Below are 113431 nucleotides of genomic sequence, written 5' to 3'. Positions count from 1 at the left end.
ACGTGTTGCCCCAAAAAAGGTTTAAAATTGGGATGATTTTACATCCTTGATAGAGGGACTTAGCAGCTAAGATGTGCAAAGTAAGACCTTGATTCACTTGACATATTAATAAAACTTGCTTTAAAGAAAGCAATTTGATGTTAAGCAAACTGCTGTTCCTAATGTATGCACATTGTTTCTTCTGCTAGGCCTTCCCTTCAGAATGTGGTCCATTTAGCAGCACTTCCAGTCATTCTTTTGCTACAAAGTAGATTGTCTTAAACTGGACACTTTCTTCTATTTGATAAAAATGGCCCCAAACAAATGATGTAACTAAGACAAATTGTCTATGAATAGTTTTAAAAATATCTACTTACTGCTTCTTTTACTCAAGTAATAGATAATCTTAATGATAAACTGCACACCTTGAGCAGAAAGAGAAATCAATACAATTTAAAGAAGCTTAGATTATTGTTTTGCTGAATGCAGTGAATGTTTTCATAATTGAATTTAATGTATTCTTTAATATTTCCAACATAGTTGATATACACAACTCGACAGAAATTGTGGTTGTGATGCATAAGTGAATGGTTGTTGCACGGTTCTATTTTGTTTTTCATTTAGGAAAATGTACAAAATTCTTATATGCTTTGTTAGGTTAACAACCTGCAAGTTGGTTCAAGGTGGATGAAAACTCTGCTTATGAAAAAAGATACCAGAAACTTAAAGAAGAACTTACAGTAGAAAAACCTCATGAAAATATTTACTAAATGTAAACATTAAAAACTAATTTTCAAAACTGTGTATAGAAATGCCATTAGTATCACTATTTCTATCACAGGATATTCTTATTAGAAGATGCTGTTTTACTAATAGTTCTTAGCTGGAAGCCTGATCTGAGGAGTAGGTCTGGAGTGAATGTATGGCTAAATGACTTTCAAAAATATTAACCATAGAACAGTTTACTGTAAATGAGAAGATTCCAGCAAAATAAGGTAATGTAGAATTTTTGTACTCATATATTCAGTTTTCATTTGTTCCACTTCCTAATCTGCATTCTCTTGTAAAGAGGGTGCATTTTTTGTTTTGTTTTTTTTCTTCAGTCCAAACATATCGGTCTAGTGTGTGGATGGTATAATGAACATAGGAAAAGACAACTTTATGATGTTAGCTATATTACATGGACTACCTCAGCAGTTCATACAAAGTAAGTTACTGTCTTCATGCAGACAAACAACTTTTCAGCACTAAAACTTTTATCGCTGGGGGAGTGATTTGCACCCGAGAACGGCTAAAGTTTTAGCGTTGAAAGTGGCATTGTAGACACAGCCTTAATCTAGCAATCCTCTTCTGATTTTTCTGTCCAGTTGTTAATACGTTCATGGGGGGGAGGAAGGGCCTTTTAGAGGCAGCCTTCTGAATATTATCCTAGTCTATTTTGTACAAGTTGCTTTGAATATTGATTTGTACAAACGCAGAACCCAAAACTCAATTTCTAGTCAATCTGCCAATTCATTTTACACTGCTCATGTTCAAGCATACCTCTACCTGTTGGCCCTAGAACTCATTCAAATGAAGATGACCTAACCGTATAAAGGGTATCTCTCTCAATTTACCAGTTGACGATCTGATTTTAAATACTTCCCTGTTGTGCTGAGCTTTTTTTCCTAATGAGTTGTAGTATTTTTGCTTATCCAGTGGAAAAGGATATTTTCGTTGTTTCAGGCCAATCTTCTAGTACAACAGTGTACAGTGTTCAGAAATCCTTTTAAAACTGTTTCCACTTTTAAAACTGTTTCCACTAATTTGTGGGTTTGCTACTCATTGTGGCTCAAGCTATGGATCTGCCGGAGGGCAAGACTCCTACCATTTCAGATGAGGATTTGTACAATTCAAGCAATTGTAGCAAATAGTCTTCCTTACTCTAAATTTACTCAGTGTCACTGTTACCACATGCTGGGGCAGAAGGTATAGTTCAGTAAGGACTCAGCCCACTCAGAGTGAACTCTCTGGGAAGCTGGGACCAAAAGGAGCTGCTGGTGTTTCCCCTGGATTGGACTCTCATGGTCAGACTTTTTGCTGCTGAATGTTTCTCTTGATTAATCCATGAAATTTACCTTGGTACAGTTGTTTATTCCTTCCCATTTCAAAGTTCTAATCTTGCCAGTTACTGTATTATTTGGGCACTGTGATTCCCATGTTTGTCTGATTGGGGAAGGGCATCCATCCCGTTGAGGTACCAGTAGATATCAGCACAGTAGCAGACAAGCATTCAAGACAGTGGATTTGGGGGTTACTGTGGCACTGTCAGTTTAAAGTTGTCAGTTCTATCAAATGGTATTTATATTTCTCTCCACCAAGTTGCACTTATACAAGCATATCCCTATCAAGACAGCTAATAGCAAAATCATTTTCAGGTATCACCTAAATTGTCAATGCAGTTTGGTGGTCCTGAAAGCTCATGCTGGGTGATAAATCCAGCCAAAAGTGAACCATCACACTTCATGCTGCTGTAAATGGGAAGTAGTCTCCATTCTTGAGCCTCCAATCCATAATAAGTCTTGTAGTGGAGTGTGTCTCATTCTGCTATAATTACAGAGCTATTGAACACAAGGGTGGACAGTCAGCCTTAGCCAGGTTAAAGAGCGGGAGCTTTTGTAAGGTGGTGAGCTTTCTTAACAATGGTGAGATGTAGGTACAAATGATGTTGTGGTCAACTAGCTCAGTTCCCTATCTGTGGTTGTCCATGCGTTCACTCCTGAGACTTCAAACAGGCATGTGCCATTTCCATGTTATGAACAGAGAAGGTCTTCCAGAAAATATCCACATTCCTGGACAAAGATTGTTCTGGCAGTTCCAAAGTGGTCCAGGAGACACCCATCTCTCATTCTCATAAACCGGACCCTCAGTTTCTGCCATCCATCTTCCTCAGGAAGGATCTGTTTTCCTATGGTCAGCATTCCCCCAGAGCTTTTGACCTCTGCTGCTACATCACCTAGAGAGCTTTGGGGGAACAATGATATTTTGAGTAGGAAATATGCATGGTGCTACATACATGGTAAATTTACTATTTATGCTGATGTGCTTTCAGGTGTTTTGGGACTACTGCACAAAGTGACTCTTGTATTTGTTTAATCTTGGAGGATCCAGATGTAATTTAAATGCTTTTCTCAGCCATTAATTTAAGTGGTGACAATGGTAGGAAGCTGGATAGTTAATAAACAAACTTGTCTTCCAACTTATGTCCAGTTGGCTTTTGACTGAATAAACACAAACCACAGGTCTAAAGCTGAGACAGCTTTTTTCTATTTTTTTAAATTCATATAACTGGTCAGAAGTGAACTATTCCTTAGCAGCATAATCTGAGAGAAATAGAAACATGATAGAATGTGGTGGATTTTGTGCAATAAGATTTCAATGCCACAAACTAGTTAGCAACCTACTGGGATATGATTGTGTCCTCAAAGAAAATCTTCAGAGGGTGGGATCCTATCCACTAATGACTAAGACATAAGTCTCAACAATTGACCTATCCAAACTCTCACAAGGAAGTATCTCCTATCTATTTCACGTTTCTATAAAGCACTTGATAAGTGTGTTTGAAGTTTTGTTGCATCAAAACAGAACATAAAATAGTATTGACAGGAAAAAATTGAATTAAAGAATACACAAGCCTGTGTGTGTGAGGGGGTGGCTGTTATTTTTTAAATATGCTGCTCTGTTGCAAAGCTTACCCGCTTTCTCATACAGAAGCATTGTCTGTTCAGTGATTTGCCCCTCTGCTCTGCCTGTATTTTAGGGTCTGATATCTCCATGTATTCAGCTCCAGGCTACCTTCTAATTAAGTGAATTCTGAGATGGTTCCTTCTTCCTGACTAGGCTTAGGGGGAAGCACTAGCACTCTTTCATTATTATTTAGGCAAGTGATAAACAAAATCTTGTACTACAGCAGTGGCAATACAGTCCAACTCTGGGCTGATGCCTTCTTGATACCTAAGAAATTCCCATTTCTGTCTTGGCTACAGGCACTCTAACTTAATGCCATATCTCCTGTTCAACCCATCACAAGGACAATATTCTGTGATTTTAAAAATAGGAAGCATCCTGGGCATACAGATGAGAGGAAAAGCTCCAAAATAGTAGCTCTCAGTAAACAGATGCTTTGTCTTGTAGCAAACTTCTGCCCTACTCAGCTGTTTTACACACAGTGTGTGGGTGCGTGCACAAGACAGCATTAGCATCTTACCTAAAGAGCAGTGAAGAACAGTCAGTGTCCTTTATGGTCTTATGGACAACGTCTTACAAGTTTTAATGCTAGATGTGACTGACAGTATGTAATGAACATTAAAGATGCAAGTGGTGGAGAGGAATTGGGAGGAAATGGAGATAGTTTGTACAAGCTGAGCTATGAATAACTGACTTCTATGAAGCAAGCAGCAGGATGGTCATAATCTTTCTATTAAGATGGAGTTTTCACAAGTGAATGGTGCTGGGAGCTGAAGTACAGCATACCAGAGGTAGCTTTATTGCGGGGTGAGGGGGAAGAAGAGCAAAACCTGGAAAAATAGAATTCAAATGTTTTGTGTTGCACCTTTTATAGTGCACCTGTGATAGAATTACATTTCATTACACGTTGCACATGTCACATGTTCTAGAGCATGGGAAATAATGCCTCATAAAATGAATTAAGTTCAGTCCTAGCATAAAAGGTGCAACTCCTGTTTGAGCCCAAATTTTCTCATTCACAAATTGGGTACAGTGGTGTGAGATCATCATTGGACCTGTTGGGAGATGGGGGAGGCAGTGCCATAACTAGCTAATTTTGCACCTTAGGCAAGAATATAAAATTGTGCCCCCTCGAGTATATTCCTAGTAGTTATTTATGTATTTCCCCTTTTTTTACAAAATAACACAATGTTTATTATAGTTGAGATCTGCATAAACAATTAATACATATATACATATAATTATAAAATAGCACCATGTCATGTACTATTAGGTATTTGTTTATAATTGTACTTTGTGTGCTTTTAATGAGGCAAACTCATCAATAATTGCATTGAAATTAATATTATTCGCTACCTTGTGTTCTATTGATAAAATGAACATATTTGATGATCTCTCCTGACCCGTGGATGCTCAAAGGTAGTTCTTAATTAATTTTAGTTTACTAAAATGTCTTTTGCAAGAAGCCAAAGTCACTGCCTTGTCCTCTTGGTTTGTGTAGCACATTCAAAGCTCTTGGCACAGGCAGCTCAACAGCATGGGCTCCAGTTTTTGGAGGGGAAACCATGACTCTTACAGGCTAAGGACCTGCACCTCGACCCACAGAACCCAGGGATCGTAGCTCCCAAACCTCTAGCTCTAATCACCTATCCCTAAGAACTAGAGCCATTCCTCTGGCAGAGGTGAGACAAGATCCAGGAGTCCTGGCTTCCACTTCACCCCTGCACTTCTGCCCCTGTGCAGGGCACTCTGAGCCCCTTCTCCCCCAACCCCATGGCTGGGAACTGCACTAGGGCACCTTAAGGTGGCACTTGGCACAGCTGAGCCAGTGCCCGGCCTCCTGCACCACTCGGAAGCAACTGACGTGCTGGGCGGCCTCCAGGACTGGTAACTGTTGGATCATGGAGCGGTAACATGCAGCCTGACATGAAAACAGTGGGCCGACTGATGTTAATGGGCGGGGGAGGGAACCGGTGCTGTCTTAAAATAAATAGCTGTCTTAAAATAATTAGCTTTCTATGTTGTGTTTTTGTGCCCCCTCAGTTATGCACTCGAGGCAAGTGCCTCACTCTCCTCACCCCGGCCCTGGGGCCAGGATGTGCTTGCTTATACCAAGGCTGAATTTGACCCAAAATCTTAGATGCTAATGTGCAGGGCTTGATAAACCGTGGTGAAATCTACTCGCCAGTCCTGCACTGCGCATGCGCAAGACCCACATTACACATGTGCACACCGCCAGTGAACAGGACGACCGGCTGAAATTTACTCACCACAGGCGAGTAGTTTCACTGATTTGTCGAGCCCTGCTAATGTGTATTGTAACTTACGTTGTTACATCACAGACCAGGTAGATCATAACGATTGAGATAACAGGCTAACCTCAAACAGGGGACGTTACTCTTCAATGTCACAGGCTTTTTGACAGAACATCTTTCCTTTTTGGAAACAGAGGTAATATGACATTAATTTCTTACCCCACTGAAGTTTACAATGCTAGCTTTAAAGGTGGTGGTGTAATTTTTGTGTTTCACTGTGTGTTTAGACAATGTTGGTATCCATTGTCTCACCTGTAAACTACCGGTATAGATTACAATTGTTTAATTTGAGCTGTACTGGGTTTTGATGGCTACTAAGGAAATTATTGGAGGATTATTGAAGGGAGGATGAGAGAAATGTACATGGGTCAGTGGCACTGTTGTCCAAGCCCTCATAAATTCCCTCTTCTGACTTCTGCAACTTCTTTTTCTGACTCCCTTGACCTTTACAATTTACTCCCCTCACTCCTTCCAATATACTCAGGTCATCAGTAGGACTTCTTTTCTAGTCATTCTAACCACCTCACCTATTCTCACTTTGTATTCCTCTGCTGATTCCTCCAGTTTTCAATTCAAGCTCCTTGTCATTGCCTTGAAATCCCTCCCTGCTATCATATGCTTCTTGTTGACTTCAATGTGGTGCACACTTCCTCTGTATTCTGCTCACATGAGCCTTGACATCCTGCTGATGTGCTTCTCTGAAAGCAGTCCCTCTGTGATTATGGAAGTAATGTTTATAATGGACTTGGGGAAGAGTTGCCAAGTAAAATGTGATTACAACAGAATTTATAGCACAGCTTGATATAGTTTTTAAAATGTGAGGAATGAAAAATTAGACACTTATTTCAATTCTCAAATCTTCTTTTCTGGCACAAGGGATTGTAGAAGGAAGCATTAGAAGTGAATTGGCCTGTGGTGGAAAGAAGCCAAAAGCTTCTTCTATTTCCGTATTCAGAAGCACAGCATTAGTGGCCCAATCAATCTCTTCTCTGAAGGGGAGAGAGAGAATATGAAGATACAAAAATAATTAGTCTTCAATCTTATCTTACGTCAGAGATGGAAGCTCTGCCAGTTGCTGCTTTTGACCTTGTATTCCTGCATTTCCTAATCTGCCATGGAGTATTTTAAAGAGTACGCAAACTTGATCACTAGCTTCATATGCCATTAGCCTAGGAGTAACTGCCTGGTTTCACTGTGAACCAAGTAAAGAACCTGTAAGAGGTGTAGCTCAAGCACTCAGGGAGGGAGAAACAATGATCTATAGCGTACACACCTTTGCAGAGCTGGAAATTGCCAACTTGTATTCCCATGCTGGCAACAGTACTGTACACCTGATGTGGCTGACACTTACCCCCCTGTACGAACAGGAGGAACATGAGAGTCCTGGCTCTGAACATCCATGGCAACTGAGCTAGCAGTGCGGAGTAACAAAGCTGTGCCGGGTGAAGAGCTGGCACACTTTATTTCCTTACCTTGTCAGTCCTGGAAGCAAGAGAAACCCAGGGACCATCTGTCACGTCACTGGATTTTAATGGACTAGGCAGATTATTGTTGTGTCCACTATTGTGTGTGTGTGTGTGTGTGTGTGTGCCCCAAATTTGGTGTAAGGTGGGCCATGTGGGGAGTCAAATGAATGCTTATGTTATGCTGACTCTGTCTAGGCTCCTCATGTACTTGTACAATGTGTGTAATGTTATGAATATGGGCTTTGTATTTATTTTAAATGTTTTCTACTGAGGGTTGCCAGTTGACACCTGAGGGCACACACTAGCCCCTTGCCTGAGAAGGACACACCTGGATACTCCATGGCTCCTTACCTAAAAAAGGACAAACTGGTTTGGTGATCATGTGATCAGCCCCATTTTGGGAGGAACCAGCCCCCAAAAGAACAATGGATTTTTCCCTCTGCATGGGCAAGTTTATGAAAGTATCCTGAGGGTGCCTCCATCTTGTCTTCACCCCTGCCTTCCGCTCCAGAAGCATCACTGGTAAGGGTAGAGGGCCCAGAAGGATTTGTTGACCCATCCTAATATAGAATGTATACCAGAGACTTTTAAGTTGGCAGTTTGTAACATCTCTAAGAGCCTGCATCAAGAACTTGGTGACTGATGATGTGGGAAGTACTCAGTGCTTTTTTTGCCTCTGTCTTCACAGACAACATCAGCTCCCAGACTACTGCACTAGACAACACAATATGGGAAGGAGGTGGGCAGCCCTTGGAGGAGAAAGAACAGATTAAGAACAATTTAGAAAAGCTAGAAATTCACAAATCTATGGGTCTGGTTTTAATGCATCTGAGGGTACTGAGGAAGTTGGCAAATGTCATTGAATAGACTTTGGCCATTATCTTTGAAAACTCGTGGCAAATAGGAGAGGTCCTGGCTGACTGGAAAAAGGCAAATGTAGTGTCCATCTTTTAAAAAAGAAAGGAGAAAAATTCCAAAGAACTACAGCGCAGTCAGCCTCATCTCAGTTCCCAGAAAAATCGTGGAGGGGATCCTCCAGGAATCCATTTTGAAGCACTTGGAAGAAAGGCAAGTGATCAGGAATAGTCAACATGGATTCACTAAGGGAAAGTCATGCCTGACCAATCTGATTAGCTTCTATGATGAGGTAACTGGCTCTGTGATCATGGGGAAGTCAGTGGACGTGATATATCTTTACTTGAGCAAAGCTTTAGATACGGTCTCCCGCAATATTCTTGCCAGCAAGTTAAGGAAGTATGGATTGAATAAATGGACTGTACAGTGGGTAGAAAGCTGGCTAGATTGTAGGGTCCAATGGGTAGTGATCAACAGCTCTGTCTGGTTGGCAGTCAATTTCAAGTGGAGTGCCCCAAGGATCAGTTCTAGGACCAGTTTTATTCAACAACTTTATTACCTGGATGAGGGGATGAATTGCACCCTCAGCAAATTTGCAAATGACACTAAGCTAGGGGGGAGAGGGAGATGCATTGGAGTGCAGGGACAGGGTCCAGAGTGACCTAGACAAATTGGAAGATTGGGCCAAAAGAAATCTGATGATGTTCAACAAGGACAAGTGTAGAGTCCTGCACTTGCGATGGAAGAATCCCAAGCATTGTTACGGGCTGGGGACCGACTTGTTAAGCAGCAGTTCTGTAGAAAAGAACCTGGGGATTACAGTGGATGAGAAGTTGGATGAGAGTCACCAGTGTGCCCTTGTAAGCAAGAAGCTAATGTCATATTAGCGTGCACAAGAGGAGCATTTCCAGTAGATCTAGAGAAGTTATTCCCCTTTATTTGGCACTTGTGAGGCCACATCTGGAGTTTTGCATCCACTTCTGGGTCCTCTTCTATAGAAAGGATGTGGATGCATTGGAGAGGGTCCAGTGGAGGGCAACCAAAATGATTAGGGGGCTGGAGCACATGACCTATCAGGAGAGGCTGAGGGATTTGGGCTTATTTAGTCTGCGGAAGAAAAGTGAGGGGGGATTTGATAGCTGCCTTCAACTTCTTGAAGGGAGCTTCCAAAGAGGATGGAGAGAGGCTGTTCTCAGTAGTGATGGATGGCAGTACAAGGAGCAATGGTCTCAAATTACAGTGGGGGAGGTCTAGGTTGGATATTAGGGAAAAACTATTTCACTAAGAGGGTGGGTGAAGCACTGGAATGGGTTACCTAGGGAGGTGGTGGAATCTCCATCCCTATAGGTTTTTAAGTTCCAGCTTGACAAAGCCCTGGCTGGGATGATTTAGCTGGAGTTGATCCTGCTTTGGGCAGGGGGCTGGAATCTATGGCCTGCTGAGGTCTCTTCCAGTCCTAGAATTCTATGATTATATGACTGATGTATGTAATGTATTTTCTTTAACAATCTTACTATCAACGTTTTCTTTCTTAATAAACTTTTAGATTTTAAATAGCAAAGGATTGGCACAGCGTACTCTTTTGGGTAAGAGCTGAGGTATACATTGACCTAGGAGTGTAGCTGATCCTTTGGGACTGGGAGAACCTGTTTGGAGTTGGTGAGAGTGGTTTTCTTAACCTCTCATCTGTGTAAGGAGTGGTGCTGATTGTGGCACAGGGAAAGCTGGGGTGTCTAAGGGAATTTGCTTGTGAGACTTGTTGGCTAGAGTGGCAGCTGAAGTACTGTGTGTGACTGGTTTGGTGCCGTATAAGGAGGTCTTCAGTCTTGGGCTGTAAGTAGCCTGGGTTCTGAGCAATTTGCCCTGATTTGACACAGTCAGCAGTGCCAACAGACCATCTGTTACATTATACACCTCCACCCCAAAACCCAGTTCAGTAGCTAGTCTGCTACTGTGGCAAGGTAAACTATATGCTACCCTTTCCTCAGGAGCTTGGGGTTTTAGCCCTAAAGGAAAACACATCTACTGTTGACTATGGTTTGGGTTCCATCTACAGAGCAGGAATTGAGTGTTTATTTGCTAACAGGTGCTGTTATTGTGATCAGTCTCACTTACTATTACAAGCTTGTAACTAGGAAAAAGATTTTGCTATAATTAACTAGATGTAATTAATTGCTGCTCTATTGCCCCTCTTCTTCCTCTCTCTCATATGTTTATATTAGAAATTCCAGTTGTGGGAGGACTTAGACACACCTGGAATATAAAAAACTAAGAGCCCAGTTTAGATCAGGGACAGACACATGTTGCTGTGTAGACATACATTTACTGTAAACCAAGGGAACTCAAGTCAGATGATCCATATCAGTGAACCCTGGACTTGAATGTCTACATTGCATTTTGACTCAGGTTAAGGACTTTCTGACCCGTGCTCAAATCTAGGGTTCTGGAATCCACACTACAATGCACAGACCAGAGTAAAAGTAGCCCGATCCTAGAGTGCCTAGCACTCCCCCCCAATCTAGTGTCAGCACTCAAGTCCTATGTACACGCTGTGGGGTGGGAAAACTCTATTGCCCACCCTGTTCCTAACTGACAGTGATATTGATGCCCATAAATAGCACATAACTGCATCTTTAGCTGCTTTGGGGCTGTCTCAGTAAAATGACAGCAGTTTGAGAAGGCTTTATGCTGAATTACCACCTAATATGAGAACTGGGTTCTCCCACTCGACTTTGTCACATTGGCAGGAAAATAACCACGTGCATCTGTTCTGAGGATAGTTAAGAAATCAGGCTCCAGAGCTGAATTGTTAAAATGGGAAATTCAATAAAGGGGATTTTCTTGGTTCATTGTTTGTTTATTTATTTAATTTTTCTGTTTGGAAGTTTGTCATAAAACGTGCTGGGCCAGCTCCACTGGTCTTCCCTAGCCAAGACCCTGAGTTGAGGTCCCTGCCCCCACCAAGAAGCAGTACAGACACTGAACCTCTTCAGGTCCAAGGAGAGTGCAGTTTAGGGTCCGGCTTCCTGAGATACCACTCCCCAGATGGGATCAAACCCCAAAGAATTAGATAAGGGTAAGCCACCTTTAACAATAGTCCCCCCTCCCCCCCAGTAACAGTTATTTACACAAGGTTTGATAGAAAATAAAAATGATTTTATTACATAGAAGCAGGAGGATTTATGTGGCAATAAGAGAGAACAGGCAGAGCAAAATAGGTTCCAAATCAAAAGAAACAAACACTTGGCTAATTCTACACTGAAAGCTCAGTACAAATTTTACTTAAACTCACCCTAAAACCTCTTTTCCAGTTGCTCCTCCAAACTAGGGCTCTCTCCCCACCCTGGGGTCTTTGCCTCCTTCCTGCAGGTACAGCTCAGCCAAAAGACCAAGGCTTCTGCTTTCCTACTTTTGTTAAAGAATTGAGGCCACTCTCTACCAACCACTGCTGAGACTTAAGAACAAAAGAGATGGTTTAACAGTTGGGTAACACCCTCCATGTGTCTCATTCACACATTTGAAACCCACAAAGTATTCTCCACTCCATGGCCATGTCTAGACTGCACGCCTTTTTTGACAGAGGCTTTGTTGACAGATACTGTTGAAAAAGCCTCTGACGAAAAAGAGCATTTAGACTACGATCAGTATTGTTGACAAAGCAAGACACTTCTTCAAAAGTCTAGATGCTCTCTTTTGAAAAGCACATTTTGCATGCAATAGCGCCTTTTTTCGAAAGAATACTTTTGAAAAAAGGCATTATTCCTCTTGAAATGAGGACAAAACTGCCACATTGTGTCGACTTACTGTTGACAGAACACGGCGGTAGTATAGATGCAGGTATAGTTTTGTCAACAAAAGCCAACTTTTGTTGACAAAACCCTGTCTAGACCCACCTTACGCATCTAATTTTACAGACACCAATGATACATATATCAAAGTAAGATAAAGAGAACTAGTGGATTGTGACATGAAGATTGACGAGTTACATGAAATAATTTGTTCAAAGCACCTTTGAGTTACATAAATTCATGTCCATAAGCCCATTTCATAAAGCATGCGGGGATTGGGGGGTCCGTTACAGTGGGTTTCAGAGGAATAACACTCCCACATACCATCATGGCTGCTGCTGGCTGTGGAGTGGTGAAGTGAAACACCAGGGCTTGGGGTGCAGTGTACTTTAACAATCCCAGGGGGTCCCTTATCACTGCTCCTGCTGCACCTTTGGAGGCTGGGATAAGGGATCCCCAGGAGGCTATGGAGAAGTTTTGGAGCTAGCTTCCACTCACACCCCTAATACTACATGTTGATCAGGCACCTCTGTACATCCAGCTACAGGGAGAATAGGGAGGGACCCAGGAACATGGGCAGTGCTTGAGCTGCCCATCTGGGGAGATTAGCCCATGACCCCAACGCTTCTCTCTGAGATCCTACCCCCTTCCTCGCAAGAGCCCAAGTCTGTCCCTCCCCTCCCACACGACAGCTGTGGGTGGAGGGGAGCTGCCAAAGAAGGCAGCAAGACCCCGCAGCTCCCAGCCACTGTAGGTGAATTCCAGGAGGTTTTTGGAAGTCACAGATGATAGAAGTGTAGCTTTAGCAAAAATAATTAAAAATAGCATTTTCTAGAAAACCTTTTTTTTTCTTTTTTGTAAACACATAATTCATAGCCATGCTATATAGCATAAGGAAATGCAGGATAGCCAGAGACTAACTTGCTTTAAATAGTTTACCCAGTCATAACCATATTTAAGCAGAGTCCTAAAAGAATGTCCTAGTATCACAACATACATGGTCTGAGTCTGCAAGATTTATAGGAGCAGCCACATTCCTTGTACTATCTACACATGCATGTTGGCTGAGACCCAAAAATCATAACTCCAGTTTGAGGGTCTATACTAGCAGTCCTATTGCTGGAGTTGCATATTGGCCTGCTGCTGCTGACTTTAGATGCAGGAACAGGAAGCTACCTAAATAATGGCTCCACCCTATTCTGGACTGCATGCTTTGTGCTTCCTTTTTCTGTGGCTTGGTTTTCTGCCATCCTGACTTTGCATGACTTCTGGCATCTAATTTGTGGCTCGGGCCTCCAGTTTGTCTCCTAACTCTGACCCACTATCCGACTCTGGCTCCTGATCTCTAGTTAGACTCTTGTTCTCAACTGAGTCAGGAATGGGACACCAGAAGGACACTCCTGTCTTGTCAGAGCCAGAGTCTGCAGTTACTACTAGGTCTGGCCACCCACAACCTGGCCATGACAGCTTGTTCGGACCACAGTTACTCTAGGGCACTGAGCGCGATGCGAGAAGGATGCACCCAGCAGCAGTGCAGTTACTAGAAGCATGGCATACTCCTAGATAGCCCTCCCCCTTTAAGTGGACAATCAAACACTGCAGGTCCAAGTTATGCAGCTGATCTCCCACAGACAGCATGTGTAGGAGCTAGGAAGGCAGCCGAACCCGGAGCACAATGTGTTGCTAACACAGCCTGCAATCCCTTGCCCTAGTGATTCAACTTGAAAGTAGGAATAAGGGATCTCCTGGAAAAGGGCTTATTTTCCGGAAAATCGCGTCTATACTGGCGCTTTTCTCCGGCAAAAATCCCGAGCCGGAAAAAAGCGGCAGCCATGTAAATGCAAATGCCGCGGGGGATATTTAAATCCCCCGTGGATTTGCAATTCCGAAGTGTCTCATTAGCATCCCGTTTCCGGAAAGGGATGCCAATGTAGACACAGCCAATCAAACTAAACTAAGTCAAAGATTAAGATGCCTACATGCCTAAGAGATGCCCTATAGAGATGCCTACATGCCTAAGCACCTCTGTGGACCTTACCATCCACACAGATAATCAGTTGTGAGAATGGGGAGAGAGGAGGATGCCTGCATCTTCCCTACCCATTTACCCTGACTGCAGCTTTTGTCCTGCCTGCCAAACCTAAGCAAGCTGATGTGGGTCATCAACAATTCACAACTGAAGAAAAGGAATGGCGCTGTCATTGCCACTTGTGCTTCTGCTGTGGTGAACCTCACTATGTCATCTTGGTTTGCCCAATACAAATGCAGAAGAGTTTGCAAGTACGGTGGGGGGAACTGATATGGGCCTTTGGAGAAGAAAACTTCCCAGCTCCCCGCTCTCTTCAGTTCCAATTGAGGAGGGACACAAATTTTTAAAAAAATTCAGCACAATCTATTCCCCACACTTTTATGACCGCCTTGTTCACTGATGAGAGCAGAAAGTCTGGTTCTCATCAGAATTCTGCTGACAGCATATCCAGGGACCAGGAAGTATTGCATTCAGATCCAAGAAGTAAGGGAGCTATCTGCACCGAATCACTTAGTGGGGAATCCTTGGAACTTCCCACAAGTGCACCAGGGCTACTCAACACATGGCCGGTGGGCCACATGGTTTGGTTTGGGTTTATGAGGGGCTCAAAACATGGCCCGGGGGTGGGAGCCAAAACAAAAAAGTAGTCAATGTAATGGTCTTCAGTTGACATGTGTTTTAGTAGCTAAATTCCTGGACTGTCATTGCTCATTAAAAGTGCTGTCATATGGGTGGAAATTGGGTAAATATTGAATGTTATTAATATCAGCAGAACTGACTTAAATGAGGCCTGTATATTGTGTAGTTTTGCCTTAATCTTTGTATTCATGCCCATCAGTGTGAGAGAAGCTATTTGTAAAGTTAAACTCCAATTGTCCGGCATCCAGTGGTCCGGCACTCCCGATAGTCCGGCACCAACTGGAACCCAGAAGTGCTCCGGCCAGCCGGACAATTGGAGCTGCTCCACGCCCCTTCTCCAAGTCTGCTGCTACCGCTGCTGAAACTGACTAGTGGCAGACTTGGGGAAGAGGTGTAGAGCAGATGGGGTGCTGCCCGGTTGGTCCCGTAGCACTGCCCCTCACCCCCCTGCTCGGCACCTGGCAGCACCCCAGGAGTTTTAGCAGCGGCGGACTTGGGGAAGCCGTGGGGCAGAGCAGCTGGGGTGCTGCTGGGTTGGTCCCGCAGCGCCGCTTAGGTGAGTGGTGTCGCTGCGGGACCAACCCGGCAGCACCCCAGCTGCTCTGCCCCGCTGCTTCCCCAAGTCACCGCTGCCGTTTGCAGCCCCTGCTGGCTTGTCTCCAGCAGCTGCGCGGGCTTCCCTCGCCACCCTCCTGACCCTTCATAGCCCCCCTTCTGGAGTACCTCCAGATACTCCAGCATATGCAATAATCCGGCACCCCCTGAGTCCCAAAGGTGCCGGATTATTGGAAGTTTACTGTATATATTTCCATGTATGGTCCTCAATGGTGGAGTAGCCCTGTTTCTCCACACACAGTGGTGGTTGCTGGCACAGAGCATATTTGATTTAGGTCAGGGTAACAGTAGTAGGGTTAAGAAAGTCAGATTCCTCACACACTTGCCTCCTTGTTCACCTACTACACACACAATGACAGTCAAGAAGGGAAGAAAAGAAGAAAAGACCTCCTGCTTGCCTGAGCGCTTACAACAGTAACCTGCTATCTTGAGTTCCCTTTGGGTATGTCTACACTACCCTCCTAGTTCGAACTAGGAGGGTAATGTATGCATACCGCACTTGCTAATGAAGCCCGGGATTTGAATTTCCCGAGCTTCATTAGCATAAGCGGGGAGCCGCCATTTTTAAATCCCCGCTGCTTCGAACCCCGTGTAGCGCGGCTACATGGGGCTCGAACTAGGTAGTTCGGACTAGGGTGCCTATTCCGAACTACCGGTACACCTCGTTTCACGAGGAGTAACGGTAGTTCGGAATAGGACCCTAGTCCGAACTACCTAGTTCGAGCCCCGTGTAGCCGCGCTACACGGGGTTCGAAGCAGCGGGGATTTAAAAATGGCGGCTCCCCGCTTATGCTAATGAAGCCCGGGAAATTCAAATCCTGGGCTTCATTAGCAAGTGCGGTATGCATACATTACCCCGCTAGTTCAAACTAGCGGGGTAGTGTAGACATACCCTTTCTGTGGTATCTTCCTATCTCGCTTCTGATCATTGAGAGCATGGTGGTATGATTCTCTCCTTATTGTACTGACCCAGTTTTATTTGTATTTTGGGTTTGGCTTCATGCCACTGCTTTTGATTTGTTTTTGTGACAGCTGGATTTTATGTTTTGTTCTCTAGTCTAAGATATTAGGTTTGGTACTGTGTTAAATAAAGCTGGCTGTTGGACCAGCCAGCCCATTGTGTCCTTCATGCTTGACTGATAGTTGGTGATAGAGAAACAGTAAAGGGGGAGAGCCTGAGCTTGGGACCTTCTGTTCCAGATGCTCCAGCCAGACATTGATAAAATCAAGTCCTTGCTTAACCATCTGAATCCACACATCACTCATGTTATCACAGTCCTGAAGAGACTATGACAACACTGTCTCCAGAAAAAATCCTTTGCCAGAAACACTGTGGTCTCCTCTTACTTAGGGACACATCACTTGGGCCTGGAGTATCCATTTCCTTAGACTCTATGCAGGAATAACCAGATGCCAGTGGGCTCATGACCATCCAGACTGTAATTTCATGAAAAGATTTCTTTTCTAAAACAGCTCACTGTATTCCCTGCATAAGTTTACCCTTTGGAGACAAAGTCTCCCAGCTCTATTCTATAAACAAGGCATTCCAGCTTCCCAGTCTCCTGGCCTCTCAGAAAATATCACCTCCCACAAGGCTCTGTTACTGGCATAAAACCCTATGTTTATTAGAAGTACAGGTGAACCTGTCCTCTCCTACTATCTGCAATTAAACTGCCAAATGGAAAGAATAAGCAAGATTGTTGAACAATACTTATTGACTTTAGTTGAATGGATGGTTGGAACTGGTTCTAAATTAAGGCTGCAATATGAACTTTAACATAGCACTAACTCTGTAAACACTGCCAATCAGCTCTTCACTCTTACCCCAGGGTCTCCCACCTGCTGGTGATCAGCTTTTCAGTGGTGTGGGGGAGGAGTTGAGGGGCAGGAAGAGTTGAAGGTGTCAGAGAAAAGTCAAGAGGGAGGCCGGAAACCTGATGAACCGAACTTTAATACACAGGGCTGTGGAGAAATCACAAGGGGATTTCACCAGCACGCACCCAGATGAACTCTTTTATATAGTGCAGTAAACAACCACTACTTGACATGCCCAAACTTGTTGCTGGGCAGGATACAGCAGCTACCATGCTTGGCTGAGAGCCAAACTGTTAGGGCTTGTCTACATTGGCCCCTTTTCCGGAAGGGGCATGGTAATTTTTGAAATAGGAATAAGATCCTCCGGAAAAGGGCGCTTTTTCCGGAGGATCGGGGCCAGTGTAGACGCTCTTTTCCGGCTTTTCTAAAAGCCGGAAAAAAGCGGCGGACATTTTTATTTAAATGCCGCAGGGGATATTTAAATCCCCCGCGGATTTCCCTATTACAATCTCTGAAATTAACATGCCCCTTCCGGAAAAGGGGCCAGTGTAAATGTAGCCTTACAGTTTTATTTCTTTTGCCGCCTAAACATGCTTATTCTGCCACCACTCAGTATTCCCCTTTGACCTTCCCCCACTTATGTTAAGGGCCTGCTTCCACAAAGGTGAGGTATTTTCAGGGGAGGGGACAGAACAAGGCAAAAAGAGGCAAGGACTTGGGGCCTGTTGTAGTGTGGGGGTTGAGCACTCCCAAGGAACCCAGAAAATCCGAACCTTTGAACATTGGCTCCTGAAACAAGACTGATGTTTCCTGTCAAACTTTTGGATGGGAAGACATCTTAATGAAGAATGCTTAATTGAAATATAGAATTCACCTTTAATTTTTCCTTCCCACTATACTTTTTTTTTTGTTATAAATAGGATTGTAGATCAAAGCTTTTGGTGGTAATCATTGAGCATGGTGTATGGACCATGCTATCCATAGGAAGGTTGGGGCGGCTGCTGTGGGTCCAAGGAGAGTTCTCAGTGGGTCTAGGGATGGGACTGCTCTGCTAAAAATAAACTGCAAAGTTACCTTCATTTTTTTATGTCCGTGACTGCAGGCAGCGTGTTACTGGCCCATGTCTGAATTAGCCACACACCTCCAGTTCCTGTTCCGAGCAGTGTAAAGCTCGCAGGGATCAGACACTGCTGGGGTGCCCAGTAGGGTTGCCAGGTGTCCAGTTTTGAACCGGACAGTCCAGTATTTGAGCTTTCTGTTCAGGAAACAAATTTAGAAAATATAAAGGAGAAGATACAAATGTCTGGTATTTTGTAAATAAGACCTCATGTCCACTGCGATGTAATGTCAAGTGTGTCCAGTATTTTTGCTGAAACCATCCCGCTACCCTAGAGCCCAGCTGTCCCCGGTGTGTGTTATACACGGGGCTCGCCCCGGCCCCCAAGTCCCAGCTCCGCTTGCTCTCGCAGCCCCGCAGCTGGACCGGGTCTCTGCCGCTGCACCGCACGAGTGAGCGCTGCTCACTGGCGCCCCGCCGCTGCCACTGAACGCCACGTGCCGGCAGAGCCCCGCGCTAATGGCGCTTGGCAGCCGGCACGTGTCGCGCCCGCTTTCCGCACGTGGGCAGCCCCACCCCGCCCGCTGGTGCGCGCGCTCTCTCTTTCTCTCTGTCTCTGTGCTGGGGATTGGTGACGTCATGGAAACTGGGGGTGGGACCCAGCCGATAGCGCGCGCTGCCCACGTGTTCTCCCGCCCGCGCTCTCGGTGCTCAGTCGCCGCAGTGCTCGCGCCGCGGTTCGGCCTTAGTGAGGCACCGGCACGCGCCGCTCCGGCACCCTCGGGCGGCCTGAGGGCGAGCGGAGCCGGGCGGCGATGAGGGCGATGAGCTCCCCGTGGGCTCGGTTCTACTCCAACAGCTGCTGCCTGTGCTGCCATGTGCGCACCGGGACCATCATCCTCGGCGTCTGGTACCTGGTGAGCGAGGCCGGCGGCTAGAGCCGCGCGCCTGAGCCGGGGCTGCAGCCCTGGCCTGGCTGTCTTGGGAAGGGGCCTTGGGAGCTTGCTCTCTTAGCGGGGGGAGGGGCGACGCTCGTAGGCGAAACGGGGTGGGGACCCTGTGGAAATGCGCTGCCTTCCCGTGGGCTTGTCCCAAGAACCCGCAGTGTCACAAGTCGAGCAGCCAAAGCTGCACTTGGCGCGTGTGTTGAATGGGGCGCGTGAAAGGGGCGCCCCTTGTGTATGCGGGGGTGCAGGCTTTCAAGACGCTGACAGTTCTGGCTCCAGCACCTGCAATGCCAGCCCTGGCAGGACTCAAAGCCCAGATCCCAATGCTTGTGTTGCTGTGGGCCACAGGCACATCAGATTTTTGCTATGCAGTAGGTGCTGCTGAATATCTTCTCCATTTAGCCAGGGGATTTTTGGAGGGACAAAAGTGAGCTGGTCCAGGGGTCAGCACTGTTGTGCCAGGATGCAGTAAAGCGTGGGACATTTGGTGCAAAAGCAGTAGCTCCAGTTGAGAGTAGCCCTGTTCAAACATAGAATGTGGGTAGATTTGGGGGTCAGAATTTGCAAAGGTGCAGATTTTCTCTTATAGTTATACTGGAGTTTTGACTAATGTCCAATGAGAGCACGTTGGGAAATGTTAGGCAATGTGGTCATTGTGGTTGCTTGGAAAAGAGGGTTTGTTAAATCCCCCAAGGGCTCTTGCTTATTGGCTTTCCATTAGAGGAGAGGTGGGGAACCTTTTTTTGCATCAGGGGCTGCCAACCCACAGAAAAATCAGTTGGGGGCCACACACAAGTTAGAAGCAAAAAAGAAACCCTCACTGACGAGATCCTCAACTAAAAAAGAGAGAGACACTCCTCACGTTCTTCTTATGCCCCTTTGGAGGCCCAGGCTAGTAGATTTTGTATGTGCTCCAGCTATGCTGGGAGATGGGGGGGGGGGGGGAAGTGGAGCACCAGTGTGGGCTCCCCAATGGTGAAGGGGGAAGCCTTGAGACTTGGGGGCCAGATCCAAGCAAGCCAGGAGCCACCAGATCTTGCCCCTGGATCTTAGGTTCCCCACCACTGCGATAGAGACTTAATGGAAATAGGCAAACCAAAAGCCCTTTGTATTGTTTGAACAGGAAATGTGCATTTGGGCCTGATGCTTTTTTTTCTCTGTTATACTGGTGTACAACAGGAATAACTCCATTGAAGCTAAGGGGTTCCACTGGTGCAGGTGGAAGGGGAAGTGGGTTCAAAGATTTCAGGGCATGCTAATAAAACAGCCCATGAAGTTGTCTCCTGAAATGTCCATATTTCTTTAGAAAGAGCTCTTGAAATTGTGCCAACTACCAACAACCCATTGCTTTGGACAGCTTAACACAAATGTTTCCAGAAAAACACTATCCAAATGGAAAACCTAACTGTCTCAGAGGGGAACAGCAGTCATAGTTTATTTAAGAGATTTCCATTTTATTGAAATGGGAGGTGATTCCATTGACTATCAAAAGAAACTTACAATAATCAAAAACAGCTAACCGTTAAGAGCTTGAAAGCGTTGGGGGTAGCCATGTTAGTCTGTAACTAAAAAAACAGCAAATGGTCCTGCAGCGTCTTAGGGTAGTCTACACTGTACACTTATTTAGAAATAAACTATTCTGGAAGAAATACTCTGAAATAGCTTATTTCAAAATAGCACATCTACACTACAGGGAAGCCTTAAAATTAGTCTGAGTCAGGCAGCCCTAATGTGGACGTTACCTCGATTTAGAGCCCTTGGAGGCACTGGGGAGTAATTACTTTGAATGGCCCTGGAACACACTGAAATAGTGTTCCTTATGGAATAGGATTGACAGAAATCGAAATAAGCTATCTGTTATTTTGACTTTATTTCAAAATAACGGAATCGCTCTGTAGAGACTCACATTATTTTGGAATAATGGCCATTATTCCAAAATAACGCTGCTGTAAAGACACAGACTACCCTTAGAGACTACCAAAAATGTAGTCATGAGCTTTCCTGGGCTCAGATGAAGAAGTAGGTTGTGCTCAGAAAGCTTGTGATACTATACGGTGCTGCAGGGCTATTAATGGCTTGTTAGAGGGTTGGATGGGAATAATTGTTTGTTTAAAATTTACATATTCTTCATTGTATGGGTTCTCCTCTTTTGTGTGTATCTTAGATTTTAAACTCTGTGGATTAGGGATTTTCTCTTTGACTCCCATCTTGTTGCTGATTTTTTTTTTAAGCAGTGATTTCAATGAGCAATTCTATTTCAAAATGTTGAGAGAGTATCTTTCATTGTGAGCACTGCTGTAAGAGAAATAATAAGAATCCCCAATTGCTTGCCTCAGTCCATGCTTATTTCAAATACTTTCATACTTTGCCTTTTACAATTATTGTCCTGCATCTTTGATTGTTGCTGGTAGCTGGTGTGGAATTCTGATTTCAGCTGCTAATGCTGCTTTTCAGGAGAGTGGCTATTTCTGGAGATAAAGCCTCTGAAGGGTTGTATTATTAGCAACGTAATCCTTATAAGATACAGTAATTCCCTGCAGGCTGCCACTATCTGTAAATCTGCAAGCAGTTGACTTCCTAGACAGACCATAATGAACTTAGAAAGTAGCATTTAGATGCTGCCTAAGTTAGAAAGTTCACAATGTTCAGGTTGTGAAAAAAGTGTGCTTTTAAGCATTATATTTTAAATTGTCATTTTAGGGATTCACTAGTCTAATTTGAGGCAGGGTGAATGGTTGCTTAGCACTAACCTAATGACTAGAATAATAAATAAAAAGTAGGCCTGTTTTCTAATGAAATTATGACAGTTAACCCAATATTTGTATATTTTTAAATAGATTTCCAAAAACAATGTTGACTATAGGGGTAGCAAATGGTAAATTACGCTGTTAGTTGAATCAATGCTTATCTTATTGTTGGTATATATTAAGCATATTCTGGTATTAGGCTGAACATCTTTTTTACATTCATGGTTAGTGTTCATGTGAAAGGCGTGGAAAGTCTTATAATCATTGGTAGTATTGAAGCTCTTTATTTGCCCAATAATTAAGTATTTAGACTTTTGTGTGTCATGTATTTTTTTTTAAAATTTATTCATCAGTGTTTACTAGAAAAGGCTCTTTCATCTTCTACTTTTATAAGCTATTAGCTAGGCAAACTGCACGAGTTCCTTTTCTTGACTATCCTGCCTCCACTCCTTGGGTAGCAATGTAGGGAAATCAGCTACGCAGAGGTCAGTGCTGACATTGCAGGATTTGCAAGTGTGTCGTTATAACAAAGAAATCTGAATCATTACTTCAGACTAAGCAGTTTTATTTCATGCTGTATTCAGTCTTCTCCACATCTTGATACAGAGACCAGAGTTGGAATTGGACTCCAAGGCTATCCATTGTTTTTCAGATACATGGCATTGCATATTAGACCCAGGTTTATTTGCTAGCCTCTGAAATTTCCTTTGGAAACAAGTGGAAATGGCAGGGTTGTAGTTGCTATAGGGCATCTTGCTAAATAAATTCATCAGAGTAATTAAAAGGCTAAGTTGACATCCATTAGAAGTCATAAAACAGTCTGGGTCCTTTAAAACTGATGTTACACTAAGTAAATTATGTGTTTAATTATTTATTGCTTTTATGTTAATATAATATAGTTAAACGCAATTATTTGCAGGCATGTACTGTGGTATCTGGGATATTTATAGTACTGAAGGAGAGTTCCTTTTTTATTGCAGCTCCATTGTGGTCATGTCCTAAAAGCATTTGAGCATGTCTTCCAGAAGGCATTGCTTTATTAACTCTGTTTTCAGTGTTCAGGGTTGGATGAAATCTTTTTAACCTGGCTCAAGAAAATCTAGGTGAAGAACATTTTGGCTTTCAAATAATTTTTAAAAGAACATTTTCAATAAGAAATGGGAACTAAATGCAACAGTTAAACTTTCATGTGATTTAAATATAAACATAATCTTGTACATTATCTTAATTAAAATATTTCCATACACTTTCGTTTCTTCTCCACACTGTGTACAACTGTCCTACAACGTGAACTGAAATTATTCAAATTGATATTAGTAATTACATGAAAGGAGAGTAGATTCCCCACACATGCCATATGGTTGTAGATAATTTTGGAAGGCTGTAATTAAATTTGGAAGGCTGTAATTTCAATAGAAATTCTTGATGAATATAGTTAAGAGTTTATGAAGAAATGTACAACTAGCAAATATACAGAAGCAAAATACTAAATAAATCAGGGCTATATTTCTTAAGTAATCCGCTAACCTGGTTGAAAAGACACAGGTATTATCACTCCTGTATAAAAAGCTTTTTGTATTGCAGGATATCAAGCATGACTTTGTAATACATAGTATGGTGCATATATTTTATAAATAAAGGATGGGTAGGTGTTGGCTACCTGACTTTGAGAGAGCTGTATTATTCATGAATAGCAAAGCCATAGGTGAATTCGTCAGATTATCTCAAATAAGCACCAACAATGTCATTTACCACACCAGTATGAACTCTGCCGGACAATATTTTATAAAAAATGGCTGTTACATTATTCATGTAAATGTTATTTTATAACGAGTCTTAAGATGGGATGATTTCAGGGTTCAAAAATTCACATTTAGAAAGGTGATGGAAGTAAGGATACATTTCTTTGGTACATTTTCTTTGCCTACTTGAAGTAGTTCAGCATTTCAGAATACTGGAGGTACTGCTGGCAGAGTTTAGTGAACAGAGTGCTGATGATGTAGTCTAAGTGGCATGATCAGAATACTTTGTTACATCCCTATTGCTAGAATCCCATGATATTCTTTTTAATTTTTTATCTTATTTTGGGGCATTTATTATTTTGTTTTATCCATTAAAATATTTTATTTTTCTTTCTATTACTTTTACAGTAAAATACACCAGATGATTGAACAGTAAAACTCCAGTTGTCTGGCATCCAGTGGTCTGGTACTCCTGCTAGTCCAGCACCACCTGGAACCCGGAAGTGCTCCAGGCTGCCAGACAATTGGAGCTGCTCTGCCCCGGGCTTCCCGGAGTCAGCTGCTGGTCAGTTTCAGCAGCGGCTGACTTGGGGATGCCTAGGGTAGAGCGCCTGGGGCAGAGCAGCTGGGGTGCTGCTGGGTTAGTCCCGCAGCGCCATACCCCCCCATCCCAGACCCCTCATAGCTCCCCCTTCCGATAGTCTGGTATATCTGATAATCCGGCACCCCCTGGGTCCTAAAGGTGCCGGATTATCGGAAGTTTACTGTATATCAGTGAAAAGTGTATAAACTAGGATTGTGAAAGGTTAACCTGTTAACTGGTAAGCATCACCCACAGGGGATCCACTGTGGACAAGGGCTGCTCCAGCGTCTGCCAGCGCCTGGCTCCCACCAGCTGAGCTTGAGCAGTCTGCAGTCCAGATCCTGTTTAGTTGGTTAACCTAACATTTATCCAGTTAACTTAACATTTAACCGATTAACTGGGATTTTACATCTGTAATAAAAACCCAATGTGTCTATCCTACATCATTTTATTAAGTATTATGCATTATTCCACACATTGAGTAGTATGACAGCCCCCACTAAGTCACCCACCCCAGATAAATTTACGAAGTACTGCAGCCCCCAGATAATCCCTACTTCTCTATTTTATGTAGTATTTTATGATTGTTCATTTTATTTTGTTGTTTTGCATTTGTGGGTCTAGATATTACTCTCATATGTGGGAAAGGGCAGTGTCTGTTCATGCTCCCAACATGCACACAACATGGTAGAGTACTTAACACAGTTTCATACAAAGATTAGCAATTAAATGAACATTGCCTTCCCACAATACACTATAATGGACCAGAGAACTATTTGTTACTGTCATGTACCAGAGTCTAAGGGTGCGAAGTGCTGTACAAATGCAGAACAAAAAGACAGTCCTATGTTTCTACAGCCACTGTCTGTTTTTTTTCTGGTAAAACAATATGCTTTATAGTTAGAAACAAAGTAATGTAAAAGGTAACCTGCATGGAGTGGATTTGTCTAATGTAGTAGGATGAGTATCAAACTCCTAGACTTTAAAACAACTTGTGCAAACAAGGGACTTTAAAATGTGTTTTATTCAAGTAAATGTGTAACTACTGAAAATTTCAGTGGCTACACGTGTGGGGGCAGGTGGCTCTGTGGGAACTGGTACACCTGCAGTGTCTTCTGCCTGCCCCCGCCCCCCCACGCAACACAGAGATGGGGATTCACAGGCGGCTCCGTGGGAACTGGTAAGTGCATGGAGCTGGCTTAAAAGCTTGTATCAGAGATAGCAGCGTGAGGATCGGGGTCTGTGTGTAATTGTGTACATGGTTACACTTTCACATCACTAGTGCAGACATTGTTTTGTAATGAAGTGGGGATGGTTGTTTGGCTGTCTGAGCAGAGAGCACGGGAGTAATGTCCGTTCATAATGTTAGTAACAAGTTCAATTAAGAGGTTTTATTTTTTTGCACTACATGGGGATCTGTAATATCAGATATGAAATATGAGATCAAATATAATGTTCAGTGAACATGTATCTTGTGTGGAAACCAGCTGCAAATATTGTAAATTAAAAATGAAATGGGGACTATGAGAGAACTTCTGGGTAATTATTCCTAATTAAATTTTGACTGTGAGCTGTCAAAGTGTATTGGGACTGAAACAATCCCAATTTGAAATTACAGTATAATGGTATGTTAAAAATAAGAAATTATGCTTGTACTAATCCTAGTTGTCCAGTTAATGTTAACTAATCAGTAATAATATCCTCTTTGCAAAGCTCCACAACAGCAATTATAAATGCAAGCTATCAGTAATCTGACTCTGTTCCTTATATGTTTTTTAAATAAATAAAAGAGAATCAGGTGTGCTGCCATTCTCTGTAGGATTTTCCATTACCAGTTTGCATAGTGAGGGATGTTTATGTAAGCACAAAGGATTTGATCCTGCACCATTCAAGAAAGCAAGAATCTTTCCATTGTGTTGAATTAGAACAGGATCAACCCATAATAAGAAAATATTAAGCATATGCTTAATTTTAAATTCAGTGGAATTAAGTATATGCTTTAATCAAGACCTAAACATCTGTACTGAAGCCTACATACCAAAGAAATAAGAGGAATGTATTTCTCTCCACCCCCCCCACACCTTTTTGCTATCCTGTATAAACCCCTCTATGTAGCTATAACACTAATGCATTCTGATTCCTGGTTCCCTGTTGACTCCAGCACCAAGCTTTTTTAGTGTTTTTGCTTCATTGTGTTGAAGGGAGCTGTCCAACAATTCAGCATCAGCATTTTGTTTCTGTTGTGGGTTTGGCATTGGCCAGAGGTCCATTCCATGTTTGAACAGGGGATTCTGAGAGGGAAAATGTCAAAGGAGAATGCAATTTTTTAAAAAAGCCCTACAGTTTGGACCTCCCTGGTCTGGTACCTTCAGAACCTGTGTCTGATCCCGGATGAGGGATTTTGCTGGAGCACGGGACCACGGATGGTAATTTGTGGACCCCCTGCTGCCAGCCCCTGTGGCCCTGGCCCAACTGCTGCCCTCCCAGCTGGCTCTGCCCTCGCTGCTCTGTCAGCGCTTGCTGTCCTACTGGGTAGCCCCACTGCCTCTGCACTCCTCGGCTCCTGCTATCACACCCAGATCCTGGTGCTGCACTAGGAACGCCCCCTGCCTCTACTCCCTGGGCTCCCACTACTGTGTCAGACAGCCCCGCTTCCTGTCTGTGAACTGGGTTTCTGCTGCTGTATCGGGCAGCCCCGCTGCCTCTGCGCTGGGCTCCTGCTGCTGAGTGTGGGACTCCCACTGCCTTGCCAGCTTGCTCACCCTCCACTAGAGGGCTCTGGTCCTGTTGGACCATGGATGTTGCTGGACCAGAGAATCCCCATTAGGAGAGTTTCAACCTGTATAGCATTTTGTGAAAAGATAGCTATTAAGTTGCACAAGTACAACATTAAGGAACGTGGCATAAGAACATAGAACAAATATCTGAGTTTGTAGCTTACCATAATTGTACTTGAATCTGTTATTTGCGGGAGAGACTCAATATGAATTTCCAATCTTAGCATTTTGTTTCTTGATTTTTGCAGTTTATCACTGCTCAGAAGCTTGAGGCTGCTCACTCTAGCTCAAGCTTAGTTTTTTCACTGTAAAGCAGAAAGCTATTCTAAGGTTTTACTGGCAATAATATTTTTGTAGATGGAAGGCAAAACAAAGTACTTTTCACAGAGGAACATTGTGCCATTGATTTTTAAGTGGATCACTCTCCGTTGAAGTTAGTGGGTTATATTTATCTTGGACATCAAAGCCAAGATTAGATGCAAAATACTTTCTTTTGGAGTGTGTTCTCACTATATTTCTTGTAGTTTTTCAAGTCCAGTGAGAAAATAGTATGAGTAATCCCTGCACAGAGATACATATTTTAAAAGTACTATTGTTCTCATCTCTCAAGAATTTGGTGGTGCTTCAGTAATAATAATATAGATTAAATATTGATCACCGAAACAAACTGAATATACCCTGGTCTGGGGAACCTTTCAAGCAGCTATGGCCCTGTAAGTCTTACATAGTTGATTTTTACTGATGAGTAGTTCTTTTAACTTTAATGGAACTACTCACACCAGTGAAGGGTTGGTAGGATGAAAGAGACTTTTGAGAAACAGGAGATTCCAAAATGAAAATGTCAATTTTTCTTGAATGACTGTCTGTATTAACTCTCCAACAAAGTCCCCATTTTTATAATGTAAAAATTATCACAGTAAAGTCTATTGTGCTGTACTGTATTAGAAAATGGGGAACAGCAGCAGCCAGTGCTAGTTCATGAGTTCCACGTGTATAGTGAGTACATGATGATGGTGTAATGTGTTTTAGTTAGAAATTATGGGATTTCCTTATTTTATAAATCCAAGAAAATGGATTCTAGAAGGGCTTTGCTCAGCTTTTATAAATTTATTTTGATAACTATTGTGTGGTGATGAAGGGCTGGATTCCCTCCTTGTGTAATCAGGGAGTAAAGGGGAGGAAGTCTCAGTAAAGGTTGCCCATGGAGTTTCTTCTCATTGTGTTTTTGAGGGTTCTTTGCCCTTGCTGAATGAACTGTCTGTATGATCCTCTGGGATTTGCAAGACACAAAGGCAATCCCTATGAATGCTCTGCGAGCTGTGGAGATCCCAGTACCTCCCCCCACTTCTTGGTAGTGTGATAACAAAGGAGACTAGTCATTAGCCATTCCCCTCCCCACCTTCTTGCTGTGATCAGAGCTGCTTCCAATAACTTCCCTAAAGAGGGCTCTTCATTCTAGGAATTGAGTACTTGAGTTGACTACTTGCATTTCCCCTCCATCCTCCTTGCTGCCTTTATATCAGAGGCAGCAAGGTGGTGGTGGGGGGAGGAGCAGGAGCCGGCTGTTAGTACCTTTTAAAAGGCAGAGGTGCAGTGGTCCGGGATCCCATGCAAGCCGGGACTGGTCCCAGACCTACCTCTGCTGCTTTCCAAGTCTGGCTCTTATTAAATTTAAAAGGCAGAGCTGCAGCGGTCCCAGAGCAGTTCTGCAGAGCGCCTCCCCTTATCGATTAATCATGCAGTCAATACAAAATTGTATCGACTACATGATTAGCCTAATAGCCACTCCTTAACAACTTTACTTCACTCCAGGGAGACCCCATGGATAGCCTGCATCTGTTGCTTTTTCCTGGGGAAAGTTTGCAGGACTGGAAACAGTTTGGGCCCACCAAGTGGCCGCTTCTCCCTAGCGTATTGTAGCCCCAAACCCAAGATGATCCCTCTGCAGAATATTGGAAAGAGTGGGATGGAACCTTGGAGATGGCTAATTCCCCCTCTTGTGGGCCATGATTAAATATTTTTCTTTAAAATTTGGTGTATGTTTCAGTAACTTGATTATAATCTCTCCTGCTAAGAACATAATTTACAAAATTAATGCTTGGTCTGCAGAAAACTGCAAAATCTATAAAGACCCTCAATCTTTGGGGCTTGCCTGTTTTCTGTGAATGCTGAGTTCTGTTTGTCCAATATACAGCTTTTTGAGAAAAGGAATGAAGTGAATGCCTCTAGGTCTGCCTGTTAGCACTATAGAGAAATAGTTTAAAATACAATAATGATTAATTGCTTGCTTCATGAATTGCCTTCCAGTGGAAAGACTTAACAAAACCATAAGGACATTAGGGAACAGACTTGTCCATTACTGCACATTGCGGAAAAATAACCCCAACTATACATATAATATGATGGGGGCTAATTTAGCTACAACTAATCAGGAAAGAGATCTTGGAATCATCGTGGATAGTTCTTTGAAGACATCCACGCATTGTGCAGCGGCAGTCAAAAAAGCAAACAGGATGTTAGGAATCATTAAAAAAGAGAGAGAAAATAAGACTGAGAATATCTTATTGCCTTTATATAAGTCCATGGTACACCCACATCTGGAATACTGCATACAGATGTGGTTTCATCTCAAAAAAGATATACTGGCATTAGAAAAGCTTCAGAGAAGGGCAACTAAAATAAGGGGTTTGGAATGTGTCCCATATGAGGAGAGATTAAAGAGACTGGGACTTTTCAGCTTGGAAAAGAGGAGACTAAGGGGGGGATATGATAAAGGTCTATAAAATGAGTGGTATCGAGGAAGTGAATAAGGAAAAGTTATTTACTTATTTCCATAATATAAGAAATAGGGGCCACCAAATGAAATTAATGGGCAGCAGGTCTAAAACAAATAAAAGGAAGTTCTTCCTACAGCGCATAGTCAATCTGTGGAACTCCTTGCCTGAGGAGGCTGTGAAGGCTAGGACTATAACAGGGTTTTAAAGAGAACTAGATAAATTCATTGAGGTTAAGTCCATAAATGGCTATTGGCCAGTATTGGTAAGAAATGGTGTCCCTAGCCTCTGTTTGTCAGAGGGTGGAGATGGATGGCAGGAGAGAGATCGCTTGATCATTACCTGTTAGATTCGCTCCCTCTGGGCCACTGTCGGCAGACCGGGTACTGGGCTGGATGGGCCTTTGGTCTGACCGAGTATGGCTTTTCTTATGTTCAGAGTCTACTTCTCTCAACTCAAGCTGACAGGGGAGCTACCTACAAAATGAAGTTCCATGCTACAAGAATTGAGACTGTATAGTCAATGAAATTAGTATCTCCCTCACAAGCAGTGTTACTAAGTCTGAGGTGACAGAAACAGGCCTTGACCGTGTGAGTGTGATTATAGTGAAGAAGGTTGAACTCATGCAAGGACAGTTTAAAAGTCTCTAGGCATTCTTTGGTACAGTTTCCTCAAACATCTGTTTTCCATTTTTAATACAAATAACCAGGCTAGCACACCTGCTTTCTCAACTCGAATATAAGAGCTGTCATAGTGGAAATGGACTTTTTTGGTTGTAACCAATGCTCACTTTTTAAAAAATGATATTTAAACATGCAGGAAAGGACTCTACAACTGCTTAAGGACATGGGAGACTGAAAGTTAGTCTGTAACTCGCCACAGGGATTTCAGTGTTGCTTTTTTAGCTCTGATTCTCTCATCCATTCATATGCAAACATCTCCAAAATGTCAAACCATGATTTTTTTAAAGTCTGGATGAGTCATCAAAAAGAATGACACTTGCAACAAAGCTCCAGGTTATCTTTTAATAACCACAGTCAGACACAGTTGTCTTGCTCACTTATCTATAATAGTTTGTTGATTTCTAAATTTGAAGCAAATGAGTAATAAAAGTTTATATATATTTATAAACTTTATAATATATAAAAAAGTCCTTTTAAATCTGAAGTCAAATCATCCCAGTGGGTTTAATTGTCTGATCCTTTTTGCGAGACCAGATGGTTGATGAGTGACACAGTTTATGCACACTTGTGAGGGAGGCAAAGATGGATTTAGATTCAGAATATAACACATGGATATTTATATTTGTTTTACATAGAAATATAAAATCTTGTATATAATCTTGACTGCACTTACTGCAAGGAGTTAATCAATCAGGTGAAGTATGTTTAGAAGTTCTGATTAAAGGCTGCTGTTAATCTGGGTTTGATAGTGAGCCAGAGATTAACACATTAAGCTTTGTAAATTTACTATTTGTGATACTGACTCTCATAAATTCCATATGTCAAAGATATGTGAAATACCAAAAAGGTAACTTACAGTATTTCTTTTTGTTCCACATTTTATTGCCTGAGCCATATTTTGACTGCAGAGATCTTGGAAGTTGACATTAGAGTCTAATTATTTCTCCAGGTCAGGCATGTGTTCCAAGTTTGGCCTAGCAAGGCTTGTAAACAGCCTGGCTTCTGGCAAAGAGAGATCTCTTTTTGGCAAATGGGTGAATGCTGGCAAGTATCTATACGTTGAAACTCTTAACTGGGATTCTCTGGTCCGACAGCATCCATGGTTGGATGTTGCAGGACCATAGAGTCCTGGTGGAGGGACAGTGGCAAAGACTCCTACGGGGCTGGCAAGGCAATGGGCTGTCCACACCAACCAGCCAGTGGGATTGCTCAGCGTGGTTGGGAGACCCAGTGTGTGGCTGCCTGGTGGAAATGGGTGCCGCGGTAGCTGTGGCTCAATAAGGTGGGGAGCTACGGTGCACAACAGCAGCTCCCCGGCTGATCTTGGAGCTATGGCACACAGAGATTGTTGCCCAGCGGTGTCAGCAGGGCCAGCAGGAGATGGGAACTGGCTGGGAGGCCAGTGGGCTGGGCTGGGGAGCCAGTGGCAGGGGTCCAGAAATGACCTCCGTTGGTCTGGCAAAATCCTTCATCCAGGACTGGTCAGGTCCCAAGGGTGCCTGTAGTTGGATTCACTTCTGTACCCTGAGATTAAACCCGGTAGTCGGGAGTAGGAGGTTTGAGATCAGAGACAACCTCCTCTCAGAATAAGAGAAGGAAAGTGGTCCATATTGATCAGACATGTAAAAATTCTGGCAGGGTCCAGAGACAGTGCTTTGCTGGCAGGTGACCAGTGCTTGCCTTACTAGCAAGTTCAGGGGGGAAGGAACACACTGAGCTTCTAACTAGTACACTTCTCTAGTCCCTGTCATAGGTCTCCTCTATCTTTCTTATGGCTACTGTTGGCATAGTCCTCTAGCTAAAAAGGGGTTGTTGGTAATGTTTTCAAGCCCTAGGATGCTCTTCCATTTTACTTCTGTTTTTTATTGAACAAGTTCTTTTTCTAGGAGATTTTGAATCATTTAACGATTTTCATGGCAAAGGTTTTCAATAGATCTTTGGAAAATTCTATTTATGCAAAGTTGCATATTCCAGCTCCAGGGATATTTGCAGATTAGTGTGGTCTTGTCATTTGCCACATTAGGGATTATCAGGTTCAGTTACTGTTCCCTACAGTCTGCTGTGCTCACAGTTTCCTTACATATCTCATTTAGTACAGAGGGTTCTGATTGTAAGAGGAAAAAATCAACTTTTCCCAAAGACTTTAATTTCATTCTGATCATTTTTATATTTAATGTGTAAACCAGAAGTCCCAGGAATGGAAAACAGTGACATGACAGGTAGTAAGATTTCTAACTACTCACTCTTCCTAAAGAAGATGGGAGAGGTTCCATAGGATTGGAAAAGGGGCAAATATAGTGCCCATCTATTAAAAAGGGGGGAAAGGTTGAACTGGGGAATTACATACTGATCAGATTAATTTTGTGCTTGGAAAAATAATGGAGCAAATATTTAAGTAATCAATCTGCAGTGATCTAGAAGATAAGGTGGTACAGTTCAGCGTGTATGTGTCAAGGACTAAATCTTGTCAGACCAACCTATTAGCTTTCTCTGACTGGGCAACAAGCATTGTGGGTAGGAGAAGTGGTAGATTTGGTATATCTTGACTTTAGTAAGCCTTTTGATATACTGCTAGATGCAGCTGCTATTAGGTGACTGCATAACCGATTGGGAAAGTGTTCCCAAAGAGTGGTTGACAGTCAAGCTAGTAGGGCATATCAAGTAAGGTGCTACAGGATTAATTCTGGATCCCGTTTGGTTCAGTATGCCATTATTTAAATCATTGATGGAGAGTACACTTATAAAGTTTGTTGAAGATAAGAAGCTGGGAGGGTGTGCAAGTGCTTTGGCGTATAAGATTAAAATTCAAAGTGATCCAGACAAACCGGAGAAATGGTCTGAAGAAAATAGGATGAAATTAAATAAGGATAAATGCAAAGTGTACCTGCCTAAATGGAATAATCAGTTGCACGCGTACAAAATGGGAAATGATTGCCTACGAAGAGTACTACTGAAAGATATCTCAGTCATAATAGATCACAAGCTAAATATGATCTAATACTTAGTGTGGTAAGGGAGGAATAGCAAACCTCCTTCTGGGATGTATTAGCAAGGGTGTTGTAAACAAGGTACAAGTTGTACAGTAAACTTCCGATAATACGGCACCTTTAGGACCCAGGGGCTACGTCTACATTGGCCCCTTCTCCGGAAGAGGCATGTTAATTTCCAACTTCAGAATAGGGAAATCCGCGGGGGATTTTGAAGTAGGAATAAGAGATCCTCCGGAAAAGGGCTTTATTCCGGAGGATCGCGCCAGTCTAGATGCTTTTTTTCCAGCTTTTCCCCAGGCCGGAAAAAAAGCGGCGGCCATGTTTATTTAAATCCCGCGGGGGATATTTAAATCCCCCGCCGATTTCCCTATTCTGAAGTTGGAAATGAACATGCCTCTTCCGGAGAAGGGGCCAATGTAGACGTAGCCAGGGGGTGCCGGATTATCAGAAGGGGGGGCTGTGAGGGGTTTGGGGTGGGGGAATGCCACCCCAGGCCCCTCATAGCCCCCCCTTCTGATAGTCCGGCTCTGCCCCAGGCGTCCCCATTCAGCCGCTGCTGGTCAGTTTCAGACGCAGCTGAATCGGGGACGCCTGCGGCAGAGCAGCTGGGGTGCTGTCGGGTTGGTCTGGTAGCACCGAGGAGCGGCGCTACTGGACCAACCCGGCAGCACCCCAGCTGCTCTGCCCCAGGTGTCCCCAAGTCAGCCGCTGGTTAGTTTTAGCAGTGGCTGAATCAGGGACAGCTGGGGTGCTGCTGGGTTGGTCCGGTAGCATCGAGGAGCGGTGCTACTGGACCAACCTGGCAGCACCCCAGTTGCTCTGTCCCCGGCTTCCCCAATTCAGCCGCTGGTCAGTTTTAGCAGTGGCTGAATCAGGGAAGCCGGGGGCAGAGCAGCTCCAATTGTCTGGCTGCCCGGAGCATTTCCGGGTTCCTGATGGTGCCGGACCATCAGGAGTGCCAGACCATCAGATGCCAGACCAACGGAGTTTTACTGTAATTCTTCCACACCGCTTCATGCTGATTAGGCCTCAACTGGAATATTGTGTCTAGTTCTGGGTATTGCATTTCAGGAAAGCTGTAAACAAATTGGAGTAAGTCCAGTGAAGAGCAATAAAATGGTTACAAATCTAGAGAACATGACCCATAAGGGAAGTTTTACAAAATGGGTTTGTTTAGTCCGGAGAAGAGAAGACCGAGAAGGGATATCGTTTTCCTTTGCATAGTAGGGCATTACAAGAGGAGGAGGAAAAATTATTCTCCTTCTCTGAAGATGGGAAAAGCAGCAATGGTCTTAAATTGCAGCAAAGGCTTCTTAGGTTGAGGTATTAGAAACACATTCCTATCAGAGTGGTTAAGCACTCGAATAAATTAGTCTGGGAGGTTGTGGAACTTCCATAATTGGAGATTAAGAGCATATTAGACAAACCCCGGTCAGGGATGGTCTAGATAATACTTAGTCCTGCCATGTGGTCAAGGATTAGGACTAGATGACCTCTCAAGATCCCTTCCAGTCCTATGAGTTTATGCTCACTGGTCAGTGCAGAGTACAATTAAGGAAGGGCACTGCAGTAATAAAACACTTCTACTAACTCTATGGTGTGTGTTCTGTGGACAACTAAAGGACCTTGTTACAAGTGTTTGCAGTTTTTCATGAAATGAAGTTGGGAGTGTCTCTCCCCATCCCTTTTTGGTCTAACTCATTTGACAACTTCACGTGTATACCACACAGTTTGCAGAAGAGATTGGAATTAAAATATGGTAGGTGTTGAACAGGAGTGTGTTTTCTGAGCATTATGATGAAGTCTACAAAGTACTTTGAGGTCTTGGTATGAATGAGGAAACAAATTTGAAGTTCTGTATGTCTTATAATTGAATTTTTCAATTATCTTCTCCCTGTAATTTTATTTCTGTTGCAAAGCAATCTTTGCTTTCTATATCTTCAAATTAAGGACTGTGTCACACAGTACTTTCTTTTGTTGTAGAGTGTATTCAGATTAGTGGGAAATGTAGTTTTCTTTGTATACCTTTGCATCTTTTATTGTCTGAGTCAAATGAATCGGTATTTTTATCACGTAAGGTCATACCCTGCCCTCATTCTGTGTTTTGTTTCTCTCATTACCATCTTTCTGCTCAAAGATAGAGTAAATATTCCCCTTAAATGTTTTTAATCATGCTTTTTTTTAAAGAATCACTTATAGGGTTCATAAATTTATTTTTAGAAGCTGAGAACTATGATGGGAGAATCAGACTATAGGCAGTCCCCGGGTTACGTACAAGATAGGGACTGTAGGTTTGTTCTTGAGTTGAATTTGTATGGAAGTCAGAACTGGAACATATTGCAGGGGAAACTCTAGCCAAACATTTCTCCAGAGCTCAGTTTTATTCTCCCACACCTCACTTCCCTCAGTCCTTTATTCTCAAGCTGAGGTGTCTGCTGAGAAAAGCCGCTCCGTTTCCCTGGTCTGCTGGGGGGGGGGGGGGGGGGGGCGCTAGCTTCGCGTCTCCCTGGTCTGCTGGGGGGAAGCAGCTAGTGTGGGGTTGCCTCACCCTGTTTGTAAGTAGGGATCCGATGTAAGTCGGATCCATGTAACCCGGGGACTGCCTGTATTCTTTGAGTAATTTACTCATGTGCATTCCAATATAGGTGTGCGCGCGCAGCATGCATGCGCCATCAGAAGTTTTTCCCACAGCAGTACCCTTAAGGCCAGCAGGGAGCCCCCTGGAGTGGCGCCAGTGTACCTGCCCATATATACCCCTGCTGGCCCCCTCACCCGTTCAGTTCCTTCTTACCGCCGTGATGGTCATTGGAACAACCCTCAGCTCCTCAACGTGATCATTGTCTTCATTGTTCTTCAATCTTTAGTTAATCTTCAGCTAAGTGTCTGCAATTTAAGTTAAAGACATTTTTGCTGTTTTCTGTTGATTGCTGCCCTGCACGGTGCACGGTGCACCATACACCTGTGGCAGGGCATGCCCAGCCTGCAAGGCGTTAAGCCCTGCAAAAAGTGCGATAGGCCGATGCCGTGCGGTGACCCACACTCATCGTGCTTAAAGTGTCTGGGAGAAGCACACCTGTAAAATCTGTAAGGCCTTCAAGCCCAGGACGAAACGCAAGGAGTCGTCAGTCCTTAAGAGCCTCCTCATGGAAGCGGCTCTGGCCTCCCAGAGCGCACATGCCTCGGTGCGCGACAGTTCCACGCGCTATGCCTCTCCGGCACCGCAGGGGCCCCAGCACCGCTCTCAATCACCGGCACCTCAGAAGAAGAGGTGGCCTAACAGGGGTTGGTCCCCGCCTTAAGCATGTGCCCTCTAGTGGGGCGTGTGGCGCTGACGAGCCCGGGCCTTCTAGTTTGGGCGGGCCTGCCTCTCAGCGTGGGGACATCAGCTTTCTGGAGGACCTCCCAGAGCCATCCACACAGGAGGCCTTGGAGGCAGCGATAGTTCTAATTGAGTCCTCCCCCTACCCTCCGACTCCGGCACCCTCTAGGCAGCACGGGAACGCGCAGCACTGATCATCTTCTGGGGCGACCGAAGACATGGTGCATAAGGGCAGACGTTGCCCAGCCCCAACGGCACTGCACACAGCACCGGCCATCAAGGCACCGACACCCATGGTATGGTCCAAAGACACGGCACCAGACTTATTGTGACAACATAACCCAATGCCGTCACCACCCCGGGGCCCATCAGCACCTATCTCTGTGCGGGACCCCCACGTGGCCATGCCTCCTCCACCACCTTGGCACCGCAGCAAGCTGGAATCCATGTCTCAGCGCACCACAACTCCTTTGGCATCCGCATCAGCACCATCCTGGTCCGCCTTGGAGTATTCGTCTGACTCTGAGGTGGAATCTGAATTCTATTTCTCAGATCCCAGTCCACTGAATAGATTCTTGGTAGTAGAGCCATCCATCAGGGTAATTTTCAGGTCCCTGACCAAGTAAGTACAGAAATAAAAAAAAGAACACAGAACCCATTGATTTGTGTATAAATTGTCTTTATCAAACTTTAAAGGATTAACATTATGCTTTGCTGCCATACTTATCAAATTAAACTGATATCCCCAGGAAGGCAGTAAGATATTTAGTGTGCACTTTGTAGCCATCTACGCTTTCTTGTAAAAATTCTGTAATTTGTTTTTCATTTGACAGGTCTTTTGTGATTTGGAGTTCAAGGCTACTGCCAACAATCAGTAGTGGTCATTTTCAAAGAAGAGTGGTTATAAATCATGCTAGATTTACACTATCAATTTATTTAGCATAGACTTTAACGTTCATCACTTGATGTCATAATAATCAAAGTTGAAGTGTTTAAAGAATAACTGAAATATTTTCTGTACCTCTGATGTCAGTTTAAATGTGCTGAACCATTTTCTGTCGTCACACTGGTGAGAGAAGTTGAAGTAACAACTTGGCAATTCTTAACAGTTAGGTTAAGCAACAAGAATTCCTGATTCCACTGTCTTCACCAAATCCCTTGTCCCATGGGAACATGGCCACATCTGATCAAACAAATGTTCTATCTAATCCAATATGTTGTCTTAGTGGCCAGAGCCAGATGCTGTTAAGTATAAGCAGTCCCATGGTGGAGAAGCATAGAATAACTTGTGTTAGGGAAAGGCTTGTCTGAACCCCCCCTTCCCCCCGTTAATTTAAGGTTGGCATATGGCCTCAAGGATGAGCGTTAATATGTCTCTTTAAAAATGCTGTGTAATGTAACTAAATGTATACATTATCCATGTAAATAGCTAATCTTCTTTTGAATCCTGCTTAGCTAGTGGCTTTCAGACTTCTTGAGCTGAGTCTCCCCTTTGGGTTACAAGTTTTGGTTGTCCGTCTCTCTCTCCTCTCTCCTCTCTCCTCTTTCCCCCCTCCACCCCCCAAACAAACAGAGGAATCGGGAGTGGATCTGACACTGCCTGTGAACCCTGCCAAGTGGGGCTGAAAATTGAACTTCTTGGCATCTTTGCTGGTCCCTCTAAGGGGCATGCCCCAAGTGTCACATGCTAACTGTGTTGTAAAGGAAAAGGTTTTCCCTTTAAATTGCAGCGGATATGGGCTGGTTTAGATGAACATTTTAATGCAAACAGGGGTTTTAACTGCAACACTTTGGTTGTGTGTCATGTATGTTCCTAGTTGAGCCCTAAGTAAGAGAACTTGGTCTGCCTTCTCTATATAGTTCAGTAGTTTGCATATCACTGGCGTGTGTGACTTGATGTGTTGTAAGGTAGCAGCAGCAGCAGCTCCTGCTACTTTTGAATCACAGAAGATGTATGTTTTATTCAGCATGAACAAGAAGGCTGGTATAAAGGGAAAGAACAACAAGAAATATCTATCCTGACAGGTCAACATATGGGTTATATTGCTCTTGCTTTTAAGAACTTAAGAATGGCCTTACTGGATCGGTCCAAACATCCATCTAGCCCAGTATCCTGTCTTCTGACAGTGGCCAATGCCAGATGCCCTAGAGAGAATGAACACAACAGGTAATCATCAAGGAATTCATCTCCTGTCACCTGTTCCCAGCATCTGACAAACATAGGCTAGGGACACCACTTTCCCAGTACTTTCAACTGCTGCGTGATATGTTCTCTGATGTACCTGTTGTGCCTGGTCTTTCTATGAGTTCTGACACACATTTAATTTCTATAAACCTCTGTGAAGACGCAGGAAAATTCTGAGCCCATCTTTCTAGAGGGGAGCGGCATTCTTGCTTGATCTGGTTAGGGTATGTCTACATTGCAGTCCTCTTTCAAGAGAGAAATGCAAATGCAGATGAACGAAATTGCAAATGAAGCACGGATTTGAATTTCCCGCGCTTCATTTGCATAATCGCATCCGGGTGCTATTTCGAAATACCTTATTTCGAAAAAAGAAACGCAGTCTAGATGCGGTTATTTCAAAGAAAACCCTTCTTTCAAAATAACCCTTAAACCTCATTTTATGAGGAGTAAGGGTTATTTCGAAAGAAGGACTTACTTGCATCTAGACTGCATTTCTTTTTTCGAAATAGAGTATTTAAAAGTAGCGCCCGGACACGATTATGCAAATGAAACACGGGAAATTCAAATCCGCACTTCATTTGCAATTTCGTTAATCTGCATTTGCATTCCTCTCTCGAAAGAGGAATGCAATATAGACATACCCTTAGAGACATATCAGCTAGGCCTTCTCCTTTCACCAAGCTGAAACGGGTATTTTATTGTGGCTAATAATTATTACTTTGTAATTCTATGGAACCCTTCCAATCTATTGTGACAGAAAAGGTCAGATCTTCTATCTCACTTTAGTCCTGATCACTTTCAAGGGAGTTGAAGTTAACATTTTCAGAAAGCTCCTTTTTCTTACTGCTGTCTTTTCCCTTGTTGTCTGGTGTGCTGATAAGCACCCTACTCCTTTACTAATTCAACTGATTACGTGGATAAGTATTTCTCTGTGTAGCGGGGTCCCCCCTTCGTCCCTCAGAAGCCCCACCCCATGTCTCTCCCCATATGTCTCTGCGCCCTTTCACGTTGGCCCCTTTCTCGCTGTCTGCTCATCACGCGGACGTTCCCCGCCATGCAGCTCATGCCATCAGTGCCCGCCATCTGGCCCATCCAGGCCACCCGTTGACTGATGGGTAGCCCCCAGGCTCTCCCTGGGGTGTCCCACCGTTGTCGGAGTCACTCCTCCGGGCTCCTGCCGCATCGGCTGTTCTCCACTCCCTCCTCGCCGGGTCACCACCTGTGCGGTTCGAGAGCACAGCCAGCTCCTGCTCTCCCCCACCCCTTGGGTGTCCTGGCTGGCGCCCTGCCCCTGCACGCAGAGCACGCCGACCGCCCTCTCCTGGGCCCTAGGGCCTGCCGCTTGTGGTCCAGACCCTCCGGCGCCTGCGCTGTTGACGCGCCATTGGCCCTCAGCCACGGCCGCCGCAGTGTTCCCAGAACTGCCGGAGCCTGCAGGATAGAGGGCACCAGTGCGGGGGTCAGTGACCTCGTCACGCTCCCTGCCAAAGAAAAATCCCAGAGAAAGAGCTTGAATTACCCTGTAGCTTAATGGTTAGAGCGCTCACCCTGGAGGTGGGAGATCCAGGCTCCAGTCCCTCTGCTTCATTGACTTTTGGCTTAAGTTGTAGCAAGGAAGGCTTAGGTTGGACATTAGGGAAAAACTTAACTGTCAGGGTGATTAAGCACTGATATAAACTGCCTAGGGAGGTTGTAGAATCTCTATCACTGGAGATATTTAACAGCAGGCTAGATAAATACTATCAGGGATGATCTGGTGCTTGGTCTTGTGGTGAAAGCAGGAGACAGGACTTGATGACCTCTGGAAGTTCCTTCCGGTTCTCTGATTCTGTGCTTCTTACTACTATCAGACAGTGCTTAATGACCTGTCTTGTTTCTTCCTGCTCCTTAACTCTAGTGCAGGGATGGGGAATCTTTTTTGGGTCGGGCCAGTGACCCACAGAAAAATCAGTTGGGGAACCACACAAGTGAGGAGTCCAAACAAAAAACCCACCACCAAAAAAAACCCACCTCACTGACCCGGCCTTCAAGTGAGGAGGGGGAAAAACCTCTCATATGTAGCCCCCAACTGAGAAGCAGGGAAAAAGACATTCCCCTCAAGCCCCAGCCCTACAGGGAAGGGGGAAGAGAAGGCAGCACAGAGGTTCAGGGCTTACCCCTAGGGTCCGATTAACTCTTCTGGGTTACTAAGATTGTTTGATTTTTACGGTATCACTCTACGCCAGGCATGTCCAAAGTCCGGCCCGCGGGCCAATTGCGGCCCGTGTTCTGGTTTAATATGGCCCACAGGTAATTTGTCAATATCTATCTTTTATGGCCCCCAATGAATCCATATGTATTGAGATGAATACATTGTAAAATCTCAGTTAATGTCAGTTATAAAAATATTTGGACACAACATATATACTTGGTGTTATGTTCCTGTTCATATTTTTTGAACTTAAAAGTTGACAGACAACCTTTATTACCAATAATATGTAATGTACTTTACAATGTTCCTGACATATATTTCAGCTTCCTGGATTTTTTTTCATCTGGCCTTCAGATATGAAAGGCAGAGTGATTTAACACCTGTTTAGATTTGTCATCCATGTGACAAAATGAAAAGTATGCCGTTTGCAATAAACTTTGCATAAAATAGTTAATTTGCATTTAATTTTAATGGTTCAAAGAATGTCAGGCAAAATGGTCGGCCCTCACGCATGTTCACTTCATCAAATCTGGCCCTCTTTGAAAAAAGTTTGGACACCCCTGCTCTACGCTCTGGGATGGGGCCAAAATGAGGGGTTCAGTGTGCAAGAAAGGACTGTCAGGAAGTGTGCTGTGGGTGGGGGGGGAAGAGGGGTGGGTGTGTGTGTGTGTGTGTGTGTGTGTGTGTGTGTGTGTGTGTGTGTGCTCTTGTATCCTCTCCCCGCTTCAAACCTGGCACCCTCAGCCTGCTTCTACACCCTCCTTCCAGCAATGTGGCGTCTGGATGGGATGAAGTAGGGGATTGAGGTGTCTGTCTGGTACAGCTTTCGAGGGGGTGAACTCTACAGGTGTCTTTGCATGGCTCTAGGCATTGCAGGGACAGGGAGCACTCCCTGGAGGCAGCACTCCCTGCCACTCCCAGTAATCTGGGGAAATGACTGGAGGCGGTGCCTACAGAGAGTGCTTTCCTGTAGCACAGAGCCTCTTTCTCCCCCTCGCCAGGCAGAGTCAGTGGGCTGGATCCAACCCATGGCTTACTTTGAGACTGGGAGGCTCAGGGCTCCCCCTCAGCAGCAGGGAGCCAGTGCTGGAGTTCTAGCCACACTGCCCTCCCCCTCCTCTCCCTGCCCCCCCCCCCCCCCCCCATGGCTGCAGTGCCAGCATTGGCTCACCCCTGTGGGTAGCAGAGCCCTTAGTCTCGCAGGCTGGATCACGGCAAGCCATGGACTGGATTCAGCCCCTGGGCTGCTGGTTCTCCATCACTGCTTTAGCCCATTGCTACTTTTGCCAGCTTCCCACCCCTAAGTCCCAGGTCCTTTGATGCAGTTTGACCTCAGGCCCATATGCAGGGAGGAGGGGTTGAAGGGTGCAAAAGCACCCCCCATTGACTCCCAAGTAAACATGCTCCGGCTGGCCAGGGGAAGGCAGGAGCAGTGTCCTGCCTGAATCTCCTTCCCCCATGCACCCATCCAGGGGAAGGCTGAGGCTCATTTTCCCACTTACTTGAGGGAGCATAGGGGTGCATTCTCACTCTTGCAGTCCACATTTAGGAGGAAAAAAAGCACCCTGCTACAAAAATTCCTGCGTATGGGCCTGGACATTAAATTAGTAGTATTTGTCACAGTAATTTCTGATAAGAGCTAGGGATGTGAACAACTAGTCAACTATCTGAGAAGCAACTGCTTATCGGATAGTCAACTAGTTCTCTCCCCCCCCCCCCCCTTTGCTGCCTCTGTCAGAAAGAGGTAGCCGGGCGGGGGGGGGGGGGAGGGTGAGAGAGGAGGCGGTGCTTCAAAGTGGCAGCGCCACGTGGAGCCCGGGACCAGACCCTGTGTTCCATGCGATGTTGCTGCTTTGAAACACTGTGCGCTGCCTGGGATTAGACAGAGAGTCCGCCACACGGAGCCCAGGGTCAGTTGGGCACTTCTGTGCTGACCGCAGGCTCCATGCAGTGCTGATGCTTTGAAATGCCACAGGGAGCACGGGGCCAGCGGGGAATTGCTTGCATCGCCCACTGGCCCCGTGTTCCCTGCAGTGTTTTTGCCTTTGAAGTGTAGCAATAGCCCTGGGGCTGTTGCTACACTTCATAGGCAGAAGCGCCCTTATTGACTAATCAAATGGTCGATTAACCCATTAATCTAAATTTAAAATCCCCATTAAGAGGATCAGTAAGTTGGCGAGCACTGCATCTACATCTTTGCATCAGCCTGCCCCACTGTCCCACAACAGTTAGGTGGCTTCAATAACTTTATTTCTAAAATAGCCTCTTGCTTTGACTTGAGTCAGTACAGGCAGTCCCCGACTTACGCGGATCCGACTTATGTCGGATCCGCACTTACGAACGGAGCTTTCTCGCCCCGGAAGTCGGGGCGAGAAAGCCCCGTTCGTAAGCTGCTCCGGTGCCCCTGGTCTGCTGGAGACCGTCTCCAGCAGACCAGGGGCACCGGGCGGGTTCCCGCGCTTGAGGCTTTGCCAGAGCAAAGCCTCAGAAGCGCGGGAACCGCTGCTGCTGCCCCTTGAGACCCGGTGCCTGTGGTCTGCTGGGGACAGTCCCCAGCAGACCACAGGCCCCCGGACTGAAGCGGCAGCCGCGGGGGGGTCCCGCGCCTCTGAGGCTTTGCCAGAGCAAAGCCTCAGAGGCGCGGGGAACCGCCGCTGCTGCCGCTTTGACTGAAGCGGCAGCAGCGGCGGTTCCCCGCGCCTCTGAGGCTTTGCTCTGGCAAAGCCTCAGAGGCGCGGGACCCCCCCGCGGCTGCCGCTTCAGTCCGGGGGCCTGTGGTCTGCTGGGGACCGTCCCCAGCAGACCACAGGCACCCAGACTGAAGCCGCAGCCGTGGCGGGGTCCCTGCCTCTGAGGCTTTGCCAGAGCAAAGCCTCAGAGGCGCGGCACCCCGCTGCCGCTGCGGCTCTGCTCCCCGTGTCCCTGGTCTGCTGGGGGGGGGGGGCGCAGCTAGTGTGCTCCCCCCCCAGCAGACCAGGCTTTTGTTTTGGACTCTGGGGCAGAGCAGCTGGGGCGCTGCCGATTGGTCCTGCAGCGCCCGTGGGCACTACTGGACCAACCCGGCAGCACCCCAGCTGCTCTGCCCCAGGTCCTGATTCAGCCGCTGCTGGTCAGTTTCAGCAGCGGCTGAATCAGGACGTCTGGGGCAGAGCAGATGGGGTGCTGCTGGGTTGGTCCAGTAGCACCCCAGCTGCTCTGCCCCAGGCGTCCCCAAGTCAGCTTCTGCTGAAACTGACCAGCGCTGACTACAGGAAGCCCCAGGCAGAGTTGCTCTGCCCCGGGCTTCCTGGAATCAGCTGCTGATCAGTTTCAGCAGCAGCTGACTTGGGGACGCCTGGGGTTCTTAAGTTGATTCTGTATGTAAGTCAGAACTGGCGGTCAGTTTCAGCAGTGTCTGAATCTGGACGCCAGTTCCGACTTACATACAGATTCAACTTAAGAACAAACCTACAGTCCCTATCTTGTACGTAACCCGGGGACTGCCTGTATATGGAATTATTTAGTCCTCCTTTCCCCTTCTGACAAAGAATGTATCTAAAATTTTATCTGTATTGTTAGCACTATGGCTTTATTTTCCAATATGCATAATCATGGGGCCATAGCTTCACACAGTGGCTCTCAACCCAGGATACATATGCCCCTGTAGGTAGGTAGAGGTCTTTCATGGCAAACATCAGCTCATCTAGATATTTGCCTAATTTTACAACAGGCCACATAAAAAGCGCCAGCGAAGTCAGTACCTATTAAAATGACTTGTTTATACAGTTCTTTGTACTATATGCTGATAAGAATACTGATACAAATGTATTAAATATTTTGGATGTTTTTCTACAGTTTCAAATATATTGACTTCAGTTACAACACAGAATACAAAGTGTACAGCACTCACTTTATATTTTATTAGGAATATTTGCACAAAAGAAATGGTATTTTGCAATTCACCACATACATAGATACAGTCTCTATCATGAACGTGCAACTTACCAATGGGATTTTTGTTACATAGCTGCACTCCAAACCAAAATGGTGTAGAACTTCAGAGCCTGCAGTTCCATTCAGTTCTACTTCTTGTTCAGCCAATTGCTCAACCAAGTTTTTTTTGCAGTTATGAGAAATAAAGCTGCCAGTTTCTTATTTACAATGTCACTTCAAGTTGAGAACAGGCATTTGCATTACACTTTTATAGCCAGCATTGCAAGCATTTATATGGCAGATAATTATGTGCCATAAACACTTGTATGCCCCTTCATGCTTTGGTTACCATTCTGGAGGGTATGCTTCCATGCTGATGATGATGCTAATTTTTTTTAAAGGTATTAATTATATTTTGACTGAACTCCTTGGGGGAGAATAGTGTGCCTCTATTTTGTGTTACCCACATTCTGCCATCTATTTCATGTTATAGCAATCTTGCATGATGACCCAGCACGTGGTGTTTGATTTTAAGAAAAGTACAAATGAGATTTCTGAAGGTAGCTCCAGCACTTCACTGAAAGTTTGAGACTCTGAAGTGTTTTCTAAAATCTGAGGGGGACGAGGATCAAAAAGTCTTAAGAGCAACACTCCTATGCAAAAAGTACAGAACTCAAAGCACTAACAGAGAAAATCAAGATGCCACCAGCAGGATATTCATGATGATGAAAGTGAGCATGTTAGTCCGCATTGCTTTGGATTATTATCAAGCAGAACTGATCAGCACATATTCTCTGAGATGATGGTTGAAGCATAAAATAATGAATCTCTAGCACATCTGGCACAAATATCTTGTGATGCCAGCTACAGAAGTGCCATGTGATTACTTTCAGGTTACATTTTAAAAAGAAGCAGGTAGCATTATATCTGGCAAATGTTAAAAAAGTGTTTGTTCAAGTGACTGCTTGAACAAGAAGTACTACTGAATGGACTTATAGGTGCTAAAATTTTACATTGCTTTATTTTTGAATGCAGTTTTTTGTACATAATTCTACATTTGTAAGTTCAACTTTCGTGGTATAGATTGTATTTATTACTTATGTGAGGTGAATTAAAAATACTATTTTTGTTTTTTACAGCACAAATGTCTGTAATCAAATATAAATATAAAGTGAGCATTGTATTTAGTTCTGAGTAGTATTTGAAATCAATATATTTGAAAATACAGAAAACATCCAGAATATTTCAAGACAATGTATTCTATTACTGGTTTATAGTACAATTAATTGTGCAGTTAATCACAGTATTTTTTTAATCAATTGACAGTGCTAGTTAAAACATAAAACGGTCTCTGATAGTGCACAGGGCTTGTTACTTCTCTCCTTATGGGTAAGCAACTCCCATGAGCCAGGTTAGTGCAAGATTGGCATATAAGAGGACAGATGTAGATGGAGTGGCCACCAGGGTTTTTCCTAGAGGCCATTTTGAAAAACTGCTCCCCTGTGTCCACTCGAAAGAGCTCTTTTGAAAAAGGCATTCTTCCTCGTAAAAGCAGGTTTACCGCTGTCGAAAAAACTGCCGCATTCTTTCGATTTAACTGTGAAAACGCGACAGCAGTCTAGATGCAGGTGACGTTTTTTGAAAAGCCACTTTTTTCGAAAAAACTCTGTAGTCTAGACATACCCTAATCAAATAGTTGATGAAATCCCATTGACTATTTGGTTTGTTAATCTAAATTTAACATCCCTAGTACATCTATACAAAAGGATGATACTTTCATGCTTTTAAGTAGTATATCCCAGGGATCTTAAATTTTTCTGTCTCCCCCTCCCCTGCCCCAATTTATTTATTTCTGGCATCTACCCTCTACTCCTTCTGTGGGAGAGCACGAAGCAAATAATGTAATTCTATTCTACAGTTAAAAATAACAAAGTAAAAAAAGACCATTTGTTTCTGTAGTACTAGAGGAAAATCTCGGTTTCTCTGGTTTACTTTTATAATTTTTTACATTCCTTGATGGGGGGCCAGGTTGGGGTACTCTTACTTTCTCCACAAGAAATACCCTTCACTTCAAAATGTGTCTAAGGCACTGTTGATCGCATGTAAAGGTATGGCAGTCTGGCCCATGATAGTCTTTTTAGTTCTCTAATATTTGTTGTTTCCTACCCTGCATACTACTATTTCTTACTCTTTGTTGCTTTTTTCTTCCTTTGCTTACATTGGCTTTGTATTACACCTAGTTTAGGTTTTATTACTCACACAGAACTCTTCAGCATACATGAATAGACCTCTGAATGGCACAGAAAGATGTGCAGCAGCAAATGTCACACTTAATGTAGGTTTACACTGTGGGCTAAAGTTGACCTTAGTTATAGAACTCTAGCTCTGTGAATAACATACCTGGAGTCGACATAGCTTACATCGACTACCTGCAGTATTTACATCATGCTGTTAGATGTGGACTTAACTTTGTCTGCGGGCACAGGCTCTCCATCCTCGCTGCGTATCTGTCATTGGGTATTAGTAAAGTGCAACACAAAATGGCTGAAACAACTATTATTTTATTAACACAACACTGAATTTAAAGAATAAACACAAAATCCTGGATGTCCTAAATAAACAGTGGCATGAAGTCAGAAGCCACAATGCAAATAATCAAAATTGGGGGGGGAAGGGGGAGTACAAATAATAGGGGATCTAACCACCATCATGATGTTTTGGTGATGTCTAGGACAGAGAAAGGGAACTCGAGGAAAGAGGACAGAGCGGTGGAGGCTAGACATGTGACAGGTCTTCTCTCTTCTGTCTTCCTTTCTTGACTTGTCATTCTGCGTGCAGTATAAGGACAGGAAAACGAATGATGAAAAAAGTGTGTGTGTGTGGTGTGTAAGTTTGAGAGATCTAGCTGCCTGGCCTTACTGCAGTCACCCTAACTTAAAATGAATAAGCCCTTTGCCAGCAACTGTTACAGGTGTGGGAAACAGGGTAGCTGCACCATAGAAGGCTGTCCCAGACCCACACTCAGGTGGGAGACTACCAGTCTCTGTGGTGGCAGCAACCATGCTTCTACCTCAGTCTATCTAGCTAAACAGCCTACCCCTAGCTGCCTGAAGGGGCCTAGAAATGATTGTCGCTCCAGCATTGCTGAGTTGCACAGAGAGCAAGAGCGTGTAGAGAGCCCTAAGAGGCAGGTGAACACCCCTTATAAGCCCTCTTATCATTGGGCAGATGAGTCATGTGACCCCACTTTTCCCACCTTTACCTTTTCCTGCCCTTTTCAGGCAGGGGATGGTGACAGAAGCTGACCAACATTTTTAGAGGGAAAAATCAAAATGGTGGACATAAACTGATGCCCTGTCCCCAACAATGCTGGGTTGATGGGAGAAGCTTGTCTTAAGCTTCTCATTCTGGTGGAGTAATGGAGTCAATGGGAGTGTGTTTGGCAGTCGATTTCGTGGGTCTTCAATAGACCTGCTAAATTTAACCCTGGTGGATTGATTGGTGCAGCGTCCATCCTGCCTGTAGTGGAGACAAGCTCTAATATTGCAAGCTGTCCCTGTGCTGGGCCCCTTCTATAGCTTCTGCTTTAGGAGCCAATTCAAATCAGCTTGAACGCTAACTTCACTTAGAATTCAGTCTCTTTCAGCAGACAAGCCACTTAGCAGCTTGCCAGGAGTGATCTCATCTCTCAACTCCATCTCATCAGCATTATCCAGATTAGTAACCTGTGAATCTTCAGTTATAAAGATCTCAGGATTTTAAAAATAAATTCTTAGAACCGAATGAACTATAAATAGATGTTCACGCTTTATAATTCAGAAGAACAGTATTGGTGAGGTAGATGGAGTGGTCTTGTCATGGGTGACTTGCTCCTTTGTATGGAAAAGGGGTTCAGTGGGTTTTGGGTCATTCTGTAATTTGGGCCTCTGGTACAAAGAAAAACTGTATAGTCTATTCAGATGAGGAGAATGTTTTATATAGTGGCAATTAAATACATTTCCCAGTAGGAACACATCTTTGCAGTGGTTAACACATTCCACTCTGCAGTATTTTCACTAAGAAATTACATATCCTGACCTCTTCTTTTCTTCTCTCTCTAGATCATCAATTCAGTGGTACTACTGATCCTGCTGAGTGCCCTGACCGATCCTGACCAGTACCACTTATCAAGTGCTGAATTAGGGGGTGAATTTGAATTTATGGATGATGCCAGTAAGTACATAGCATTTAATTATCCGTGTTCACCAGTATTTCATTTCTTTTTCTGAAGCAGCAGTTTGGTCAGAGTTATGTCTCCTAAATATTGCTTCACTATGGTCTCTTAGCATTCTGGCTTTTATGGTGAGAGTCATATCTACACAAACAACCACCACCATAACTGGAACTGATTGGTTACTTTTTCAGTGGTGTCATCCAGTTGCCTGTTGTTTGAATGAACATAGAGACCAACTACCCCCTCACATCTAGCAAGGATCCATTCATAATAGTGGTGTGGCCCATGTGGAAAAGCCTGCACTGTCACTTAGTGATGTAGCCACTTCATTGATGAGAGGGAGGACTAGAGTCAATAGAGTTGCAAATCAGGGGCAGGTTCCTAAGTAAGTGCACTGACTCCAAAGGTCACTTGATGCCCTTGGATATTAACTAGGAGAGGAATAGTTTCCATGGCCACTGGCCTGGAGGATAAAAGTGGCTTGTTGATAGTCTGTGTCAGGTCTGCAATGGGCTTGGGTCATAGGGAAATAAGTAGTGCCCAGGTGGTTTCTGCATTAGTAAAACTATTTGTTGCATGTCAGTCAATAAGGGCTTGTCTTCACTATGTGGTGGACCAATGCTGTAGCAATTTGTGTCTGCTTAAATGTGATACATCGATCTCTAACTGCTCTCGTGGCAATTCTGATACTCACCATTAAGAAAAGAGTAGCCAGTGTGAACAGGAGAGCAGTCCCGTTGTCCTTACCACACAGCTGTGGTCCTAGGCACCTGACTCAAACCAGTTCAACTACACTATTTGAGTAGCTAAAATTGTGTAAGTTAGATTGGAGAGGGAGGAGATTAGTGGAGACAAGGCCTAAGAGTCTGCTGCAGAGGGAATGGTTGGAGGAGAGGCTCCAGGATTCATAATTTGACTGGTACTTGTAAGAACAGTACGGTATCAACATGAGCCAGCAGTGTTCCCTCAGGAGCTTCAGATCAGGTTTCAAGGGGACTGTCTAATAGAGAACCCAATTGCCCTTTCACCAACCCTAGACTCTGTCCTAGATTCTTTTGGACTGGGTTCCTCATGGGGCAACTGGAGATAGTATGCCAGCTAACCATAGTAGTAACACGGATTAAATTGTCACCAGCGCACACACGCTCTTCAGGGGCAAGTTGCTGGTGGGTTGGATCTGTCTGCATTGGCTCAACTGGTGGGGCAGAATCTGATAGCATGAGGTGCAGTTTCAATGCTCCTCTTCCCCCTCCCCCCTGGTCATTGGCAGTGATAGTCAAATGTGCATTACAAGATCTGTGAAGATGTCTATCAGACCTGTTACAGTTTCAACTCGGGCAAGTTCATGCTTAGCCTCATTCTGCAAATTCCATCAAAACGGACATAACTGGAAGTGAGCTACATAGAAGATATCCATGTCTGACCCCCTGTGAAGTTTGCGTAGGGTGGCTTTAGTAGAGGGGTGTGGTTGTGTAATTGGAAAAAGGAGGATATTGTCCCCTGGATGGCATTCCAAGTAGATAGAACTGGACAGTTGGCTTCCAACGAGAGAGAGGCCCAGTTAAATATCTCCCCTGTCAGTAGGCTGACTACAAAGTCTACCTTGGTATAACCAGGAGCATATCTTCGTGGTTGAAGTAAGAACAAGAGCAGGCACTGTTTCATGAAGCTTCACATTTTTGAGTGGTGCCCATCAGAAGTCTTTGGCAGAGGGGGGTAGCAGGTGCCAACTGAGATGGCAGCACAGCCAGATGGGATTCATCGTGTTTTCTGTGTGAAGCTAATGATCATGCTCCTGCAACACACATTTCTCAGTGGCCAGCATTGGATTCTGCACTTGCAATGCTCAGTTACAATGCCTGAAGGCCGGTCACCTGCACATACAGGGTATGGCAAATTCCATGGGGTCCAACTTTTGCTGGCCTTACTCAGAAGCTGATAGTGGTCCAAGCAAGCTGTAAGGTCTGGGGTGTGGGTGGGCATGTTTACTAGTTTCAGGTGCCTGGAACCAGAGCTGTGATCAGTCAAGTGCCATGCCAGAGGTCAGAAGTGGAAACATAGTTAGATACCAAGGCAGGGGTTGCAGTAGCAGTAAGGATGGGGCATAAGAACAGGGACCTGGAGTGTGACAGAAAAACTGGACTCAGGAATAGACAGGAGTCCAGGATAAGCAGGACAGGAACCAGGCACGGGCAGGAGAGCAGGACTCCGAAGTCAGGCAAGTAGGTAGGGTCTGCAATAGCATCCAACCAAAGGTTACTCTAGTTGCTCAGACAACTTCTTTTGACTCTTCCTGGTTTAAGCAGAGCTTCCCAGCTAATCCGTGAGACTGGATATTTCACCCTGTTAGAGAGAGCATGCACCAGAGCTTCTAATGCAGGGGTAGGCAAAAGGGCCATCAGCTGTGCAGTGGCTTCCCCTTTGAAACTGCTGCCTCCGCCCATTTTAAAAGGTCAGTGGAGTGTGGGCTCAGCTGGGGACTCCCTGGCTGACCATGGTTATGCACAGCACTTTCCAGGAATCCTGGGTCAGCGGGGGACTCTCCAGCTGATCCTGGGTTCTGGGGAAATGCCGCAGAGAGCCCAGGGTCAGCTGGGGAGTCCCCAGCTGAGCCTGGGCTCCACTGCCCCTTTAAAATGGGCTGGGGCTGCCCTTTGAAATGCCACCTCTGTGGATCAGCTGTGCGGTGGGCTGTCCCTTTAGAATGCTGCCTCCATGCATTTCAAAGAGGCAGCTGCCCTGGAGCCTAGGGTCAGCTGTGGACTCCCCAGCTGACTCCAGGTTCCAGGACTCCTGAGCTTACCCCGGGCTCCTAGCAGCATGCTGTATAGCATGGAGCCGGGGGTCAACAGGAGACTGTGCATTTTAAAGCAGGTATGCTGCATGCAGCCCGGAGTCAGCGGGACTTCCCCCTGCATTCCTCCTTTGAAATGGACAAGTGCCTATTGACTAGTCAATGGAAATTTCATCAACTAGTTGACTAGTCAATTAACTGCATTTTAACAACCTTAGCCCCTAGTCAAAAATTATTGCCCACCCCTGTTCTACTGTGTCACTTCAAATGATTTATCAAAATGTTTATTTTCACACATTCTTTAAGGTGCATATACCAAAAGTTAAATATTTGAGGCTTTTTACTTTTTCAATGTGTTTTCACTGGAAATAATTTCTCTACATCTTTTTATATGACTGGGTTTAAGATAGTAATGACTATAACAGATTCAGATGGAACCTAGCTGAAATTGACATATTAAAACTAACTTCCTTGTCCTAATTCTCAGAGATTAACCTTGCAATGATTGCTATCAGTATGGGGTTTAGATAGCTGACATTAGAGGTCTGCCAGTGCCGGAGGCTTTAAAATAGTAATTCTGTTTTGTAATACTGTAGCTGTCAGACCAAGTACATATGGGATTTCCATCTAGATTTAAAAATCCCGTCTTCTGGGTAGCATTCAGAGGTGAATTCTAAAACAACAGAAGGATGACTGGTGGGTTGACTTCTCACATACATTTGAGAATAACTGAATTTGAAATGCTTTCTAATTACTAATGGACCTCAAGAAATCTCCTTTCACTCTGTTCTTTTGCTTGCTTGGTTTTCATACTTAGTGAAGTACAGGCAACTAATTTAACTCATTTGCTAGTCAAATTACTTTCAATCAGAAAAGGTTTCAGAAAGGTTTTTAAAACTTATTAATAGGATTGTGTGTAAACCTCATACTTTTTTCTTTTTGAGATGATAGTGGCAAATTTCACATTTATATTCTTATCAGACCCTGCCCTTTTTACTGGTCTTATTCAAAATAAATGTTTCATATATTCGTTGCATGTTTTAATAAATGCTGTTATTTCTCATGCAAAACCTGCGCAATATATAATAATGTTAGCAAACTACAAAATCCACTGATTGCCATAGTTTTAGGGCCTTACTTTAATTGGTTTTGGCTTGTTTTGTGAGTAAAATATTGCATTAGTTTTCTTTGTTTGCTGGCAGTGAATTCTAGGTAGAAATATATTAGACTTCTAACTATTAGTATTTGAGACCACATTCTGTAGCTAGCACCAATTTGTAGTCACAAGTTGTAGGTGCAAAATTGTTTGATAGAATAGAATACTATAAATGGAAGGGACCTTGAGAGGTCATCGAGTCCAGTCCCCTACCCTCACTTCAGGATCCAGTATTGTCTAGACCAGTGGTCCCCAACACGGTGCCCGCGGGCGCCATGGCACCCGCGGGGCCATTTGTGTGCGCCTGCCAAGTGCTCGGGGCTGGCCTGGCCCTGGGCAAATGGTGCATGCGCTATGCCAGAGCCGGCCCCGAGCGCGCGGCTATGGGGGGGGCCCCCCCAGCCCCGAGCGCGCGGCTATGGGGGGGCCCCCCTGGGCATGCATGTGTCCCCGCCATCTGGCACCCAGCAGGTGAACAGCCACGCCCCCTGGTGCCCGGCAGCCTCTAAAGGTTGGGGACCACTGGTCTAGACCATCCCTAATAGATGTCTGTTTAACCTGCTCTTCAATATCTCCAGAAATTGAGATTCCTCAACCTCCCTAGGCAACTTATTCCAGTGTTTAACCACCCTGATAGTTAGGAAGTTTTCCCTAATGTCCAACCTAAATCTCCCTTCCTGCAATTTAAGCCCACTGCTTCTTTTTATGGTTAGTCATGATGGGTGTGTCTAGACTATAGGGTTAGACTAAAACTTCCCCTGCGTCTAGACTGCTGCAGCATTCTTTCGAAAGTAAATCGAAAATGCGGCAGGTTTTTTGGCTGCGGAAAACCTCGTTTTACGAGGAATAACACCTTTTTTTTTAAACTGCTCTTTCGAAAAAAGGCGCTAAGTAATGCGAATTGTGCTTTTTTTGAAAGAGCGCATCCAGGCTGCCTGGCTGCTCTCTTTCGAAAAAGCAACTTGCTTTTTCTAAAGTACTAGTTGTAGTCTAGATGCTCTCTTTTGAAAGAGAGGTTTTTTCAAAAGTATCTTTCAAGAGAGCCTCTTTCGAAAGAGGCTTTTAGTCTAGACATAGCTGATGGGTGAAATCCTGGCTCTGCTGAAGTCAGTGTGAGTTTTGCCATTGACTTCAGTGTGGCTAGGATTGTTCCTCTCTATTTGTGAGTAAATCTGGCTTATGGAGCACCTTCAGACTTGCATTAATGGTAGTTGAGAATTTCTGTTGTATTCAGGATGTAGTTCCTTCAAACATTCTACCTTTAACATCAGTATAACATAGTTTCTCCCAGTGAATAGAAGAAACATTAATAAACTGCAGGATTGTGAAGCCCTGTTGCATGCTGTAGGGTCTGAAGTGAAAGCTGGGGGCGGGGAAAGGTGGATGTTTTTCCTTTGCATTTTTAAGACTGGAAAGGGCAGGATGGCAAAGGAACAGCCGAGCCAGGCATATTGGATAGACCCCAGAGCATGTGACTTGATAATCTGTATCTCTCACCCACGGCTCCTGAGCTAAAGGTGATCAAGGAAAACTTAAGGCCCCCTGTTTGCACTTGGCATTGGGACTTCTGGTTTCAGTAGACTGAGCCCGTGAGAGAAGTACCCCTATTTTTAGGGGCCCTGTGAACAGATAGGAGTTTTCATATTAGATCAGGGAGTGCTGGAGACGTGAGAACTGCCCTTTATTTTTGTATTTAAAAATCTGATATGCTGCAAAAGAATGGAAATACTTGTAACAATCTGAAATTCCAGAAGGTTTTGTTGGCTTAACAAGATGCTGCTGCTCAGTTTGTCCAGCTTCATGGATCTTGACCCTGACACATAACTATTTCGCTATTAATGTTGCTTCTCCTTTCTTGTTAGTATTGTTTAGCTATTTTGTTTTATTTATAAATATAATGGGTTCTGGGAGGACCTCTCAGAGGTCAAATCAGGGCAAATTGCTTAGAAACAGGGCTGCTTACAGTCCAAGGACATGCTTCCTCCACTATAACGCACACCAAACCACTCACAAAGAGCACTCCTTTTTGCCACATTGATCAGCCAGAAGTGTCTCAAGCAATCTCCTCAGACATTCCAGCTTTTTCTGTGCCACAACACTTTGCTTTTCATAACCTGTCATCTGTGTAATCTCACCAAATCCAAACAGGTTCTTCTGATCTCAAAGGACCAGCCACATTTCCAGGTCAATTTATACCTTTGATATTACCCAAAAGAGAACACTGTACCAGTCCTTTAACATCAGTATCTAAAATCTAAAGCAGCGTTTCCCAAACTATGGGCTGGTACCGGGCTTCAGCATGGTTGCTGGGGTGTTCTGGGCTCCCAGAGTGCCTGTGTGGTGCCTGGTCTCCCAAGCCCTTGGTTGGCCTGGGCGGAGTCTGCAGCTGGATCTTCTGGCTCCCCGCAGATGCGTAGCTAGGGGAGGTTGGAGGGGAGAGGAAGAAGAGGAGGGGAGAGCCAGTCATCAGAAGCAGCACTGGACGGGGGAATTGGGGCAGGCCAGGGAGATTGGGGGAGGGGCAGCCAGCGGAAGCAGACCTGGGCAGGAGGCTGGCTGGGGGAGATTGGGAGTGGGAGGAGGAGTAGGGGAGAAGCGGCCCCTGGAAGCAGGGCTTTCCTGGGGCATCGGGACTGTCTGAGAGATTGGGGGGCTGGCGAAAGCAGGGCTGCCGGGGGACGCGAGGTCGGGGGTAGGGAGCTGGCCGGGGAAGATGGTGCGGGTGGGGGGAGAAGCGGCTGCCGGAAGCAGTGCTGGACGTGGGCAGTGGGACTGGCCTGGGGAGATTGGGAGGAGAAGCAGGAGAGAACTGGCTGTCCGGGAGGGGATTGAGGGAAGTGGGGCTGGCTGAAGGCGCAGTGGGGAGCGGGACTGATCTGGCCACATGCGGATCTTGGGGCGCTCCCCCTCCCTCCCCGCAAAGCACGAGTGAGTCCAACCCGGGTATTCTATTGTGTAAATCCCCCCCCACACACACACCCTCGAAGTTGTGAACTGTCTGGCTGGTAGACACACTCATACAGTCTGAGCACATTTACCAGCCAGGCAGTTCAAAACTACAAACTGATACATTTAGTAGTAATAAAACTTACCTAATGAGAAAATACCAGACATGTTATATGTCTGGTATTTTCTCACTTTGTTTTTTGTGTGTTTATATTTTTGGGCTGCAAAAAACAGTATGGGGGGGGGAGGGTTCCAACTAAAGTAAAAAGTTGGGGGAAACCCTGATCTAACCAGCTTTCTGTCTGTCTTACGCTCAATTTATCCAATCCATATTCCTTGACTTGCTGGCAAGAATATTGTGGGTGACCATATCAAAAGCTTTGCTAAGCTGGCACTAGGGGCTTTGGGAGGACCAGAAACAACTTATTTGAATATTATCATTTGATTAATGTAGGCAAATATGCAAATGAATGTTACCGGTCCTCCAAAAGTTAGTGCATGGATTTACTGGTCCCCATGTCAAAAAGTTTGGGAACCTCTGATCTAAAGGTTTATTAATTAAAAAAAGGTTGAAGTAAAATTGTGAAAGGAAACAAAATTACATACAACAATTACGAAGTTTTTGTAGCAGAGATAAAATAAACTAACTTTAAAAGTTCTGGAAATTGTCCTTTATTAGGAATGGCCACCAGTCCCTCCAGACCCAGTGCATAGCAAACCTGCTTCTGAAGTGATGAGCTGGAATGAAGACAAATGAAGGAACTTCCAGGGCTCTTTTTTATAACCTTGCTCATGTGGAAAGAATTTCATTGTTGCTATGTGAAAGTACCTCCCAAAATAGTGTCACATGAGCAAGTCGTATCCTTTTTAGGCAATGGCTGCTTGTTTACCTGCTGGTCTGCAGATTTACATCAAGACATGGATTGCACCACTCAGAGTTACTTGACTGTCCATCCTTCCATAGTAGGATAGAGACCTGTTGATTATTTCCCAGAAGCAAACATTTGAAATATAAGTACATAGCCAATACTCGTAACTTCAGATATAAAAATCATACAGGCATATGAGCAGCATAAACAGAACCAGCAAAGCATAAGTTTTCAATAGACACAACTTGGCACAAAATTTGGGGCAAACACACAATTGTGGGTGCAACAGTACTCTACATGTTCACATCAAAAATCCAATAACCTCACAATTTATTAGTTATGCACGTATGATACTGTATGAAGCAAATGAAGGTGGAGGGTGAAATCCAGGCTCAATAGACGTCAGTGGGAATTTTGCCATTGAATTCATTGGGGCCATGATTTCATCCATGTCTCTGCCCCAAAATGCTTTCAAGTCATAACCTAAAAAGAGAACAGCAGAAAACTGTTTAAGTGGCTTCCTAATAGCAGTCATATCTGGAATAACCACATTTGTTTTAAAGAAAAAACAACATCCCTATCCTTCATGATCTCACCACATTATTTCCTTCTTTCACTGATGCGCTGCATAACCTTGGACAGCTTCCAATCATTGGTCTATTGTGATAGGGAGCAACAGTGCCAGAAAGGTACACAGCTCACCTTAAGAGCTTTGAGGAAGGTGATACGGCTTCTTATGGCGAGTCTCACTTACCTGTAAGCCGAGATGCAGTCTAGCACTCCTCCATGTGATGTGACGGTGGATTTGAGATCTCAATGACTATGTAGGGTCTGAGCTCAGGGACTTAAAGATTTTTCATGTTAGCTGCCATCATTTATTTACTTCTTCCTCTTGCCTCCAACTGGGTGCCTCTGCCACTGAGACGTTTCTCTCATCGTCAGGTAGGGTTGCCAGATTTCCAGTACTGAACTGGACAGTTTAGTATTTTTGCCTCCTGTCTGGTTTAAAAAAAAAATTCAGAAAATACCAGACACCTAAAATGTCCGGTACTTTCTGATTTCCCTCCCCCTGGCTAGGAGGCAAAAATCCCAGACTGCCCGGTTAAATACGAGACACCTGGCAACCCTACCTGAAGATGGGAGGCAGCCTGGCAACCCTAGTGCTTACCGGGTTCTGCAGGGGAGCTGTCCGGCCCCGCACAAGGAAGCAAAATGGCAGGTGGCCGATGGCAGTTTGTTAGGGCCAAAAAGCCTCAAAAGCATTTCTTAAAGGGGCCACACTTTTTTCCCTTGGTATTTTTTTCTGAAACCATCTGGCAACCTTATTTCAGGGTAAGCAATCCTGTGAGAGTGAAAGGTCGTGAGACCAGAAGAGTGAGTGGGATAATCATTGCAGGTAGGACCCTGAAGGAAGCTCTTGTCTCAAATGAGGGATAGCCCAGTCCTGCACTTCCAAGAGGTGGTGTCCTCCCAGTTTCTACTCCAGGTCTCATTCCTAGAACCAATCTTGCTGCAAACAATCTGGATGACTTAGGCTGAACATGTGCATCATTTCTGTGTGTCAGTGACAGAACTGACAGGAATCTGCCAGCAATCCTAGATAGCATCAGCTTTGTCTTCTCCCTAAAGCAAAAAGTAAAGACAATCAGAAAAATACCACCCATCTTCAGAAATTAAGGAGCTTTCTTTTAAAATGTATTGATTGGGTCTCTTACATAAAAAAGGGCTTCAAAAATCTATTTCAGGCAATAATAAATGACCCAGAAACCGTACCGGTCAAAGCTCAGCTGATAATCACTAACACAATAGAATGCATTGTATAGTTAGTTGTTATGAACGAGCGCTCAAAGGTACTGGTTAAATATGCTAAATATCTAATTTCAATCCTAATTAATTTAAGCTGACAGAACTCAAAAGAGCTGATGAGCATTTGAATGAAAGCCTACATGAGCCAGCTAGGGTTTGACGTAGGCAGAGAGAAAATATGCGCAAGCACAGCAGATCAAAGCAGAAGTGTCACATTTTATCAGTTTCTGATGCTCTGTCATTGAAATGACACTGTTGCTTATAGAGCAAGTGCTACATCGGTCATAAATGAAAACTAAAAACAACTTCTCACAACAATGATTGAATAATTGGTCTTTGTGATGGGATCTGCAGTGAATCAGGGCTAAGAGTAGAGCAACTCTGCTCAAGGGAAGTCCCAAACCTCAATAGGTGCCAGGGCATGCTCCCAGTGGAGGGACAGTTTAAAATGGGTCGGCAACCTATGATTGGTGAGCCAGATGCAGCTTTCTTTTTTAAGCTTGAGCCCAGTCCCCACCTTGCTCCCCTTTAGCAGGCAGCCTGAGCTAGCACTATAGCAGGCCTGGGCAAAACACCCTCCACTGGCTGGATCGGGCCCACGGAGACAGCAGGGAGACCTCAGGCAGCTTTCCTTGCTTGCCCCATCCCACACGCTGCACAGAAAAGTGATAGAAATGTAGCTGTGTTAGTCTGGTGTAGCTGAAACAAAATACAGGACTATGTAGCACTTTAAAGACTAACAAGATGGTTTATTAGATGATGAGCTTTCATGGGCCAGACCCACTTCCTCAGATCAAATAGTGGAAGAAAATAGTCACAACCACATATACCAAAGGATACAAAGATAGCTTCCCCAATTATCACCTCTAATGCCATTAGGTCACAGACATTTACCTTCCTCCCCCCCCCCCCCCCCCCACATCCCCTTCTGTTCTGAAATTTGATTTGTCCTTTTCATATGTGTTCATTTTTTTAAATTGTATCCTATGGTATATATGGTTGTGACTATTTTCTTCCACTATTTGATCTGAGGAAGTGGGTCTGGCCCACGAAAGCTCATCATCTAATAAGCCATCTTGTTAGTCTTTAAAGTGCTACATAGTCCTGTATTTTTTGTTTCAGCTGCACAGAAAGGCGCTGTGGACCCTTTATTTTCCACACATTGTGTGCCAGGACGGGGAGGGATGCCTCATGATTATGCCTGCCCTCAGCACAATCCCATTGGCTGGTTCTGGCCAGTGGAAGCTGCCTGTTTCAAGAGCAGGCAGTGCAGGAAGTGAATTCCGCCCCCCCCCCCAGGCTCTTAGTCACCAAGCACATGGCCAGGCAGCCTGGGAAGATGGGGGTAGGGGTGCCAGGTATCTGGTTTTTGCCCTGACAGTCTGGTAATTGCGTCTTCTGTCCAATAAAAACAAACAAACCAGAAAATACTGGACATGTAAAATGTTTTTCTCGGACAGAAGGCTGGCGGGAACATTTTTCCCCTACTGCGTCTGGCGGGGAGTGTGGGAATTTAAAGGCGCAGCAGCTTTTTTGAGGATGGGGGAGGAGGGAGGCTCAATCAATTTTTTTCTCTTGCCATGTTCGGGTTTTTTTGTGAAAGTATCTGGCAACCCGGGGAGGGGATAGGACAGGCTCCTGATGGAAAATTGGGCTAAGCTGTAAGTCTTACCAGTAAGTGAGCTGGCCAGAGCCTGCCTCTGGCACCCCAGCTCCTTCCTTCCCCTCAGTCCCCCCCCACTGCTGTCCCTCTCACCTTCATAACCCATACCCTCTGCCCCCCTCCTGAGTGCATACCCCCCCCACCCCCAGATACTGCACTGCAATCCAAGCCCCTGGCCAGACACCCCCACCAGGGGTTCTGCCCCTTCTTCTCTGGCCAGACACCTACTCCCAGTTTGCTTCTGCACCCTACTGCCCACCCAGATTTTGCACCCTATCCCACTCACTGGCAGCTCTGACACGCGCGCACACACACACACACACACACACACTGTCTGTCTGTCTGTCTGTCTGTCTCACACACACATATTTTGGGCCCCAATCCAGAGCATGGGAGGGCACAAAATTCTCTAACTTTACCCCAGAAGAGTTAATCTGGCCTGAGACCTTGAACCTCAGTTCTCCTTACCCTTCTCTCCTCCTCCCCCACACATGAGACTGGAGGACCAGGGGAGTGAGGTGTCTCAGTTGGGAGCCACGTCAGTGAGGATTGGCGGTTTCTGGAGGGGTTTTTGCTTCTCACTTGTGTGGTCCCAAACTGATTTCTCTGTGGGACAGTGGCTCCTAATCCAAAAAAGGTTCCCCATCCCTGCTATAAATAAAGACAGTGTTGAAACCTTTTGTGTTGGACATATTTTACTTTATGAAGCCTGGCCAACAAACCTCCAGGTGGGGCTCAGCCCCCATCTGGCTGCAGTATCAATGCTCCTGCACCCCCCACACACCCCAGCCCTGAGCCTGTCATACACCTGAACCTCTGCCCTTACCCCTACATCCCCAGCCCCTGCCATAAGATTGACAGAAGACAGCCTGAATGTGTGTGTGAAGCTGGATTTGATCAGTTATGATGTAAACTTCAAAGAAATGAGTGAAAAGATGCAGCAGCAGAAGTCCCATTAAATAAAGTACGTGAGTACAATGTTTCACTTCTGCTATTAGTAATCATGATGTCAATTATCAATAATATTAAGTTGTATATTTTCAGTGATGCAAATGAGCATTCATATACAGCTCTTTGTTGACCACTTGTTCTGAATGGTGATATAGTTTGACTCTGGTTTGAAAAGGTTGCTGACCCCTGGTCTAAAAGGATCCTAGTTAGCCCAGGAAGTGGAAGGTGCTAATTGCTGCATCAGGAAGGCAAGGTCAATACTGAGCACTATGTCAGAAGTAGCAATGGCTTCGTAGAGGTTGTTCTAGGATTTAGATTCTCTGTGTACCCGGCCCCACTCCAGCAGGAGAGGCCCCACTCTCCTGGCTGGTGGGGCCACACCTGGCGCCGCTGCAGCTGGTGGGACTCCATGTTCCCCAGCCGGCAGCCCTACTCCAGCTTCCAGACTGCTGGCTGGGTTCCTTGCTCTCTCACCCTGCAGACTGGCTGAGCTCCTAGCTGCTGGCAATTTCTGTAGCTGGAGCTCTCTGGTCTGGTAACATCCGTGCTCCTGCTGTATCATGGATGTTGCTGGACCAAAGCATCCTGGACCACAGAAGTTCAACTTGTAGTAGGAAGTGACCTGGGGAAAACATAATTTTGGAGGAGCTCAATAACTGGGTCAGATGCTTTGATAAACCCTTAGGGCCTTGGGTCAGGACTCAGAGTGAGTGGGCTTGGGTGCTCCTCCAGTCTGCGATCCTCTGTGCTAAGAGAACCTCTTGGGGAGCAATCTGAGTACATCAGGGTGGGGGTTAAGGCTGCAGCTGGGGCCCCCTTCTGGATGAGTAGGTTGGCAGAAGCTGTAAGGCTGTGCCTTAACTCTGGTGATGGGACCTTACAAACTTGAAAATGGATACAATGAATGGACAGGGGATGGGCCAGATCCAGCCCTGGGGCCAGATCCAGCCTGCCTAACACTTTGATCCTGCTGTTGGACTGCGTCTGGCTGCTTTCTATTTATATCCTGCTGCCTGTGCCACTGAATTTCTAGGCAGCAGGAACATATTTAAATGACTCGCCTTCCTCTGTAGCATGGGGTACAGATCACAGCTGGAGGATTCTCTGCATCTTGGGGCCTTCAAAGTATTTGAAGGCTTCAATATCTGAGATATAGGTGAGAGGATGATTCTAGGAGGAGGTGGGTGAGATTCTGTGGCCTGCACTGTGCAGGGGGTCAGACTAGATGATCATAATGGTCCCTTCTGACCTTAAAGTCTATGAGACTCATGGCTTTCAGTTGAGGTGGTGCTACTCTCAAGGGCCAGAGCCATGAGCCCTTTGCTCTGTTTTTAATTCAAAGCCTCTGTCCCCAGGCAACTCTGGGGGGAGGCTAGTCCCCAGCCCTGCCCTTTGGCCAACCCCTTCTGGGTGTGGGGCTGGCCTATGACCTTGTACCAAAAGTCATTAAGTGGCCCCCTGTGAAAATTATTGCCCAGACCCTGGGTGTAAGATTGTCCTGGGAGATCAGCACTGCTGAGTCCAGAGTGAAGAGGTTCAATAACAAAATTCTGGGGCTGATCTGATTCTTCTTTGATTGGCACAAGTGAGGAACTCTAATGCCACCAAGTCTAAGCTAATCCCTTTCCTTAGTCTATTCATATCAAGTTTGATTAGTCATTTTTAGTTTTAAAGTGATGTATTCACTGGTACCGATCGGTTTGTGTAAGAGCAAAGGTAATAGCAGAAAGAGGTATGCAGTTTTGTTGTTCCTACTTAATGTAGCCATGTTTTAGCTGGGTGCTTTTTTTTTCTTGAATTTATCAGCATCTCTATAAATAAAATATACCTCATCGCTAAGTCCAAGATCTCTAGGTGTTAGGTTCTCTACATATCATGTTCCCTCTCCTTTTTTTCCAACCTTTGCTAGTGCCACAGAAAAATTGATTCCATAGTCACACACATTTTACATCTTGCACTTAAACTTTCTGTACTAAACATGAGCAGGTGAAAAAATGAATTAAAAGCTCTGTGGTTAGGGAAGGAAAAGACCACGTCCTTGCAACTCTCAGAACAATCTTAAAATGTCAAGTTTCTAACAGTTCTACATCCACTTTTGATTCTGCATATTTAACTGCAATCACTTTAATTATCTGTTTCAGATATGTGCATTGCCACTGCAATTTCTCTTCTTATGATTCTGATCTGTGCAATGGCTACATATGGAGCATATAAGGTAACTAATCAGATAAAATGTTGATTAATCCAACCTGAATCATTCTGCCTTTGAAACTCCTAACAAGCAGAAATTAAAAAAAACCCTGTCTCCTAAGGTTTTGTTGTTGATTGTAAACATTTATAAAACCATTTAATTTCTTCTATGAGATTACAGGAAACTTATGTTTGAGATTTGATTGTATCAAGTGATGCTATGCTGATTGAGGAATACAAGACTAAGTCTGTGTCTGCACTGTGGACCTTATAGCAGCACTGCTGTACCACTGCAACTGTGCTGCTATAAGGTCTCCTCACGTGGCTGCTATATGCCAGCAGGCGAGTGATGGTAGCTGTGTTGGCAGGAGAGTGTCTCCCACCGACACAGCACTCACTGTCCACATGGGTGATTTGGCTGGTGAAACGTTTATCAGAATGTGGTTTTTCATAACCATGACTGACAAAATTGCTTATGCAGACTTAGTTTAAGATTGTCTAACTGTATTCATTGTGTGTTAGATCTATTAGTATATTATGGGCAAACCTCGGATACAAATGGCCAAATCCTAGTTTTATGGAAGTGAGTGAATTTTTTTCACATTCACTTCCCTGGGACTGGGATTTGTCCCAAGGAATGTATTTATATTAATCCCGTTTGGTATTTTAGGAAGCCAAAACAGTACTTTGTGATTGATTTTTTTTTTTTTTTTTTTTTTTTTAAACCTGGTTCCTGTATAAGGTCTCAGACTCATATACTTAAAATTCTCAGTTTTGCTGCCCAGCATCTTTGGCTGCCTATCATATTTTTAAGCATATTTAACAAGCTATTTTCCCCTCTGAGAAACTATCACAAAAGAGTATTTTGCACTATTGATTTTGAAGCATAAGAAAATAATCGTTATACTTTAACATGTATCTATTTTCCTTTGTTTTTTATAGCAACATGCAGCCTGGATCATCCCTTTCTTCTGTTACCAGATCTTTGACTTCGCCCTCAACACACTGGTTGCCATCAGTGTACTTGTTTATCCAAACACAATTCAAGAATATCTACGACAGCTGGTAAATTGCTTAAAGTGAACAGTTGTTTTCATGATCAAGAGCCTGGCCTATACAGTTAATAATTTTTCTGCCTTAAACCAAAGAGGGAGAACAGATACAGGTTCTCTCTGGCAGTCATCTTTTTCTTTAATCATTAAGTCTCTGTACAGGTATTTCTCCTCCACATTGCATCTATGATTTGGGTTATTTTTTCCTCTGTCATAGATGCACTGACTTCATTTTTTCCAAGTTGATTCTTATTTGTTGTTTTCCACCCACATTTGTAATCTGTTTGTCCTTTGACTTATTCCTCTGCCTTTGCTTCCAAGTGTAAGCTCATCTATGAATGTCTTCAGTATTGCCTCTTTACGCCTTCATCCAGATCACTAAATAGGATATCTAAGACCGCAATATCCCGGCAATATCCCACTCTCTCTGACCTGATAATAGTGCCACCTCTCATAGGAAGCTGGGACGATGACTTGGTACATTAGTGTTTATCATTACTCTGCCTGCTGCTTCTCATTACTCTTTATTTACAGTTCTCTGTCTGGTTTTCCATTTATGTGACTGAATTCATGTCAAAGCCAATTTCAATTCAGTTTTTCCAGGTAGATTTTTGTGAGACAGCTGCAAACTAAGTTTCCCCTCGGCGCTATGTAACTCTGTATCAACCCTGACCTGGAGGGGCCAACTCCTGAGGTAAGGATAGGTAAGCCTATTAAAGGCTTTTCTTCAAGAAAACATCATTGTATTTCAAAAGCACATTGGCTCACATGATACTGGCTGGCTTGCATAAATCAGGGCAAGTAGTGTTCAGTCAGCTAAAGTTAAACTGTGCTATAACATCTTTGGCAACAAAGGTGCCAAATGGAATAGACACTTGTGATGCAAACTCTTTCACACTAGAATCTGCCCTGAAACCACCAAGTCTGTCCACAAAGTCCAACCAGTCATGAAATAATAACTGAACAGGGCTAATGTCAACCACTGATTCCGAATGCAATTTCAATTCTCCAATCATCTGCTTCTCTCAATATACTCTCCTCTGTGAGTATACAATAATGGTAATGATGCTTAGGAACATGATCTTCTGTCTTGTCACCTTTCATCATTCTTCCAATGAATAAACACACATCCTATAGAAAGTCACACAATGACTCCGAATTCAGTAATTGAGAGTTTTCAGCAAAGATTGCAAAAGGTCCAGGTCAGTAACTCAGAGCTTCCCTCTTCTCCCCCCCGCTCCCCATTAGTCTTTATTCACCAACTCTATACAGTATGCTGAGTCAAAAGAACTGCAATATCTTCTCTTCTTTTTTTGCAAAAATCTCCAACTGGAACCAGTGCAAACTTCTTCTGCTCTTCATCTGATGAACCATAGAATCTCTTAGTTAACTAGTTAGCTAACTAATTAACTCACTAATCAGTATTAAGTACAGAAATGAAAAGTGAGCCTAGCAAAATGTGTTTCTTTCCCCATCATAAAAGAATTTAAATAACTTTTTTTAAAAAAGTTGGTGAACCATATTGGTGAAAACAACTGAAGACAATTTGGATAAAATCAAACAATGAAGGTATATAATTAAAATGAAAGTTTAGTAAAATTGAATTGAAATTGGCTTTGATATGAATTCAGTTATGTAAATGGAAAACTAGATAGAGAACTGTATACTCGGGTCTTCTCAAGTGGGTTTTGCCCACGAAAACTCATGACACCATCAGCATGTTTTGTTAGTCTTTAAAGTGCTACTAGACTGTTTTTTAAGCTTTTCCTGTAAGTAAAGAGTATTGAGAAACATCAGGCAGAGTAATGATAAACACTAATGTATCAAGTCAATGTCCCAGCTTCCTATGGGAGGTGGCACTATATCAGGTCAGTAAGAGTGGGGTATTAAAGGGATCTTGTTGTCTTAAGTTTTCTATTTAGTGGTCTGGATGCAGGAGTAAACAGGATGTACTAAAGAAATGCTTAAATGAGCTTACACTTGGAAGTGAAGGCAGAGGAATAAGTCAAAAGACAAATAGATCACAAATGTGGGTGGAAAGTAACAAAATAAGATTCAACTTGGAAAAACAGAAGTCAGTGCATCTAAGATAGTCAAAAATAATCCAAACCACAGATGCAATGTGGAGGAGTACTAGAGAGTCCTGATAATTGGGGGGTGGAGGAGGGGGGGAAGAGAGAGACTGTCATAGAGAAAGAAGAACTGGTATCTGTTCTCCCTTTCTGATTTAAGGCAGAAAACTAATAACTGCATAAAAGCAAGTAGTAGTCCTGTGTAGGGATGTTAACTATTGGGTATTTGTGTAAATATGTAACTGCTGGAAAATTTAGCGGTTATATGTTTACACACTGGTTATATGTTTACACTCCTTGAGCATTGACTGCTGCCTGCCCCTCCCTTACCTCTGGTAGAGGCAGCAGCGTGGGGGCAGGTGACTCCATGGAAGCTGATATGTGCAGGGAGCTGGCTTGAAAGCTCCTTCCCACATGTACCAGCTCACCCCTCCCATTCTCCCACTGCATCTGTGGGGGGGAGGGAGGGCGGGCAGTGTGTGTGGTTGATAGGATTAATTGATAGGCCCAGACTTATTGATTAATCATGTAATTGACTACATGTTGACATCCCTAGTCCTATGACACTTTAAAGACTAACAACTTTATTAGACCATGAGCTTTTATGGGTAAAACCCACTTCATCAGATGAGTTGAAGTGGAAATTACTGAATTCAGAGTATACATAACAGCAAAATCAATTACTTGTCAATTGTAGGACCAGTGTTAATGAAGCTAAGTCAGTCAGGCTGGATGTATCTTATTCATAGCATTAGATGTGGAAATGTGAATATAAAATGCAGGGAAATCACTTTTGTAGTGTTTACTATTCAAGGTCCTTTATTCAAGCCTAAGTTGATAGTATTGAAGTTGTATATGAACTCCAGTTCAGCTGTAGCCCTCTCTAATCATAGAATCATAGAATACTAGGACTGGAACGAACCTCGAGAGGTCATTGAGTCCAGTCCCCTGCCCTCATGGCAGGACCAAGTACTGTCTAGACCATCCCTGATAGACATTTATCTAACCTACTCTTAAATATCTCCACAGATGGAGATTCCACAACCTCCCTGGGCAATTTATTCCAGTGTTTGACTACCCTGACCGTTAAGAACCTTTTCCTAACATCCAACCTAAACCTCCTTTGCTGCACTTTATGCCCATTGCTTCTTGTTCTATCCTCAGAGGCCAAGAGGAACAAATTTTCTCCCTCCACTTTGACACCCTTTTAGATACCTGAAAAGGGCTATCATGTCCCCTCTGAGTCTTAGAATCATAGGACTGGAAGGGACTTTGAGAGGTCGAGTCCAGCCCCCCGCCCTCAAGGCAGGACCAAGCTCCGTCTACACCATCTGTCTGTCTAACCTGTTCTTAAATATCTCCAGAGAGGGAGATTCCACCACCTCCCTTGGCAATTTATTCCAATATTTGATCACCCTGATAGTTAGGAATTTTTTCCTAATGTCCAATCTAAACATCCCTTGCTGCACTTTAAGCCCATTACTCCTTGTCCTGTCCTTAGAAACCAAGAGGAACACATTTTCTCCTTCCTTTTTGTGACACCCTTTTAGATATTTGAAAACCACTATCATGTCCCCCCTTAATCTTCTTTTTTCCAAACTAAACAAGCCCAGTTCATGAAGCCTGGCTTCATAGGTCATGTTCTCTAGACCTTTAATCATTCTTGTCGCTCTTCTCTGTACCCTTTCCAATTTCTCCACATCTTTCTTGAAATGTGGCGCCCAGAACTGGACACAGTACTCCAGCTGAGGCCTAACTAGTGCAGAGTAGAGCAGCAGAATGACTTCACGAGTTTTGCTTACAACACACCCGTTGATACAACCTAGAATCATATTTGCTTTTTTTGCAACAGCATCACACTGTTGACTCATATTCAACTTGTGGTCCACTATGACCCCTAGATCTCTTTCCGCCATGCTCCTTCCTAGACAGTCGCTTCCCATCTTGTATGTATGGAACTGATTGTTCCTTCCTAAGTGGAGCACTTTGCATTTCTCTTGATTAAACTTCATCATGTTTACCTCTGACCATTTCTCTAACTTGCTAAGGTCATTTTGAATTATGTCCCTATCCTCCAAAGAAGTTGCAACCCCACCCAGTTTGGTATCATCTGCAAACTTAATAAGCGTACTCTTCTCTTTTCCAAACTAAACAAGCCCAATTCTTTCAGCCTTCCTTCATAGGTCATGTTCTCTAGACCGTTAATCATTCTTGTTGCTCCTCTCTGGACCCTCTCCAATTTCTCCATCTTTCTTGAAATGCGGTGCCCAGAATTGGACACAATACTCCAACTGAGGCCTAACCAGAGCAGAGTAGAGCAGAAGAATGACTTCTCGTGTCTTGCTCACAACACACCTGTTGTTACATCCCAGAATCATGTTGGCTTTTTTTGCAACAGCATCACACTGTTGATTCATATTTAGCTTGTGGTCCACTATAACCCCTAGATCCCTTTCCGCCATGCTCCTTCCTAGACAGTCGCTTCCCATTCTGTATGTGTGGAACTGATTGTTCCTTCCTAAGTGGAGCACTTTGCATTTGTCCTTATTAAACTTCATCCTATTTACCTCAGACCATTTCTCCAATTTGTCCAGATCATTTTGAATTATGACCCTATCCTCCAAAGCAGTTGCAACCCCTCCCACCTTGGTATCCTCTGCAAACTTAATAAGCGTACTTTCAATGCCAATATCTAAATAGTTGATGAAGATATTGAACAGAGCCGGTCCCAAAACAGACCCCTGTGGAATCCCACTTGTTATACCTTCCCAGCAGGATTGAGAACCATTAATAGCTACTCCCTGAAAATGGTTATCCAGCCAGTTATGCACCCACCTTCTAGTAGCCCCATCTAAGTTGTATTTGTCTAGTTTATTGATAAGGATATCATGCAAGACTGTATCAAATGCCTTACTAAAGTCTAGGTATACCACCTCCACCGCTTCTCCCTTATCCACAAGACTCGTTATCCTATCAAAGAAAGCTATCAGATTGGTTTGACAGGATTTATTCTTTACAAATCCATGCTGGCTGTTCCCTATCACCTTACCACCTTCCAAGTGTTTGCAGATGATTTCCTTAATTACTTGCTCCATTATCTTCCCTGACACAGAAGTTAAACTAACTGGTCTCTAGTTTCCTGGGTTGTTCTTATTTCCCTTTTTATATTTGGGCACTATATTTGCCCTTTTCCAGTCTTCTGGAATCTCTCCTGTCTCCTATAATTTTTCAAAGATGATAGCTAGAGGCTCAGATACCTCCTCTATCTGCTCCTTGAGTATTCAGGGTCATCAGGCCCTGGTGACTTGCAAGCATCTAACTTTTCTATATGATTTTTAACCGGGTGGGTGGGTGGGTGTGTGTGTGTTTTTTTTTTTTTTTTTTTTTTAAATTTTATCTTCTAAACCTACTTCCTTCCCAGTAGCATTCACTGTGTTAGGCATTCCTTCATGAGACTTCTCAGTGAAGACCAAAACAAAGAAGTCATTAAGCATCTCTGCCATTTACAAGTTTCCTGTTAATGTTTCTCCCTCCTCACTGACCAGTGGCCTACTCTGTCCTTGGTCTTCCTCTTGCTTCTAATGTGTTTATAAAAAGTCGTCTTGTTTCCCTTTATTTCTGTAGCTAGTTTGAGCTCATGTTGTGCCTTTGCCTTTCTAACCTTGCCCCTGCATTCCATTGCTTGCCTATATTCATCCTTTGTAATTTGTCCTAGTTTCCATTCTTTTTATAGGACTCCTTTTTTTATTTGTAGATCATGCAAGATCACATGGTTAAGCCATGGCGGTCTTTTGCTATATTTTCTATCTTTCCTACGCAGCGGAATAGCTTGCTTTTGAGCCCTTAACAATGTGCCTTTGAAAAACTGCCAACTCTCCTCAATTGTTTTTCTCCTCAGGTAAGGTCCCATGGGAATCAAGACTATCAGCTCTCTGAGCTTACCAAAATCCGCCTTCTTGAAATCCATTGTCTCTATTTTGCTGTTCTGTCTTCTAACCTTCTTTAGAATTGTGAACTCTGTGATTTCATGATCACTTTCACCTAAGCTGCCTTCCACTTTCAAATTCTCAACGAGCTCCTCCCTATTTGTTAAAATCAAATCTAGAACAGCTTCCCCCCCCCCCTCCTCCCAGTAGCTTTTTCAGCCTTCTGAAATAAAAAGTTGTCACCAATGCAGTCCAAGAACTTATTAGGTAGTCTGTGCCCCACTGTGTTATTTTCCCAACATATATCTGGATAGTTGAAGTCCCCCATCACCACCAAATCTTGGGCTTTGGATGATTTTGTTAGTTGTTTAAATAAAGCCTCAGCCACCTCTTGCACCTGTGTAGGTGGCCTGTAGTAGACTCCTAGCATGATATCACCCTTGTTTTTTACCCCTTTTAGCCTAACCCAGAGACTCTCAACACTTCCATCTCCTCCGTCAATCTCCACCTCAGTCCAAGTGTGTACATTTTTAATATACAAGGCAACACCTCCTCCCTTTTTTCCCTGTCTATCCTTCCTCAGCAAGCTGTACCCTTCCATCCCAACATTCCAGTCGTGTATTATCCCACCAGGTTTCTGTGATGCCAACAATGTCATAGTTGTATTTATTTATTAGCACTTCCAGTTCTCCCAGCTTATTACCCGTATTTCTCGCATTTGTATATAGGCATCTAAGATACTGATTGGATCTTGCCTCCCAGTTTTGCCTTGACCCTCCTCTCTTTCTGCTATTATAGCCCATTCTCCCTCCCATTTCTGACCCATCTCCCAGGTCTCCATGTTCTTCACTTACCTGTGGGCTTTGCTCACCTGTCCTCGTCGAACCTAGTTTAAAGCTCTCCTCGCTAGGATAGCCAGTCTGTGTCCAAATAGGGTCTTCCCCCTCCTCAAAAGGTGAATGCTATCTCTGTCTAGCAGTCCTTCCTGGAATAGCATCTGTGGTCAAGGAAGCCAAAGCCCTCCTGGTGATACAATTCTAATCAGGTGATACAAATCTTTTATAGAAGAGTGGTTACTTATAAATCCATTATTGAATGTCCAGGAAGGTTAAAATGTTTCCCTACAGGTTTGTGTGTTAGACATCCTAAATGGTGATTAGAGTCCTTCATCCTTTGGCTCAGAGGCTATCCAGTTTGGCCAGTATACATAGCTTAGAGGCGTTGCTGGTGCTTGATGGTATATATCACATCAATAGATGTGCATGTGGATGAGCCCTCATGTAGCTTACATAACCCTGGTTTACTCTAGGGCGTTATTTTGAAATAAGGTTGAATTTATAAGCGAAACATCCACACTACCAAGCCCATTATTTCTAAACCAGCCAATAACCCGTCATACAATGGGATTTTTTGGGACTCTTCTCCATGTCTCTTCTCCTGTTTTCTCCCCCCCCCCCCCCCACTCCCCCCAGCAAGAAACTGGTTTTTTTTAGACAGGATCACAAAGAAAAAGCAGTTTCTTGCCATTTCAACCTGAAAGGACATTGTCTCAACGACTTGATTACCTGCATCCTGCTTCAAAGGGCTTTTAACACTATACTTGAAAGAGAATCCTCTGAACTGTCATTCATGCTTAAATTCAACACTTTACACCTAAGTTTGAATAAAAACGCTAATTATCTTACCCATTACAAAGATAGCTTCCCCAATTATCACCTCTAATATCATTAGCTCACAGACATTTACCTCCCCCCCCCCCCCCCCATCCCTCTTCTGTTCTGAAATTTGATTTGTCCCTTTCATATGTGTTCATTTTTTTAATTGTATCCTTTGGTATATATGGTTCTGACAATTTTCTTCCACTATTTGATCTGAGGAAGTGGGTCTGGCCCACAAAATCTCATCACCTAATAGACCATCTTGTTAGTCTTTAAAGTGCTACATAGTCCTGTATTTTGTTCCAGCTACACCAGACTAACACGGCTACATTTCTATCACAGTTCATTGTAAGGTACAGGCAGTCCCCGGGTTACATGGATCCAACTTGCATCGGATCCCTACTTACAAACGGGGTGAGGCAACCCCACACTAGCTGCTTCCCCCCAGCAGACATGGGAGACGCGAAGCTAGCGCCCCCCCGCCAGCAGACCAGGGAGACGCAGAGCGGCTTTTCTCAGCAGACACCTCAGCTTGAGAATAAAGGACTGAGGGAAGTGAGGTGTGGGAGAATAAAACTGAGCTCTGGAGAAATGTTTGGCTAGAGTTTCCCCTGCAATATGTACCAGTTCCGACTTACATACAAATTCAACTTAAGAACAAACCTATAGTCCCTATCTTGTACGTAACCCGGGGACTGCCTGTATTTTATACACACTGCCATCTAGTGGCTGAAAAACATAATAGAATCTAGCATTGTAGCACATTGCCCATTAAGTTCTACATTCCCACCAGCTACACTATTATGCTGTCTAAGTGTCTCTGATGCACACTAGCTTTCTAATTGTATGACCTGCGCTAGTAACAACTTGGTTATCTAACTATCCCTTAGCTTGGATAGTTTGTTTGAAATCTAAGTCTTTGGTTTGTTTGAAATCTAAGTCCTTGCCTTGTTCTGCACCTACCACCTTTTCAGTTCGTTCTGATGTTTCTGAGGAACAAACTGTACATATTGACTGCTTCTGTTGAATTCTCTGCTTTTGGTCTTGGCCTCATATGATCTTGGAAGCAAATTCTTTTTCTGTGACAGCGAGATTTTTTTGTTTTTTTTTCTCCGTTGAGTTTAATAGTCACCAGGTTTTACAACTGGAAGTTCAGAGTGGCACATGTATCCATTTTATAAAATTTTTGGCTTTTCAGTGGCTGACTTTTTGGTTTCAGAAGTTGGACTATCAACATCTGCTCTCCCTCATGAATCTCATTGAATGACTGATCTCCCTGTAGCAAGCAAGAGCTCTGGAGACTTTGGCAGGCTCTTCATGAAAAGGATCACTGTTCTGTATGACTTGTGTCCTCTCAGACAGCAATCCAAGAAAACAGGAAAGATTCTTTATCGGCAGACTGTTGGGTTCCTGCTCTGTCATCATCCTTGCTTTCTTTGGATATCTGTTGTTGTTCTAACTCAGTTCCTTATTTGTTAGTTGGTCAGCATGAAACTCCTACTCCATCTTCCTCCTTGAAGCTGACGTCCTTCACCATCTTGACAGTTTCTTACTTGAGAGCAGAAACAGTATCACATTCCACAAAGCTATGGATAGCATCCGGCTATGTATGGTACCAAACATGGTTCATACATTGGAAAGTGAACTCTTTCCATAACACGTCAGTGTTTTCCATGCCGTTTAAGATGTTGTTGGACTTTCAGAACTACTTCACATTGGGCTTTCTTTCACCTGCCATCTCCTTAATCGTCATGGAGAATGCTTTCTTTAGAGTAATAAGCCATGAACATGTCTGGTGGCTGTCAGTACAGTACTGTACACTAGGGGTATGTTTCCAATTCACATTAGCTGTCATTTGCACAAACTGGGACCATCAGCAATGGGAAACACTAGTTATAGTTGCACCTACATTTATTTGTGAGTAGTTTTACTCAAATTAACTGGATTACTTGCTTAGTAAAGTCCAGTGTATGTAAGACTGGAAAATTTGTACCCAAACTGAAGGGATTAAATAATTATAGCTGATCGTACAGGAGCAAGAGGGAAAGGTGAAGGTCACTTTACTGAAGAATTTTGTTCATATTTTTACTAGCCTTTTAAAAAAAAAAAATTAGAATAAAGCTGTAAGTACCAGGGATGTAAGTGACTAGTCGACTAGCCCCTTGACTAGTTGCTTCTTCCCCCTCCCCCGCCTTGCTGCCTCTACCAGGCAGCAAGTGGGGGATCAGAAACCAGTGCTGGGGGAGCTGGCTTAAGAGGCAAGGGGTAGCGGGGACTTGGCGTGAGCTGGGAATCAGCTGATTCCCGGCTTGCGCCCAATCCCAGATGCTGTGCCTCTGCTTTTTAAATGTATTTAAGAGCCTTCTGGCTCTTAATACAGTAAAACTCCAATTGTCTGACATCCAGTGGTCCGGCACTCCTGATAGTCCAGCACCAACTGGAACCCGGAAGTGCTCAGCCAGCCGGACAATTGGAGCTGCTGTGAGCCCCATGGGCACTCGTGGCTGGGAAAGGGAAGAGGGGAAGGTGATTATATCCCTGTGACAGGTCTGCTGGGGGGTGGGCGGCGAATGGCGTGGTGAGGGGCGAATCCTCCGCCGTTTTGCAGGAAGGCGGGGGAAGCCCCGCACAGCCACTGGTGACAGGCCAGCTGGGGAAACCCAGCCGCTGGCCAGCAAGCAGCAGCAGAGGAGAGGGGGGCGAGAGCTAAGTCCCCGAACTTGCACCATTCCGGCTGCGCTCAGCCCAGTGCCGCTGCTGAGAGTTTCTGGGAGGGGAGCAGGCTCCCCACCCCCCAGATTGCAGTAGTTATTGCCGAGCAGGGGGGTGAGGGGTAGCGCTGCAGGACCAACCTGACAGCACTCCAGCTGCTCTGCTCCGCCGCTTCCCCAAGTCAGCCGCTTGCCAGTTTCAACAGCAGCGGACTTGGGGAAGCAGTGGAGCAGCGCAGCTGGAACGGGGCAAGTTCAGGGACTTAGCTCTAGCTCCCTCTCATCCGCTGCTGCTTGCAGGCCGGCTGCTGCGCCTTCCTGCAAAACGGTGGAGGGTTTGCCCCCCGCCGCGCCATTCCCAGTCCAACCCCTGGATGCAGTGTGGGTTCCGGCAGACCCGTCGGAGTACTTCCTGATACTCCAGCATATCTGATAATGCGGCACCACCTAGGTCCCAAAGGTGCTGGATTATCGGAAGTCTACTGTACATTTAAAAATCAGAAGCTCAGCGGGAGGAACCTGGCATGAGCTGGGACAGTTGATTTACATTTAAGGCTGGTGTGCAGTGGGGTGGGACCCGGTACGAGCCGAGAATCAGCTGGCTCCGCTCACACCGGATCCCCCTGATGCGCTTCAGCCTTTTAAATGTATTATATTTAATATCCCTAGTAAGTCCCATGGAGGTGAGGGAATGAGTCATGCTGCAGAGTTTATAATTATCCCTCAAGATAATGTATAAACCCTAAAAGGATCTTGACCAGATCCCTTTGGCCAAAAGCCTGAGTAGACCACAGAGTAGGAGGAGGATGGAGGATTAGTTTGTATGTTTACTTCTAGGCATCTTTATGATGATTATTGTTGTGGTGTCATTGTAAATGTTGGAAGTGATGCTGCTAGGAACATAGCTCTTTCAGGGAGATGTCCCACCCTCAGAAGAAAGTTTTAGTAATAGATTGACCCTAAGAACTAGTCCCTCAGTGCCAGCAGGTGAAGGATTTACAAGAACATCCTGATTTCAGGTATGTACATTCTGATTCACCAAATAATACTATGTGAGGTCTTAATTGGAAGCAGAGTCATGCTGGTCAGCAGTCGCACTGAAATATGTGCAGATACAAAGAGTTGCATATTTATACTGAAAACATACTCCTAAAGTGTTTTATCCAGGTAGTTTATCCATACTTTTAGATTTTTTTTTCCCATCTGCTTCTCAGTTGACACATACTAAGCAGTGAAAGCCGACAGTGGAAACACTATACGTACAAACTCAGCTAATAGATGTGAAGTCAACAGGAAGGCAGTACAGTAGAGAGGTAGTTATTCTGACTGAGGTAAAGACCATGAACTTGGGGAAATATAAGAGAAAAGAAGAAAAATTAACATTTAGGCAGTGGATTTACAGCTGTGAAAACAGGATCATAAGCAGGCTTGATGGAAAGGCTGCAAAAGACATTTTGAGTAAGAAACTCCAAATAAAAGTTAACTTTAGTGTCTAGAAATGCAACCTTTTGTTTCCGTTAGCCTTGAATCTTTGGTAATAAACTTATCCTTGGTTTCAATATAAATATTAAGGCTATTAAGGGCTAGATGACTAGTCAGTTGACTAGTCTATTCTTCCTCTTCCCTTCCCCCCCCCCCCCCCCACCGCTACCTCTATCAGAGGCAGCAAAAGGGGAGAAGAGGGAGTACTTCAAAGCGGCAGCGCTGCACAGCTGAGCCCAGGATCAGTTGTGCAGTGCTGCTGCTTTGAAATGCTGCCAAGGCGTTTCAAAGCGGCAGTGCTGAGGTGGCATTTCAAAGCGGTAGTGCCACATGGAGCCCACGGTCAGTGGGGGACTCTGAGTCCCCTGCTGACTCCAGGCTCCATGAGGGCGTGTCCACTTTGAAATGCACAAGAGCCCCACTGGGGACTCTTGTACATTTCAAAGCTGGCATGCCCTGTGCAGCCGGGAGTCAGAGGGACTTCCTGCTGGCCCTGGGCTGCAGGCAGAGTTCCACATTCCTCCTTTGAAATGTACAAGAGCCCCAGCCTAACTGACCGTTACTTAACATCCTTAATATCACATCCCTTAATAAATATATGTTAGGAGCTGATCCTGGTAACTGGCAATAAGCTGCTATTTTTGTCAGTGTTCAGAAGGTGGGGGCTGGATAACACAAGGGAATACTTCAGAGGGTTTGGGGACTGAGGTGCACTATTTACCAGCAAGGCTCAGTGAGGGTTAGCATTATTCATAGGAGAGTTCTGCTGACTAATATGCTGGAGGTCTCAGGGATCTGACACTAAGGCCTTGTCTACACTGAGAGATAAGGTCGACTTACTAGGGTGGATTTTCTAGCACCCCATTTTGTAAAGTTGAAGGTGGTTGTCCCCACTGTGCACAAGAGTTCGACATAGTGCATCCCCAATAGGGTGGGTACTGTTGACTTTGACAGCCTTGTACTATGGGTAGCTGTTCCTCAATTCCTGCTGCCCCTTTGCATTTTGGGCTATGGTCCCCGTGCCTGATGGGACCAGAACAGTGTAGCGGGTGGTTCTGGATACATGTCATCAAGGTCCCATAATATACTCATCTCCTTCCTCTCCCCCTGCTTGAAAGCAATGGCAAACAATCTTTTCACGCTCTTTTTCCTTGATTATCTGTGCAAATTCCATAGCAGGGTAAGCATAGAACCCAGCGTGCCAAAGTACTATTATGGTAGTCATGTTAATTACCTTGTGCCTTTATGCTGCAGTATGTCACCCTGTGTTGTGGTCACAGAAGACCCCTTGGGGCTGCTTCCCAGTATGTTGATAAAGCCACTGACACTCGCCACCTTGCTTTCTGAGGCATCTCATCACCCTGTCCTGTTGGGCCAGATCTTCTGGTCTCCCCTAGCCAAGGCACAGAGCTGAGATCTCACCGTGCCCTCCCCCCCCCCCCCCCCCGACAAAAAAAAAAAAAGAGCAATACAGACACTGAATCTTTCTAGGTCTGGGGCCAATGCAGTTTGGCCACAGCTTCCAGGAAACCTACTCCCCAATGAGGTCAGAACCCCCAAATAAATCATTCAGGTAAGCCCTCTTTAACAATTAAAGGAGGATGTACACACTGATTGCTCCCCCAGGTAACAATTATTTAAAATGGACTTTATAGTAAATAAAGGTATTTATTAAGGACAAGCAGTAGGATTCAAGTGGTTGCAAGTGAAAACAGGAAAAGCAAAGTAAGTTACACATTTAAAATTGTAAAAAAATGCACCCTAAAACTTATTGCATACTGGCCCTACAACTGTTCTTATTCCAGCTATACCTCCAAGCAGGGAAGATCTTTTTTCCCCCCTAGGATCTCTGGTTTATGCTCTTGAGAGTGACATACCAGCCAAAATGCCTGAAAACTTTGCATCTTAAATAGCCTTCCTTTTAAGCGGAAATTCTTTGTTTCACATTCTCCTCTTCCACAGAAAGTTACCTGGTCAGACCCTACCCCAGTTGGGGTGGTCACATGTCCAACCACTGCTTAAACTTAAAGGACAAAAGGAGGCTGTTTACAGGTGATCACCAGACATTGAGGGAAACACCCTGAGTAGCTCTCATTTGCACATTTAAAACCATAAGCCATTCCCTATTCCATATCTCTGATTTTACATACAACAGTGATACAAACACCAAAATAAGATATACAGATCCAGCAGATTGAGACATTAAAAAAAACTTTAAAAATGACAAATAGTCCTGTAATACCTTAGAAACTAACAAAAAATGTAGATGGTATCATGAGCTTTTGTAGGCATAACCCACTTCAGATAGCTCATGATATCATCTCCATTTTTGTTAGTCTCTCAGGTGCTGCAAGACTATTTGTTGTTTTAAAAGTTTTTTTTTTCAATTGCAGACTAACAGGGCTACCTCGCTGAAACTTTAAAATTCATAGGTTACATAAGGTATTGTGCCCAAAGCATCTTCGAGTTATGCATATTGGTATCCATAAGTCAATTTCATAAAGCAGGGGGTGGGAGAGTCTGTCACGACATGTTTCTGCTTTGTTTCATTACTGTGCACCAAAATGTAGCCCTATGGTCTTATTTCACATATTAGTTCTTTAATTGTTGCACCTGTATAGCATGCCTCACCAGTGTCATGATTTTAGCTAAAAATAATGCCCTTCAACATGTATATAGTCTCTCACTATGCCCATCTCTCATACATGGAGACCTTGATGCTACGTAGAAACCTGTTGCAACAAGACTGATCTTTCTTCTAGAAAGAAGCATGTTGGTGACATAGCTATCAGCTAGCTTTCAAATAACCTTTTTCTCACAGGGCAGCATGTAAGACCACCAGCATGCAGGATCCTGGCTTGAGCTTTCATGCTAATTGTGAGGTATTGTAAAAGATGTGAATGCACAGTATTGCTACCATAAAACTCAAATGGCATTGCCCATGTAGAAAGAGGCCTAGTCCATCCTGAATTTTTATAGTCAAAACACAGGAGGGCTGGGATTGAGGAAAAAATTACTGGATCACTCTGTAGCATTCTTATTAGAATAACCATCTTAGAAAATTACATATTTTATACTTACTGATGCTTTTTGTAGCTTGTTTTGTTATTTCCCTAGCATAGAATCTGAAATTTCTATTGACTAGCACTTAAAAACAAGCCTTGACCTGCTATTGCTGAGCTTGGCTAGCTGACAGTTCATGGCTCTAGCAGATGTTCCTGCTCTTTAAAGAAGTAGAAGCTTTATTGGTCGTTTCCTCCTCCCCACCCTCTTTCCTTTAAAGGACCAAATTCCAGTACACTTGAAAACTGGAAATACGCCATTGGGGTGTGAACAAAATACTGACTTGACATGTATCCAGCCTTGGAACGGTGGCAGAGGTTCTCCGATATGCGTGTCTAACATGATAGAAGTGTCAGTCTGAATCTTCATTCCAGTTACAAATTGGTTCTGGGGGTTTTCTTTTAATAGAATTTCAGTGCCAAAGAGATTACATTCAGGAAGCTTTATTATTGCTGTTCCTTATTGTCTGCTGAAGACAGACTTAAGGTTGGACCAATAATTCTTAAGCTGTGGGTCATGACCCCAGATTGAGTCACGAGCCTCTTTGAATAAAGTCATGGAGACTGGCTTATGCTTGGTGGGGGCTTGGGTCAAAGCCTGAGCTTCAATGTCCTGGGCCAAAGCTGAAGCCTGAGCCCAACTACCTGGACCCAAAGTCCAACAGCTTCAGCCGTGGGCAGCAAGGCTCAGGTTAGTCTGAAGCCTAGGTTTTGATTTTGCTCCCCACCGCCTGGGGTGGTTGGGCTTAGGCTTAGTGGCTTCTCCCCAGACAGCAGAGTGAAGTTCTTTTGCAAAGAACGATTTAATGTATTAGTTGAGACTTACTCCAGCTGTCGTTACAAGTTGTACATTGCAGTGTCTCAGAGCAATTTGCTTATTTTATTTTTCATGCTTTCCACTCTTAAATTTTTTTTAAAAAATGCAATAAATAATAAATACTCCAGCTTATTTTGTCCAATGATCTTAAAGTCCCTTTCAAATGTAAAACTTTATTCATTAGCAACAGTCTGCTTGTGAAGTGTTATCTGAAGAGTATTATCTGGTTATATGGATGAGAGACTAAGGCCAAGTCTACACTAGACCTGGGAGCTCAGCTTAAAGTATGCAACTGCAGCTACATAGAATATGTAGCTGGCGTCGGCTTACCTTAAGAGAAGCTTAGCAGTGTCCCTACAGCGGGAGGCCAATGGGACCAAATGCCCCTGTCAGCTTCCTTTACTCATGGCAAGAACAGAAGTACTAGACACCAGCTGGAAAGTCCTCTGAGATCAATTTAGCGAGTCTTAATTAGACTTGCCTAAATCACATTTCAGAAGATCGATTGTGGCAGTGTAAATCTTGTGTGGAGTGAAGACAAGCCCTGAAGCGCAGAGAAGTAAAGTCACTTGTCAGAAAGGAAGTCTGTGGCAGGAAGGAATAGTACCTAGTTCTCCTGATTCCTAGGCCTGTGCTTTTGCCCTAGGACCATGTTGTATTGCAAACCAGCTTTTCCTGCCTAAACTGAATGAAGAGTTATTTATATGATAATAGATGTTATCACTGTTAATCCTCACAAACCTTGCCAGTTATATCAAACTGTCATTCTCTAAACTTCCTGAAGTTCTGTGCATTTTCCTTTTGGGTTAGTTATAATGCTAACAGGCAAAAAACAAAATACAAACCTAAAATAGCCTCCATTTTTCTTTTCACTAGGATGTGCATGTTATGTTGAATTGTCCTGTCTTCTGAAGTATGAAGACATCACTGTGGTTAAAACTCTTACTAGACTCAGATGTGCCAGAAACTAACAGGTCAAAAGACAAGTAACCAGATTTAACTGCCTTCTCAAACTATTAAAGAGCCTGGGGAATGGCTTTCTGGTGTTTCAAGAGATTTTTTTTTTCTGCAGCCTGCCAACTTTCCCTACAAAGAAGAGTTCATGGCAGTAAATCCCACTTGTCTAGTTGTGATTATTCTTCTCTTTATCAGCATCATCCTTGCGTTCAAAGTAAGTATGTGTATACAGATTTCATCTTCTGTATATGGAATGTTTTTGGAATAGCCTTCCCTCTTCCTCTGCAAAACAATTGTAGATTGTTGAGATAAAAAGGCTATAATGACCAGTGGGATGTTACTTTCAGCTAACATGGATATGACTGCAAGAAAGAAGATGGTAGATAATTGAGCAGCTTAAAAATATATATATATATATATATATATATATATATATGGAAGTGCTTTAGCCACCCACACATGATTTACTATGTTGTTAGATGTGAATACATGTGACATGTATGCAGTTGTCAAATACAGGCAGTCCCCGGGTTACGTACAAGATAGGGACTGTAGGTTTGTTCTTAAGTTGAATCTGTATGTAAGTTGGAACTGGCGTCCAGATTCAGCCGCTGCTGAAACTGACCGCCAGTTCTGACTTACATACAGAATCAACTTAAGAACCCCAGGCGTCCCCAAGTCAGCTGCTGCTGAAACTGATCAGCAGCTGATTCCAGGAAACCCAGGGCAGAGCAACTCTGCCTCGGGCTTCCTGTAGTCAGCGCTGGTCAGTTTCAGCAGAAGCTGACTTGGGGACGCCTGGGGCAGAGCAGCTGGGGTGCTGCTGGGTTGCTCCAGTAGCGCCGTTCCTCGGTGCTACTGGACCAACCCAGCAGCACCCCATCTGCTCTGCCCCAGGCGTCCTGATTCAGCCGCTGCTGAAACTGACCAATAGCAGCTGAATCAGGACCTGGGGCAGAGCAGCTGGGGTGCTGCTGAGTTGGTCCAGTAGTGCCCAGAGCGGCGCTGCAGGACCAATCGGCAGCGCCCCAGCTGCTCTGCCCCAGGGTCCAAAACAAAAGACTGGTCTGCTGGGGGGGGGGGGGGGGGGGCACACTAGCTGCGTCCCCCCCCCCCCCCCCCAGCAGACCAGGGACACGGGGAGCAGAGCCGCAGCGGGGTGCCGCACCTCTGAGGCTTTGCTCTGGCAAAGTCTCAGAGGCGCGGGACCCCGCCGCGGCTGCAGCTTCAGTCCCGGTGCCTGTGGTCTGCTGGGGACGGTCCCCAGCAGACCACAGGCACCGGGACTGAAGCGGCAGCAGCGGCGGTTCCCCGCGCTTCTGAGGCTTTGCTCTGGCAAAGCCTCAGAAGCGCGGGAACCCGCCCGGTGCCCCTGGTCTGCTGGAGACGGTCTCCAGCAGACCAGGGGCACCGGAGCAGCTTACGAACGGGGCTTTCTCCCCCCCGGAGCTCGCAGGTAGCAATCCGCCACCTCGACCTCCGGGGCGAGAGAGCCCCGTTCATAAGTGCGGATCCGACGTAAGTCGGGGACTGCCTGTAGTGATATTTTCTTAAATTGTCAAACTGAGGGATCAGATCAAATCACTTCCAAATTACATTCCCCTGGGCTGTGTAAAGGTACCCATTGAATTTGGTGTATTTTTTCCTATGGCCCTGAAACACGAATTGTTAATTTTTTATGCTGTCCAATACCATGATGGGATTGTGATCTGTGCTGCTGAACAAATGCATACTAATTTGGGAGTTCATTAAATATTTGTATGGGTAGAATGTAATGAATTGTTGTGCTCTTGTAATGGAAATCATCAGGCACTGTGCAAGTTTCTCCACTCAGGTTTTTTTTAATTGTATCCTGCCATACCCTTGTGTTTTGACTCTTGTGCCTCCTTTGATCAAAGATTACCATTCCTACTGAATTGGTGTGTATGCATGTGTGAGGTTTGGTATGTGTTGTGCATAAATACCACTAAGGAGGGGATAGATTGAGATCATTTAATTCCTTTCAAAAGGGTCTCCAGAGATTAATGTACTAACTGCAGTGTCCAGTAACATTTTTAAAGCTCTATTTGAAAGCTGTCAAGTTTTTTGGGGAAAAAATAATTAGCAAATAGCTCAGTGACTCAGCTTAATGATGCTTCTGCATAAATATGAGTTCGTAAGAATAAATCTAAAGGAAAGTTGCTGGACTTTCAGTGTACTGCAGGCAAAATGAGTTTCCATTACTAATGTTCAGCTAGCCAAGAAATGTGTATGTTCAAAGCTCTTGGCCAGCAAATCTAAGTCAGCTGCTTGTATTCTCAAATGAGTGTGGGTTAGCATTCTGGCATCTAGTTGCTGCTATATGCTAGCTGGTGACCCTTTAATTAAGGTACGTGGATCAGCCTGAGAAACAGCTCCTGTTTAAACAAGTGAAAATTAGCAGATCTGACTTGAGTAAGTGACTAAGAACATTACAAAATAGTATAAAATGTAAACTGTAATTTTAAATACATTATTCACAAGGTCAAAAACAGCTTTGCTTAGACTTTTAGAAATCTTTAGTCTGATCTGTGAAACTAGTGTATTGTTTGACATGGAATCAAGGCAAAGGATATCTGAGTTTGGATTTTGACATCAGGGATTTCAAAATAGTTAAAAATGAATTAGATGTTAAATTTAGATTAACTAATTGAATAGTCAATGAGATTTCCATCGGCTATTCAGTTAGTTTATAAGGGTGCCTCCGCCTTTGAACTGTAGCAAGAGCCCCATTATCTCTCTGCTGTGCCTCAGCGTTTGAAATGTACAAGAGCCCTGGCGGATTCCCCCACTGGCCTCACGCTTGCTTCTACTTTTGAAATGTATAAGAGCCCCGCCAGGGCACTGGTACATTTCAAAGGCTGAGGCGCTGCAGGGAGCTAATGAGGCTCTTATACATTTCAAAAGCAGAATTGCAGCAGAAGCAGCGCAAGCAGAGACTGCTTCAGTCCCTGCTCACACTGTTTCTGCTGTGCCTCTACTTCCCTTGCTCCCTGTGGAGACAGTGCTGAGGGGGAATCAGCTTTCCCAGCACCGGCTCCTGCTCTCCCCCCCTAATGATGATAGTTGCATCATTAATTGACTATCAGATAAGCTTCTGCTTATTGGATAGTGGACTAGTTTCTTATATCCCTAAAATGAATAGCCTCTACAGACAACACTTTCTATAGACAAGAATTAGTGTTTAGAGATCTATACAATCATGAATAGTTTGGTGGGGGGAAGTGAACAGAGAATTCTTATTTACCCTTTCCCACAATACAAAAGCTTTGCGTTGTGAGTCACACAATGAAACACATACAAACAAGAGGAAGTTCTTTATCACAGAATTCGCAGCTAACCTGTGGAATGCATTGCCATGGGATGTTGTTGTGGCCAAAAGTATAACTGGGCTTAAAAAAAAAGAACTGGGTATGTCCATGGAGGACAGATTCATCACTGACTATGGGATGCAAACCCGCTGATTATCAGAGCATAGAAGTGGGTCACCCCAAAGTTGCCCTGTTCTGTACACTTTTCCTGTAGCTCTGGTATTGGCCATTGTTGGGAGACCAACAAAAAGTCCCGTGGCACTTTAAAGACTTAGATTTTTGGGGGGCATAAGCTTTCATGGGCAGAAACCCACTTGGTCAGATGTCTAGAGTGGAAATTAGAGAAATTATATGAAAAAAGGAAGTTACTTTATCGAGTGCTAATGAGGCCAATTCAGTCAGGACCCACACCCAACAGCTGATGAGTAAGTATCAATCCCAAGAGAGGAAATATTGCTTTGCAGTGAGCCAGACCAGTTCTCATTCAAACCCAAATTAACAGTGTCAAGTTTGTAAATAAACTGCACCTCTGCAATTTCTCCTTGAAGTCTGTTGTTGAAGGGGGCTTTTTTTGTTGTTGAAGAAAGATGACCACTTTTAAATCTGTTACTGAATGTTCAGGGAAATTGAAGTGTTCTCCTACTGGTTTGGGTTTTACCCAATATGGCAGTTCTTAAATTCTTGTTTGTACAGAACTCCTGTTTAGTATGTGCTTTCACTGCACTCATTATCATAGGTTCTGTGATTTCAGAATTCAGATTTTATGGTGAAACCATGCAAAGCTATTGAAGTATTTCATATTTAATCTTTGGACAGATCAAATTCCTCGGCATATACTTAGATATCTATAGAACATCTTTTTTATTTTGTTTTAGTCAAATAACCCAAGGCTGTTGCTACAGTGATCATATTCTGGTCTTAAACTCCAAGGACAAAAGTAGGAAGCATATTAGATCAGGATACAATTACTGAATTAATATTAAGATTTTATAATACTGAAAAATATAAATATCTGAGTAAGAATAAATACTTTGAAATAGCATAGAAACTATTACATGAAGTATATTGTTTAATTTGTAATATAACAATTTAATATTTGCAGTAGTAAAGATTAACTAATTTGGTCCAGATTTTGCATAAGAACTTTTCCCAATGTAATTTTAAATGCATCATGAAAAAAATTCTTGTCTTATGAAATGACCGCTTCCAACCTCACAAGAAATGTAAAGTGTGTGTGGCAGAGGGACTCAATAAAGACAGAAGTAGTTAAAATATTTTTAAGCAAAAATGACATTTTATTGGCTTTTATGTACAATTTTAGCTTTTTTGTTGTCTTTCCTTTTGTTGTGTAATATTTAGCAATTGTGAATATCCTGTCTTCGGTTGGTTAAAGAAGATCCTTAGCTAATCTGAGTTCAGGGATTTTCACAAAACTGGTGGAAAAATGCATTTCCTATTTTCTTTAATAATAAGCATATTATCTTTGCAGGGTTATCTGATTAGTTGTGTGTGGAACTGTTACCGATACATTAACAGTAGAAACAACTCTGATGTGCTGGTGTATATTACCACCAATGACACTGCGGTAAGCATATCTCTTAGATGTGTTTTAATTCTAACCAGTCCTCAATATTGTTGACAGCTTCTGAACTTTAACCCAAATTCTATTGTCTTTGTCCACTAAACTTCCATTATTGACATCCTTGTATCCAAGTTCCAACTCATGAAAGCATGTATGTTGAGAATGCTTGTTACATAGCTCCTAGCAATTATTGTGTTGTATATAAAAATACATGTTTGTCCATATAGCCCCACATATACATAATATATATGTTGTGACAGTCAGGTCAGAGGGATACAAAAGAGTGATGAAAGGAAGTATATTAGCTTCAGACTGAATAAATCTCTGTTCCCAGGGTAAACTGGTATGGGCAAGTCCAGAACTGGCATGGGCTCAATTGCCAGAATCCATCAGGGCAATTGAGCACCTGGAGTTAATTTAGTGGGTTTACAGAGTCAAGTGATCTTAGGCCAGTTAGAACAGCTGGGGCCAGTTAAAGAACCAGTTGAGACTAGGTATAAAAAGGCTTCTGTACAGTTAGTGTGTGAGGAACTGAGAGGATGGAGAGAGCGCTGCAGGGAGTTTAGGAGGAAGAAGCACCAGTGGATACTAGGAGGAAGAGCCTGAGAGAAGAAAGGTGCTGGGAATTAGACCAGGGATTTTGTAGCTATGTCTCAGCTGGTTTTGGAGACCTTTACAGACTGCTCTATTATAAGGCACTGGGCTGGAACCTGGAGTGGAGGGTGGGCCTAGGTTCCTCCCGCTCCCCCTGCCCCCAAAACCCACTTCCCTATTTCCACTCAAGAGAATGACTGGCTGGGGAAGAGAAAGGGGTTTACCTATCTCTGCATCATTTGGGGGTCCACCGAGACTGTGGAGCTTGGTTTCTCTTTATACCTTATGCTGGCCAATGCTGAGAGTAGCTCAACAAACAGCAAACTGATGTTCGACATATGGTACCTAAATTGCGGGCTTCTATATATTAAAAAAAAGAGAGAATGTACAGCTGCACTTCTTTCCTGTTTATTACACTAGGTGCAGGATCTATATGATATCTATACCACTGCAAAATGTTAGTTATTTGGTGCTCAGCAACTGCGAAATAGGTATAACAACGTAGGATCTGGCTGTTTTTATATTGTAAGAACACTGAGTAAAATGAAGATTATATGTTGAAAGAAATTAGATAAGTCTACCCCATAAAGGACAGGAAGTTGTCAGTTCTTTCTGCAATGATTTCATGTTTCTGTTGTAAGAAGAACTCTGTGTATTGTTTGATTATTGGAAACACAACTGAATGACTAAACGAAAACAGGTAACTTAACACTGCTGATTCTGCATAGTATGACACTTTTATGGAAATACTATATATGTGGAACCAAATTCTACTTTTGTAATGAATGTACGCCTAATAGGGAGATATCTCTTTGAGGCTGATAGTGGGGAGATAGGTGTGAGTTGTGTCTGGGTCATTGTTGCTAGGCAGATTTAACACTCCACACCCAGAAGCTTCTGGGTGTAGTGTGGTAGTTTGGAGGTCTGCTCCAATAGGTTCTATCTCTGTTTTGGGGGTCAGACTTCACAAGAGCAAGCAGTCAGGGCAGCTGTTTTACTAAGGGCAGGGCTGTCCCGAGGGGGATGTGGAGCCCCCCCCCCCCCCACTTCTGCCCTTCCCCTGAGCAGCATGAGCCAGAAAGATTGAGGGGCCTGACAAAGGGCAGCAGCAGGCGTCAGTCCTCTCTCCTGCACTCGCTGTGACAGCAGGAGCTTGACTGGGGTGAGGTTGACCCTCTGCAATCCTTGCTGAAAATCCTTAGACTTAACTCTGGATCTCCAGCTACTTTTCTATGGGATTTGGGTTTTTAAAGGTACTGGAGAAGGGCAAAAGTGATGTCTAGCCCACCCAAGCTTACACTGTTATATCCAACGTTCCCCACTGAGGTAAATAGTTCAAATTTATCTCTGATGTAATGCCACTGACTTTTATGTGAAGTAGGATTGCAATTTAATCCTTGAAGTTACACTGAGCTCAATTTGGTCTGTTGGGCTTGCATGGGTGGAAGAGAGGGCATATCCCAATAATATTTCAGTATTGCCAACCTCAAATATTCAAAAGATCATGATGTAGACTTCCAAAATGGAAAGTGGTTTAAATATTGTGAGATTTTAAAAAGTTGAGGGAGCAGTTGGTTTTTGGTTTCAGAATCTATAAATGAACTTGACTTTTTTCACGCTTTCCAGTACTGCCATGAGGACTTGAACCTTACTCTGTCTTAACTAGAAGCTGAGATTTTTATACAATTCATTGTCTTTAGGAGCTGGGATTTTAACTTTAAAAAAAAAAAAAAAAGCAAAAAAGCAACCCCCCCCCAAATATTGCAGGACCCAGATAAAATCATGAGTTGGCAACACTGATTTGAACATACAGTTATGGGTTTATTGCAAGCTAAATGAAGGGGAGGGAGAAAACTACTTTTTGTACTGGAACCTACATTGAGTAAAACCAGAAGTTCTGCATGAACAAAAATTGATAGCTGTTTGTGAAGCCTTTAGGTAGTTTTAATTCATAATTTAAAATGCTGCAAAATGTGTATTTCACAACACTGACAGCCTTGGTTGCAAGACCCTGCAAACCAAATTAGCATTGACACTATAATCTCACAGGCATTCAGTAACTTAAATTGAAACCATCTGCTTCATCAATGGCCCTTGGGAATCAGAGGATTTCGATTTCCAGTGCTACCTTTTTCTGTTGAAATGATTTAGCCTATAACTTTTCTAGGAAAGAGGAAAGAAAGCATGTTTTGAATTGGCTTAAAAGCAGGATAAAAATTAAATCAAGTGAAATTAAGATACATTTTATACAATAAATTTGTCATTATAATAACAAGGTTGATTAGAGGAAGGGGGGAGAACTATTTTCTCTGTAAGAGGGCATAATACCTGTTTCTCCATGTGTAGTCATCTTATTGCTGCATTGTCATCAGGATAGCATAGCAGTCCACCTTCTAGTCTTCTAATCATTCACTCCTCCACCAGATTGTCTGCCTTCTTGTGGTGTCGCTTGGGGTAGTATAAAGTGAAATGAAAGTACAGGTTGTACCTCCCTTAACCAGGACTCTCTGGTTTGGCAACGATCGTGGATGTTCCTGTACTACAGAGCCCAAGTATAGGGAGGTTGAACTGTGGGACAGAAGCAGGGGGACGGGGCGGGTGCAGAGACTCAGTTGGGAACCAGGGCACAGCGTGTGGAGGAGTGGGTGGTGCAACAGGGAGTTCTGGCCTCTGCAGCTAGGTGGTAGTGGGGGCCAGCAGTGGCAGCCAGGGAACTCTAGCCCCAGCCACGGAGCTCAGGGGGCCAGCTGTGGCCCTAGCCACTGGGAAGGGTCAGCCTCAGCCCTGGCCGCGGACTTAGCTGGAGCCCTAGTGAGGGCATCAGGTCAGCGTAGGTCATATTGGGAGGGATCTCCTCTGGTCTGGCAGATCCCCTTGTTCAGCACTGGTCAAGTCCCGAGCATACCAAACAAGGGAGGTCCAACCTGTAGACAAATTTCAGAGTACACGTTTGCGTTCTTGTTTAATGAGAACAGATAGAATCATTTTCAGGTTTTCATGTACTGAGATAATTTGACAGTGTTTGGGTAAATGTAAATAGAATGACTTCAGTTACAAATGAAAATGACCCTGAAAGTCTCATGCCTAGTTCTTAATAGGTATTTGTCCAGAATTGACATAATTAGCAGTCTCTACCCAAAAGAATAAGATCTACGCAAGGAAGAGCGTGCTTAACCGGCAAACAAAACGGCATCTAGAAACAAAACACACAGTGACCATGAAAGGATTTAGATTACTAAGAGTGCTGGATTTTTGAGATAAACTTTGCAGAATCTGGAAGCAGGAGCAAGAACAATTGAGATTGTGTACAGAGCTGACTGTGGGAATAAATATGAGAAAATGAAGGTAATGCTTTTTACTATCTCAAGGGGGTGGCGGGGGAGAGGACAAGAAGTGACACTGTTGCCAGGAATATTGCCCTGTACACTGGACGAACCATTAAAGATGTTGAGTACTGTGATGCCAGATTTAACACTCCTTTATAAAGTGTGCACTCCCTCAGTACTAGCTCAGCACTGAAAAAAAGCAGTCTCTGAATCTGGCCAAGGTGTGATTCAACTTAAGTTGCACTAGCCTTTTCTGTCCCTCCAGCTTGTTTGCATGCAGAGTGTAATTGCTCCATTATTGTAGCTGACTTCGGTCTGGGTGCAAATTGGGGAAGATGGGAAGAGAGAATTAAAATTAGTACAGGAAATTTTCTTCTACTCGAGTAGCCATAATCTAACCCTAAAAATGGCTGCATCCGTGTAATATGTATGCTTATGCATTTTCTTGGACTGCTGAATGAATTGTTTACTTCATGGAATTAATATCTATTGTGACAGAAATGTATAAATCTTATGCTGTTTTCTTAAACAAATCCCTTGCTGTTCTAGAAATGATGAGTCTCTTAAATGATGATTTTATAAAAAAAAATGTACTAATGTGCCTTGGCACAGAGTATTTTGTATCAGGGAGGCCTAGTTTTTCATTCCCTTTAGTCTGAATGATCTCTGAGCCATATTGCTTCCAGTTATTCCATCTGCAATTCTTCCCATGTGGTTTCTAATGGAAGTGTGTGCTTATAAATATTATGAAGCTTCCTGTCTGTGTAGTGAGGGAGGATCCCTGGGATTTGTTTGATAGATACCATATCGTGAAACACTTAAACAAATGGAACTTAACCAATGAGGCTCAGCTAGACTGTTGAAACAAAGTCCTCTCTGAAGAAAACACAGAGGAATATTTCACTTTAACAAATATATCGTAGCTCTAAAGAGAAGCTTTAGGCTCACAGCCACTTTACCTGGAGATGAAGTTTTTGTGTCCTGAATAAAAAAATCTCCTTTAAAGATTCTCTATAAGCTCCTTAAAAGGAGTCTTTCTCTTTACTAATTTTGTTTTTAACATGCCTGCTCTTGCAGCCCTCCCCTTGCTGTAGGCCCAAGGCACTCCCAGATACAATGATTCCAATTTATTTTTATGGAGATGGTGTGCAATGTGTTGTGCAACAAATTGTTTATGTCCAGGAAACGTTTATGTGGAACAAAACCAAGATCTATTATACCTAGGGCAGCAGTACATTAGCAACATCATATAACCAGCCAAACTGCTTTAAGTCATTATTGTGATTATGTTGGCCCGCTCCAGTTCCTCTTGTCCAGCTGTCAGGCCTTTTCCGGGCTGCGGATAGACCTTGTTCACCAGCACCATATGGGGGTAGACCTCCGCAGTCAATGTCTTAGACTTAGAACCTGACTTGGTGTGACCTCTCAAGTCCAGTCCTTTTCTGAAATGAGCTGCAGTGAATTAATCCCCAAACAATTCAAGAACTAAAGGATGTTAAGGGATGTTTAGGGAACTAGGAGGAAGTCAAATTAAGCTGACAATAAATGGTACAAAACGTACCTGCATATGACCACTTATGTGGGTCCTGCAACCTTTTTAATCAACTAGAAGGCAGGAGAGTTTAAAAAAAAAGTCACCTCTTTAGATGTCCTGATTTATTTCAGGCCTTTTACAGGTGTTAGTGTGCTCGTTTCTTGTGTCACTAACATTTCAGCTTCTCTGATGTAGTATGTTCACCATCTTGTCCATCCAGTCCCTTTTCTGTTCTGTCACTCTTGGTTTATACATAAATGTCAGGGAGGGAAGGGAGTCTGTATTGACAAATTAGCCATGGAGTTCTATACACACACTTTTAATAGTCACACAGTGGCTTAGGTTCAGTATATTGAGAAGAGAGGATCCATTTTTCCAATTTTACTGCACATTTGAATGGATGCTCCCCCTCTCCAAAACATCCTCATTTTTTCCTATTCCTTCTTTATATATGAAAAGGTACCTCTTTCCTCAAAGGCTAATTACAAAGAAGGGATATGCATGTTTACAGTCCCCCCCCCCCCCTTTTTTTTAACTGTTAATAGGTTGCATCCTAGAAGGGTGAATGTCTTTTCCTTGAAGTTTGCAGTGTTGTTTCCTGAAGAATCAATCAATAGATATAGCCTTAAATTCCTACTTTTTCCAGTCAATTCCTGTTTCTCAGTAACTCCAATCTGTGCCAGAGACATTTTTCTTCAAGAGATGTTCCTGTGGGTGCTCCAGATTAGGTTGGTGCGCTGCTGCCAATCCTTTTCTCAGAAATCTTCAGAGCAGTGCCCCTGGGGCCGCGCATGCTCATGTCTCAAGCTTCGTGCTCCTACTGTTCAGGCATCACACAAGCATGAGCTCTCCCTCCCCTCCCATCTTCTCTACCACCTCTGGTCACAGATAGAGCTCAGCGGTATTCTCAACCTCATTCCACATTTTAGATATGTATACCATTTTTGCCTCAGTTCTTACCTCCATTTAGTTAGTTACAGGCAGTCCCCGAGTTACGCGGATCCGACTTATGTCAGATCCGCAGTTACGAACGGGGATTTTCTCGCCCCGGAGGACTGGAGCGGCGGGACTCCTGGTCCCGCCGCCCGCCTCCTCCGGGGCGAGAAAAGCTGCTCCCCGTCTCCCTGGTCTGCTGCGGGAGCCAGCAGACCAGGGAGACGGGGAGCAAAGCGGCACAGGACCTGGGGCCGGACCTGCGGCGCTTCCACCAGATCAGCTGGAAGCGGCCGCGGGTCTGGCCCCGGGTCCTGCGCGGCTTTGCTCAGCGTCTCCCTGGTCTGCTGTGGGGGACGCAGCTAGTGCCCCCCCCCCAGCAGACCAGGGAGATGTGGAGCAAAGCCCGGGGCCTGTGGTAGAGCAGGTGGGGCGCTGCCGGTTGGTCCCGCAGCACCGCTCCTTGGCGCTACTGGACCAACCCAGCAGCACCCGAGCTGCTCTGCCCCAGGCGTCCCCAAGTTAGCTGCTGCTGAAACTGACCAGCGGCTGACTACAGGAAGCCGGAGGCAGAGTTGCTCTGCCCTGGGCTTCCTGGAATCAGCTGCTGATCAGTTTCAGCAGCAGCTGACTTGGGGACACCTGGGGTTCTTAAGTTGAATCTATATGTAAGTCAGAACTGGTGTCCAGATTCAGTGGCTGAATCTGGATGCCAGTTCCGACTTGCATACAAATTCAACTTAAGAACAAACCTACAGTTCCTATCTTGTACGTAACCCAGGGACTGCCTGTATTCCCTTGTTATTTTCCAAAAAAAAGTTTTTTCTCCATGTTTTTTCTTCCTAATAAGTTCCATGCACGCAGCTCCCTGGGTTTTAAGTGCTGTTTTCCGTGTAAGGACCTTATTCCTGTGTTGGATGGACATGCTCAGTGTGTTTGCTGACTTGGCGAGGCTCACATCTTGCAGAAATCCTCTCCCTGTGCTAAACTGAAAGTGAGAGTGCAGTGTGACAGAGACCTAAGCCTCAAGCTGATTTTACTTGAAAAATCACTAAGACAAGTCTCAGATGTGGGCCAACAATCTGAGTGCCAAGCGCAAAAGGACAAAAAATCTTCAAAGAAACATGCCTTCTCATTGCCTCAGGAGGCCCCAGCACCTAAACACTCATCTTCAGTGCACATGGTGCCTACAGTGACTCTGGCACTGCCTATGAGTATTATGATGCACCGGGCACGTCCGGCACCACTGACACTGCCATGAAAGTGGGAAATGCAAAGCCCTGCTCCGAGGCCACAGGCTTCAAGTTGCCTACCTCGAGTGCTGCTGCAGCTACTGGCACTGAAGTTTCATTGTCGGCACTGCTACTGCCTCTGGAGTCGAGCACAACTTCCAGCATTGCTGTAGGCACCAACGGGGCACTTACCATTTCACCTGGCTGCTGTAGGCACCTAGACACGGCACCACAAATGGCATTGGTGCAACCACCCTGACACCATCTATGCCGGTGCAGCAGTATGCATAACATAGAACCTCCTGCTCTCCTCAACTTTCAATTCACACTTTCTCAGCAACAACATTTCTACCGATACCTCGGCACTGAGACCAGATATATCACCTGAAAGGTTTTGTGATGACACTGACAAGGAGGTGGATGTGATGTTCTCACCTAACAATTCCCCTCCCACAAATTATTCTGTGTATTTGGCCAGGACTCATCCCCCCCACTCATGGGTACCACCTACCATGTTCTATCCACAATGGCGGTGCTGGAGTCTATGGCAGCTTCCCCATAAACCTCACCAATTACGCAAACCTGTTTTGGTGCCTCAACACTCTCCTACACTGTAATCCCCATCCTCTCAATGGCAACGTGCAATAAAAGGGGACCAGTCTGACCCCTCACTAGACACGTCACCAGACACTAACAAATTGTCCTCCCAGATGAAGTGGCGATGCCTCCTCCTCCCACTATGGCAGACTATTTTTCACATTTCCAAGACCTTTTTAAACATATGTCTGCAGAACAAAGTATTCCTGTAAAGCAGCATTTCCCAAACTATGGGCCGCAGCCCGGTACTGGGCCGTGGGGGAAAAAAATACTAGGCCTCAGTGTGGCTGCTGGGAGGGGAACGAGGAGGGGTGGGGGGGGAACCGGCTGCCAGGAAGCAGAGTTGGGGACAGCAGGGCTGTCCTGCGAAGATTGGGGCTGGCGGGCTGGTGGCCGGCGGAAACAGGGTTGGGGGTAGCGGCAATGCTAGCTCAAGCCATTTTTGTGCCCCGGGCAGCGAGTGCGTGGCGCATGTGTGGCCCCTGAGCACGCAGCGCCCCGTACAGCTGCAGTCATGCGCCGTGTGCCCGGGGGCAGGGGCCGCACAGCGCCTGATTGCAGCTGTAAGAGGCGCCGAGGGCGGAGACCGCTCAGCGCCCCTTACAGCTGCAATCAGGTGCCCACCATAGGTTGGCGCCCCCCCTTAATCTGGCCCTGGGTAGCAGGGCTGTCCCACAGAGATCGGGGAGGGCAGGCGGCGGAACCAGGACTGGACAGGGGGGGCTGGCTAGGGGAGATCAGGAGGAGGAGGGTGGGAGAACCAGCTGCCGGAAGCAGGGGTGGATGGGGGCAGTGAGGCTGGTCGGGGAGGGGTTGTCGGAGGAGTGGGGCTGACTGGGAGAAGATTGGTGGGAAGCGATGGGGAACCGGCTGCCAGAAGCAGGGCTGGACTGGGGAGATTGAGGAGAAGGGGTGGGGTGGGGAGCAGGACTGACCCGGGCACATGCAGACCCAGGCACACGAGTGAGTCTGGCCCCAGGGATTCCATTTTGCCCCCCTCCCTCGAGTAGTTGCGAACTGCCTGGCAGGTAGACACACTCATGCGGCATGAGCACATCTACCAGCCAGGCAGTTTGCAGCTAAGGACTGATGCACCTAATTACAATAAAACTTACCTAATTAGAAAATACCAGACATTTTATATGTCTGATAATTTCTCAATTTGTTTCCCAGACAAAGCCCTCAAATACAAAACCGGTACAAAACTGGACACCTGGCAGCCCTACCCTTCCTTGCACCCTCCCTCCTAGCCAGATATCCTACCCTCAATCTGCTCCCGCTCCCGCCTCCACCTTCTGTGGCGCCCATGTGGCGCTGGGTCCGCCAAGCTCTGGCCCAGACTGGGCATAGGATGCAGCCGGGTGAAACACTGAAAATGTATTCATATTTCATTTTTTTTATATGCGTTTATATATTTGGGCTGCAAAAAACAGTACTGAAAAAACCTGGTTCCAACTAAAGTAAAAAGTTTGGGAAACCCTGTCTAGGCAGCTTTCTATCCATCTTACAGTCCATTTATCCAATCCATATTACCTTAACTTGCTGGCAAGAATATTGTGGGTAACTGTATCAAAAGCTTTGCTAACGCTGGCACTGGGGGCTTTGGGAGGACCAGAAACAACTTATTTGAATATTCATCATTTGCTTAATGAATATGCAAATGAATGTTACTGGTCCTCCGAAAGCTCGTGAATGGATTTACTGGTCCCTGTGTCGAAAAGTTTGGGAACCCCTGCTATAAAAAGTGTCAGAGAACCTGCATGAATTGACTGATACTTTACTCACACCTGCCACTGCGAAGATAGCCCTACCGATTAACCTAGCCATCATGGAACCAGCAAAAATGATCTGGCAAACACCAGCAATTGCCATCCCAACATGCAAGCATATTGACAAATATTACACCCCCCCCAAAAGGATCAGAGTTTTTTCACATCCTGCACCTTGATTCCTTGATGGTGGATGTAGCACACCAAAAGACTATGCAGCAGCAGTTTAGATCCACTCCATCTGATTGTGACAGCAAAAGGCTGGATCTCTTCAGATGAAAAGTCTATATGTCATCAACACTACATTTGAGTTGCAAATTACTCAGCATTTCTAAGTAATTATGACCATAAGAATTATTCCAAACTAAATAATTTTATTTCAGACACTCCTGAGGCCAAGAAACAGCAATTCAAAGCTGCGATCGTAGAGGGCCATACAATCTCAAGGATGGCCCTACTGGCCACGCTAGATGCAGCTAACACAGTAGCACAGCTGTTGTGATGTGAAGAGCTTCATGGTTCAATGTTGCTGCCTTCCTTAGCGAAATCCAATCCACAGTAAAGGATCTCCCATTTGATGGGCAGAAGCTCTTCGCAACAAACACCAATGAAGTGCTGTATTCCATGAAAGACTCGGGCAATGCTCAGGTCTGTTGGCATTCGTAATCCTGTAACAAGAAGACGATATCAGTACAGGTACCAACCATACCCTAGGTCCAGATGTCCCCCAATACACTCAACAATATAATAGACTGGAGTAGCATCAAGAAAACTGCAGTAGAGACGGGGCCAATGACAATGTTGATTGTCTAACTCCTCTCAACAATTGTAGCAATTCACTAAGCAAATTTCAGAGAGATGTTGAGTCATGAAAACCTTTAGCCAATTCCAGTGGCAACCATACCATGTAAACTATTTCAATGCTATCTTACCATTTTTTAACAACTGGAGAAGGATAACATCTGATAAATAGGTTGTCCAAATCAAGCTTGGATATATGATTCTCTTCGGGACCAATTTCTCGGGAACTTCCCCAACAGGAGGTTGACCATCTGTTACAACTAGGCCACCACTACCCTGGTTCCTCTTTCTGCTCAAAATGTCCTGCATACTGCCAATCCCTCTGCCCTGCAACCCAAATCTCCTTTATCAGTCAGGAAGTCAGACTATTCATCCCAACCTTCACATGCTGAACCTGAATGCATGGATCCTCAGTGGTTTTCTGCACAAGAATTCGAGTACTCTCAACAGCTTCAATGTGTCCTACTACACAGCAGAGCACAGAGCACCCATAAAACACATCTTCAAAAATGGAAAAGTCTCAATATGGTTTTCACATAGACATACCATCTCCATTACGTTTAATCTTGGATTATTTGTTGCACCTTAAACAAGCTGGTCTCGCACGGAGTTCATCAAGGTACACCTTGCTGCTATAGCGACTTTTCATCTCAAAATAGATACCTCAGTATTTGCACACCACCTTACTAAGTGGTTTATCAAAGGCCTGCAAGCTCACTTTACCCAGATGTGGCCCCACCAGCACAACCTTGGGACATCCACCTGGTTTTAAATACTCTCACCAAATCACTATTTGAGCCAATGGTGACAAGCTCCCTTCTGCACCTCTCTATGGAAACAGCTTTTCTTGTAGCTATTACATCAGAAAGTCAAGTAGGAGAGATTGCAGCACTAATGGTAGATCTTCCTCTCCCCTTCCACCCCATGCCTTTTCAAGGACAGGTCACTTTACAAACTCATCCCAAGTTTTTACCAAAGGTTCCATTGTCTTTCCGTGTGAATCAGATGATACATCTACCTAACTTCTTCCCTGGACCACATGCTGATGCGTTCGAGTAGTTCATGAACACGCTGGACTTACGCAGGGCATTTTCCTTTTATCTACAACATACAAGGCCATTCAGGTTCTCTTCTAGACTGTTTCTCTCCATAGCTAATCACAATGCAGGTCCAGCCAGCTCAGCCCAGTGACACACTGGATTTCAGACTGTATAAGACTTCGAGAGATGTCCCTGTGGGTGCTCCACCTGTGTCAAGGTGTGACACAGTGCCTTTGATAGAAGATTTTCTCAGCAGTACTCCCCCTTCCCTGCCCCCCAGGCTGTGCGTGTCCTGTGCCTGCCCGACAAGATGTCAGGGTATAAATAGCACACGCACAGTCCAGGCTCCTCAGTTCCTTCTCTGCTGTCCCCAGCCACAGTGGAGTACAGCTGTCAGCTGCCCACCTCAGCAGCATAGCTACTTAGTTTGTTAGTTGGTATCTTCTTCCTGTTTTAAGAAAAAACAAACTCCATTTCAACATGCTGGGCTCTCCTAGTTTCAAGAGGTGTAAAGTGTCTGATGGCCAGTCTCAGGGTTCAACTATACAGCACCCTAAACTCATATGCAAATTGCATATTTTATTTTGAAACTATTTTGAAATAGCGCATTATTTCAAAATTTGGCGCTGTGTAGACATGCCAAATTTCAAAATAAACTATTTCAAGCCAATGAGGTTTACTGGGATAGCAAAATAGTGTGCCCCTTGTTTTGAAAAATATTTCAAATTAACGGGCGGCTTGTGTAGAAATGGAGTAGCTATTTCAGGATATCTCCAGTATCCTGAAATAGCTATGCAGTGTAGCTATACCCTCAGTGTGTCAGATGTTTGGGGGGAGTCCCATTTCCCCTCCCCCCCCCCCCAAATGGGCTCACTGTCAAATTAAAAGTATGGAAGGACAGGGAGCTGCATCTGAAGCTGTCACTGGTCCAGGACTCCTTCAGACCTACATCGGACCCTGAACAAAACTGCAGTCTCCGCAAAAAAAACCTCCCAAGTCCAGGAAAAGACCTGTTCACTCTGTTTGGGGAAGCAGAGGAAAGAAGCACAGACTTTCAGTCTCTTCAGTGTCAGACACTCCATGGCTGAGCACTTTTGCCTCTGCAGGCACGTCTGGTACTGACCATGAGTCAGCAACCACTGTACAAGGTGCCGAGGCAAAGGGCTTTCAGCTGCCCGCCTCTCTGAATGCACCCACAGTCCCCTCAGTGATCCTGTTGCTGACCTCAAGCTCACAGCAGCCTATTCAAACAGCAGAAGTGGCATGCCCCTTTGATCCTGCCACTCCACTTGAGCCTTTGAAGTTGCAGAGGCTGCCTGCCTGTTTGGCAGGGAAGCAACAAACTGCTCTGACTCGCATGGTATGGGCACTCTCCTCAGCTTGCATGGTGCTGCTGCCAGCTCACCTCAGCTCAGCACCGCTGTCCCACTCCACACCAGAACACACACTGCAGTTTGGCTCTGCTTAGCACCAGTTCCACAGTGCAGCTGATCTCATGGTCTTCCCCTCTCCAGGGTCTCCTCTTCTTGATGGGGATTTTTCACCAGAGCCACAAGCACAATACTGCCAGTCTTCTGCGACCCTTCCCCACCTTTCCAGTGGAGAGTAAAATGACTTGGAGAACAAAGACTTTTCTCCACCCTATTGCCCATCCGAGTATTGGTTCCCACACAGGCAAAATACACCTGCCACACAAGACCTGTGGGATGCCCACCCCTGGATGGCACCACCTATACCATTGCCTGGTTACCTGCCATACTGGTGTAACTGGGAATACTACAGAGCATGACCTACTAATCGTCCTGCTACAGAGAGGCAAGTCCACAACCCTCTCCCGCCAGCCCTTTAAGTGGAGGTAGACTCTAATGCTGAACCTCTACTGTACATACAAATGGAAATTGCAGGGGATGATTCACCTATGGCTACTGGGGCACCCTTTTCACCCCAAAAAGCTAAAATGCCCACCACATCCACATCTACAGATGAACTCTCCCACTCTCAAGACCTCTTTAGGGGTATGTCTACACTACAAAGTTAATTCGAACTAACGGACGTTAGTTTGAATTAACTTTGATAGGCGCTACACTAGCGCTCCAGTAGTTAGAACTTAATTCGAACTAGCGGAGCGCTTAGTTCGAACTAGGTAAAACTCATTCTACGAGGACTAAGCCTAGTTCGAACTTACTAGTTCGAATTAAGGGGTGTGTGCCCCCTTAATTCGAACTAGTGGGAGGCTAGCCCTCCCCAGCTTTCCTTGGTGGCCACTCTGGCCAACACCAGGGAAACTCTATGCCCCCTTCCCGGCCCCGGACCTCTTAAAGGGGCACGGGCTGGCTACGGTGCCCATGCCAGGTGCAAGCCTGCCAGCACCCAGCTAGCAGACCCTGCACCTGGCACAGCTCGAGCCAGCCATCTGATGCCCTCCCCCTCTTCCCGGGACCAGGCTGGCGGCTCCCAGGAGCTTGCCCGGGACCGCAAGAGTCGGGCATCCACCTGGTCTAGTGCGGACATCGTGGACCTCGTCCACGACCTCCGCACTAGGCACAGGAAAGTGGCTGTCTAGGGCACGAGAGCTGCCAGCCTGGCCACCCAGGAGCAGGTGTGCATGAAAATCAAGGTGGTCCACTCAGACCCCCGACCCTGAGCCCTGAGCTTACAATGGTCGTACTGGGTCAGACCAAAGGTCCATCTAGCCCAGTAGCCTGTCTGCCAACAGTGGCCAACCCTAGGGACCCTGGAGGGGATGGACCGAAGACAGTGACCAAGCCATTTGTCTCGTGCCACCCCTCTCCAGCCTTCCACAAACTTTGGGCAGGGACACCACTCCTACCCCCTGGCTAATACCACTCCATGGACCCAACCTCCATGAATTGATCTCACTTCTCTTTAAACTCTGTTCTAGTTCTAGCCTTCACAGCCTCCTGCAGCAAGGAGTTCCACGGGTTGACTCTTTGCTTTGTGAAGAACAACTTTCTGTTACTAGTTTGACGCCTGCTACCCATTCCTTTCCTTTGGTGTCCTCTAGTCCTGCTATTATGGGAACTAATGAAGAACTTTTCTTGATGCACCCTCTCCACCCCACTCATGCTTTTATAGACCACTATCCTATCCCCCCTCAGTCTCCTCTTTTCTAAACTGAAAAGTCCCAGTCTCTTTAGCCTCTCTTCATATGAGACCTGTTCCAAACCTCTGATCATTTTAGTTGCCCTCCCCTCTCCCACCCTCTCTCTTCCCCTCTTCCCCTCTCCCACCTCCTTTTCCCAGTCTCTCCGAGTTTTGTTCAATAAAGAGAGATTCTATTTTTGACCACACGTTTTCTTTATTTTGTACATCAGGAAGAGGGGCTAGGGAAGGGTAAGTGGAAGGAGGTGAGGGAAGAATGGGGTACGAGCCCCCGATGGGGAGGACTGGGCTGGCTCTGCGGGCTTGTGGGGGTGGAAGCTGTCCTGCAGCCCCCCAATTGCCCCCTCTCCCGAGATGGCAGCCTGCGGCAAGTGCAGCCGGTCTGATGGCCAAGTGCTGTGATGTGCCCAGTGTGGGCACTCAGGGCACTCCAAGCCAGGACTGCTTTGCAAGCGGGGCACCCCTGAGACCTGTCTGTCCAGGGTGGGGGTCGGTTCCCTTTAAGCGCAGCCCTCGGCTAGCCTGAAACAGCAGCTCCACGCTCTTAAGTCCTCATCTGATGCCGTGCCGGCACTGCTTCCGGCCATCCTTAACCCCGGTTCAAGGTCCACTTAATGTGGACATGCTAGTTCGAATTAGCAAAACGCTAATTTGAACTAGTTTTTAGTTCTAGATGCGTTAGTTCGAATTAACTAATTCAAACTAAGTTAGTTCGAATCAGCGCTGTAGTGTAGACATACTCTAAGAGAGTGATGGATGACCTCAGTATTGCTTTGGAGGAAGTCTGATAACCAACATGAGCTCACAGACATATTGCAAGCCACTGCTACCTCCAAAATAGCACTGCCCATTAATGCAGCCATCCTGCAGTGTGCACAAACTATATGGCAGACCCCCACAAGCAAGTGCATGTACTTTGTTCCCTCTAATTGCTCTATACACACCCCTTTCTCAACTCGCTAGTAGTGGAAGCAGCTAACCAGAAGAACAAACAACACCAACAGTTCAAGACCACTTGATCCATCGAAGATAATAGAAGGATGGAGGCATTTGAGCAGAAAATATACTTCCTCTCTACTTTGCAATTCAGGGTGGCTAATTATGTGGTCCTATTAGCGAAATATGACCACAGAAACTACTTCAAAATACAAACTTTTATTGATGACATCCCTCAAGAAAGGATACAACAATTGTAGGCTCAGGGAGATGGGTTTTCAGCTCTGACCTCCAAGAATCATATTTTCATGTTACTATCCACCCAGCATATAGACGCTTCCTTGGATTTACACTTGAGAATTACCACTATCAATACACTGTCCTTTCCTTTGGTCTTTCAATAGTGACACAAGGATTTTCAAAGCTACTGAGCACAAATATGTGGTAACAGCATATTTAAGGAAGCAGGACCTGATACTCTTCCCATATCTGAGCGATTGCCTGCTGAAGTCTCCAACCCATTCTCATGCTCTTCATACAGCAACGATGATGCAGTGCTGCCAAATGTTGGGCCGACAAATAAACAGAGACAAGTCAACATGAACACCTACCCAAAAAATCCACTTCATAGGCACCTTTCTCGACTCCACTACTGGTCAAACCTCATTGCCACAGGCAAGATTCAGAGCAATCTCCAGTCTTGTACACACGATTCACATTAGCCCACAGGTCACAGCTCGTGACTGCCAGATGTCCCAGTAGCTGGTTCACTTTTGAAACCACCCTCCATATCCACCTCCTTGAGCTCAGAGCTATACGCTACAACTGCCTCCACTTCCTCCCTGTTGTCAGAGGCTGCAATATAAGGATCATGACAGACAACGTAGCAAGCATGGATGTTCTCTGTGAACAGGCAAAGTAGAGCTGGACGTACCCACTCCCTCTGCTCGGAGGCCATCAAACTCTGGAATTGGTGCCTCAAACACAACATCATCCTATCTGCCACATACCTACCTTGTATTCAAAACACCACTGTGGACAAATTCAGTTGTTGCTTCCCCATACAACACGAGTGGGAGTTGGACAATTACGTTCTATACACTGTTTTCCAAAGCTGGGGAAGCCTTTGCCGACTGATCCCTTATGCCTCATGAAATGAGGTTTACAGGATCGGTCGGCAAAGGCTTCCGCAGCTGACAGATCCGCGTCTAGACTGCCGCGCTGTTTGATCAGCTGATCGTTGGCACAGCGCAGAGGCCATGTTCACTTTAATGAAGTGGGGATTATTTAAATCCCCGCTTCTTTGACTATGCCAAATACACTAATTTACATGGGCCTGTCGACGGAGCCATGTAGTCTAGACATACCCTTAGTTCTTCTGTACGTACTGGACAACAATATCAAGTTTAAATCAAACTCATTCATCTTCATAAATTGTACAGAAAATTCCCACTACCATCACCTCATAGTTACAGACTACGGATAAGTAAGTGTTCTTTACTAGGGTGATGTGGAGAACTCCATAGAAAGTGCTAGGTTCTGGCTCTTTCAGCCGGAGGGCTCCTAGGGAAGTTTAGGCGGGCTTGGAATTCCTCTTAAAGCAACCAAGGAGCTGCAGTCAGTCCGCTACCCTTGTTTTGGATACAGCATGTATTCTTCTGTATGACTGGCCAGTCCTACTCACTTCATAGCTCTCCACCCACTTTAGGTAAGAGCAGCAACAGGGAACAGGCTACTGTATAGATGGTAAGGAGTTGAAGCTGCTTTTACTCTCTCATATTTCCCAGTACATCTTAGAGCTACCTGGCCCTGATTAAATATTCCTGTGACTTGTTTATCTGAAATGTAAAAGTAATTACTTAATATATCACATGCATTGTGTGGGGAAGTTTATACTTGCAAATTTTATACAAAGCATGCCACAAAATTATGTTCAGCTTGCACGTTTCCATAATTTGGTATGTATCTTGTTTAATCATTTGCATGCTTCATCCAAAAGTGCTTTGCAAATATCATTTATTCAGGGAAACAATGTACCTGGTTCACGGATGGGTAAAGTGAAGTATCATCGGGTGACGTGCCAAAGTCCTACCGTGAGTCAGTGGCAGGGCCAGGATTAAAACATGGAAGACACAACTCCCAATTCCATACTCTTCATCACTTGACTGCACTACTGTGGTCAACTGTCATCATTTTGTTAGCAAAGGCACACTAACAAAATAGAGTTTAGAGGGCCTGAACTGAAATGATGGTAAATGCCTTTGTCCCAGAAGAGGGTTTGCCCTGGAGCCTGCTGTATCTAATCACCACCGGATTTTGAATGTAAATAAACACAGACTCGATGTCAAAATTTAACCAAGTATATTGTGAACACAACAGGTGAAACACAATAACAATGAAGCAACACTGAAAATCCAACCTCCCTTCCACTGATATAATAGGAGACAGTACAGATAGGATCATAAACTAATGGTCGAATACTATTCTGTCAGAGGTTCATAGGTGCTAAGGACCTTCTACCCTGTGGCTGCAGGTAGCCATAGGGGAGGAACTCTGAGGAGTCCTTAGACGTGTAGGTGTTGAGTAACTCACGAAGCACTGCAGAGGGCTTTCACCACAGAACGCAGGCTTTGCCTCGTGTAGTCAGTGTTGTCCAATGGTATGAGACACAGGTAGCTATGGACTCATTATGCTGGGCAGTTGCCACAACGGTGGTCCAAGCACCCTGCTGACAGCAGTGAGATGAGGTCTGTCCGTACTTGAGGGAAGCCATGGCGAAGGCCGGGTTTACAAGTGTAACAAGCGACTCTCCTCCACAGTGATGATAAATGGCTGACCCTATCCTCTCAGGAACAGATATGTATTTAAGGATTCAAAGACAGGAAAACAGCTAGAGTCCCATGCGCAGAAAATTAGTGACGTGTGCACAGTCTGTGCCTTGTGCATATTTCCGTGCTGGGTGCACATAATTGGTGCCATGTGCACAGCCACAGTGCTGTGTGCAAAGGTGTTTTGGCACTCACGACAGATTCCATTTTGGATTCCCTGACTCCATTTTGATTTTACCATTTTACCAACACTATCCTTAATTTAAATAGTGTATTTACTCAGAGTGGGGTCCTTTAGCTCATATTTTTACTGAGAAACTTTAAGATAGATGTGTTTACTGTGACACACTGAAATTGGTTTGCAGCTGCTCGGTGAAATCTTCAGGAATGGTCAGGGATTACTGCACAATAGAAATATTCCTTCAAACATAGCTGGTTCATAAATAAGGGATCATCTTCCTACTAGTTGAGTCCCAAAAATGTACTCCTCCCAAATTTCTCGGAAAGGATATAAGAACAGCCATACTGGGTCAGACCAAAGGTTCATCTAGCTCAGTATCCTGTCTGCCAACAGTGGCCAATAGCAGATGCCCCAGAGGGAGGGATCACAACAGGTAATCCTCACGTGATCCCTCTCCTGTCACCCACCTCCAGAGCAACAGAGGCTAGGGATAACATTTCTACCAATTCTGGCTAATAGCCATTGATGGACCTAACCTTCATGAATCTATCTAGTTTGTCTTTGAACCCTGTTAAAGTCCTAGTCTTCACCGCATCTTCTGGTAAGGAGTTCCACAGGTTGACTGTGCGCTGAGTGAAGAAAAACTTCCTTTTGTTTGGAATACATTCTGTTAAGGGGAGTTGATTCCAGAGCGCACAGTTGTTCAAATTCAGAATATTCATTAGACTGCTCTCAGAATAAACTGCATTGGGAATGGAATCTAGTTCAGGATTTCAGGCACACTCTTAGAATTTAATGTTGATTTTTTTGGTTTCACTTTGATTTATTTCAGTTATCAAAATTAATTGTTTTATTATAAACCTTGGTATTTGGTTTTATGATTTACTCTGTCTGAAAGAAATCCAACTGTGTATTAAACTTATTCCATGCAAGGGGGAACCTTAGGCTGACTTTCTCAACAGATGATTGAAGAGCTGCTGCCATAGGGACTCTTGGAAAGGAAAAAATGATAAAGCAAACAGGATAATATTTACCGCTAACAATTCTAGAATGGAGATCTTTAATCATTGCTTCATTCTTGTTTACAGTAGTGTTTCAGAAATTTTTTTCTTTAAACCTGGACCAAGTAGTGTTTTGGCTTACAAATCCTTTGCCATAGGAACCACAAAGGTCCAAGAGAATGGCATGCCATGTATTGCATGCCAAAACATCTAAATAAGCTTTTCTGTAACACCTTGTACTGTTCAATGCACTTATGGCCTGTTGCAAAGTTGACTGACGTCAATAGAAAGATCTTTTAATGATGCAAGAATAAAGCCATTCATTAAACATTGCTTCATTATATGAGTTGATGGTGAGTGACTGCTCGTTTACTTTATTAAGCTTACCCACAGTTGGATAGAGCACCGTTTGTGCTTTAAAAATTAACTGTAAGATGGAGAACTGAGGCCTTTATGTTCAGTAAGGAATAAATGTAGCAATGTAAGAGTGCGTGTGGTGAAGGAATGTTGTCTCCATGCTTGGCCACGGGACTGGTGACATCTGATCCTGCAGCCACAAGGAGTGGGGAAGACTAGTCCCAGCAGAGCATTCCCAGCTGGTGAGTGAGTACATCTGAGACAGAGGGGCTACAGGGGGCTCCCTGCACAGCCACAGGAGCCCTTCAGCAGTGGAATAGACATCTCTGTGGCCAGGGGCTTGTCATTATCCTCCTTGCAGTGCTGGCCGGAAGGCTCTGCTCTTCCCTACCAAGACCATTGCTCCCTACCCCCATCTTAAACCTGGAGGAATCGGGTGTCATTGGCAGTGAGGCCATGCATAGAGCTCTATTCAGCCCTGCTGTCAGGACACAGTCTCACTTCCATGTCAGCAGGGCTGCAGAGAGTGTTCTCTAGGGCCTCGGGGCCAAAGACAGCTGTTCCCTGGAAGTGCAAGGTGTATACCTGGGGGAATCCTGTGCCTAAAAATTAAAAAGTCTGCACACTATTTTAAATTCTACAAAATTCTGCATATTTTATTTGTCTAGCTATATAATCACATTAGGTTCAATTATTTTTGTAATTTATTTCAAAATACCTGTTAGCAAGTATGTCTAACAAGCCAGACAATGAAAAACATTCAGGAAATGTTTTTTGACAAATTCCTTACTAGACACACAAATATCAAATTTTGAGTGAATTTAAACTACAGTAGAGAACCACATTTCCTCTCCCCCCTCAGAAGCCATACAAAGGCTTGGAGTAGTCAGGGGTAACAAAAGAGCTAACGGAAGAGGGAAGAAGCTTGGGAGTAAGCATGAAGTTGGGTGTGGACTTGAGTTCATGAACATAACTCTTTTGTGATTGATTTTTGTTTTCTTTTTCTTAAAAATACGTGTCATACAAACTGAGTTGTCATCGGATACCACACATCACCACTTATCCAATAGAAATATGCAATTATGCGACTTGTCAAAGCTGCAAGAACAGATTATACAAAATCAGACTGTATCACACTGATGTAAGATTTTAGGGTAGGGATAACGTGAGGGCATGAGGAGGAAGGGAAAATGCAGAAAGCTCAACTAATAGCATTCCATGTGACCTATCTCACTATTCTTTTTTCAAAATGTATCAGAACAGCATTTATATTTCTTCCAATTCATGTTTCTACGACAATAAGCTATTCTTTCTTTCGGCGCTAACTCAGATGACTCCAAATGCCAGTGTTCTTTTCTGGACATATGCCTACTTCTCCATTATACACTGATAATCATTGTGTCCCTGGAGTTAAACCCAGCATAGTAGGTACATAATCTAGGAAATAATTTTCAGTTGAGGTTTAATTTCTAAAGCCAAATACTATTTCATTCTTGCATCCACCTTGTTCCATAGCTGCCTACCTGTTGGGACACTCCTACAGCACATGCATCAGGGTTCCTTTTTCTTTATTACAATGTCAACAAACCTCAGAAAGAAAACCAAACAAAGAAGAAAAGGCCCCTGTCTTGCATAACTTTTGTGATGTCCAATACAGTTTGAATAGACTTTTGCTGTTTCAGGCATAGTTTGAGATTCCACAGAAGCATTTTTATCATTTTTATTTCCATAATGTGCTCTGCCATTGGGGTTCTTTTAAGGGCTACATTAATTCTTTTCATGCTTTCACAAAGAACTCCAGACCAATGGACTCAAAGAGGTAGCCATGTTAGTCTGTAATTTAAAAAAATGGGTGGTCCTGTAGCTCCTTAGACTAACACAAAATTTACATAGTATTTTGAGCTTTTGTGGGCACAACCCACTTCTTCAGATGAGTGGAGCAAGAAGCACACAGAGGTACAGCTGGAGTTCCTCTTTATTAGCAGTACATATACAATGGACATGTATCTGAGGAGTTTCTGAAGCTTTGAGGTAGCTTTGGGGCCTCTGAACTAAATCGATATGTTAGCACAAGTTTCAATTGTAAGCACTGCCACTCTGAGGCTATGGCTACACTGCCATTTTTTTTTCAGAAGAAAATATGCAAATTGCACTCATATTTGCATATCTTCCAATTCTTTTTGCAGAAAAGGTTTTTCTGATATTTGGCCCCATATAAATGGGGCCAAATGTTGGGGGAAAACCCTCTTTCACAAGACCCCTTATTCCTCATAAATCGAGATTTACACAGTCTTGCAAAAGGCTTTTTTTTTTCTTCCAACATTTGGCTCAGTCTACACGGAGCCAAATATCGGAAAAACCTTTTTTGCAAAAAGAATTGGAAGAAGACATGCAAATCCAAGCGCTATTTTCATAACTTCCGAAAAAAAAGGCAGTGTAGCAGTAGCCTGAGGGTGGCAGGTCATATAATTGATTCAGTGTTAGTAAAGAGACAAAGTTTTCATCTTTGACTATTGGGAAATCCACATGATTCCCTTGCTCAGCCAGCTCCTCTGAATTATAAGGGTTTCCCCAATTTGCAAGTCTGGATTACTCCAGATAGATGCTTTTGCATGATGAGGAGGATAAAATTGTTACCTCTTAACTGAGGTAGCCCAGACCCTTCTCTCAGCCATCTCTCTCTGTGTGTGTGTGTGGGGGGGGGGAGGGGTGTCAGCCGCTGTAGGCTTGCTTCTTCCTCTGGACTCAAGTCCTACCCCAGTGTGATTACTGTTGGGTCAGGATTTTATTAGCTACCAGCCTCAATTTGGGTTCTGGAACGTATCATCAGTCCTGCAAACAGGGTCCCTCTTTTCCATACTTGTAGCAGTGCCCATTAGAACTGACATAAAATATTAAATGCTTCTTTGATTAATGCAAAACTTTTGAGAACTTGTTTATTTGGTAGCATATTTGTGATATAGCACTTCCAAGCACCAATATATGGCATTGTTAACTCTGGAGTCATATCCTCATCAAATGGGTTAGTAATATTTTAAAGTACTCCTAGTCTCATTTTGATGCAAGACTGAAGATATTTGTATGTCTGTTTTCTAATTCATCAAATGTTTATAGAAGCACACGCTGATATGGAAGTGTGAGAGCTTACATATGTATAATATGACTAACTCATTCTTGGAACTTTGCTAGGAAGGTCCCACTGAAAATTTACTGAAGTCAATGAAGAGACCTATCAATTTCAGTGTGTTTTGGCTCAGATCCTAAATGGAAAATAATGTTAATTTTTGGAAGGCAAATTATTGACTTAAGAATAAGGGTGAAATTCAGGACCCACTGAAGCCTATGGTAAAGCTCCCATTGACTTCTGTGTATTCAGGCTATCCCATTATGTATATTTAGTTCAGATTTACTTTTCAAGATCAGCTCATGACTGAGAGGCTATTACACAAGGGTCTCGTTCTACATAAAGTAACTCTGTAAATGGACCAAATGCAACATCCATATACTGGTATATTTTAGGAAATGTGCAGACATTTCTTATTGGGATGTAAGTGACTACAGTAGTTGACACATTAGTCGACTAGTTGCTCCCTCTTCCTTCTACCCTCCCTTCTCCCCCACCCCCCGGGAGAGGCAGCAAGGGGGGAAAAGAGAAGGGAGTGATGGGGGGGAGCCGGCTTAAAAGCTCCAGCTCTGTCGGAGGGGGCAGGAGTGCATTCCCACTTGGCTCTTGCACATTTCAAAGCAGAAGCACCACATGGAGCCTGGAGCTAGCAGAGGACTCAGGGTGTCGTTCACTGGCCCCGGGCTCCACATGGCATTTTAATCTTGAAATGTACAAGAGTCCCTGCTGGCAGCCATGTGGGCACTTGCTACATTTCAAAGCGGAAGCGCCCTTAACTAATCGAATAGTCAATGGAAATTCCATTGAGTATACAATGAGTTGATTAATGTAATATTAACATTCCTAATTCCTCTTAAGTATTATTATTTTCTCTCTAGTATGTCTGGTTCCAGTAGCAATAGAGCTCTTTGAAGTTTTGCTGTACAAGCTACTATACAATCAGTCACTGATAGACTCTGCAAATTGAATCAAAGATCAGGAAATGATGGTCAAAATCATCTTCTGAGACTGTCATGTTTAGGGTTGTGACTAGGGGATTGTAAGAAATTATAAGAAAATTAATTGCCCTTCATAATGGAAACAAAATAAGATTGCAGTGATGTATTTATTTCACTAATAACATTTTAACTGTGATCTCTTATTTTTAGGCAGCTTTTATTTTATTTAGTTATTTAATTATTTTGAAGGACAAGATCCTAAATTCCTGTCGTACACTTTAGCCAGCTAATTTCAAAAAATATTTTTTCTTCCTTAGGTGCTGTTGCCACCGTATGATGATCCTGCAAATGCAGCTGGTAAAGAACCCCCACCACCTTATGTATCCGCATAAGCAAGAGAGTGAAGTGTACCTAGGAACCAATAGCTTTACTTTTCAAACATTGAGCAATAGTTTATTTCACTTCCAAGATGTAACCTCTAAGATTTGTGTTGCTGTTTAGTTGAAATTTTGAAGTGTAGATATTGTGTTCAAAATGCTGTGGATAGTTTTAATAATATGCTTCAATTGAAATAGCGTGTTAAATTGGTTTCATGAACTTTTGGGTGGTTAGTGTTAAGGTGACAGCAGTCATACAGTAGCTTTATTCACCTCAATTTGACATGCAGTGCTAGAGAATTTAAATTTTTGCGTATAAATCAGGTGTAAATTTCCTTTTGTATATACAAAACTTCCAGATCAGTAGAAACAAGTTTCTGAAATGCCCACTTTCTACTTTTACAAAGTACTGTACAAAATGTAATCTGTCAGTCTGCAAAAAAGTAACATTCTACTTTACTCCTAAAAACCACATTAAAGTATTGTGCTGAAGCAAGTGGTCTCTGAAGGAACAGGAATAAAGTTATAGTGTTCTCACTAACCAGGTTCATCAGAAGTATTTACTAGGGAGAAGCAGGCATTGGAAAGCATGCCAAAACTGTGGCAAGTCAGGGTCCATGTTCTAACATATCTGCTCTGGCCCCTGCAGCCACGCTTCTCTTCAGAATAAACACTGCTGACACCTTTCTGCTAATGTTTCCTTCCTGCCTGTACAGTCCCTCTCCTTTTAGCAATCTCAAAAAATCTGTGCTTTTAAAATCACGTTGCTTGGTGACTAAAGATAACTTCTTGGTATTCAAAATGTGGAAGTGTCTATGGGAGTGTGCCTGTAAATAGAGCAGAGTTTTGGAGTGTGAATTAAGTTATACCAATACAGGGATATATTCTTCCAGCCTGTCGGGAAAACGTGCATCTCCTAATATTTTCAAAGATCTTTCATGTATATCCTGTCTGCATCAAAGGGAATATGAGACTCCCTCATATGTCAGCTGTTTGGTGTTAAATTAATTCTAGTGGCACTCACCTATCCTTACCTAATCCAGCTATGTTTGTGAGAGGTACTCTTCTCTCCCCTCCCCCCCCCCCCGAAAGTGCCTCTTGCACATGTAACTTTTTTGTTGAGAGTTGTTTTAAAAATTAATTTAGATAAGCATCTATATTATATAAATAGTCATGTTTGTACCTCTCATTTCTTCATGTCACCTCTGACTCTTACTAGATGTCAGAGCATGTTGAGGTTCAAAGCCTTGTGCAAAGAGGCTTTGTGGAGTGTCACCATCCTTGGGGGAGCCTCAGAAAAAATTGTCCTTCAAGAAGCATGATCTTTCTGTAGCTGACCTGCAGAGCGCACACAGCAATATTCATTAGGGCCATGCAGACTTTGGTGCACTAACTCAACTCTACAGGGCCATGTGGTGTTTGGGCAGGTTTGTGGTTCTGCCTTTTTCTGAACAATGCCCAAACAACCCCTGTTCAGAGACTATACAAGGACTGATCACAACAGCAAGCCTTGAAGTGAGGGAAAGGCTTTTTTTGAATGACCCTCTGGGTCCCCCTCCCACATTTGTGCAAAAGCAGATCCCAGGCTGGCCTGTGCTATTTTGTTTGTGGTTCACTCACTCTAAGATCAAACCAGGCAATAGTTTGATTGGATCAGTTGCTAATATAATGTGGCAAAATCCCATTTTTTTTCTGCAGGGTAGCTAGTGTTTTCCAGTGTAGACCTCATAACCATTTACCTTTCAGAACTGAATTTATTTTTGAAGTGGGCTGCCTGGACTTCTGATACTACGGCTGTTCATTTTCTTCCAATTCTTGACTGATTTTGAAGAATTTTTAAACATCTGTTTTGGCAATAAGCGGATTGTACATACATCTCATTGAATCTGTGTATAGTAGCTAGCCTCTCTAATAAAAAGATGTTTCCTTGTGCCTGTGGCAATTTCTTTTGAATCTCGTCACTAACACAACATCCAACAAATCCAGTATTGTTAATCAGATGTGACAGGTTGTATATGAAAATAAGAAATAAAAACGATAACTTCTGTTTGTCAGTACCCACATCTTCCTTCTCCTAACATGTCCAAATACAGAAAAGAACAGTTACTAGGTTCATAATATTACTTACAGCGCAGTGGAAATTTGTTTGGAGGGGGGCATGGATATGTGAGAGAAGTAGGAGAAACACCAAAATATCAGAAAGGGGCACAATCCTTTGTCAGTGACTCCATCTGAACAAGTTCTGGGACCATGTGCCTGAGAAAAACAGACACACAGAGCTTTTGGGTAGAGTGCTGACTAAAAGAGGTTTGAAACAGTCAAACAAGATATCTCTTGTAGTTGATTGATTCCTTCTGTTTTCAGAGAAAC

General features: G+C 44.2%; 1 protein-coding gene across 1 annotated transcript; it reads left to right on the top strand.

The window, feature by feature from the left end:
- Positions 1–18959: 18959 nt before the first annotated feature.
- LAPTM4B (lysosomal protein transmembrane 4 beta) lies at positions 18960–112992 on the top strand. The gene is made up of 7 exons (XM_075920334.1): positions 18960–19201; positions 49235–49346; positions 63674–63747; positions 64665–64787; positions 81575–81673; positions 86278–86373; positions 111002–112992. The coding sequence occupies exons 1-7, from the start codon at positions 19100–19102 to the stop codon at positions 111074–111076; spliced, it is 681 nt and encodes a 226-aa protein (XP_075776449.1). The 5' UTR covers positions 18960–19099; the 3' UTR covers positions 111077–112992.
- The last annotated feature ends 439 nt before the right edge of the window (positions 112993–113431 follow it).

The sequence above is a fragment of the Pelodiscus sinensis genome, chromosome 2 (assembly GCF_049634645.1).
Source record: "Pelodiscus sinensis isolate JC-2024 chromosome 2, ASM4963464v1, whole genome shotgun sequence".
In the NCBI taxonomy this organism is placed as follows: domain Eukaryota; kingdom Metazoa; phylum Chordata; order Testudines; family Trionychidae; genus Pelodiscus; species Pelodiscus sinensis.
This window is presented reverse-complemented; position numbering and strand designations above follow the sequence as displayed.

What these genes read in the sequence shown, in the direction of transcription:
- LAPTM4B (XM_075920334.1), top strand. Translation starts at nt 19,100, where the DNA reads ATGAGGGCGATGAGCTCCCCGTGGGCTCGGTTCTACTCCAACAGCTGC. An exon ending in CTACATATGGAGCATATAAG is followed by an intron (nt 63,748 to 64,664) that starts GTAACTAATCAG and finishes TGTTTTTTATAG; the next exon opens with CAACATGCAGCCTGGATCAT. An exon ending in TTACCACCAATGACACTGCG is followed by an intron (nt 86,374 to 111,001) that starts GTAAGCATATCT and finishes TTTCTTCCTTAG; the next exon opens with GTGCTGTTGCCACCGTATGA.